This window comes from Patella vulgata, chromosome 6, assembly GCF_932274485.2.
Source record: "Patella vulgata chromosome 6, xgPatVulg1.2, whole genome shotgun sequence".
In the NCBI taxonomy this organism is placed as follows: domain Eukaryota; kingdom Metazoa; phylum Mollusca; class Gastropoda; family Patellidae; genus Patella; species Patella vulgata.
In genome coordinates, this window is record NC_065884.2 from 10124455 (window position 1) to 10249306 (window position 124852).

The following is a 124852-nucleotide window of genomic DNA, read 5'->3' on the forward strand; positions in this document are numbered from 1 at the left end:
CTTAACCCAAGGGTTCTGGGTCACAGCCAGGTGAAAATACAGAAAGATTCAATCAGGGTTTCCATTGTCAGAACGGGGGGAAGGCAATGATTCATATAATCTCTTGTTCCCCTTTATTTATGCCACTTTTTATACTTGAACAACTTGATCTGTGTCTCTATAATGGTTCAGTAATAGGTTGTATTAATTTCTATAAATTTTATGTAATGATAAAGATACTGCTTATTTACTGCTAGTAAAATTATTTTGTACTTCTGTGTTAGCTAATGCAGGTTTTCACGATCTGTGATTCTGATTTTCAAATCCGCTATTTATATTATAACCCCATTCAGTAGCTCCCGCTTCTGGAATCCAAGTTTATTGGGAATGGTGACATGGGAAAATATGGGTAATCTTTCTAGGACAGGTGCCGAGTAGTCGAATAGCATGGCACTAGATCCTCGACTAGAACGACCCGGGTTTGAATCCTAGGGCTTTCCCACCGGGTCCTCGCTTATAGTGAATGTTGTCATTGGAAAATAAGACAGGTACCGAGTAGTCGAATGGCATGGCACTAGTTCCTCGACTAGAACGACCCGGATTAGAATCCCTGGGTTTTCACGCCCGGTCTTTGCTTATCAGGGGTGGCTCCTGCTTGCCAGACAAGACAATTATGCTTAGTAGTTCGAGTGGTCCGAAATCCCCAAATACACCCATTTGGAATTGGAAGACTGAAACATCGCTGTTCGGTCGAAATTCTCTCTCCACCTCGCATTGCACACGTTACCATGGAAATGAAAATTACCATGAGTTAGTCTCAAAATGAACGAAGTATTGTGTTGAAGATACTTGAAACCCTATTTCATCCTAGGGGTTTCACATAACTAATATATAACTCTTGTATACTGTTTGTTGTAGAATTTACAGAACCTCAAGATGAAGACGACGATGATCTTGTGTTTAATTGTAGTCATCACCATGGTTACAGCAGATGGTGAGTGACATCATAAAACTTTAATATCCTAATAGACCATTATGAAATATTTTTAACCTAATTATACGATAGTCTAAAAGACTTCATTGTCGTATTGTATTTATCTCAAATAAAAACCCAATGTTTTAAACATAATTGTACGAAAATCCAAACGATTTCGTTATCATCCTTTTTTATCTCAAATATATATTTATAAAAAATAACTCAACTCAAATATATATTTATAAAAAACGCAACTCAAATATATATTTATAAAAAAAACTCAACTCAGATATATATTTATAAAAAGTCAACTCAAATATATATTTATAAAGACTCAATTGAAATATATATTTATAAAAAACGCAACTCAAATATATATTTATAAAAAAAAACTCAACTCAGATATATATTTATAAAAAGTCAACTGAAATATATATTTATAAAGACTCAATTGAAATATATATTTATAAAAAGTCAACTCAAATCTATATTTATAAAAACTCAACTCAACTCAAATATATATTTATAAAAACTCAACTCAACTCAAATATATATTTATAAAAATTCAACTGAAATATATATTTATAAAAAGTCAACTCAATTGAAATATATATTTATAAAAATTCAACTTGTTATTTTTACAGATTACAGTGGTGAAGATAATCCTAATTATTACCAGTCTGACTCTCAAGTTGATATCAGTACCAAATATCATGTTACCACCTACCAACCAACTAGATCAAAGCACGTCAAAGTAATTACACCCTGTCCATTGTATAAATATGGATTTTATGAAGATCCCAACGATTGTGGTGCCTTCTTTCAATGTTCACCAGCAGGGTTGGTTCGTACCAGATGCGCTAAAGGAACCCTTTACGACAGAAATATCCGAAGATGCAACACCAAGGAATTTGTCACGTGTTACAGCGGTGTCAGCTGTCCACATCCATTCGGTCTTTTCCCTGATCCCAGATTCTGCAACAAGTTCCTGAATTGTTTCAAGAATATCCCCTACGTTCAAGCTTGTCCATCTGGTCTGGTGTTTAATGCTATTGCTCCTGGTAAAGGTTTCTGTGATTACCCTAAAAATGTCTATTGTGAAGGTAAAGAGATCGCTGTAATTAAAGTCCACAAACCTGTCGTTAAACAACCAGTCTATACCCCTGTTGTTAAGAAGCCAGTCCGCAAAATTGTTGTCGTTAAACGCCCAGTTGTTGAGCACCCAATCTACACCCCAGTTGTAAAACACCAAGTCGATAACAGGCCAGTTATTGAGAACCCAGTTGAACAGCCAAGCTACACCCCTGTTGAACAGCCAAGCTACACCCCAGTTGAACAGCCAATCTACACCCCAGTTGTTAAGGAGAGAGTCTACACCCGCCCAAGATACTACAGCGATGATACCAAATAATTTCATTTCTTAATATTTTAACTTATTAAGGAATTGTTTGTCGATGTCTAACATTTATTTCTATTTATTTAAATATTTTATAGAATTTTATTTCTTCTCTAGTTTCGGACATTAATTTATAATTATCCTGGTCTATGTATGTTAACATTATATAATTATACTTGATTTCAATCTACACCCCAGTTGTAAAACACCAAGTCGATAACAGGCCAGTTATTGAGCACCCAGTTGAACACCCAATCTACAACCCAGTTGAACAGCCAAGGTACACCCCAGTTCTCTAGTTTCGGACATTAATTTATAATTATCCTGGTCTATGTTTGTTAACATTATATAAATGTACAATTATACTTGATTTCAATCATTTTTGTAAAACTTTATTTCAAAATACATTTTTGTTAAAACAAATTTTTTGTTGAATTTCTTTAATCATTGCGTTTAGCTGTTTGTTAAATCTGATATAAGGACAAATGGTTCAAACGTTACGTAGGAGGAGCCACGGTGGCTCGGTGAGGACGACGTTGCTTTCTAACCTAGGAATCCCTTGTTGACCGAGAAAGTTCATTGGGATTTTTTTTTGTTTGCGTGGTTCTCCCAGGACAGTGGGCCTGACAAAGGACAACGTCTGGTTGTTCGGGTGGGACGAACAACCGAGGTCCCGTGTACACATTGGCGTGCACTTAAAAAAGACCCCTTGACAGTTGGAATTCGATATAAGGAAAGGAAAGGAAAGGAAATGGGGTTTAACGTCCTACTGTTCTGCTCCGAACTGGGCTAATGAAGACGGGATATAGGAGTAGGTCGTATTGAAACACAATAGATTTGGATAGAATTTTGATGACAGGTGATGAGCTGTATGAATTTCTTCAATACTTCTTCAATAACCAACAGATATTTGTTAATTTCTGAATTGCCAATTTCCATACATCTTTTTAATACAGTTTTCAATATTGACACACAATATTGGAGTAATAGAAATGAAATGAAATGGGGTTTAACGTCCTACTCTTCTGCACCTAACCTGGGCTAATTGAAGACGGGCATACGCCATACAGTGTGCTATGAGGGAAATTTTGCCCGGGCAGCGGCGCTAAGGCCTACTCTTATATCGAATTCCAACTGCCAAGGGATCTTTTACGTGCACGCCAATGTGTACACGGGATCTCGGTTTTTCGTCCCATCCGAACGACTAGGCAGCTGTCCTTGTCAATCCCTCCGTTCTGCATCACTGACAAGGGGAAACCACGCCGGAAAATCGAGATGAACTTTCTCGGCCAATGCAGGGATCGAACACCCGACCGCCAGGCTAGCGATCCAGCGCCTTAGCGACGTGATCCCCTCTGGATAAATAGAAGTAAGGGACATAAACGGGGTACTATATGAAGCTTTGCAAACAAATTTTAATGCATATAATTCTTGTTTGATTACTTTTAGAGGGAACACCTTTGCTGTAATAAAGAAGCCAGATGCTTTTTATATATTTGATTCTCATAGCAGAAGTAAAGAATGGCTTGTTGATCCCGAAGGTCTTTCAGTTCTGATAAAAGCCAAAACAATTAATCACCTTTTTAACCAATGCGTTGAGTTAGCCAACTCGATGAATTTGAGAGTACAACAGTTTGAATTAACAAAAATAAATGTTACTGGTGAAAATGCAAAACCTATTAATGTTAATAGTTTTATTTTGGAAATAGAAAGATCAACTGATAGTTTTCTAGGTTGATAATGTTGATGATGATATCTGTATTGCTAGGAAACAATTTCTTTTAGTTTTAAACCTCTTGGATTACAAGAAAAAACAATTGTTGCCAAAAGCTTAATATAAGATCATCTTGAATTACAAGAAAAAAACAATTGTTACAAAAAGCTTGATATAAGAAATACTGCAAACACAAAAACTCATGTTATTCTTTGTGTTATAGCTCAACCAGATGATATCAAGCAAATACTAGGAGATGGCAACTGTTTGTTCCGCAGTCTTTCCTATTACCATATCCGGAACAGAAAACAATCACTTGAAACTTAGGAAAGCCATTGTCAATCACTTGAAAGAAAATGAGTTAATATTTAAGCCATATTTAAGACAAACGTCTGTGCAAGATTATATATATAGGACTAGAATTGATAAATCTGGCACTTGGGTACAAAAATAAAACTTTTTGCTGCTTCAGATTTTTTACAAACCTACATTTATACTAAAATAGATGGTTGCAATTTACTACATTACAGTCAACAAATAAAGAATTGGAAGACAATGGTGCCATATATATATACATACCATTCAAACGAATCGCATTATGATGTTGTAATGAATGTCGTCCGCAATACTAAAGTACGAAATAAGGATATATCAAATGTAAGTTCATGTAAACCATTGTCAACTAGTCAGTTTGTTAATTCGTCTCCAAATATTAACAAAAGAAGCGACAAAGGGGAAACAAATGGTGCACTAAAACAATTATGATATATATGATGCTGCAAAAAAATGGTATAGGATCATGAAAGATACCCGTCACTTAAACCGTCTAATACTGAAAATAATGTTAATGAAAACTCAAGAACCTTTAACAGTTAAAGAAAAAACAGAGCAAAATGAGATACAGTGTAGATTTACTTTTCAGACATACTAAAATAGAAAAGTCAAAGAATAAATATAAAACAATAACTTAAGTTTAAATTATCTGTGAAATTATCTGTGAAATTACCTGTGAAATTATACAGCCAAATGAAATACAAGACAAATGTAGATCACAAGAATAAGTTAAAGGAGCTAAATCGCTAACATTTGGGACCTAGAAATTCACAAAAGTGGGTCGCAACGCATATAATACTGTAATATGAATGTATATAAACTGATTTACATTTAATGGTTTCCGTTTTTACTCCAATTTCAAATCAGTTATGTTCGGCGAAATAAGTCAGCAATCTCAATCGAGTGCAAATTTCTAGCGTCTAGTTATTCTAGTCTACATAACTCCATTTGATTTGGTGCAATGTGTCTAGCCTCGTCCCTCAATACAACTGGGGCTGAAGCGCATTATGGTACACGATTCGTGTACCAATGTTAAAAAAAATATTTTATCTTAAATATCGGATATCAGAAGCTCATCTTTTCCCAGTAAGTTTACATCATCAATGTTGATTTAAATTGACCAATAATTCGTGTTTTCGATGTCAAAGATTTTGGAGGATTTTGAGTTACGGACTTAGGTCCTTTAAAAGAGCTTAGCAAAGAAAAGTATCAGACAGATTTAGGTCACAAAAATAAAGTAAAACAATATAGCATAGATAAATACAGAAGCGATTCTGAGCACCAGAATAATGCCAAACTTATTAGTAAGGAAAAATACAAAACTGATATTGGTTATAGAAGTGATAACAAAGAAAAGGGTAAGCAGAAGCACCAACATAGGTCACAGAAATAAAGTTAAACTCCTCAGCAAAGCAAAATTAAATTAATTTGGATCACAAGAATTAAATTATAAGACAAAACAAGGGAAATGAAATGAAATGGGGTTTAACGTCCTACTGTTTTGCTCCGAACTGGGCTAATGAAGACGGGGACAAAATAAGGAACGGAAATTAAACAGAGAAAAATACAATTCAGATATTGAGGAATTCAATAATGAAAAAAGCCAATGGACCAGAGCACATCTGTGTATGTCACCGATTGCTTTTTAAAAATCAAGTTTTAAATTGTAATGAAAATGTATACGCATTGAAAGATAAAGTGAGCAAAAATGCAAGTGATAGTATATCCAAGAAATATCTTCACAAGTGTATTGATGGATGTGAAAGTACCTGTAATTATCCAGAAAGTTATAAGTCGCTGTGGATATGTTTTACCAGTGATAGAAAAATTAAAAATGGAAAAGTTCCCTGTGAATATTTGAATAATAATCTTGATCCTAACATTATTCCTCCACAGTTAGATTGTCAAAATTCTTTAGAAAAACATTTGATTTCGTTGCATATTCCATTCATGAAAATGGTAAATCTTGGACATAGACAGCAACATAAAGTTTCAGGCAAAACAGTTTGTATCCCAAGTACAGTAAATGCAGTAACTAATATTTTACCTCGATCTAATGGTAATGATTATCTTGATAGACTAAAATTGAAACGAAAAATAACATAAAAAGGTCACCATGAGTACGAATTTGTTACAAAGCGACATTTAAAAAATGCATTACAATATCTAAAGGAAAAAATTAAATGGTATTCAGATGTTAAATTCAATAACAATTGGAATTTTGATGAAATGACTTGTAATGGAAATGATGCACAAATAAACGGTTCTGGCGATAGTGAATCAGGTGAACAGGATGACTTACCAGATATTGACACGTCTCAAAATGAAGTTCAACTTAAATGACCTGTTTTCGATACCTGTCTGCAACCGCTAGACATTGCACAGGAATTTTTGGATAGCCAGTTCGATAACATTTTCTCTATTTCTCCAGCTGAAAACAACAATCCTGTTAGGATTTAGACTCACAAGGGAAATGAGGGTATGTGTTTTCATGCGTTATTCCCTAAAGGTACACATACATTTCAGGATGATCGTGAAGAGATAATTACTTTGAGCAGATATTTAAACTGCCGTTTAATGAATGCTGACATTAGGTTTGTTAGATGTACAGACTATATTTTTTATGCACAGTATTGGTATGAATTGAGTCAAATTGTTTCAAGTGTATCTATAGCCATGCGAAAAGGGAACACCGGAGGAAATGTGATCACTGCTGACATGCTTACAAATGAGCAGCCGCTAAAATATATATTGAAAAGTGACGAATGATATAAATTTTTGAAAGGAATTCGTGGAACGCCTTCATATTGGCAAGCTACACAAAAAGATTTGTTTGCGATGCTACGACAACTCGGTCTCCCCATCTGGTTTGCGTCCTTTAGCAGCGTAGATATGCGTTGACCGGAGCTTATAGAAACAATCTTAAAACAGCAAGGGGACAATAGAAAAGCAGATGAATTGGACTGGGCGCAAAAATGTGAGGTTCTTAGAAGCAATCCCATAACTGCTGTCAGAATCTTTGATCACAGATTCCATATTTTTCTGAAAACTGTCATATTGTCAAATGCTCATCCGATTGGTAAAATTAAAGATTATTTTTATAGAGTTGAATTTCAACAAAGGGGTTCACCACATACACATTGTTTATTTTGGGTAGAGAGTGCACCGTTGGTAGATAAGGATGATGATGAAAATGTAGTTGAATTCATAGATAATGTCATATCTTGTGAATTGCCAAATGAAGTTGATGAGCCAGAACTACACGAAATTGTTTCAGGTGTTCAGAAGCACAGCTATAAACATTCCAAATCTTGTAAAAAAAATAATAAGACTTGTCGTTTTAATTTTCCAAGAGCACCGTCAAAGGAAACTTTCATATTTGCGAGACTGTAGAAATTGGAGATGAAGAAATAGTATCTTCAGAATCATCTGAAATGTCTTCGACAAAGGCTCAATAAATTTTAGAATCGATATGGAAAGCATGGTCTGATCCACGTCAAAATTTTAATTCGGTCGATGAATTGTACAACAGTCTTGAAATAAAGCAAGATTTATTTCAAAAAGTTTGTGAAAAAATAACAAAGAAAAATTATTTAGTCCTGAAACGACAACCTATAGATGAGTGGATTTATCAATACAAGCCCCATTTACTTAAAGCATGGAATGGAAATTTGGATATACAGTATTAGTCCGGGAGCTAGGTGGATTTTGTTCAACATGGAAGGTGCGGAAGATTTTGGATGCTAGTGGTGTTTGGCTGGGTTAGGAGACCCCAGAACCCCAATTTTTAAAGGGACAATAACACTCTTGCTGACTTGAAAGCTCCAGAAAATAAAAAATATCTCTATCTAAGTACTAGATGTTTAAGTGTCCTACCTGTTGTGTAAATTATCCATTACATCCTATTTTACTTGTCCAGAGGGTTCGAAAATATTTTTAAATCGAAGTTTCATTTGAAAAGGTTTACGTTAGACGTTTCAAACCATTATTTTGAATTTTTCAAATTTTTTAAATAAGGTGTGTCAAGATGAAATTTGTATCATCAATTAATTGAAATATTCTAAAATAGTACAATTTGTTGACCAGAATAAAGATTGGGACATATTATTCAGTTACAACAAGAGTGGTATTGAGCCTTTAAGTTGCGCCAGTGGTGGGCGTGGCTGGGGGCGCCAACCATAGTACCCCCTAAAATTGGTTTATTAAACAGGGAAGGTGCGGCGGTGAAACTAGCATTACAATGGACTGATAGATAACACGAGTCAGAATCACTAACTTAAGAACAAAATTTGTGGTGGAAAGGCCACTTAAGAAGAGGTCAAAGGTCACCAATTAGCAATTTTTCGATTTTACTCTGAACTGTTTTTCCTTTATCTCGGGATCTATTCCAGGTATGTTACACAAAAGTACATTGATATGTAGAATACTACTAGGAGCAGACAACCGAGCGGAATCTCTCACCCGGATTCCAGCACACGGATTCGAGATCAAGTTAGCACACATATTCGCTCAACTAATTCATAAGCGTACGGGGAAATTTTTGACTGGGGGGGGGGGGGCGGTGGTGGAGGTTGGTGCCCAAAAAATGTAGTTTTTACCAAAAAAAAAAAGGTTCAATTTTCTTTTGAAGGCTAATGACAGGTTCTACAATACCTCTTTTGCGATGAATTTCGAAATCATAATTTTATTTACTTGTAATGATATACACAACTAAAAATAGTTGTTTATGTAACTGTAACTCGTGGCTTACTGTCATAGGCGTACGAGCTCGATGACAGTTAGGGGGAACCCGAAATTCCCGAAAAATTCGGTTATACAGACAGCGGCGCCGGTCTTCCTCGAGCGGCGAAGAAGCGGAGCTTAGCTTGTATGGAATATTTGACGACTGCAAACACGTTTTCCTGCTATTTCAGCCGGTGAACATATCAACTTCAAAGTGGTCTAATATAGCTTAATTAAGGTGGCTGACTCGAATTCCAATCAACTGTTTACAGTCCTCGAAGACGGGACCGTTGGGAGAAAATTTAACTGCCGCAAACGCATTTTCCTGCTATTCCAGTGTGTGAATACAGCAACTTCAATTTGGTCCAATATAGCCTACCTGGCTGACCCGAATTCCAAACAACCAATCAATCGCCGCGCGGTATGGGGGCCTCACCCCCCCCCCCCACGTGAAGTCACAGTTTTTCATTTCCGTAAATTAGGCGTAAACGCTAAAACAGTAAACACACTACACAGCCTGATAAAATGAAGAAAGGGGTATGATTCTACACTTTGTACGTTTTGTTTCGTATGCAGGTTGTATTACTGTCTATTTATGAGTGCCTGAATTTATGTCCGTCCATATATTTGTATCCGTCCAATATTTAGCACGTGTATTTAATAGTTGTATGTTGTCCTCAAGGGAGGTTCCGGTTCAATACTGCGTGTTTTGTTGTTATAATTGTCATATTTATTGTTATAATTTTATGTACATGTACTTGTATGCTGTCCTCAATGGATGTTTCGATACAATAAAATCTTATCTTATCTTATTATACAGCTTATGATTAACAGAACTATGATCAGACCATAGAACTCCCTATTTTTTCAATAAAGAAAATGATTCTTGTGTCTTTGATGCTTACAGTTGTATAGTATATATTGTGTCATACATTTCTAAATCGGAGAGAGAAATGGGATCGCTACTTAAACAACCTGAAATAGAAGCTAAACAAGGTAATTTAGATGTCCAGTCTAGTTTGAAAAAGATTTCCAATGCTCAACTTCATAGTCGAGAAGTGTCCGCGTAAGAGGCAGCTTATCGAGTGTGTAATTTAAGATTGAAAGGAGCTTCTCGAAAGGTTCAATTCATACCTACTGGCTCCGTTAATATCAGGTTAACACTACCCCTTAAAGAACTGAAGAGCAAAGCTCAACAAGGTACCCTAACGGATGAAAATATGTTTATGACTAGTATCAATGACCGATACAAAGCACGACCAGATGGATGCCCCTTTGATGATATGTGTTTAGGTACTTTTTGTTTGGAATATAGAATTATGTCAGTAAGTGAGAAAAAAAAATGTAACATCTGAAAAAAATCCTGCATTTCGGCTAAAGTTTGATTTGGGCTACATTATGAAGCGTTTAAGAATCAAGCCTGCACGTTATGCTAGATTTTCAATAACTAAGCATCCAGAAGAATTTTTTATCTGAGTAGTTTACAGTTATTTCTTCCACACCGCATGAAAGAGAAGTTAAAACCGAGACCATATGAAATACACGAAGAGTTTTACAAATCAGGCTTTGTAAGTGTTTGCGCTGAACTTGTATCTGTGAAAGATACTGTTGATAGCAACCGGCTACTTCATGAAAAAGATGCTGTAAATATTGACGAGGCTCAAGAAGATGCCTGGTTCGCCATTTGTCCAGAAACTGAATTGAAACGCCTTGAATGTTTGCAGTTGAAGGTTAAAAATAATAATGCAGATGAAGAGGAACCAGCAAACATACCTGATTTGGGAAATGAGGCATTGCCAAAAAATTCAAGTAAAAATATAGAACCGTGCTCGGGTATTATTTCTCGTGTTGAAGCCTTGCCACTTTTAAGGTCTTTAAATAAAATTCAGTCTGACATATTTTATAAAGTACGACAATTTTGTCTTGATAGAGTCCATAAGAAAGACCCCGAACAATTTACAGTTTTTGTAACAGGTGGTGCAGGCACAGGTAAAAAATCACCTGATTAAATCAATATATTATGAATCTACCCGAATACTAGCTTGATTAGTTGCACATCCAGATGATAAGACTGTGTTATTATGTGCCCCGACTGGTGTAAGTGCTTATAATATATCTGCTACAATTCATAGTACGTTTTCGATTACAACAAAATTGCCATATCCGTTGGGACAAGAAAAAATGAATACATTGAGAACAAAACTTGGGAGTGTTCAGATTCTAATCATTGATGAAATCTCGATGGTTGATCACAAACTGTTATGTTACATTCATGGTAGATTAAGGCAAATAAAACAAACATCTGATTATACACCTTTTGGCAATGTTGGTGACTTCTACCAGCTTCCACCTATTAAAGGAAAATCATTATATTCCTCTTACGAATTGTTTAATTTGTGGCAAGATAATTTTAAAATTGCTCATTTACAAGAAATACTGAGACAAAAAGATGATCTTGCATTTGATAAAGCGCTGAATAGAATACGAACGAAAAGGAAAGATGAATCTTTGACAAAAGATGATCTACATTTATTTTCTAAACGAGAAATTGGAGAAGAAAATGATGCCATTCATATGTTTGCCACTAACGGACAAGTTAATGAGCACAATCTTGGGTTATTACATAGTAAATGTGAAGAACCGATTGTGATTGAAGCAAAAGATTATTCTTAAGATAAACGCACGGGTAAAATGAAGAAACTAGACCAACCCCTTACCAGTAATGTTGATTCAACTCTGTCAAATATTATATATATTGGTATCGGTGCGAGAGTCATGTTAATCAAGAACATAAATGACAGTGATGGTTTAACGAATGGAACAATGACAATGTTCCATTAATAATACATGTTCAATTCGATAATGATAAAGTAGGAAAAAATGTGCGAACACTTTCTTTAAAATCACAAAACATACCAGAAGACAGCAAGCCAATTGAAATTCAAGAAGAAACAATAAATTATCGTGGTGACGTCCGAAGACAATTTCCGATTAAACTTGCTTATGCCTGCACAATACACAAAGTTCAAGGTCTAACTGTACAAAATCCTGTGGTTTCGTTAAAGAAAGTTTTTGCACCTGGTCAGGCATATGTTGCATTAAGTCGTGTAACGGCTTTGAATGGTTTAATAATAAGAGATTTCAATGAAAAGGGCATATATTCACACCCTGGCGTAGATGAAGCTCTTAACTTCAATGCCTTCGTTTATAGAACCATTAACTCAACAAAGAAACACTACAGAAATCATACTTATAAATATCCAGGGATTGATGCAGTATTATCAAGATCTGAACAGAGATTATAGATTTAAAGAATGTGATTTTATTTGTTGAACAGAAACTTGGATAACTGAGTTGGCAGAATGCACAAACATTCAAATGCGAGGCTTTAATTTTCACAACACATCAAGGCAATTATCGTATGATAGCACTAGCCGATTTACGGAGTTACAACATGGAGGAGTAGGCCTCTATTACAATTCTGGTACACGATGTAATCTTCTCCGAATAGGTGTAATTTTAATATAGAACACTTAGCATTCAATATTATAGATTTAAACCTTACCATTGTAACCCAATCTGATTAAAATACAGATCTATATTTCGTTTCGTTTTTTATACTTTCGATGGCCTACACTACATGAAGATCTGACAAGTTATAGCGATAGGTCACGTCAGAGGTCAAAAGACCGACTTATGACCCTATGATGTCAGACATTTGATTAACCAATCAGCATTGATGTTACTAGTGGATTACCCAAAGTTCCGTGCAAAACACGTCTAAAGCTCGCCGTAACAGACCGTTTCATTAGCTTATCCCTGACAACATTCAGAACACGAGTTAAATAACAACTCTTCCTGATCCCAGTGTAGTAAAGACAAATAAAACGAAATTTTGAACTATAAAAACGAAACGAAATAGGATCTGTGTTTTAACTAGATTGCATTGTAACCATTTATAGACCACCATGTTATAAGACTGATTTATTCATTAATTATTTGCAAGTGCTGTTAACTGAACTTAATGAAATTGGTGGTAATTGTATTGTGATGGGCGATTTCAATCAGAATTTACTTAATACCAGTTCAACAATAAGAACGTGTATGGAAGATTATGGCTTTCGACAGCTCGTAAACTTTGTTACAACAGAGGGTGGAACAATAATAGACCATGTTTATGTTAAAGACATCAGCAGTACTAGAGAAAATGTCAAAGTTATGCCAACCTACTTTAGTTATTATGAAGCAGTACATATCGGCATACAGTGATGATTCAAATTACAGATACAATCCTACAATCACAATCGGACTGTTTCTTTATTCCCCCTCCCCTGGGTTAATTTTTTATAGCTTTTATTTATTTTTAAAATTGTAGGTGGGAGCAGATCACACTTATGAACAGAAATCTAGTTTGTTAAAAATAAATTGTCCCGCAAATGTTTATCGGGTGGTTATTTCCAATAAGATTTAATATATGGAAAGTATAGAAACCCATGGGGCAAGCATTGTAACCTGGCTGTGTTGTCAGCTTATTGTGTGCTACCTTGACTGATGGAGCGGTCATTATTTTTTGACCAAATGGTGTCAACGTACAAAAGACTGCAATCAAATTGCGAGGAAAAGGTTGTCAGTAAATAATTAAGAATTTAATTTGGCCTCAATATATGATACATGGACAGCGAGTAATGAAATGAAGGCAAATTTTTGATAGTTTGAATATATTTTTTTGTCCAAATATATCGCCAAATCTCACAGTTTGTACGCGGGAAAGTATTTTGAATGCATATCTTAATAGTAAAAAAAATACCTACTATTTTCATTCAAACACTGACCCATAACATCAGGCCAAAGAGTTACCGGTAATTATTTATTGTTGCAATAGCCAGTTGGCGTGGTGTCTCGGTCACTAAAACGTTGACTATCAAGGTGATTAGGGTTCGATCACAGTGTTACCCTGGAAATTTTTCATGATTTTCTATTGTTTCCGCTCGTCAATGGTGCAGGAAATGGGAGGGGCTACAATAGCGTCCACTGCAGCCCAGAATACACGTTCCGGTATGTCGCAGAACCCTTCACAGATGGAATTGTAACAAGACTAGTATGTGGCTCCCCTGTCCTGATCATTCCCCCCCCCCCATACCATGTCATTCGTAATACACTGTCAACTGAACATATAGACTAAGGAAAGTAAAAATCAACATAGGTCACTGAAAATTTCAACAAATTTGTAATATTTTTTTTTGTTTTGTAAAACCATTTACTCCGTGTCTAATAATCTTTTATGTTCATAGCTTATAACTTTTGGAAGGTATCTAATAGCTATATAGCAAACTGTTGTTTTTTTAATTACCTTTTTCCTTTTCTAATGTGCTTGATACTGCAAATGCAACACAAAGGAGGCACGTGTCAGATACACGAATAGAAATGTCTAATGGAGCTGAATAGTTAAATTGTAATACCAATGTTTGTTGGGGTTTTTTAAATGTAATATTTCCATTTATTTATAATATATAGTAGGTTATTGTTTTGGAATAAACTTTTATATCCAATTTCAGTTACGTTTCTTATTTTTAAATGAAGACAGTTGATGAATGAATTACTGGAATTTTACATTTAATTTTGAAGCCATTTCCTTCCACAAAAAAAAACGTACAACGCATGATATGGTTTTTTTAAGAGTAAATGAATGACCTGTAAAGAAGAGACGTATCGATCCAAAACCTTGCTTTGGCAGTGACGCTCTTTCGCGCTTATCAACAATGCCGGGTTGAAATGAAAAAGGCTCCAAACACATATTTTTAAAGCAACGACCGGGAGTTATACAACATCTTGCCGAAGATTGGTCTGACCCCACCGAAAGCTTGGCATTTGCAACTCGATTATCACAAGTATACATTTTAGCTGGAAAGCGCGAGAGTATCTACATCTTGTCCAAGATTGGTCTGGCATTCCCTAACTTGTAGGAACTTTATATCCTCCTTAAACATTGGCAACCTCCACCGAAAGCTTGACATTTGCAACTCGATTGGCCGGAAAGCGCGAGAGCATCCACAATATTTTATATTTAAGATGTCCTAAGCAAGACTATTTTACTTACCAGACTCCTCCAAATTCCCAAGGCGAAGACGAATGTATATTTTAATTACAAGGGATGCTTGGGGTGTGTAACAATGCTATTTCACCGGTGCCATGCTATTTACCGTTCCAATTAAACCATATTACAGATTCAAACGAGCATGGCCAACGTGTTATAAAATGAAATAACCATTTAAGGTAGTCTCGGTCACCCAGAACTACCTAGTCTTCAACGTACGGAGGGTCTGGGACCGTTGTCAGCTTTGACGTAAAGCCCATTGCCCATGCCCTTCAATAGAAAATGAAATCATGATACATTGAAATGTGGTCGTCGCCCCTGTCCGGCGTCCACATGAGCATCAAACCGTGTTATCAAATAAAGTATAAAGGATATGAAATGAAAATGTTCAATACACTTTTATTTTTAGATAGAAATCATGACACAAGATACGAATAGATTTGTAATCATTATGTAACAAGCATTAAATATAGACAGCACTTTAATTTCAAAATTAAAATAAGTTACAAAAACACACTTTAAAACCACCAGTAAAGAAAAATACCAGAATGATAATTTTGATAATAAAAACCAAAAAGTTATATTTTGAGATATAAATCATGACAATGAATATGAATAGATTATAAATTATTTTGTAGCACTAACATAAAATTTCGACAGCATAAATACATTATATGTCAATGCATTATATATGTGGCATAAAAATTATAATGTAAACGGATACGAATAGATAAACAATCATTGACAGCATTAACAAAGAAATCTTATATAAAAATAACTTGCAGAAATACACATAACACATTTTAGCAACAAGGGCAATGAATATATACAAAAATTAGAATTCGGTGGTTTTGAAGACAATATTTAGCAATGTTTAAGGCTTAGTTTCATAAGTTTTTTTAAATGTATAAAATAAAAGAAGATAAAATATTACACAGTTGTCTGCGATATCACTTCGGTGGAAGCGGCTGTTAAATAAAACTATTTCACACATATGTTATGTGTCCTACACGAAAAATCAAAAGAATTGTGTAAACAAAAAATATAAGATACCAACTATAAAATATTTACATAATATGTACTGAAGTTAATATGGAAGAACAGCCAAATGTAGCATGAGATATCAATATTGTGTCATTCTACCATTTGACTATGGCCTTCCATAGATTTGTCCTACGCGAAAAGGTAGAAATAACAATAAAATAAAATACCTATAAAATATTTACATATTGACGGTTTGTGCCTTTAATTGGAGTTCTGAAAAATAAAATAGAAATAGTTACAATAAATGCATTAACTGTAAAAATGCATTGAGTAAGAGAGAGTGCTATAATAGTTAATGTACCGGGAATATGCACTTCATTCTGAGCTGAGTTTTCGTCAACTACAGAACGGTATACTGTAGTCACGATTGTCATTGCTACCGTGTACGATAATACATACACTCGATTATATATTTATAAATTAGATCATTAACGCCAAATCTAGAGCATCCGAGTATTGAGCGGTGATCAAGCGCTTGGCAATTAATAATTCATATAGCAGTAAAATTCATAACATTAAAATCTGATTATTGTCTGCCAAGTCAAAAAATTTGGATTTATTTAACATTTGGCTAAAATAACAACTTACCAGTCAATATATTTCCATTCATTTTCATATCAACGGGTCTTTCCTTCAGAATGAATTGCTCTATTTGGCTCACGAGGTCTTTGTCATCGTCAAAATATGTCTTTAAGGTTAAAAGGGAGCATTTAATGTCAAACAAATCATCTTCGTTCTCTTTAGTGATGATTGAAATGTATTCTGTTTCTCCTTTTTTATATCCGTGAATGATAAAATTCCCGGTTAGGAAATTAAATGAAATGAAATGTGGTTTTATGGCACGTCAGCTCCAACCGGGCTATATTGCGCCAAACATATGGTGAATATTACGAGACAGGCTAAATGATATCACAGAAAAACGTTATATGCATAAATAAAAACAATATCACAGTTAATAAAATTAAAAATAAAATATACCTTTTATGCATATAAATATTAAATACAAAAATGATATGATATATATATATATACAATTAAAAGTTATGATAAAATCCTGTCTCTTTTAAAAAGTCTAACGCTTTACCATATAAACCCGGATGGGTAAACAGCTGATGTAATGACTGACAACGGTAAAAATTCGATCTAATATCCTTGAAATGCTTGCACTCAATCAAAATGTGCTTAACTGTCAAAGGAACATGACAGTGTTCACATTCTGGTTGAGGCTCTCGCTTTAAAATGAAAATATGAGTTAAAAAAAAGTATGACCAATGCGAGAGCGACACAAAACCACTTCATCCCGGTTAGGATTGGGGCCGTCGTTCCCTGAAATACATAAATATACTGTTGCCTAAATTGAAATACATATCTGCCTGGTCCCATTCAATTAACTACACGGACAAATTGACACTTTTTTTTATTTATTTAAAGAATTGCATTCAAAAAAGGAGGGCGAAAATGTTTCAGTTTAACCATTTTCGAGGAGAGATGACAGTGTTCAAGCTTCTGACTATGCTTGTGCTTTCATCAATTGAGAGTTTCTAGTAACTAAACATTGCAGTGAAATCATCTGATATCCATTTTACACACAAATCAATTCACAATATATATATAGATTTTTATGCACTTACTTTTAATATAGTTTCGGACGTTGTACTAAAAGTTGTATTCTTTTGATATATTCTTGGACTCGGATTTGTCTGTTTAACGTACGTTCCAGGTGTCAGCGCGTTTGGGTTTTTTTTCCATATGGTAACTATGGATGTTCCCATCTCGTCCTTCAGCAGTATTTCCGTCAGTGGCGTGTCTCTGCCATTAAATGAAACGATGTGTTCTGCGTTCACCTAATAAAAAGGAAAGTTGTTTATGTGTTGAATTGAACAAGTATGATTATATGAAGCTTGACAAAAACGCGTTAGAATATGAAATCACAATGCCAAGACATGTAGTAATATGGAGGGAAAGAATTTGTGCTTTGAAACATCTATGTAAAATAATATTAGGGTTTTGATTAATTATTCTCCATTGTCAAAATATTATCTATGGTATAAGTTAATTCTGAAACACAAATTAAAATTGGTTATGAATATTGTGACAATAACAAGACATGGGGTCTAAAGACAAGAATGGAGAAATAAGATGGCTAGAACAATAGCGTTATCCTTCATATTATTGATTCTAACTTCATAACCACAAATATAGAAAGTATATGCTGGTTATGATGATACGTTAACTGAGTTGTAGATTAATGAGCATGTTGGTCATACACATTTTTCTTTGTTATAAAAAATATATCATATTTGTTGACCAAATCAGGTAACAATCCCTGTCGATATTCAGTTTGGGGTGCATATTTAGAACTTAGTTGTTATCGGTCTTTAGACAAAGGAATAGGCACCTATAAAATAGGGTGGGCAAACAGCATTAGACAGAACTCACTCCGCCGGTCATACCAGCCATTTAGTTATTTGAAACTTGGAAGAATTGCAACACTTCCAGTTTGTAGAAATAAAGTATTTAAGAAAAGAACCTGAACTCTGTAGTTGTAACTTCGTCACGAAAGAAAACACAGCGTGAAGATTGAATATTGAAGGTTGACCATCTGATAGTACTACAGACAATACACCAGTACAGATATTGGGAAAATAGCGAGGTTATGTACTGGAACGAAAATGAAAAAGATAGTGAACTGAAATGACTTACACTTTCGATTCTGCCACACAATGTGCACAAAGTTTCGAATTCTTTTGCCTGTGGGATTGAACGAACGGGAGCTGGTACAGGGTATACAATACACTTGGCCGTTTTTATTGTGTCTTCGGAAGGCATAGATTTCAGTACCGTGGTCCTCGTTTTTGGCCCTAGAATGAGAAAATTCATAATCATTATTGCATGGTTATGAGTCATAATAAATAATATCATTTTGGTCTTGGTTTACAACCCCTTAACAACCCTATCCCACCTACTCCTAATATAACATTTAATCATTTTACAACTACCAGGAACTGGACGCACAAAGATAAACACAATCAAGGATATCATTTGAAAGATGTCTAGATATCAGATACCCGTTTGTTAGCGAAATAAAATGAAATGAAATGGGGTTTAACGTCCTACTGTTCTGCTCCGATACTGGGCTAATGAAGACGGGCATACGCCATACAGTGTGCTATGAGGGGAATTTTGCCCGGGCAGCGGCACTATCGCCTACTCTGATATCGAATTTCAATTGCCAAGGGATCTTTTACGTGCATTCCAATGTTTACACGGGACCTCGGGTTTTCGTCTCATCCGAAGGACTAGACAGCTGTCCTTGTCAGGCCCTCCGACCTGCATCACTGACAAGGGGAAATCACGTCGGAAAATCGGGATGAATTCCGTTTGTTAGCGTGAGCTAATAAGTATCAATTAACACAATAATACTCTTCTAAAATTCAATATGAAACAAACTCGTATCTTCATATTGTTATTAACTGTATGTTCACATGTGAAAGTTGACGAAAGCTCAGCTCAGAATGAAGTGCATATTCCCGGTACATTAACTATTATAGCACCCTCTCTTACTTAATGCATTTTTTACAGTTAATGCATTTATTGTAACTATTTCTATTTTTTTTTTAGAACTCCAATTAAAGGCACAAACCGTCAATATGTAAATATTTTATAGGTATTTTATTTTATTGTTCAATTGTTATTCCTACCTTTTCGTGTAGGACAAATCTACGGAAGGCCATAGTCAAATGGTAGAATGACACAATAGTGATATCTCTTGCTACATTTGACTGTTCTTCCATATATTAACTTGTGTAAATATTATATAAATATTTTATAGTTGGTATCTTATATTTTTTGTTTACACAATTCTTTTGATTTTTCGTGTAGGACACATAACATATATGTGAAATAGTTTTATTTAACGTCCGCTTCCACCGAAGTGATATCGCAGACAACTGTGTAATATTTTATCTTCTTTTATTTTATACATTTAAAAAACATATGAAACTAACCCTTAAACATTGCTATATTTTGTCTTCAAAAACACCGAATTCTAATTTGTGTATATATTCATTGCCCTTGTTGCTAAAAAGTGTTATGTTAAGTACTACATTGGTGTATTCCTGCAAGTTCTTTTTACATAAGATTTCTTTGTTAATGCTGTCAAAACTTAATGTTAGTGCTACATGATTGTTTATCTATTCGTATCCGTTTACATTATAATTTTTATGCCACATTAAAAATCTGTTTTTATTCAAATATAATGCATTGACATATAATGTATTTATGCTGTCGAAATTTTATGTTAGTGCTACATAATAATTTATAATATATTCATAAGCATTAACATGATTTATATCCCAAAATATAGCACTAAGTTCAAGAGGGTAACGTGGCACCGGAAGTACAAAGTTCAAGGGTAACGTGGCACCGGTGAAACCCGTCATTACTGCATCGCAGTTCTAGTTCTCTTTACGTTGGCCCATCGAGTTGTGGTTAAATTAAACCATGACGTTAGTTTGTTTTCTAAAAATATAACCCCACAAGACAATTCATTATAGGTATTGAAATATCCTGTTCGCGTGTCTTTTGTAAGCCCTTGTATGGATCTGGCTTCGGTTTTTTTTTTCAGATATGGCAGTTACCGTCTAGTCAGAATCATTATATGTACTTGTCCCGGTTTCCTCTGTCATCAACAGAATGAAACTAAAAAAATGTTCGTACGTAAGTGCATCACCCCAGTACCCGGCTTACAGCTCCAACTTGTGGGAGATGCAGACCAGTAGCACTCGTTCATCCGATGAACGGGTATTATGAATGATTTAAATGGGGATTAATGTCCTACTTTTCTGCACATTCCTAATGAAGACGGATATACGCCATGCAGTGTGCTATAAAGTGCATATTGCCCGGGCAAAATGCAGTGTGCATTTTTGCTACGGCTTACTTTTCAACTACCCACACAGGACCACTGTTTTTGTCTCATCCCGACTAGACAGCTAACAACGGAAGCGAAACCGGGACCTCCTCTTTAGTGAGTCAGCGCCTTCACATTTAAAAACCTAACCACTATTTGTTGATTTATTCTCCGGCGCTGTGCATAAAACAAACAAAAAATCAATTCTAAAAGTGCTTATGGTGATATTTGTCAAATTGGAATCAGGAAATAAAATGTCGCAATGTTAAATTAAGTGTAAAAGTCATGATTTATATTTTTTTTTTCTTACTGAATAAGCTTCAGCTACAAGATAAACGAGAATCTACAGTAATTTACCATGTTATATTCAAATTAAGACAGAAACGATATACTCGGTACGGTTTAACTTCCTTCTTTTCTGCACTAACCGGGCGTACGTCATACAGTGTGCTATTAGTAATCAGAAACAGCACAGGGGAATCTTTTACGTGCACACCAACGTGTATACGAACCTTCGGTTTGTCGACTTATCCGAACGACTAAACGCTGTTTAGAGAGAGAGAGAGAAATAGGTTTAACATCCACTCGACACAAACTAGGTCATTTCTGGACTAAAATATTAAGGTTTTAATTTTATTTCAGTAATTCGCTTGCGCATAGGGGTCTTTAGCAGTGGGAGGAAACCGGAGGACCCGGAGAAAACCCACGAGATTGGACAGGCGACCCTACTCCTTGTCACGTACAACCGGGGATTCGAAACCACGTCAGTTGACTTAATGACAGACCTTATGATACAGCACGCACGTGCTAACCATTCGGCCATCCAACCCCTTTTGGCGGAAATGATGATCGACAGCGTGAGCGCTGGTCCTGCGCATCACTGGCAAGGGGAAACTACACTGAAAATAAATCCCGGAGAGAGAAAGAGAGACTAGGTCATTTCGGGACTAACATTTATTTCAATAATTTGCTTGTGCGTAGGGGTCTTTAGCAGTGGGAGGAAACCGGGGGACCCGGAGAAAATCCACGAGGCTGGACAGGCGACCCTACTCCTTGTCACGTACAACCACGCCAGTTGACTCAATGACACACCTTTTGGTACAGCGCGCACGTGCTAACCATTCGGCCATCCGACAGGGTCTGTCACTGAGTGAAGTGGTGTGTTTCAATTACTGGCTTGTGACAACCTAAGCACGAGGGATTTCGCCAGGTCATTCGGTTAACTTCTGGATTAATAAATTATTGCAGTCTCAGATATAAAATCTGACGACACATTTCCGCTAAATGGTTCCTCTATTGGCAATAAGTGCCTTAAAAAATTATTTGTTAATGACCAACGCTGAATGATGAAAGACCAGGAAATGAACATTAATTTGAAAATTATACTTCATAATCCTCAGTGTATATATAGTTCCAGCACTTTACATTTATTTGTATTGTCTTAGACCAGGGACTGAAATACACAATCTGTTTTACCGTTCTCTCAACTAACATCTAGACAGTCGATTGATTCCAAGGTGAGTTGAAACTTGAAACTTGTTTATATGATGAATATATACAGATAGTTTTCTACCTGTTTCGATATTGAGAGTATTATAGTCAGGGATTAGCAAAATTGGTCATACAGTGCCCCATGTTCCTGCAGCAACGACCTCGAGTTAAGTTAAGGCGAGATCAAGCCTTCTATTGAAGAGAGAGAGAGAGAGAGAGAGAGAGAGAGAGATGGGATTTAAAGTCCACTCGACACAAACTAGGTCATTTCGGGACTAACATATGTTTTTCAATTTTATTTCAATAATTCGCTTGCGCGTAGGGGGTCTTTAGCGGTGGGAGGAAACCGGGGGACCCGGAGAAAACCCACGAGGTTGGACAGGCGACTCTACTCCTTGTCACTTACAACCGGGGATTCGAAACCACGCCAGTTGACTCAATGACAGGCCTTATGATACGGCGCGCACGTGCTAACCATTCGGCCATCCAACCCCCCTCTTCTATTGAAGAAGATAGTGCCCTGGCTGTGGTGTTTCCATACACTCTTCTTTAAAGTCCATTAGACTTTTTTTCTTGTCCGGCTCACTGGCCCACACCACTGACAAGACGATGCCAAGCTGGAAAATGTCGAGGAACTGTCTTGGCCATCATCGGGTTCGAATCCAGGATAGGAGCCACGGTTGCTCAAGTAGGCGCTGGCTCGCTAGCCTGGAATTCCTGGTTTAGACTGCCGGTGTATGCCGAGAATGTTCTTCGGGATTGTCAGTTTGGATTTGACATGTCTGTGGGATGGAGGGCCTGGCAAGGAATTAATGTGTCTAGTCGTCAGCATGGGACGAAAAACACCTAAAAGAACCGATCGAGCCAGTTGGAATCCGACAAAGAGTAGACAGAAACGCCACTGCCCTTTATAGCATACTACTTGGCGTATGCCTACCTTCATTAGAAAGGGGTCTCCTGGATGTTGAAATGCGCCCCGATCGTCATTCCGTCCGGTATTGTTTCCGTAAATAGCTCATAAACCGTCCTCAGTTAAATATGTTGTTTGTTTCTATGGTAACATGTTTGATTAGCTTTGGCATGTAATTATTATTCCGGATATTGATAACCGAGTTGTCTTGTCTCTACTTGGAAAACCCTTAACACTTTTAATTCCCATGTTTCACTCGCCCAAATCCAGGGCTATACCTCTTACATTCTGTTTTATATTTAAGATAACATCCAGAATCGAAAGATGAAGACGACGATGATGCCCGTGCGTCTGATTGTAATCATCGCCATGGTTACAGCAGCTGGTAAGTTATTAAATTTTAGGACCAGGAACTAAGTCACAGGCGCTGCTCATTCTGTTCCTCTTGTTCTTCTTGCGGCGGGTCTTCGGTTTCCATACCGGTGTTGGCCGAGAAAGTTCATCGGGTTTTGCGGCGTGGTTTACCCTTGTCATTGGTGCAGGACGAATGGCCTAACAAGCACAGGTTTTTAGTTGTTCAGATGGGATGACAAACCGAGTCGGAGAGTTAGACAGTAGGACGTTCAACCCCATTTCATTTCATTATCTTAGGACGACGCTTTTCGGAAAAGGCCTAATGCTCCGCCAATTTAAGTACAATCTACATGAAACTTGCGCATCGATTGAGGGAGTTACAAAATGGCTGTGATGACGTCACACTCGGTTCCTGGTCCACACTACACCCGTACTTGTTACTATGCGATCTAAAACGACCTGTAACCTATGTCGATTAATCTAACCGTTCGCTTCACTTACTTTCTTCATTTATTTTCAAATACCGCATTTATTCATAACTACATCTTCTTGTTTTCTTTTCAGCATACGGGGGTTTGGATGGCCGAATGGTCAGCACGTGCACGCTGTATCATACGGTCTGTTATTGAGTCAACTGGCAGGGGTTCGAATCCCCGGTTGTACGTGACAAGGAGTAGGTTCGCCTGTCCAACTTCCTGGGTTTTCTCCGGGTCCTCCGGTTTCCTTCCACTGCTAAAGACCCCTACGCGCAAGCGAATTATTGAAATAAAAAATTGAACCATGTATTAGTTCCGAAATGACCTAGTTTGTGTCGAGTGGACGTTAAACCTCATTTCTCTCTTTCTCTCTCCCTTTTCAGCATACAATCGTCATCAGTATGGCTCTCGAGTTTCCACCTACCAACACCAAGTCAGACGATATCAACCACCGAGTAACTTATATAGACACAGTTACGGAACATTAGTTGGGCTGGACCACCCAAGATACCACCGGCAATATAACCCCTTTTTACAGTCGCGATATAACTCCCAGTATGATTACACTACCGATCAACCAGTCCAGCCAGATGAAACACCAAGAAATTTATATAGATACATACCGACAGTCAAGATGATTCACCCACAACCAAATAAAGCCAGACAACCTGATGATCATCCAATAAAACAGGATTGTGCAGTTCACTCACAAATTAGTGTAGACCAACAACCTGATACTGGCCCATTAAAACCCGATTATCATCCAGTCGATCCAGCAACTAGTGGAGGACAACAACCTGATAATAGTCCGGTGAAACCCGAGTATGACCCAGTTGATCAAGCAACTAGTGGAGGCCAACAACCGGACAGTGGCCCAGTAAAACCCGATTATGACCCAGTCCATCCAGTAATTAGTGGAGGCCAACAACCTGATAATCGACCGGTGAACCCCGATTATTATTCAGTCTATCCACCAGTCCAACCAGAGACAGTAGACCAAACCAGAAACGAGAAAGTAGACCAAACTGGAACAGGGACATTAGACCAAACTGGAACAGGAACAGTAGACCGAACTGGAACAGAGAAAGTAGACCAAACTGGAACAGAGAAAGTAGACCAAACTGGAACAGGGACAATAGACCAAACTGGAACAGGGACAGTAGACCGAACTGGAACAGGGACAATAGACCAAACTGGAACAGAGAAAGTAGACCAAACTGGAACAGAGAAAGTAGACCAAACTGGAACAGGGACAGTAGACCGAACAGGAACAGGGACAGTAGACCAAACTGGAACAGGGACAATAGACCAAACTGGAACAGGGACAATAGACCAAACTGGAACAGGAACAGTAGACCGAACTGGAATAGAGAAAGTAGACCAAACTGGAACAGAGAAAGTAGACCAAACTGGAACAGGGACAGTAGATCAAACTGGAACAGGGCCAGTAGACCAAACTGGAACAGAGAAAGTAGACCAAACTGGAACAGGGACAATAGACCAAACTGGAACAGGGACAATAGACCAAACTGGAACAGGGACAATAGACCCAGTCCATCCAGCAATTAGTGGAGGCCAACAACCTGATAATCGACCGGTGAACCCCGATTATTATTCAGTCTATCCACCAGTCCAACCAGAGACAGTAGACCAAACCAGAAACGAGAAAGTAGACCAAACTGGAACAGGGACAGTAGATCAAACTGGAACAGGGCCAGTAGACCAAACTGGAACAGAGAAAGTAGACCAAACTGGAACAGGGACAATAGACCAAACTGGAACAGGGACAGTAGACCAAACTGGAACAGGGACAGTAAACCGAACTGGAACAGGGACAGTAGACCAAACTGGAACAGGGACAGTAGACCGAACTGGAACAGGGACAATAGACCAAACTGGAACAGGGAAAGTAGACCAAACTGGAACATGGATAGTAGACCAAACTGGAACAGGGACAACAGACCAAACTGGAACAGAGAAAGTAGACCAAACTGGAACAGGGAAAGTAGACCAAACTGGAACATGGACAGTAGACCAAACTGGAACATGGACAGTAGACCAAACTGGAACAGGGACAGTAGACCAAACTGGAACAGGGACAGTAGACCGAACTGGAACAGAGAAAGTAGACCAAACTGGAACAGGGACAATAAACCAAACTGGAACAGGGACAATAGACCAAACTGGAACAGGGACAGTAGACCAAACTGGAAATAAATATGTATATTTTTATGTGTAATTTTATAATATATATAATTTGATGAATAATTTATTATATAATTTGATGTATAATTATATATATGAGTATATATATATGATTATATATATAATTTAATGCATGATTTTATATACTCAGCCAAATTAAAAACTTGACACTCGGGATTTTTGGGACTAGATTTTTAATATTTGGTTTAAGGCAACTATTTTAGTGTTATCTTGTGCATAAACGACCTTGACATCAACTGAAAGCAAGAATACGTTTCGCCGAAAGTCCTTGACATTGATAACGTTCGTGATGTCACAGTACCCCCCAAAATGAAATTCAAAGACTTGGAGAACAATCGGAATAAAGTGTTTAGTAACGGTTGTGGCCTCCTCTAGCGTCTCGTACTGCCACACAACGTCTTCTCATGGATCTCAGAACATTAGTAAACACTACCCAAGGAAGACGTCGCCACTGGATTCACTTGCTGACGAACACGTCGACCCAGTTCGTCCCAGATGTGTTCAATAGGATTACGGTCGGGATTAAGCGACGGCCAATCAAGGACTTGGACACCGGCATTTCTTAAAAAATTCTGGGTAGCAATTGCTGTATGGGGTCGAGCATTGTCTTGTTGAAACGTTAGTCAAGGCCCATGTCTCTGCATAAACGGAAGAAGAACAGGTTGCAAAATCTGATCCCTGTATTGGACAGCATTTAAGTTCCCTTGGACAACAACAAGAGGAGAACGTCCATGTGCACAAAAAGAACCCCAAACCATGACGCTGCCGCCACCAAATCGATCAGCTTCTCTGACGCATACTTGAGCGTAACGTTCACCTCGTCTGCGGTACACTCGGACCCTGCCATCGGCAAATCTCAAAGTGAATCGAGATTCGTCACTAAAGACAACCGAATTCCACTGTCTTTGAGTAAATCTTAAGTGTCTTGTGGCCCACACAAGTCGGTTACGGCGATGAAGAGGTGTCAATATTGGTCCATTATAGGGCCTCCGAGCTCGAAGACCAGCAGCCTACAAGCGATTTCGAACAGTTTGTGCAGTTACCCTTCCACCAAAAATCTCTCTACTTGTGGAGGTTGCAGTGACAAATCTGTTTCTAAGATGACGTAATCGTATTGCTTGATCTTTCTGGAGTGACGTCACAAGTGGCGCTCTCGCCCTTGGGCGGTCGGCAATAGCTCGAGTTTGAAGCACTGTCATTCTAAGATTAATTATTGTCTGGCGTGAACAATTATAGGCTCTTGCAACAGTGACCACAGACTGACCAGCATAGAGCCTACCTATAGCACGTAGACGTTCTACATTTGAAAGGCGCGGCATTTTCTAACAAAGATGAAAATAACAATTTTAATTTGTTTTTCCAGTTCAAGTTACGTGTGGGTGTTCAGTTTAAGCAAACTTGCATCGATTGACCTTACGAGTTTGTGTTTGCACTGTTTTTAAGGTTTTTCATCTTTATATGCTCAAAAGTCACGTGATCCACGTGACTTTACAATTTTATGACATTAAAGGCTTCTTACTACTTACTATCGTTAGAAACACTTTAAAATTTATTTGACTTACCAGAAAAAAAAATTGTTGAAATTCATCAGTGTTTTTAATTTGGCTGAGTATATATATTTTTATATATAACTGTATGTATAATCATCCTCATCTATCTGTTATATTCGTGTGTTAATTATTATTTTATAATTTATTTTTCTTGGTTCATCCGAGCTAATGAACAGAAGCTTGTATATTTATGTGTCAGTTATTATTGATAATAATTTTTTCTTGTATAATGCAATACACGGTAACTGTTGTTTTTGTAGAATATAATAAATTTGTGCCAAACAAATTAAGAGAGAGCGAGAGAGAGAGAGAGAGAGAGAGAGAGAGAGAGATGGGGTTTAACGTCCTCTCGACACAAACTAGGTCATTTCGGGACTAACATATGGTTAAATTTAATTTCCATAATTCGCTTGCGTGTAGGGGTCTTTAGCAGTGGGAGGAAACCGGAGGACCCTAAGAAAACCCACGAAGATGGAAGGCGACCCTACTCCTTGTCACGTACACCCCCCCCCCCCCTTGTGATCGTAAAATAAAACTAAAGGTTAGTTGTTCTTATAGCTTTATTATTAACTGGGGGTTGGATGGGCGAATGGTTAGCGCGTGTGCGCTGTATCACAAGGTCTATCATTGATTTAACTGGCGTGGTTTCGATTCCCCTGATGTACGTGACAAGGAGTAGGGTGGCCTGTCCAATCTCGTGGTTTCCTCCCACTGCTAAAGACCCCTACGCGCAAGCGAATAATTGAAACAAAATTGAGAACCATATGTTAGTCCCTAAATGACCTAGTCTGTGCCGAGTAGACGTTAAACACTCTCTCTCTCTCTCTCTCTCTCTCTCTCTCTCTTCCACGCTCTCAATAAAGCATAGAAGCTCGGAATATCTGGGTGAGCTCTCAGCAATTCCGCTCAACACCCTCTTTTTTAACTCCCTTATTTCTGCGCGTTATAGACTGACCTTGGCGTTAATTTCCTTCCCAAATATGGAATAAACACCCCCATTCTCCCAAGACCATAGGAAAGAACATTACCTTATTTGGTCTATCAACCACATGGATATTTGTTACAATGGTATATGGATTTTACCAAAATATCACTGTTTTTTTATATATACACGTCATTTACTTTTATTAGTACGTGGGATGTGACTATATAGTAAGAGTGAACCAACAATTAGTCAGTGACACAATATGGTCTTTAAGGGTCAAAAATTTTCTCATGGCACATATAACATAAGCCTGTCGTCAGGGCACAGAAAACTATGACGTTAAACAACATGATCGGGGTTAGAGTATATAGTTAAGAAGATGCAAAGTCTGTCATATATTAATAAATGACTGTTTTAATCATGTTCTACATTTGCAGAGAGTACATGCTGCATGGAGCTTGGGATTTTTATCTCAGGTGTTCTGCTCCTATACTGGGCTAATGAAGACAGTGTGCTATAAGGGAAATTTTGCCCGGGCAGCGGCACTATCGCCTACTCTTATATCGAATTCCAACTGCCAAGGGATCTTTAACGTGCATGTATACAAGGGACCTCGGTTTTTCGTCTCATCCGAAGGACTAGACAGCTATCCTTGTCAGGCCCTCCGTTCTGCACCACGGACAAGGGGAAACCACGTCGGAAAATCCAGATGAACTTTCGCGGCCAATGCCGGATCGAACACCCGACTTCCAGCCTAGCGAGTCAGCGTCTTAACCACCCAGCCACCGTGGCTCCCATGCACACATAACATGACCGACGAATGGAGTGAATAGAGTAGTGTGCCAAACATCTGATTCTAAGTTTCACTGAACTATTGTATTTGAACAAGTATGCTGATGTCTATTGACAGTCGTTCCAACGGGACATTATATCATTTCCCTCTCTCCGTATCCCGTTGGTTAGAAATGGTATTCCTCACACTCACGTGCTTTGAAAATATAAAACCCGAGTTTTGACAAGGTCTGTCTAACAAGTAGTAAAATCATGCTTCCGGCTGTCACATTTTGGAAATTTTCTCGGAACCCAGGGGTTGAAAACCCTACCGGAATTCCCTCCCCCCCCCCCCCCCCGCGAATTTCGCCCTGCTGTACAAACCCACAACTTTGCTTTGTCAACGTAATCTTATAATATGCCTTAAAGATGGGTTCCCGCGTACAAACTTGGTGATTTAATGGTATATATGGACCAAAAACATATTCAAATTTATTAATTTGTCATAATTATGCTTCAAATCCTTCTCAAACACTGTAATTGCGAAGGAATGCCCTGCTATTAAAATTCGATCAAACTAGGTTATGTTTACGTCAGGAGAATTGATTGCATACATAAGACGATGTTGTCTTTAATCGCTTACTATTTATTACAAATATCGAATCCTAATTATATTCTCGGATTATCCACTACCCGCGTCTTTTTCCGTCATTTTTATCTCAGAAAGTATTGTACGTCTAACTCTTCATAAAATTTATCAACTTGTACATAAAGCGCTCAATGTTCGCGTGTGACCTTTGACATCACGCGTGCAGAAGTTCCTAATTTCCGGGCTGTTGATTAGGGGAACCCTTACATTTTTGTCCTGTATAGGCTCCATGAATGTTTTTCTGGGAATCCAGTATTTTTCTAGTAAGATTGGATATCTCTACTTTCCATATATACCAAAATTGCCATACTTTTATTGGAAATAACCACCCGATAAATACTTTACTGGGAACCCATCTTTAAACGCACTGTATAGCGTATGTCGGTCTTCATTAGCCCAATCGATGCAGAACAGTGCGACTTTAAACCCCCTTTCATTTCATTTCATTGTCCACTAAAAACTATTTTAGAATATAAGTTATTAGCTGCATATTTATAATGGATTTATTCGTATTAAAAGTAAACGACAGACCTTTTAAGAAAACTTTAATAAAATATATTTTAGAATAGCATTTTATACAAATGACATGTATTAGAAAATATAACATGCATCCTTTAAGAAATATTTAATTAAATTATAAATATATATTTGAAATGGGGGTACAAGTTAAATTGTTAATACTTTTGACAGCAATGGGGTTATTTATCATCGCTGTCTCGTGGAAGCTCAACAACTGGGGTGTAGACTGGCTATTTAACAAATGGGATGTAGCCTGGGTGCTCAACAGCGCCTCATAACTCTCATGCCAGATCTCACCCCTTTTTTTTTTTTGCAAAACGCTTGTAGATGCGATTGAAGCTACAATTTTTAACGGACATTTTTCAAGCTTAGCTAATGCACACCATAGATTAGTTTTCTTTAATTTATAAAGGATCCTTATGAAATTTTTCAGCATGAAATGACCGATCGGATTAAATTTGATGTTTTGTGGAGGGTGGGTGGTCAAGTGGTCTAACGCGTAGACTTTAGATCATAAGGTCTGATGTTTAGTCAAATGACGTGGCTGCTATCATATCACGGGTGTCTGTCTAGAATGGTATGCTATGTGAAAAAAAAGATTCTTGGCCCATATTGTGTGTGTTCACCTGCCTTTCCAGTGACGTACATGCTGATGTCTGGGGACAACTCCTTGATTTTATGCCACTAAGACTCGGGCTAAATCTATTTCTTAAGGCCAGCTCAATTTTCGTCAATGTCGCTGAGATGTAAATAATGTTAAGGCACGTGATTGTTGGCGAGATTGTAGGTTAGGGTTAGGGCAAGCATTAGGGCTAGGTCCTAGATTATGGTTAGAGTTGGGATTAGCGCTAGCCCTGTTTACATCGCGTGACCTTTGGCCAAACTTGAAGTTGGCCTTATCAAATAAATCTAACTCTAAGACTAAAGTATAGGGCCTCGTTATCAGAAATGCGAGAAAGGAAGATATTTTAAATACCAGTACGTCGAATCAGATGAAAGCAATCAATTAACACGGCAGCTTATGCGATGATGCTAACAACTATAAAAAAATTTTAAAAAATTAATTTAATTTCACATTTGGATCGGATGTCATGCTCCTCGCTGAAATGTATGCCTGGGGTCGTCGGCCCGCTGCCCCCATCCCCTTCTCTCTAAACCACTTCTTGCATTTACAACAATCAAGGACTCTTTATCAAATACAGCCAGTACGAAGTTAATGCTCCTTCGCTGGTTTTTGTTTCAGAAATATGGAGACGTATAGACTAGACGGTAACCGCCATATCTGAGAAAAAAAAACGAAGCCACTTCCATACAAGGGCTTACAAACGACACACGAACAGGATATTTCAATACCTATAATGAATTGTTTTGTGGGGTTGTATTTTTAGAAAACAAACCAATGGCATGGGTTTATTACGACAATTTAACCACAACTCGATGGGCCAGCGTAAAGGAAATGGAATAAAATGAAATGGGGTTTATGAGTGTGTTATGACGATATGAAAAACATTTTGCCCGAACAGCGGCGCTACGGCCTACTCTTATATCGAATTCCAACTGTCACGGGGTCTTTTACGTGCACGCCAATGTGTACACGGGACCTCGGTTGTTCGTCCCACCCGAACGACTAGACGTTGTCCTTTGTCAGGCCCACTGTCCTGGGGGAACCACGCCGAAAAGAAATCTCAGTGAACTTTCTCGGTAAACAAGGGATCTCCAGGTTAGTAAGCCAAAGTCTTCCGCACCGAGCCACCGTGGCTCCTCCTACGTAAGGTTTGAATCACGTGTCCTTATTATATCAGATGTAACAAACAGTTAAACACAATGATGAAAGAAATTCAACAAAAAATTCGTTTAACAAAAATGTATTTTGAAATAAAGTTTTACAAAAATGATTGAAATCAAGTATAATTATACATTTATATAATGTTAACAAACATAGACCAGGGTAATTATAAATTTATATAATGTTAGCAGACATAGACCAGGATAATTATACATTTATATAATGTTAGCAGACATAGACCAGGATAATTATACATTTATATAATGTTAACAAACATAGACCAGGATAATTATTAATTAATGTCCAAAACTAGAGAAGAACGAAAATCCTATAAAATATTTAAATAAATAGAAACAAATGTTAGACATTGACAAACAATTCAATTTCTTGATAAATTAAAATTATTAGTAAATGAAATTCTATCTAATCATCGCTGTTGTATCTTGGGCGAGTGTAAACTGGTCGTTCATCCGGGGTGTAGGTAACAATTTTACGTATTGGTTTCTTAACAACTGGGGTGTAGATTGGGTGTTCAACTGGGCGCTCAACTACTGGGTGTTCAATAACTGGCCGGTTATCTACTTGCTGTTTAACAACTGGGGTGTAGATTGGGTGTTCAACTGGGGTGTAGGTTGGGTGCTCAACGACTGGGTGTTCAATAACTGGCCTGTTATCGACTTGCTGTTCTACAACTGGGGTGTAGATTGGGTGCTCAACAACTGGGCGTTTAACGACAACAATTTTGCGGACTGGCTTCTTCTTAACAACTGGGGTGTAGATGGGGTGCTCAACAGGGGTGTAGACTGGGCGATCAACTGGGGTATAGACTGGTTGTTTAACGACAGGTTTGTGGACTTTAATTACAGCGATCTCTTTACCCTCACAATAGACATTTTTAGGGTAATCACAGAAACCTTTACCAGGAGCAATAGCATTAAACACCAGACCAGATGGACAAGCCTGAATGTAGGGGATATTCTTGAAACAATTCAGGAACTTGTTGCAGAATCTTGGATCAGGGAACAGACCGAATGGATCTGGACAGCCGACACCGCTGTAACACGTGACAAATTCCTTGGTGTTGCATCTCTGAATATTTCTGTCGTAAAGGGTTCCTTTAGCGCATCTGGTACGAACCAACCCTGCTGGTGAACATTGGAAGAAGGCACCACAATCGTTGGGATCTTCATAAAATCCATATTTATACAATGGACAGGGTGTAATTACTTTGACGTGCTTTGATCTAGTTGGTTGGTAGGTGGTAACATGATATTTGGTACTAATATCAACTTGAGAGTCAGACTGGTAATAATTAGGATTATCTTCACCACTGTAATCTGTAAAAATAACAAGTTGAATTTTTATAAATATATATTTGAGTTGAGTTGAGTTTTTATAAATATAGATTTGAGTTGACTTTTTATAAATGTATATTTGAGTTGATTTTTTTAGGAAAATATATTTTTAAATAAAAATTGAGTTTTTTTTATAAATAAATATTTGAGACAAATAAGGAGATAAGGAAATCCTTTGGATTTTCATACAATTATGTTTGCAATATTGAGTTTTTATTTGAGATAAATAAAATTGATATTGAAGTGGTTTAGACTTTCGTATAAAATATGATAATGAAGTCGTATAATTACGTTAAAATATTTCATAATGGTCTATTAGGATATTAAAGTTTTATGATGTCACTCACCATCTGCTGTAACCATGGAGATGGCTACAATTAAACACAAGATGATCGTCGTCTTCATCTTAAGGTTCTATAAATTCTAAAACAAACAGTATACAAGAGTTATATATTAGTTATGTGAAACCCCTAGAATGGAATGGAATAGGGTTTCAAGTATCTTCAACACAATACTTCGTTCATTTTGAGACTAACTCATGGTAATTTTCATGTCCATGGTTACGTGTGCAATGCAAGGTGGAGAGAGAATCTTGACCGAACAGTGGTGTTTCTGTCTACACTTCTTTCAATTCCATAACTTATTTTAAATGTACGCTAATGTGTACACGGGTGTATTTGGGGATTTCGGATCACTCGAACTACTAAGCATAATTGTCTTGTCTTGCAAGCAGGAGCCACACCTGATAAGCAAACACCGGGCGTGAAAACCCAGGGATTCTAATCCGGGTCGTTCTAGTCGAGGAACCAGTGCCATGTCATTCGACTATTCGGCACCTGTCTTATTTTCCAATGACAACATTCACTATCCGGTGTGAAAGCCCTAGGATTCAAACCCGGGTCGTTCTAGTCGAGTATCTAGTGCCATGCTATTCGACTACTCGGCACCTGTACTAGAAAGATTACCCATATTTTCCCATGTCAACATTCCCAATAAACTTCGATTCCAGAAGCGGGGGCTACTGAATGGAATTATATTATAAATAGCGGATTTGAAAATCAGAATCACAGATCGTGAAAACCTGCATTAGCTAACACAGGAGTACAAAATAATTTTACTAGCAGTAAATAAGCAGTATCTTTATCATTACATAAAATTAATAGAAATTAATAATGGGGAACAGGAGATTATATGATTCATTGCTTTCCTCCCGTTCTGACAATGGAAACCCTGATTGAATCTTCCTCTACTTTCACCTGGCTGTGACCCAGAACCCTTGGGTTAAGGAACCATTGACTCACTTACTCAATATTAAATGAATGAATTAATTAAATGGGATTTATCGTCTTACTTTTCGGCACCAACCGGCTAATGAAGACGGTGGAATAAAATACACCCCTCCCCTAATTTGGTCTGTTTAGACCTACCTAGGACCCCAACTACCACCCTATATAGACACGAATTGAAGAAAAAGGGGAAAAAAGGAGGAAACACCTGGCTCGGAAAATCTCGAAGAACTTGCTTGTATTTAAACGATTTGGGGAAATGTTCATAAGCCATAAAAGATTTACAAATTAAGTTTCAACTTACCCAAGAAGATGTAGAAATAAAACACAACTTGTAAGTTCTGGTCCTAGACAATCAAGACTATGTAGACAATCGAGACAATGAATTTAAATTTTAAATGGTGGGTTTATATACCAATGAGAAAGGTTTCAAAATGATAGATTAAGAAATAAAATTGTCAAATTATCTCATTTCTTTCCATTTCCTCGAGATGATGTACGAACCTGTCATTAATATGTGTTTTGTATTTGATTATCATGACACTAATAAAGGAACCATTTTCAGGAAATCAAGGGTCGATCCCGTTCTTTGAGTTCATATTTGACAGTACTGCTATTTATCTACCCAAACGTTCAGCCATATTATTTATTTTTTAAACCGTACATTATTCAGAAATTGAAGATTGAGGAACATGGACGTGACCTCTCTCCTAAATACAGTTAATATATGCATATCAAGCTCTCTCCTAAATACAACAAATATATGTATACCATAGAGTTTGTCACAATCAGTACATTAGTTCACTAGTAAATTATAAAATTAATCTCTGCCATTGTGCATGTCGACTTCACTCCGCCATCTTGATATTAATTTTTAAGTGTTATATAAAAGTGTTGCACGTAGTAAACCCTAAAAAGGTGAGTAAGAACAAACTCTACATTAAACATGTATAGAGAGAAATGGGGTTTAGCATCCACTCGACACATACTAGATCATTTCGGGACTAACATATGGTTCAATTTTATTTCATTAATTCGCTTGCGCGTAGTGGACTTTAGCAGTGGGATGAAACCGGGAGACCCGGAGAAAACCCACGAGGTTGGACAAGCGACCCTACTCATTGTCACATACAAGCGGGGAATCGAAACCACACCACTTGACTCGATGGCAGATCTTATAATGCAACGCGCATGCGTTCACCATTCGGCCGTCCAACCCCCCAAAATAGAATATGGAAATGAAATAAAATGTGGTTTATCGTCCTACTTTCTGCACTAGACAGACATGGGCATGTAGATAAATGAAATGTGGTCTATTGTCTTACTCTTCTCGACTAGTCGGTCTAATGAAACCAGACATAGAAATGAAATGGGGTTTAACGTCCTACTGTTCTGTTCCTATACTGGGCTAATGAAGACGGCATACGCCATATAGTGTGCTATGAGGGAAATTTTGCCTCGAATTCCAACTGCCAGGGGATCTTTTACGTGCATTCCAATATATACACGGGACCTCGGTTTTTCGTCTCATCCGAAGGACTAGACAGCTGTCCTTGTCAGGCCCTCCGTCCTACATCTATGACAAGGGGAAACCACGCCGGAAAATATGGATGAACTTTCTCGGCCCATGCAGGGATCGAACACCCGACCTCCAGGCTAGCGAGCCAGCGTCTTACCCACTTAGCCACGTGATCCCCGAAACCAGACCTAGCCATGCAGATAAATAAAATGAAACGAAATGGGATTTACTTTTCTGCATTAAAAGTTAGAGAGAGAGAGAAATGGGCTTTAACGTCCCAATAACGATAGTGTACCATTCCCCTGTTCCAACCAAATCCTGTGACATCGCGCTTAATGTACGTATATGCACCATCGACCACTGCTCTCTCCTGGTTTGCTTTCATCCTTAGTAGGTCTGGCAACCAGTGAACACTTCTGATAAATGACTGAATGTATCTGGTATTTCTCTGATTTTTTTCTCGATTAGAGTGTGCGACGATCAACATCTGCTGAATCAGTGTACGTATTTCATGCAACGACGGAGGGTTCGGTGTCGTCCCCTAGAAAATTTTGAAAATTCCATCGCCCTAGATGAGATTTAGAGCACTTTATTATGGGTTTAGATAGAAACTGGAACCGATTATTTCGTTGTCCAAATCTGTGGATAAGCAAATGAAATTGGGTTGCCAGTATATTAGTAAGATATCTGAATATCATACAAGCACACAGTGCTCAGCCATTCATAAAATAACCCACGTCCTTCATAAAATAATGTTTGTCATCCATAAAGCATCGACCACCTCCATAAAACAGGACGGCCCTTCATTACCACATAGTCCTATACTCTAGAATCCCTGTCAATGACAGCTGTCGAGTCGATCGGATGGAACGAAACCCGAGTTCCCGTGTACGCATTGCCGTGCACGTAAAAGATCCCTTGACAGTTGGAATTCGATATAAGAGTAGGCCGTAGCGCCGCTGTCCGGGAAAAATGTCCCTAATAGCACACTGTAAGGCGTATGCCTGTTCGAAGCAGAACAGTTGGACGTTAAACCCCGTTTCATTTCATTTCATTTCCGTGTCGTAAATGAACTTTCGCACCCCACCCACCCTCACAACAGCCATCACCCACCCTCACAACAGCCATCACCCACTTTAACATACCACGACGTTGATAAAACAACCCAGATCCTCCACATGGGGGTAGTCTGGCCTTTGAAAACTGTACATATCGAGGTATTTAACAAGGATTTTTGTAAACTGAATTCAGATTAATTTATTAACTGGACAGGATTTATTTTTACTGTTATACTTGTACTCATCGAATACAGATTAATCTATTAAACATTCAGATTAATCTATTAACTAAATTGAGTTGATTTTAAACTGTTATACTAGAACTCAATGAATAGAGATTAATCTATTAACCAAATTGAGCTAATTTTAACTTGTTAAACTAGTACTCACTGAACACAGATTAATCTATTAACTAAATTGAGTTGATTTTAAACTGTTAAACTAGTACTCACTGAACACAGATTAATCTATTAACCAAATTGAGTTGATTTTAACTTGTTAAACTAGAACTCACTGGGTAAAGATTAATCTATTAACTCAACTGAGTTGATTTTAAACTGTTAAACTAGTACTCGATCACTGAATATGAATACATATTAATCTACTTACTAAAATGAGTTCATTTTAATTTGTTATACTAGTACTCACTGAATATAGATTACAATCTGCCAACCTGTGAGATGATTTTAAAGTGTTAAACTAGTAGTCACTGAATACAGATTATTGCTAACAATGTTCATGTTCAGATCTTCAGGATGATATGTCAACCAATTGTCAGTGTATGGTACGCCATGGAACAGATACACGTCAAATCAATTCTAACATGGGCCATAGAACCAAAACTTTCCTGGCACTGGCCCTCAACCTCCTTATGTGCCATAATTTTGATCTGCCTACACTCCTCCGTAATTGAATCTCAACTGTCACGCCGATGTGTACATGAGACCTCGGTTTTTCGTCCCATCCGGATGATTAGAAGCTGTTCCTTGTCAGGCCTTCCGCCCTTCGGCCCTTCGCCACTGACATGTGGAATCACATCAGACAATACCGAGGAACTTTCTTGGCCAACACCGGGATCGAACCCAGGACCTCTTTGTTAGCGAGTCAGCGCCTTAATTCATTCATGGTTAAGGACGGAGAGCCTGACAAGGACAGCTTTCTAGTCGTTCGGATAGTACCAAAAATTAAATGAAATGTGGTTAAACGTCCTACTGTTTTGCTCCGACTGGTCTAATGAAGACGGGTATACGCCATACAGTGTGCTATGAGGGTAATTTTGTCCAGATAGTGACACTACGGCTTATCTTTTATTGAATTCCAACTGCCAAAAGATATTGACAGTGAAATGAAAATCTGTTCTAATTTCCCCCTGTATTAGGTTATTTGTCTGTGGAATATTTTGAGTTTACATTTTATTTGTGTGTCTGTAAGGGTTTTATAGCACGTCAGCACCAACCTGGAGGTAAATTACCAAGAGCAGTTTGTTCACCTACAATTCTTATAAACATCAAAAAAGACTTTGCTGGATTGAACAAGACTATTTGTGTCAAATTACTAGTAGTTAACACACTTCATAACAAGCAGTGTATGATTGAACAAGACTATTTGTGTCAAATTAACAAGCAGTGTATGATTGAACAAGACTATTTGTGTCAAATTAACAAGCTGTGTATGATTGAAACCATGTTAACTTAAATGGTTTAATATACTACTTGTCTGTACGACCCGGTTTAATGCAGACAGACATACGCCTGTGCTACGCGGGAATCCTAACAACCCCACCCTCCGTCCTGCACCACTGAAACACGCTGAAAAATCCCGAGGCACTTGGCCAACACAGGGATCATTTGGGCAGTACGACGAGGGGTCTCGGTAGTACAGTGAGTAAGAAGTTGGCTCGCTGACCTGGAGGTTCCGTGTTCCGTCTCGTTGGTGGTCGAAGAACTTCCTCGGGATTTCCCGAGATGGTTCCCTCTTGTCAGCGATGTAGTTCGGGAGGGCTTGGCAAGGAACAACTTCTAGTCGTTTGGATGGGGCAAAAAACGAGCCTTCTTACCGCTGGACTACCACGACCCGCTCCGACAGACGACTGGAAATTAATCTAAGGTTGGCATGTACATGTGCAATATCTATAACCCCGCGTCTACATTAAAACGGTATTTACGAGAGGTGGGTCTTCATTTTACTACCCTCCTTTGTTTCTGAAACCCTATATAACCACAGACAATTCGGGGAAACTCGATTGAACGTTCCGTAGTTGAATTCTTTCAATCCCCCAAATAGTGATAATCGAGTGAAAGGGGATTTCCGGCTACAACGCATGCACCGACTGCATAAGAAAATATCTCAACCAACCATGGCAACTGAAACATTACGGGGGATCTCGATTGAACGTATCGGAATTGAATTCTCTCAATCCCAAAAATAGAGACAATCGACTGAAAAAGGGGTATTTTAGGCTACAGCGCATGCGTCGATTAAATAAGAAAATATCTCAACCAACCATGCAGCCGAAACATATTCGTTGTGTTTAATTACTTAACGATTCTACTGTCGGGACTGACAGAACAGTGACAGATCTCAATTCCACTCCACTCGATTGCAATTCTGTCATTTCGTCACATTCTGGACTGACAATGGAGCATCCCCAATGTTTGTATTCACACCACTTCCGTTGTCGGGACTGACATAACTGTGACGAGATTCAATTAGAAATCACTTGATTGCATTTCTGTCAATTCGGCACGCTTTGGACTGAAACTCTAGAATCCCCTTCAGCCAGCCATTTGTCAAATTTTAAGCATCATGGTATCGTCACCGATATTGCCACTGATATCCCCATCAGATGAAAGAAATAAATGAAATTCCGAAATTAATTTAATCTCAGACCCACCCCTCACCCCTGCACGCCACTATACTAATCTTGCATTTACAACTGGCAAGGACTTTTTACAAATAATGTCGGAAAAAAATGGAGTTTAACGTCCTATATTTCTACACCGACTGGGTTAATGAAGACGGACTTATAACATGCAGTGTACTATCAAGGAAATTTTGTGTCCTGGAAGAACAAGTCACTCATAGCATCCCTAATTTTAAACTGGGTTTATAGCTGTCATAAAGGGACATATGTGAGTTGGAATTAAAGAAAATAACGCTTGTCTAGCAAAATCTTTAGAATAATCTCCAGCTAAATTAATGCTCCTTAACTGGCTTTTGTCTCAACATGATATTTCACTGTAGGTATTTAAATATCTTGTAGGAGTGGAACAGGTGTCTCTGATTCTGACTAGACGGTAACCGCCATATCTGAAATAAACACGCTACTTCCATAAATCAGCATGCAAAAGAACCCACGGGAACAGGATATTTCAATACCTACTGTGAATTGTCTTGGTGGGGTTATATTTTTAGAAAACAAATCCATGTCATGGTTTTATTCCTTCACGACAATTTTAACACAAAAATGAAATGAAATGAAATGGAGTTTAACGTCCTACTGTTCTGCTCCTAACCTGGGCTAATGAAGACGGGCATACGCCATACAGTGTGCTATGAGGGAAATTTTGCCCGGACAGCGGCACTACGGCCTACTCTTATATCGAATTCCAACTGCCAAGGGATCTTTTACGTGCACGCCAATGTGTACACGGGAATTTTAACACAACTAGTTGTCTTAACCATATTGGGGGTTGGATGGCCGAATGGTTAGCATGCGCGCGCTGTATCATACGGTCTGTCCTGGCGGGGTTTCGATTCCCCGGTTGTACGTGACAAGGCGCAGGGTCGCCTGTCCAACCTCATGGGTTTTCCCCAGGATCTCCGGTTTCCTCCCACTGCTAACGACCCCTACGCGCAAGTGAATTATTGAAATAAAATTGAACCATGTGTTAGTCCCGAAATGACCTAGTATGTGTCGAGTGGACGTTAATCTCTCTCTCTCTCTCTCTCTCTCTCTCTTTCTTAACCATATCAGATTTAACGAACAGTTAAACACAATGACGAAAGAAATTCAACAAAAAATTCGTTTAACACAAATGTATTTTGAAATAAAGTTTTACAAAAATGATTGAAATCAAGTATAATTACCGGTATACATTTATATAATAATTATAAATTAATGTCCAAAACTAGAGAAGAATATTTAAATAAATAGAAATAAATGTTAGACATTGACAAACAATTCCTTAATAAATTAAAAATATTTGTAAATGAAATTCTACCTAATCATCGCTGTTGTATCTTGGGCGAGTGTAAACTGGTCGTTCATCCGGGGTGTAGGTAATAATTTTACGTCTTGGCTTCTTAACAACTGGGGTGTAGATTGGGTGTTCAACTGGGCGCTCAACTACCGGGTGTTCAATAACTGGCCGGTTATCTACTTGCTGTTTAACAACTGGGGTGTAGGTTGGGTGCTCAACGACTGGGTGTTCAATAACTGGCCTGTTATCTACTTGCTGTTTTACAACTGGGGTGTAGCTTGGGTGCTCAACAACTGGGCGTTTAACGACAACAATTTTCCAGACTGGCTTCTTAACAACTGGGGTGTAGATGGGGTGCTCAACAGGGGTGTAGACTGGGCGCTCAACTGGGGTATAGACTGGGTGTTTAACGACAGGTTTGTGGACTTTGGTTACAGCGATCTCTTTACCCTCACAATAGACATTTTTAGGGTAATCACAGAAACCTTTACCTGGAGCAATAGCATTAAACACCAGACCAGCTGAACAAGCTTGAATGTAGGGGATATTTTTGAAACAATTCAGGAACTTGTTGCAGAATCTCGGATCAGGGAAAAGACCGAATGGATGTGGACAGCTGACACCGCTGTAACACGTGACAAATTCTTTGGTGTTGCATCTTCGGATATTTCTGTCGTAAAGGGTTCCTTTAGCGCATCTAGTACGAACCAACCCTGCTGGAGAACATTGGAAGAAGGCACTACAGTCGTTGGGGTCTTCATAAAATCCATATTTATACAATGGACAGGGTGTAATTACTTTGACGTGCTTTGATCTAGTTGGTTGGTAGGTGGTAACATGATATTTGGTACTAATATCAACTTGAGAGTCAGACTGGTAATAATTAGGATTATCTTCACTAGTGTAATCTGTAAAAATAACAAGTTGAATTATATATACTATTCAAAAAAAGTAGGGGATATTTGATTTTTAAGTGTTATTAAAGTCACCTAATGAAACTGACGAAGAAACAAATGACAAAATGAAATGAAGTTCACATTCATCGATTTATTCCAAATGATCGTTAGACTAAGTAAGGCACAGACTGACCATTATAAGGGTAAAATGATACCCGGGGTCAAACAGCAAAGTTACCACAGCATCACAACCAAGTCAGTAACGGGTAAATCCTCCTCTGTTTGCCAAACAAGCATTGATCCGACGTGGCATACTCCTAATGAGACGTCTAAGGTCATTTTGGTCCAGATTGTCCCATTCCTGTTGCAACGCAGCAGCAAGTTCTTGGACATTGGCAGGACGTTGTTGACGTTGACGTAACCTCTGTCCAAGCATGTCCCAGACATGCTCGATGGGGGAGAGGTCGGGACTCAGTGCTGGCCAAGGTAATGTGGTGATGTTCTGTTGTTGGAGGTAACCTGTAACGATCCTGGCCCTGTGACATCTTGCGTTGTCATCCTGGAAGATGAAACGGCGGCCATGACGTCGTGCGAACGGCACAACATGGACTGCCAAGATGTTGACCCGGTAGTACTGGCCTGTAACACGCCCTGCAACAACATGTAAAGCCGTTCTTCCAGCAACAGTGATGCCTCCCCACACCATAACAGAACCACCCCCAAATCGATCATGTCTGATGACGTTAACGTCTTGGAAGCGCTCGTTTCGACGACGCCACACCCTCCTACGTCTGTCCAAAAAATCAACAGTGAACCTTGACTCATCTGAAAACATCACATTGCTCCAGCGTCGATTATCCCAGTGTTGATGATCCCTACACCAACGACGTCTTGCCTGAATGTGATGATCTCTCAAACAAGGGATCACGCGAGGACGTCGGGCGCGAAGGTGACCCCTATACAGTCGATTCCGAATCGTCTGGCCACTCACTCTCACACCAGTGTCTGTTTGAAGACGAGCGCTGATCTGATTTGCTGTGATGACACGATTTCTCAAGGCCAAGGTACGGATAAATCGATCTTGGGCTTGAGTTGTCGCCCTTGGTCGACCTGAGCGTGGTCTGTCCTGTACAGATTGTGTATCACGGTATCTGGACCATAGCCTGCTTATGACAGACTGAGAAACATTCATCGTCCGCGCCACAACCGCCTGTGTTGTGCCGATCTGTAGCATGCCAAGGGCACGTAACCTTTCATTTTGGGTAAGCTGACGCATATCAAAATTTGTTTTCTGGTCACTAAAACAATTAAACTGATGTTTCCACCCTGGAATTCAATGCCACAATGACTGTAACATTCAAAGTCAGAGTCGTGCAAATCTTGGGTTGGACCCCCATGATGATCCCAAGCATCACCTGCATTCCATGCGGTAGCTATTGGTGCGTTTGGGCGTCACATGTAACTGGAAATGTTTCTTCTGTTAGGTTCTATAGTGACTTTTTTCGTAGTCATTTGCATATTTTAGTATTATGCCCCCAAAATCAAATATCCCCTACTTTTTTTGAATAGTATATATATATATTTCAGTTGAGGTTTTTTAAATATAGATTTGAGTGGAGTTTTTATAAATATAAAACCTAATTACTCACCATCTGCTGTAACCATAGAGATGGCCACAATTAAACACAAGATCATCGTCGTCTTCATCTTTATATTCTATCGACACCAACCAGATTTAAACTGAATATAAAAGTACATCAATAGTGTGTTAGCTATCTGAACTCATCAAAATTTAATGAGGAATATTGGTATCGTACTGCAACAAATAACGTTATTACTATAACAAATAACGTTATGTACTATAACAAATAACGCTATGTACTATAACAAATAACACATACTATTACATACTATAACAAATTAAAAGTGTGCTTTTATACCTCAAGATCGTAAAGTTGAAAGTCAATTTTTTTTTTAAATGTCACATCGTACAAAAGACCAATAAAACAAACTAAAGAAGTATCGAGAGAGAATACATTTCTGAAGTCGAACCTTAAAAAGTGTAGGATGAGCATGTAGGACCATTGTCTGCATAACACAGGCCATACTGTGGGTAAATACAGAAACACAGCTAATCATTCGGCTACGATTTGTCGATTTTTTGATAATATATAGATACGTAAACTTTATGCATCTAGCCCATTATCTAATATCCTGAGAGTTGACACAAACTAGGTCACTTCAGAACCGAAATGACACAGACCATAAACGTGATAAAATGGGGTTTAACGTCCTACTTTTCTGTACCGACCGGGATAATGAAGACCGGCATCCGCCATACAGTGTGCTATGATGGAAATTTTGCCCGGAGAGCAGTCAACTATTATATCGAATTTCAACTGTCAAGGGATCCTTTACGTGTACGCCAATGTGTACACGGGACCTTGGTTTTTCGTCCCATCTGTCCTGCACAACTAAAAAAAGAGGAACCAACGTCGGAAAATCCCACGGAACTTCCTCAGCCTGCACGTGAGCGAACCCACAGTCTAGCGAGCCAGCGTCTTATTTACTAAGCCACCGCGACTCCCAGACATATATGTAGACTTTGTAATGCCTACCCCAATGACCTAAAACGCATAAGGACGATGTTCACTTTCTCGTTTACATGTATTGAAAGTTTTAAATATGAAGTTTTAACTTACCCACTGTATCCTGGAAGTTGTTTGAGCAGAATGTATACGTCTTCAAGAACGGATCAAATACACTGAATATAAATTTTAAAAGATGGCCTTATATACACATTTGAAACGTCAGTGGATAGATTAAAATGATGGATTAAAAATAGGAATGTCAAATTTCGAAATTGTTTTAATTTCCTTATGTTACAAATTTTAACAAACAATATGTCATCTTCCATTAGGCCGTATAGGTGAATTCGTTCAGGAAATAAAATGAATTGTTGTTTAACGTCCAACTTTGCTGCATCATCATAGGCGAACGAGTCAGGTCGGGCGGGAGGGGAGGGGGGTACCTAAGCTTTAAACAATCTGAATTTTCGGGCAGGCGGGTAAAGTGGGGGTGGGATTGGGGGTGGGGGAGGATTTATGATATAATTTAGTTGGCAAAATAAAGTGCCTGAAATCTAATCAAACACAAAGTTTACTTTTCTTTTAATTGAATTCCGCGAATTTGTACTGAATTGACTATGGATTAAAACATTTTGTCTGGGGCCACACTGCTTTGTGCGACATTTTTCGGGCATTGATTATTATTTGTGAATGCAGCTCCAACAGTCTGATTGGATGATTGAAATTCAGGTTGGCATTGAGTGGGATTTTGGTTGCGAAACCATTTGACAACTTTGAAGTTGCTTGACTCACGAGCTAGAATAGCAGAAAAGGGCATCTGTCTGGGGGAGGGCGAAATCCACAAAACTGCAACGCGGCTCCGTGGATTAAACGATTGATTGGTTGTTTAAATTCAGATCAGGCACCTAAGTTAGGAAGTATTGGACCACACTGAAGTCGGAAAACGCGTTTGCGGCCGTTAAGTTTTCCAAACTTTCTTGAGGAGGCCCCTACACGGTAAGCTGAAAACCGGCGCAACCGGGTATAAACAGAATTTTGTTCGGGGGCATTTCAGCTCTGACCCCGCCCCCCCCCCCCCCCAACACACACACACATAACATCCATTGGGACAATGGCGAAAGTCAGGGCATTTTGTCCAGACGAAGCCACCAGGGCTCACACAAGCCTATATGTAGCGCTCCAGGGCAGTATTCAGTGCCTTGTTCAATGCCTGCGCTTAGTTGATTTTTTTATGATTACAATAATTTTAAAATACAGTTTTTTTATTAGGAATATTCTTACAAAATTAATATTTCTGGTATGCACTTAGATAAGTGTCGTCTCCGGGCATATGCCCCCCCACCCACCCGCAATGTGGGGGCCCTGTATGCCGCTACAGCATTCTGGTATTTCAAATTCCAACTATCAAGAGTTCTATAACATGCACGTCAACGTCTACACGCGTCCGTCACTAGAGGGGGTCGTAAGAAATGCGGATTCAATAGTTTGTTTCAGAGAGAGAGAGAGAGAGAGAGAGAGAGAGAGAGAGAGGACCTGTAAGTAATTCAGGATTCAAAAGCGTAGTTTCGATACGTGACAAGGAGTAGGGCCATGTACAACCTCATGTGTTTGTGTTTTCTCCGGGTCCTCCGGTTTCCGCCCACTGTTGCAAGTGTCGTATATAATTTTGTTGAACTCACTTGCATGAGGAAGGGTATTTTAAGTTATTAGATATCGTGTATGTAACCTGGGTATATATGAATCATATCCTGGTGTATGTCGAAATATATCAATTATTCTTTCTTCATTTAAAAAAATAAACAACTTAACGCCATATTTGTCTTCACATAAATATCTTCGTGATAAGCGCCAAACATTAAAATTAATTCTTTCTTTCTGTCTTTTTTGTGTGTGTGTGTGAGGAAATGAAATGGGGCTTAACGTCCTACTGTTCTGCTTCGACAGCGGCACTACGGTCTACTCTTATATCGAATTCCTACTGTGTACACGGGACCTCGATTTTTCGTCCACCCGAACGACTAGACAGCTGTCCTTGTCAGGCCCTCCGTCCTGTATCACTGACAAGGGGGAACCACGCCGGAAAATCTGGGTGAACTTTCTCCGCCAATGCAGGGATCGAACACCCAACCTCCAGGCTAGCGAGCCAGCGTCTTACCCACTTATCCCCTGTGTGTATATTGTATATTATAAGTCTCTATATAGAATAGTTAATGCGGTGTCTAGATACCGGTGTCTATTTCTATCTTATTTAATTGTTCTTGTGAAATACTGATATACCATGAACTTTGACCTATGAGTCTTGGCTTCCTGATAATACCTATTTTAGAACAAGGTGTGGGATAATATAAACACGCGTTTATATCACTTGTCAGATTTTATTAATCAGGATATCTTTAAAAATCATTTTTATAATATTGTAAACGGACATGCATTTACATATTTGACAGTTTTATTTACTAAAGTTCTACCATCAACAAATTGTTAAATCTTTCTTATGTGTATATAAGCCAGTCATTTTCATTTTGTATTCATTGTTACAGTGCTTTGACTTTGCCTGAACCTTAGTACAACTTTGTTTATTTCGAAGACCATTGGGTAAGTTTTATGTCATTATGTTTAAATCAAAACGAATGAACTATTTTGTTGATAAAATGTTTCAATTCCATCCATTTTGAGTTTGGAGAAATATGTCACTAACCTACACAGTATGGAATTTTATTTTGTTTATATTCGGAAGGGTCTGTCCTGATGACAAGCTTGTCTGAAATGAAATGAAATGGGGTTTAACGTCCCACTAAGCTTGTGTGAAACTATTGAATTAATTTACTATATTTTGTACCGTTTGGGGTAGATATCGTTTGGCTTCTTTATGCATTTTCGAAAGTTGTTTTTATGCGTGGCTTATGCATTGTACACCTACATTTGAATTAAAACGATTCTGTTTTATTTTCTCAGTTAAAACACGGTTGGCATCCTTAGAACTTATAAAAGATGAAGACGATGATGATATTGTGTTTGTTCGTAGCCATCTCCATGGTTATGGCAGATGGTGAGTAAATAAAATTAATCATGATATAATATGATATTTTTTTTAAGGAAAATCACACCAAGCGCCGATTTATTATCTCTGCCAATATCAATCTGATTATAATACAGAACTATATTTCGTTTAGTTTTTTATACTTTCGATGGCCTCCACTACATGAAGATCAGATCAGTTGTAGTTGGAGGTCACGTCAGGGGTCATGCGATGGACTCTTGACCCCATGACGTCAGACATTTTATTAACCAATAAGCGTTTGGGACACCCAAAGTTCCCCGCACTGAACGCCAGACAGTTTCATTGGCTAAGCCCTCACATCAACCAGAACGTGGGCGATATACGAATATATGAGAGTAATATGGATAAAGCATAATGTATTCACCTCGACACTTACCAAATGATTCCCCACCCGTACAAAATATCATACTTTAATTCCCATGTTTACAGTTTAATGTTATGTTTAAGGCTCTATACAAAGAACTAGACACTCCTTCTTTGTCAGACACACAGCACAGTGAGAACATGGATCTGGGACATTCTAAAATATGGTCGTGAATAGAAGTCATATATCGCACAAACTAACACCGATCTCTTATTCTAACGGGAGCCTCGAATATTGTCGCTAAGAGTCTGGCGACGAATATCGTCACTCGGATGGGACGGAAAAAACGAGATCCAGTGTACACGTTAGTGTGAACGAGAGAGAGAGAGAATGAGAGAGAGAGAGAGAGAGAGAGAGAGAGAGAGAGATGGGGTTTAACGTCCACTCGACACAAACTAGGTCATTTTGGGACTAACATATGGTTTAATTTTATTTCAATAATTCGCTTGCGCGTAGGGGTCTTAAGCAGTGGGAGGAAACCGGAGGACCCGGAGAAAACCCACGAGGTTGGACAGGCGACCCTACTCCTTGTCACGTTAGTGTGAACGTAAAATAACTCTTGCCAGTTAGAATTTAAAATAAGAGTAGGTCGTATAGCTGTCCGGACAAAGTACCCGTTCATAGCCACTGCATGGCGTATTTCCCTCTTTATTATCCAGGCCCCGACTTCACGAATTTTCTCAAAACTGTTCGGCTTATTTTAACTAAAATAATATAGCCCTTTATAGAACTTTTGTTGTTTTAATGTATCAAATGCATCAATAAGAAACTATGTGCAAAGTAATGTGTTTCTGGATCAAAGATATTTCTCATAAACAGAGTGTGAAAGTTGAGTAAATTCTTACCTGGTTTGTTCAGAACAGCAGAACGATAAACCTTCATTCCAGTTTATTTCTTGTTTTACAGATTACTATGGTCAAGATAATCCCAATTTTTATCAACATGAACCAATACAGAAATCCAAACACGTGGTAATCAAGCCCTGTCTGGATTATGGATTATTCGAAGATCCCAACGACTGTGGTGCTTTCTTCCAATGTTCGCCAGCAGGTTTGGTTCGTATCAAGTGCGCTAAAGGAACCCTTTTTGACAGAAATATTAAAAGATGTAACACCAAGGAATTTGTCTCATGTTACAGCGGCGTCAGTTGTCCACATCAATATGGCCTCTTCCCTGATCCCAGATTCTGTAACAAGTTCCTGAATTGTTTCAAGAATATCCCCTACGTTCAAGCTTGTCCAGCTGGTCTGGTGTTTAATGCTATTGCTCCTGGTAAAGGTTTCTGTGATTACCCTAAATATGTCTATTGTGGAGGTAAAGAGATCGCTGTAATCAAAGTCCACAAACCAGTCATTAAACACCCAGGTTACATCCCAGTTGAGCACCCAGTCTACACCCCAGTTGAACGACCAGTCCATACCAAAGTTCACAAGGAACCTAAGAATTATAACCCTATAGATAATTCACGTGACTATGCTGAATACAGACGAAGCAAGCAAGTTGAGCACCCCGTCTACACCCCGGTTGTTAAGGAGACAGTCTACACCCCAGTTGTTAAGGAGACAGTCTACACTCGCTCTAATTACGACAGCGATGAATCCAAATAATTTCATTTACTAATATTTTTAATTTATTAAGGAATTGAATTGTTTGTCAATGTCTAACATTTATGTCTATTTATTTGAATATTTTATAGGATTTTCTTTCTTCTCTAGTTCTGGACATTAATTTATAATTATCCTGATCTATATTTGTTAACATTATATAAATGTATAATTATCCTGGTCTATGTTTGTTAACATTATATAAATGTATAATAATTATCCTGGTCTATGTTTGCTTACATTAAATATATATGTATAATTCGATGCCCTAGTTCTGAAAGGTTGTAAGTGCCACTTATGACCCAAATAGCTTGAGGATCACTAATCACATTGGGGGGCTTCTCTATGCAAATTTCAGAAGTGTAAGATCGTAACTTCCACATAAAACAGCTTTTAAAAATGTTGATATCCTAACTGGGTTATTAAGATTGGATTAGGTTTTTCTCTCATATCGTAAAACCTAAATCCGACATACTGTTAGACTTTACACCTTTCAGAACTATGACATCGAATTATCCTTGATTTCAATCATTTTTGTAAAACTTTATTTAAAAATAAATTTGTGTTAAATAAATTTTGGTTGAATTTCTTTAATCATTTTGTTTTGTTGTTTGTTAAATCTGATCTGGTTAGGACACCTGGTTCAAACGTTTACGTTGGAGAAAGCACGGTATCTCTTGTCCGATCCTAGCGTTAGCCGACGAGTTCATGGGGATTTTCCTGCGTGGTTTCTTCTTATCAGTGGTGCAGGACAGAGGGCCTGGCAAAGAACAAGGTTTCAAACCATATCCGTTACATACGTCCGATCGCTTTAACTAGCTGCATTTGCAAAGTGATGGAGAGGTCGCTTGCCTGTCTTCATTTCAATATTTTCCGACCCATTTCCTGCAATTTTCACAGCGTGCCTTGGACCCGGTAATGGCGCTCTTTATGTTGATGACATTCATATGTGTTATGATTCGACATGTATACGGATAATCGAACGTAAGTTGCAGCTTTATTTGAATTCACTTCAACAATGGGCAACCGAACATAGATTTCGTTTTTACCAAATCAAAGACTGTCCGCAAGCATTTCTGTCAGAAGCAAGGTTTACATCCAGATCCAGAACTTTTCCTCGTTGACAATTATGGCCTTCCAGTTGTGATTGAAGCCAAATTTCTGGGGTAGATATTTGATAAATAAAAAGTTATCATTTACCCCCCGCATTAAAACACTAAAAAAGATGAAAGTCTTATGTTACTGGATCAACGACTGTTAGTTTTACAACATTATTAGTCGTTTCTAAATTAGTCTAAACTTCCCAAACTATTAGATTCGTTATCTCCCTTTGACTGCCTAACCTGCTTTAAATGTCCCCACATCTCAATTTTATTTATCATACACAGATTCTAAATGTTCTATAAATTCATTTATTTATGGCCTCTGGCAACGATCTTGTGACATTGCAGGCACAAATAAACTCAATCACATTAATAAGCCTCTTATGGGAGACTGGATAACCTCATATAGGCCCGACAGGACTGATGAGATTGTTTTGTGTCACATCGGGGGGTTGGATGGCCGAATGGTTAGCGTGTGCGCACTGTATCATTAGATCTGTCATTGAGTCAACTGGCCTGGTTATCGATTTCCCGGTTGTGAGTGGCAAGGAGTATGGTCGCCTGTCCAACCTCGTGGGTTTTCTCCGGATCCTCCGGTTTCCTCCCATTGCTAAAGACCGCTGCGCGCAAGCGAATTATTGTAATAAAATTGAACTATATGTTATTCCCGAAATGACCTAGTTTGTGTCGAGTGGACGTTAATCTCTCTCTCTCTCTCTCCCTCCCTGTTTTGTGTCGCTCTTGGATAGGTCACACATTGAAGAGAGAGCCTCAACCAGAATGTGAACACTGTTATGTTTCTTTGACAGTTAAGCACATTTTGCCTGAATGCAATCAAATCAAGCGCATTAGATCGAAGTATTACCGTCGCCAGTCACTACGCCAGTTATTTTCCCAACCAGGTCTATATTGTAACATACTTGACTTTTTAAAGAGACAGGTTTGCACTCAATCCAAACCAGAAGCGCTCGTTGACTAGATGAAATTGAGCTTAACGTTCTACACATACCTGTCTAATAAAGCGGACATAAATCATACAGTGTGCTATGACGGGAATTCTGCCCGGACAGCAATTGGTTTCTAACTGTCATTGGTTCTTTTACGTGCACGTCAATGTGTACACGAGATAGGGGCCCCCGGTATCACTGACAAATAGGAACTACGCCGACCAACATCCGGATCAAACATGTGACCTCCAGGTTAACAAGTCAGTGCGAGCCACCCATGAACAGGTTAAAACTCTAGTAGAGAAGGGTGTCATGTACGATGCAGGATATGTAAATTTCTTTTAAAACACCTGATATAACTTCTCATTTCGTATAAACAATAAACGACATATTTTGAAAAGAAATATTTAATAAATATATATATTTTAGATTAGCATTTTATCATCATCATCATCATCATCATCAACATCGTCATTATCGATGTCCCCTGGGACTGGGGTGTTGACTGGCTGTTTAACAACTGGGGTGTTGACTGTTGTGACGACTGGTTGCTCAACGACTGGCTGTTTAACAACTAGAGTGTTGACTGGCTGTTTAACTACTGGGGTGTTGACTGTTGTGACGACTGGTTGCTCAACGACTGGCTGTTTAACAACTAGAGTGTTGACTGGCTGTTTAACTACTGGGGTGTTGACTGTTGTGACGACTGGGTGCTCAACGACTGGCTGTTTAACAACTAGAGTGTTGACTGGCTGTTTTACTACTGGGGTGTTGACTGTTGTGACGACTGGTTGCTCAACGACTGGCTGTTTAACAACTAGAGTGTTGACTGGCTGTTTTACTACTGGGGTGTTGACTGTTGTGACGACTGTTTGCTCAACGACTGGCTGTTTAACAACTAGAGTATTGACTGGCTGTTTAACCACTGGGGTGTTGACTGTTGTGACGACTGGATGCTCAACGACTGGCTGTTTAACAACTAGGGTGTTGACTGGCTGTTTAACAACTAGAGTGTTGACTGGCTGTTTAACAACCGGGATGTAGCCTGTTGTGGCGACTGGGTGCGCAACGACTGGCCGGCTGTCGACTTCCTGTTTAACTACTGGGATGTAGACTGGGTGTGTAACAACTGGGGTGTAGACTGGGTGTGTAGCAACTGGGGTGTTGCCTGTTGTGACGACTGGGTTCTCAACGACTGAGTCTTCGACAACTGGTCGGTTATCGACTTGCTGTTTAACAACTGGGATGTAGCCTGGGTGTTCGACAACTGGTCGGTTATCGACTTGCTGTTTAACAACGACTTGGTGTTCCAAAACTGGCCGGTTATCGATTTTCTGTTTAACAACTGGGGTGTAGACTGGGTGTTTAACGATGACTGGTTTGTGGATTTCGATTACAGCGATCTTGTTATCTTCACAATTGACATTTTTAGGGTAATCACAGAAACCTTTTCCAGGAGCAATAGCATTAAACACCAGACCAGCTGGACAAGCTTGAACGTAGGGGATATTCTTGAAACAATTCAGGAACTTGTTACAGAATCTGGGATCACGGAAAAGACCAAACGGGTGAGGACAACTGACACCGCTGTAACAAGTGACAAATCCCTTGTGGTTACATCTCTGGATATTTCTGTCGTAAAGTGTTCCTTTCGCACATCTGGTACGAACCAACCCTGCTGGTGAACATTGAAAGAAGGCACCACAGTCGTTTGGATCTTCATAAAATCCATATTTATACAATGGACAGGGTCTAATTACTTTGGCGTGCTTTGATTTTGTTGGTTGGTAGGTGGTAACATGATATTTAGTACCGTAATCAGGTACCTCAGGCAGGTAACAGTCAGGATTATCTTGACCACGGTAATCTGTAAAAATAACAAGTTGAATTTTTATAAATATATATTTGAGTTGATTTGAGTTTTTATAAATATATATTTGAGTTGAGTTTTTATCAATAAATATTTGAATTGAGTTGAGTTTTTATAAATATATTTGAGTTGAGTTGAGTTTTTATAAATATATATATTTGAGTTGAGTTGAGTTTTTATAAATTATATATATTTCAGTTGAGTTTTTATCAATAAATATTTGAGTTGAGTTTTTGTAAATATTTATTTGAGTTGAGTTGATATAAATAAATATTTGACATAAATAAAAATGATAACGAAGTAGTTTGAATTTCCGTACAATTATGTTTCAAATATCGAGTTTTCATTTGGGAATAAACAGCTAAATTTATTAAAATATTTCGGTTATTTTGTGAGGAATTTGTACGCCTGGTCAATTCTATGTGTAACGGGTATAATTTGCTACTTTTCAGTTTGTCCATTTAATTATTTGGTCGTGATATTTAATTAAAGATACAATATGGGAGATAAGATAAAGAGATGGCAGTTCTCGCTAAAAACTAGATAATGTAAAGGTAATTTGCTGAAAATTTCAGTCAAATTGATCCACTATGAGCCGAGAACGAAGCGGGTGAAATTTTCGCATAGTCTCGGTCATCATTACTAAAATCATTAATATAAACATCATAGTCTCGATTATCCACTGTTTTGATTTAATTATTAATGGCCGTTAAGCGGCATGTAGGAATCTAATCCAGCCAACATCGAAGGCTAGCCTTGACATCGAGAGTTTATTATGGTCTGGATAAGTTAATTAATGTCTAATTGATAATTTAGATAACATTTCAGGCCTAAAGAAAGACTTGTAATAAGCAGATTTTGCTCTTGCATAATGCCTGTTTAATGGGATTTCGCGTTTTGATTTCTTATAATTACAAAAGTGGGTTGTGATGCATATATGTTTCTATTCTAGTTATACTGTTCAAGTTTCGGTCTTTGTTTTGTAGGAATTAGGATTTGATTCTTATATTTAGTGGAATTTATTCTTAGGTTCCTTAGTTGAAAATATTGAGGAGTTACTTTTGTTCTGGAAGGTTTTGTTGTACATTTCACTTTGCGGTTGTTTATCAGGTGATATTATTTGGTTGTATTCTGATTGGCTTATTTGGCCAGCGCATTTTATTAAAAGATATGAATCAGTATTTTCTCCCAATTTTCGTTTTTTCTGGTTGGACATACTTCCCACAGTGTTTCTTTTGATTAGAGCTAATCCCACTAAACACTGCTTTAATGGAAGCCAATTTCTTTTCCAAATTATGACTGGTCAATAGTCCGATTAACAACCAATAACTAACTGCGTAACAATATGATTACGCTTTAAACATAGCTCTACATTGGATCAAAAATGTTTACATAAAGTTACGTCATGACTCACGTTTTTATTATGCTCAATTAATCAGTGCATAGCAGAATATTGCAGAAAAACCAATTGCGTGACAAACGAGGCTATCAACTCTGATACAATGTAAACAATAATGTATGGAAACGAACAAGATTTTCACAGTTTTTAAAGGAGCTAAGTCGCTAATATTTGGGACCCAGAAATTGACACAAATGGGTCGCAACGAATACAATAATGTAATATGAATGTATATAAATTGATTTACATTCAATCGTTTCTGTTTTTACTCCAATTTCTAATCAGTTAGGTTCGGCGAAATACGCCAGTATTCTCAATCGAATTTCAATCTCTAGCGTCTGGTTTTTCCAGTCTACGCCGTTAGTATTTTTTGGGCATGCTGTCCAGATAAGAATATAGCGTCACCGGTTGACATGACCTGTGGAATATGCCTAGCCTCGTATTTCGAGTCCCTTATTACAAATAGCGCTGAAACGCATTATGGTACACGATTCGTGTACCAATTGTAAAATGTTTATTTTGTCTTAAATTTTGGACATCAGAAGGTTATCTTTTCCCGGTAAGATCACAACAGCAATGCTGATTTAAAGCGACAAATAAATCGTGTTTTCAATGTCGAAGATTTTTGATGATATTGAGTTAGAGACTTAGCTACTTTAATACCTTAAATCACTGTCCAAAGTTTTAGACAAGACCACAGATTAAACGAAGGGCTCTCAGTGTTGCTGTACTTGGGATAGATTTGATTGAACGGGAAGAATAGACACACTCCCTCAAAAGCTCAAGTATCAGAAGCCAATCCAGCAATGAGCGGAGAGGGATTTCTCGGGCCATTGCTTCAGGTATATGCTGGTAAGATAACTTGCTCGTTCCTTTACTTCATACAGCTCATTTCCATAAACTGATAAGATACATTTACATTATTACATTTATCTTTAAAGTTACAATTTCATATTTTCATAGAAAGTCAAAACATAATTATTTCTATGTCTTTTGCTCAATAGGTTGTCAACTCACTATTATACGATCATAGGTTATCTTTCTCACACTTAAAAATCTTCACACCGGAAATAATAACACAATTACCTCCCAATTACTTCCCTTGTTTTCCTATTCCCCACCATGGAATAGCTATCTTCAAACGTTTGAATTTGAAGTTGAAAATTATATTTTTGCCAATTTCTCAACTGGCAATAGTGAATTATAGGATTAATAGGATTATTCTATAAAAAGTAGGACTGTTTATAGATACCATCTATATTAGGGCTTTATTTTAATACATTTAAAAATATAAATTAAAAATATGAAATTATAACTTTAAAATACATGAATGTTTGGTATGTTATTTGTTCTAGGTATGAACTCAGGTGTGGGTAGAATGAATGATTCTATATTATGATTTCATGAAATAATTAATAAACTGTATGCAAAGATGGAAGTCAATCATTGGGTTTACTGCGATATGCTCCAAATTGTGTTACATTGAATTGTATCGTTACAGTTTAGTATGGAATGTGTTTTTGTTATAGGGGGGTGGATGGCCGAATGGTTAGCACGCGCGCGCTGTATCATACGGTTTGTCATTGAGTCAACTGGCGAGGTTTCGATTCCCCGGTTGTACGTGACAAGGAGTAGGGTCGCCTGTCCAACCTCGTGGGTTTTCTCCGGGTCCCCCGGTTTCCTCCAACTGCTAAAAACCCCTACGCGCAAGCGAATTATGTAAATAAAATTAAACCATATGTTAGTCCCGAAATGACCTAGTTTGTGTCGAGTGGACGTTAAACCCTCTCTCTCTCTCTCTCTCTATGTGATGTTATTATTGATACTTTGATGCTGCATCTTTAAACTGTAACCGTGTTCGCAAGATTATAATTATATTTTTTTCTATATGTATGTGATATTTTTATAAACTTTTAAAACTATCTTGCGTTATCATTTCTCCTCACCCTATCCCAAACACTTAAAGCAACCAGTCCAAATATTTTTTTAGGTGCCGCATATAACTGCGACATATGAATTTATCAAAGAATTATAATAAAGTCTAATTACTCACCATCTGCTGCTGTAACCATAGAGATAGCCACAATCAAACACAAGATCATCGTCGTCTTCATCTTTATATTCTATAGACACCAACCAGATTTAAACTGAATATAAAAGTACATCAATAGTGTGTTAGCTGTCTGAACTCATCAAATGAGAAATAATGGCATCGGGTGACGGTGTCCAATTATTCTGTGCTGTGAGTAATCTACTCTGGTGTAAATGGTAGGTGGGGGGAGTGCCCAATTGGATCCCATAGTGCCTACGGTCAGTCCTGAAGGTGTCCCAGAGCATATTTAGTCTCTTTCACGCTACTTCTATTAGTTCACTCATTAACAATGGTGGGATAGTTCGTGCGATAGCTTTTTATATTACGTACTATAACAACAAACGTTATGGACACAGATCACCAAATATTCCTACGCCGTCACACATGAAACAAGGGCCAAAGCTATTTTTAGTCTTCCTCTCCCTTTTCCTTTTTCCCCCTTTTGCATGGCGATTTTTGTTGACTTTTTGGTGTAGAATCGAGGAAAAGGGTTTGAAAATACATTTTCTGCCAGGTTTTGGTGAACATTCATAATTTTGATGCGGAAGGATACAAGAGTTGAGAGGTTGGTTAGGTTGAAATGTATATAATAGGGCCTGAAATTGCATGTTTACTTGTCTCTACTTCCAGCTTGTGTATCTCAAGTTTTTCATGAAGAACCTCATACGTGCTTTTGGGCAAGTGGTTGCCACATGTTGCTCCATCTGTGGTAGAAAGCGTTCTACCCAACGAAAATTTGGGAAAAAGTTAGAGCCGGTCTAAGATACGAGAATTAACATTGGAGTCAATGGGGAAATCTTTAGTGATCTGTGTCCTTATGTACTTTAACAAATAACGTTACGTACTATAACAAATAACGCTATGTACTATAACAAATAACGCTATGTACTATAACAGAGAACGTTATGTACTATAACAAATAACATGTACTATAACAAATAACGTTATGTATTATAACAAATAACTTTATGTATTATAACAAATAAATTTATGTATTATAACAAATAACCATGTGTGGGCCTACTACAATAAATAACGCTATACCATAAAATAACGTCGGAAACCATGTCGGAAAATCCCGAGCAACTTTCTCGGCCCACACATGGAGCGAATCCAAGACCCCCGGGCGAGCGAGCCAGTGTCTTATTCATTGAACCATGGACCGTATATGTCCATGCTTGAACTAACGCGGCTCACAGACCATAATATACGTAGATTTATTCTACCCCAATTACCTAAAATGCATAAGGACAATGTTCACTTTTTCTGAATTGTACCGTTTGGTTGGACATAACTTCGTTTACATGTATTGAAAGTTTTACAAATTGAATTTCAGCTTACCCACTGTATCCTGGAAGCTGTTGGAGCAGAACTTCACTGAATACAAGTTTTAAAAGATGGCCTTATATACACATTTGAAACATTATACAGTGAATATAATAAAATGTCAAATTTCGAGATTGTTTTAATTTTCTTGTTACACATTTTAACAATAAATATGTCACCTTTTATTAGGCCGCAGGTGAATCATTCAGGAAACAGATAGGCGTACGAGTCCGGTTGCAACGGGGAGGGGTATAGCAGGAAAACGCGTTTGTGGCCGTCCAAACTTTCTTGGGGAGGCCTCTGGCTACACGGTAAGCTGATCACCGGCACCGCCGGGCATTTCGGGCATTTCAGGTCTGCCTCCCTAACATTCATCGGGTTCGTACGCCTACGTGCAACATCCGAGTTAGTGAAGATGGGTTTACCTTTTCACGCCAGTCAGTTGACTTTGAGGGACATTTTATTATTAATGACGATCTCTGACATATCGTGTATTTAAAATGAGTATATTGAAATCATATCCTTGTGTATTTGAAATATATAAATTATTCTTTGCTTCACTCCCTAATTGTCTTACAAACTCGTGGGTTTTCTCCGGGTCCTCCGGTTTCCTCCCACTGCTAAAGACCCCTACGCGCAAGCGAATTATTGAAATAAAATTGAACCATGTGTTAGTCCCGAAATGACCTAGTTTGTGTCGAGTGGACGTTAAACCCCATTTCTCTCTCTCTCTCTCTCCTCTAATTGTCATACAAACTAATGAGATCATAATCTACCGTAGAATTTTGGATTATTTTACTCCATAAATGTTAAAGATACATTATGGAAATTAAATAAAGAGCTGACAGTTCTCACTATAATAGTTAAAATCTAGATAATGTAAAAGGTAATTGGCTGTAAAATTTCAGTCAAATTGGTCCACTCTGAACCCAAATTTTAGCGATTGAATTTTCCGCCTAGCCTCGATCATCATTACTAAAGTCGGTACGATAAAAAACATAGTCTCGGTTATCCATTTCATGATTAAATCATGAATGAAAGTTGAGCAGCAAATCGGATCCTAATCCAATAAATATCGCAGGCTAGGATGACATCGAGAGTTGATTATGGTCTGGATAAGTTAAGTAATGTCTAATTAACAATTTAGATAACATTTCAGGCCTAAATGTATGTTTAAATAATCAATTTGAGTTAATTATAGCGTGGATTAGAATCTCCTTCAGTGTTAAAACAACTCAATTTGAGTTAATTATAAAGTGGATTACGATCTCTTTCAATGTTAAAAATCAATTTGAGTTAATTATAGCGTGGACTAAGGCGTAGAAAATTTGAGTTAATTATAGCGTGGATTAGAATCTCCTTCAGTGTTAAAACTCAATTTGAGTTAATTATAAAGTGGATTACGATCTCTTTCAATGTTAAAAATCAATTTGAGTTAATTATAGCGTGGACTAAGGCGTAGAAAATTTGATATAGACCGAAAAATGCTAATGACAACCAGTGGCTTTATGTTTTAGAATATTGTCCCCTGGTTAGATATAAATTTGAATACTTCTTTTGTTTCTGTCTTATTAAAATTTACTTGTGAAATATTATTGATATATCATGAACTTTGACCTATGAGTCTTTGCTTCTTGAATATTACGTATTAATATATAATACCTATTTAAGAACAAGGTGTGGGATAATATAAACAAGTTTTGCTAATCAGCATATCTTTAAAAAAACATGTTTATAATGTTGTAAACTGACATGCATTTGAATATTTGACAGTTTTATTTGCTAGACTTCTAACATCAACAAATTGTTAAAGGCTCAATACCACTCTTGTTGTAACTGAATAATATGTCCCAATCTTTATTCTGGTCAACAAATTGTACTATTTTAGAATATTTCAATTAATTGATGATACAAATTTCATCTTAACACACCTTATTTAAAAATTTTGAAAAATTCAACATAATGGTTTGAAACGTCTAACGTAAACCTTTTCAAATGAAACTTCGATTTAAAAATATTTTCGAACCCTCTGGATGTAATGGATAATTTACACAACAGGTAGGACACTTAAACATCTAGTACTTAGATAGAGATATTATTTATTTCCTGGAGCTTTCAAGCCAGCAAGAGTGTTATTGTCCCTTTAAATCTTTCTTATGTGTATATAAGCCAGTCATTTTCAATTTGTATTCATTGTTACAGTGTCGTGGATCAAGGCTTGTTTTAAGAAGTAAACAGTCTACTTTCACGTTTGGCGGAACCTCCTGACCTTCGTATATTTCAAAGACCTTTTGAGTAAGTTTTATTTTTCTATAATTTCCGTTGACTTCTTTCTGTGTTTTTGTAAATATCAATTTAACGACTATTGGGGGGGGGGTTACGTCCGCTTTCAACTAGAGTGATATTGAGACTAGAAAATATAAACGCTGTATAGAGAGAGAGAGAGAAGTGGGGTTTAACGTCCAATCGACACAAAACTAGGTCATTTCGGGACTAACATATGGTTTTAATTTTATTTCAATAATTCGCTTGCGCGTAGGGGTCATTACAAGTGGGAGGAAACCGGAGGACCCGGAGAAAACCCACGAGGTTGGACAGGCGACCCTACTCCTTGTCACGTACAACCGGGGATTCGAAACTAAAACGTTGTAGAAGTTCTCTATATTTCATTCTACAACCCGATACCACTAATATATATATTATTGTATAAATAAGAGTATAATTCCTACATGCGCCCCTTGGAACAGTTTTAAATAAACAAAATAAGAAATAATGCTGATTGATGACTGTTTTAATCAATTGATATTGTGTTTAATGATATTATAAATACTAGGTATACATGTATATAAACAAGGGTATATTGTATACATAATAATAAATGATATCAAAATAGAAATAAAGGTCTAAGATAAAATCCAAATTTAAGTAATTTGATTGGATAATATTAGATTGATTTTAGGGCTTAGCCAATACAAATTGAAGTATCTACTAAAATTGGATTTTATCTTTAGTAGATTTTGAGAAACAGGGCTCAGGAGAATATTTTGTAAAAGATAAAATATCACATGTAGAATATATCTTCCGTTAGTTCTGATAAGTACAATATAATAATTATTTAAATACATTAACCAAATTTACACCATTTCTATGTTATATTTCTTATCCAATGCTTTATCTTGTTTTTAAAAAATAATTATAACAGAATATGTTATATTATATAAATTACTTTTCAAGCATATAAAATATAAATACGATGTTTATAATTTTCTAGTTCTCGAGGATTTTTTGTAGCTAGACAATAATTTCAATTTTATTGACAATAATATTTTGACCATTAAAACTGCTGCAATAATCCAACATTTCGTTTCATCCTAGATTATCACAATTTCTTTAATAATTGTCTCAGAAAGAACTTAGTATTTTATTGAAAACAGTGTAAATTAGATTGGTCATATATAATAATTTATAACCCAACATTACTTTATTAATGAATAACTTTAGTTTAACTAGGGTTGGACAATAATTTCATCAATATATATATATATATTACCAACGGTGTTTTTTTACGTACACACCGGATCTCAGTCTTTCGCCCCAACCGAACAACAATACGTTGTCCCTTGCCAGGCCATCCGTCCTACACCACTGACGCGCCTGAACCACGCTGGAAAATCTCGATAAACTTTCTTGGCTAACGCAGGGATCGAACATGGAACACTCCAGGTTAGCGAGTCAACGTCGTATCAACTGAACCAAACTTTCTTGGCTAACGCAGGGATTGAACATGGAACACTCCAGGTTAGCGAGTCAACGTCGTATCAACTGAGCCAAACTTTCTCGGCTAACGCAGGGATTGAACATGGAACACTCCGGGTAAGCGAGTCAACGTCGTATCAACTGAGCCAAACTTTCTCGGCTAACGCAGGGATGGAACATGGACCACTCCAGGTTAGCGAGTCAACATCGTACTCATTGAGTCACTGTGGATACCCATGCATTGAAGGATGGACAGGACAAAAATGAAGAAACTATTTTTGTTATCGTGGCTGACTTGGTATATTGGTATATAACTATCGGCTAACCCAACTTAAATTGTATAAAAGATGCACAGCTATCGGCTAACCTTACTTAAATTGTACAAAAGATACACAACTAAATCTATCGGCTAACATGACTTAAAAACAAATCTATCGACTTACATGACTTAAATTGTAAAAGGATACAAAACTATCAGCCAATCTTACTTAAAAATTGCACATAATAGATGCCAATCTATCGGCTAATCTCACTTAAATGTTGACATAAAAGATACAAAACTATACAGTTTAACACCACTTTCAGATAATCTAGAATAACTTACTAATGTCGGAAAAGGTGTTGAACTACGTTAATACGGTATATCCCGACAAATTAATTGGTCGAGTTCCCGTATTTTCTTTCATATATCGCAATATATTCTATAACTGATCCTGACATAGCTATAAATCAAGGTATACAACACATCGCAATATATTCCATAACTGATCCTGACATAGCTATAAATCAAGGTATACAACACATTTATTTTGTTTTGTAATTAGTAATTACCATCAACCAAGTATATCTAGCCAGTAATTAGTAATTACCATCAGCCAAGTAGATCTAGCCAGTAATGAGCATCAACCAAGTAGATCTAGCCAGTATTCAGACGAAAACATTGAGTATTGACCATTTGAATAAGTCACTGCAGATACGACAATATACAAATTTAAAAATACAAAGCTTAAAGATACATTATGGGAGATGAGATAAAGAGCTGACAGTTCTCGCTATAATAGGTAAAAACTAGATAATGTAAAGGTAATTTGTTGAAAATTTCAATCAATCTGGTCCACTATGAACCGAGATATCAGCTTTCTAAATTTCCGCCTGGCCTCGTTCATCATTACTAAAGTTTTGATTTAATTATCAATGAGCGTTTGCAGCAGATAGGATTCTAATCCAGTCGATATCGACGGCTAGCCTTGACATCGAGAGTTGATTATGGTCTGGATAAGTTAATTAATGTCTAATTAATAATTTAGATAAGATTTCAGGCCTAAAGAAATACCTGCAATAGGCAGATTTAGCTCTTGCATAATGTATGTTTAAGTCTATAACATAAAAAGATAAGACAGCCAGAGGCCACTTTTCATTATGTATAGCAATTGGTCATAAGAGTTTACTTGTATACTACCCAGAACAATAAATTTGATATATTTTTTACCATTAACTAAGAGTTTCGAAACATAATAATAAAAATGCCTTAATAAACTCAGAAATTTGGATTCCATTTCTGCATTTCACGGTTTAGCGACAATGTTCAATTACATACATTTACAAATATTTTAACTAGAATATAAATTTAGGCTGCAAATTGGATTGTAATTCTTCTAAGGTAGCTATAATGTGTGGTAATCTTGGTCTGGACAGAGCCCGGACGCTGGTGCAGGTTCTCCAGAGGGGCCTTAATTGGACGACTTTAGCCTGGACCATAATTTGTCCAAATAAAAAACCCAAGCTGAAGACGTCCGATTGTGGAGTCGTGTGGCAGTTCTCACGGACTTCGGGAGCCATGAATTGAAACTTAGACATGTATTCGGGACTGGCAGTAAACTCCAGCCCTTTTCTGAATGTGGACATCCCGAAGTCAATGAAACAAACATCGAAACCATATAGATCCACCAGGATGTTGTCAGCTTTAACATCATTATGGATAACGTGGCAGCTGTGGATGTTATATAGCGCCTTGCTGATATTTAAGCAAATTGTTATCCACGAATGAGCTGACAGATCACCATGGCTTTTCAAGATGGTCTCGATGCTTCCCGATCCGAAAAACTCCTGCACCAGCGAAAAGTCATTCTCGTCGATGGTTGATGTCATGATCCCATGAAAGGTTGGTGTTACTCCCTTTCCTTGTAACAGGGTTACGATCCGAGCTTCATGTTCAACAAATTCCCAGCAGACGCTTTCGTTGAAGAAATCTTTTACAACAATCTGCTTTGATGTTTTTAGCAAGCGTCCTAGATAAACCACACCATAACTACCTCTCCCAATCTCTTTAAACGACTCATCTTCGTTCTTGGAAAACACGATGTCCTTTGATCGGATGGAGGGCACAAAAACAGAACCCAAGTCTTCAGGTAGATCATTTGAAGCTTCATATCCAGATGGTAAGAAGGGTGAATGTCTTGGGTCGTATCCGAACATGTCCATCATGACATCTTGTTTCATGCTGAAGTTCCCAAAGCTGTCAATATATACCAGACTGGCGATGTCAAAGTTTTCTATCAAACTACCGTTCAAAAGATTGTCCTCTACGATAGCATCTTCGTCTTGCTGACGACTTTCTGCCTCTGTCTTCTTGACAAAATATGCTGGATCTAGTAAAGTAGCTGAACTAATTAGTTGAGCTGTAGGTTCAACACCAAGTACAAAATCTAACCTTGCTTTACGTATTTTGTGTGCAAAAGCGATACTCATCATCGGTACTGGGCAGCTGTTTTGCATCCTATTTGGTATGTCGGAAGCTCTTCCAGAAAATGTAGCCGAATGATTTTCAAACTGTAAGTAAGACCTAAACACATTCTTAAAATAAATCCCGCTGGAAAATGATGTCACTTCTCCAGCTGCGGAATTGATGGCCCGTTTTGTTCGACCTCTTATATTTGTGTCTAAGGAGCAAGCCCCACTCTCTGGTGATGTTGACCTCTTTGTCATGTTTAAATTGTTGGTGGTAAACGGACCTGGAACCTGTGAAGAAACATCTTGGACATCTTGTGTTGTTTGGACATGACATGATTTAACCACAGATTCACATTGAGTCGCGTTGGCAATAAGAGTTGGTGCAACTTGAGCAAAGGCTTCCGTGTATTCTGGTACAGCTTGGACAGATGTACTAGTTAATTGTGGTGCAGTTTGGACAAAGGCTTCCATGCATCCTGGTACAGCTTGAACGGAAGTACTAGTTAATTGTGATTCAGCTTGAACAAAAGCTTCCACGCATTCTGGTACAGCTTGAACTGATGTACTGATTAATTGTGGTGCAGCTTGTGTGATAGCATCTGTGCTCTCTGGTGTAACTGTCTGGCACCCAAAAGTGGTTTGATAACTTTCAGTCTGACAGATCATATCACGGTACATAACTGGATCAACAGTTTGAGTTGCCATGGATGGTGGGAACAAATCATCGATAATTTCTTTATGTTGTCCAATATTTTCCAGCAATGTCCTGGTATTAATCTTTGATTTCTCTCCATTTTTCTTGGTAACAAGAACTTCTATTTTTATATTATGGTTATTGTTAAGGAGTTTTGATAGTAGTATTTCCAGATCGCTGATGGTAGCATGGTCATCGGTTTGTACGGAAGCTGTAGTAGTCTTAGGTTTATGAGTTTTCAATGGAATAAGGCAAAATTTTTGTTCGGGTTCACATCCTTTTAACCAAACAGATTTTAAGGGATCGGTCAAGCCATTTCCTTGTTTCCATGATTCTTCTCCTGTAAAACTATACCCACCAACGATATTCCTGGAAGATAAAAAACAAAAAGAGATTGAGTTACTAGGTTTTTTTATAAACTTCTGATTTGAATATTCAAGTTTCCCATTATATTATTAGCATTTTGTCTTATTTGATCTAGCTATAGCGATGGGGCCTACATCTATCTAGACTTATTTTATAAAAAAAATGTTAAATTTTCCCGGCACCATCCTTAAGTAATGACATCTGATTTGTGTGTCATACAACTTCCCCTTAATAGTTAATTACATTAGCATTATTATCGTTGTGAGTTGATCAAATTTTAGAAACTACAATTTTACCTTTGAAAATCACGACCCGCTATTTTCAGTGAAACTCTTCGAGTATTTATTAATTGTCGTAATTCTTGCTTACAAAGCTGCAATGAATAAAATAAAACAATTCATTATATGAGAGGACTTCACTTTTCGCTGGTGCACTAGTCCGCCGCTATAAGAAATACTATCAATATGGGTATCAATAAACCTAACCCTAACCCAAATCTAACCCTAATAATAGATATCGATGGACTAATGAACCCCAACCCAACCCTAGTGAACGGACTAGTGAGCATTCCCCAATATTATGATTATCATTATTCAATATCATCCAAAATCTTCAACATTGAAAGCACGATTTATTTGTCAAATTAAATCAACATTGATGGTGTTATCTTACCGGAAAAAGATGGGCTTTTGATATCCAATATTTAAGACTAAATAAACATTTTACCATTGGTACACGAATCGTGTACCATAATGCGCTTCAGCCCCAGTTGTATCAAGAGACTCGAGGGACGAGGCTAGACACATTGCACCAAATCAAACGGCGTATGTAGACTGGAATAACCAGACGCTAGAAATTTGCACTCGCTTGAGACTGCTGGCTTATTTCGCCGAACATAACTGATTTGGAATTGGAGTAAAAACGGAAACCATTGAATGTAAATCAGTTTATATACATTCATATTACAGTATTATATGCGCTGCGACCCACTTTTGTCAATTTATAGGTCCCAAATGTTAGCGATTTAGCTCCTTTAACGACTACACAGTTTTACACATTATTTACATTATAATATCATTATTATAAGTTAATATTAATAATATCGAAGTGGATATTTAACCGTATACGGCAAAGTATCTACTTCCGCTATTTTAATGTACACCGTTTCGGCGCAGAAGCACGGTTTTACGGGAAAAACACAAACCACTGACAGTCTTAGTACTTAAATTAAAACCAAAATCCACAGAAATGCGCCCTCGACCAAAATAGAATAATATTCTAAATGCTTTTCTACAATTTACATTTATTATCTTATTTTCTTTTAAAAATAATTATCCAGTTAATACCATAGAAATTCAAGTATGGCTATTTCGTTCCTTTATAAGAAACGGAAAAAGAAGCATTGTTATACAAAGAACGAATAGAACTGTTGGGTTAGGGTTTGGGTTAGGGTTTGGGTTATGGGTTAATGTCAGACGCCAAAGCGAAAACTGCTAAGTCCAGGTATCAGAGAACTGCGCATGTTAAACGGAAGCGTACGGCAAGATAGTAAATAAAGTAAAGTGCCGTATACGGTTAAATATCCACTGCCTAATAATATAGGCCTAGGCTAATTAATTCTTAGCCTAGGACTACTAAGACTAGGAGTAGGATGTAGCGACTGTCAATCAGCCCATCAGGTATCAGTTTAGCAGTTTTACATTCGATTTGGGCCTGATTTTATATTTAAAAGAACGTGTTGTCACAGGTCAAATTTAAGCTACGTCTCTAGGCCTAATCATGCTGTCAATCAAAACTCCAAAGACAAACATTATTATTTTCATATTTTTACCTAGAGTGTAACTAAACTTGTTGTAAGTAAGGTAGCAAAGTCCTGACTAGGCCTAGACTGACGGCTTCATTCTTCATATTTTGTTGTGCATGAAATGACGAACTTACCTCAAGAGCAGATGAAACGAATTTGTGAAATAATGATCGTCTTCCTTCACTGGCTTCAGTTGCCAAATCATTCTGCTGAGAATCAGATGGATTATTCGGATGAATAATGTTGGCGATGCTGTTGTTATCTTCCGGTTTACTTACGCTGTGATCAAACGTTTCCGCGGATAACATAATCATCTTTAAAGTATTGAAATTCTCCAAGATAACTTTGGAAAAGGCAATGATATCAAAGAGCTAAAGAGATGCACACTAATGGCGAATATCTCCTTGACTTCTAAAATCTCCAAGGATTTTGTAGCTAGGCCGTGACGTTGTCAAGGCCTGGCGTCACATGTTCAATTATGACGTCATTTTATTATTTCTCGCATTCTCCCAAGCAGAGTTGTCTTCCCTTGCAGTTCACACACTTGCATGGGTTTTTTTTTTCTCCGCCTATCCCTTCATTAAAAAAACATCTATTGTCGGCTATGTCAATTCTTATTGTTTCTAGATTTCAATGTAAGGCGAGAATAAGAAGAAGAAGGAAGAATCTGTGTATCTTTATTCGTGATTTTCAAAATAACTGCTTCGGGCAATTTTCGTCCCGTTTTTTTTTTTGTTTGGGGTCCTATCCCCCCGGATCTCAACCCTTTTCCCTACAAGAATTAAAATAAATAAATAAAAATATCGGAACCATCAATTTCAGAAGGCATATCTAAGAGTATAGGGGCCTACATGTTGTCTATAGTTTGGTTGTTGGACTTTCTTATACACGCAGTCGGGGCAGAATGTCCAGAAATCAGACTGCGTAGGTTATACTTATTTCTTCAGGTTACTATCTTACAACATTCTACCAGACAAGGCAATCTCCTGCACAGAACGCACAAAATAAATAAATAAAAATATCGGAACCATCAATTTCAGAAGGAATTTAACTAAGAGTACAGGGGCCTACCTGTTGTCTATAATTTGGTTGTTGGACTTTCTTATACACGAAGTCGGGGCAGAATGTCCAGAAATCCGAAGTAGGCCTATGGCATTTTAGTTTGTTTATATTCAGAAGAGCCTGTCTGCCCATTGACAAGGATTTACCAGCTATTAAATTAATAAACCGTATTTTGTAGTTATAAAAAACTATACGTTTGTGGCGTTCAGTTATTGATTTTCGGCGATTTTGGTTTTAAAATCAAAGGCTTTGGGGTTAAACACCTTCAATTGAATAATAACGCTTTTTTGTTTGTTTCTTTTATAGTTAAAACACGATTGACATCCTTAATACCTAAAGATGAAGACGACGATGGTATTTTGTTTGTTTGTAACCGTCTCCATGGTTATAGCAGATAATGGTGAGTGAACAAACTTGGTGTGTCAGTTTGAAATATAAATGATCAAAATATACTCAAAGTAATCACAAGGTCTACTTACTTCTTCATTAAAGATACATTATGTCAGAGATAAATCTGTTTATTGCAGGTCTTCATTTTGGCTTCAAATGTTATATACACTATTATTTAGACATTTATTTAATGGCAAGCCGATAATCAACTCTCTAGGCATCAGATGGCGGTTATTTTAAACGGATTGAAATACAGTTGCCATTTAATGATTTAATTTAAAAATGGATAAAAGTACCGTTGTAACGACAATAAACAATCTGTCATATCTTGTCAAAACTTCAAACAGAAGTCTCTCAGAAAAAAATAATTTGAATGTAATTTTCAATATAATCATTTTGCATTATCTATTTTTGAACTATTATAACAAGAGCGGACATCTCGTTATCTAAATCTTACATAATAGTGATAATTTGAAGTATTATTATTACACATTTCTATAGCGCTCAGTGTGCGCTATGTGCGCTTTACAAAGACATATTATAGTGCTGCCCCGGCAAAATCTCCCCTCATAGCACATTGAGTGACGTATGCCCCTTTTCATTATCCTCGTTGGTTCAGAACAGTAGAACGTTAAACCTCATTTAATTTTATTTCTTGTTTTACAGGTTACTATGTTCAAGATAATCCCAATTTTTATCAACATGAATCATATAAAGTTGCACCAATACAGAAATCCAAACACGTGGTAATCAAGCCCTGTCTGGATTATGGATTATTCGAAGATCCTAACGACTGTGGTGCTTTCTTCCAATGTTCGCCAGCAGGTTTGGTTCGTATCAAGTGTGCGAAAGGAACCCTTTACGACAGAAATATTAAAAGATGCAACTCCAAGGAATTTGTGCCGTGTTACAGCGGCGTCAGTTGTCCACGTCCATTTGGTGTTTACCCTAATCCAAGATTCTGTAACAAGTTCCTGAATTGTTTCGCGAATATCCCCTACATTCAAGCTTGTCCATCTGGTCTGGTGTTTAATGCTATTGCTCCTGGTAAAGGTTTCTGTGATTACCCTAAAAATGTCAATTGTGAAGATAACAAGATCGCTGTAATCAAAGTCCACAAACCAGTCATCGTTAAACACCCAGTCCACACCCCGGTTGAGCAACCACTCCACATCCTGGTTGTTAAACAGCAAAACGATAACAAACCTGTCATCGTTAAACACCCAGTCTCCAACCCAGTTGTACAGCCAATATACACCCCAGTTGTTAAGGAGACAGTCTACACTCCCTCTAGATACGATAGCGATGATTCCAAATAATTTCATTTGTTAATATTTTTAATTTATTAAGGAATTGTTTCTCACTCGCCGTAGCTATTACTCTACAAAATACAGCGACCATACCAAATAAATTTCATTAGCTAAAAAAATTAACTTCTAAAGAAATTGAATTGTATGTTAGTTTCTAGTATTTACAGTTGGGACAGAACAGTAGGACGTTGACCCCCATTTCATTTCATTTCATTTCTGAAATTTTTATCACAATGTATTTTTTCTAGTTTTATATTTGTACTCTTTAGATTACCCAGAGTTTATCGTAGACTTTATTTCCATTTTACTAACATAAAAAACAGCATAATGATAATTAATTGTCAACTCCATGATTAAATACTGGATCAAGTACAATTAAATAACAGCATTAAAGATGTAGTATGTAAGAACTAAATCTGCCTATTGCAGGTCTTTAGTTTGGCTTCAAATGTTATGTAAACTATTATTTAAACATTTATTCCCGTGACAAGCCTATAATCAAAGTCTGGTATTTATGAAGTTATTTTAAGTTCAAGAACAAACTTTCTCTTTGACAGACAAATATTCACAGCTTTTAATGTCATCATAAATGAAACCTAAACTTTATACATGGATGTTTTCTCTGTATTTTCTGTAAAATTCTATTTTAATGTCATAATAAACTTAATTTATTATTACATATATTACGTATGCGTACTCTGTATTCACTGTAAAATTCTATTTTGATGTCATAATATTTAAAACTTAATTTATTATATGCATGTATGTTCACTTTGTATTTCGTCCAACGAAGTCCTGGGCTTGTGGTAGGCCCGTGATTGTGAACATGATATCAGTGGCGGCGTCAGTCGGCGAGTGGAAGGAGGGGAAAAGCTGGGGCTAAGTCCAAGGTTAAGGGGGCAAAGGCGCGAGCTTCAACTATGGGTATGGGGGCCTTCCCCAGAAATTTTTGAAAAATTGAATGTCGGAAATGCAGTCTGCTTGTATTTCTGGCCCTGATCCTCCAGATAAATAGATCTGAGCAGATACCGCCTGCCACCTAACCACTAGTTTATCCGACCAGAGAGGAAAGTGTCAAACGAATGGACTTATGAACCTCAACTGTTCGTCGAGATAAATACAGTTTACCAGATACTGCCTGACGTCAAATCACTAGTTTATCCGACCAGAGAGGAAAGTGTCAAACGAACGGAGTGAGTGAATCAAAGTGAATGCATATTTTCGCGACGATATTTTGAGAAATAGGCTGCCGGAAATGCAGCCTGGCAGTATTTCAGACCGTGATAAACAGAGCTGACCAGATACTGTCTGTCGCCAAATCACTAGCTTATCCGAACAGAGAGGGAGATGTCAAACGATTGAACGGAGAGAGTGAATCAAAGTGAATGAATAGTCTTGCCGCGTTGAACCTATGCCCCCAAACTTTGAGGATCGTAAAAAAAAAACACTTTTCAAGTGGTCCACGTGTTCTTGTTTATAGTAGGTTACAACAGGGTGAGTTTGGTATAAATCACCCGAAATCTACAATATGGAAGTTTATGACTGATTGGGAATATGGGATTTAAATTAGCTAAGTCTCTAATATTTGGGACCTAGAAATTGACACAAATGGGTCGCAAGGCATGTAATATATATAGGATATTAACCTACCCGAGGTTACCATATCAATATCTACCATATCAATCCGAGGGAGAGTAGGTTTATATCCGACATATACAACGCCATTTCACCCTTAAATTTAATGGGCTCTTCCATTAAACGGCAACAACGATTGGATAATTGCTCGATAATTTCCGCCAAATAGCGAAAATTACCGAAGTAATCACGTGCAATTACGTGCATGTGTTTGTTTATACGTCGCCATTTTGGACTATTGAATTGAAAGCAAAAACAAAATGGATATTAATACAAAGTTAGACGAATAATCAATCCTTTTTAGCCAACATATTGACGATGGAATAGATGTGAATGCAAATATCCACGAAGATCTATCCAAAGCCTGCAGAAAATTTGGACCAAAAGGCATTCTTTTCCAAGAATTCTGACAGTTAACCATGATTGAAGGTTTTCGGTATGTTCAGAGAAGGATTTGACCGACAGTTTTAAGTGGACTGTACCCAAAAATACTTTACAAAGGAACTCTTGGGCGATAAATACTTTCAAGTCGTGTAGTGTGTGGAGAAATAATCGCAATGTGGACGAAAAGAAAATTCTGAAAGATGTCTTAGACATGGATAACCGATCTAAATACATGTATGTCGATAAATACGCCGTCTATTTCGGTCCTGAATGTTAGAAACTGTACCATAACAAATTTTAATTGTCAAAAGAATAAAAATTAATTTCTGTGTTTTTTTGTATTATTTCGATCATCTACGTCATCAGCGGTTGATATGAGCCGAATATATTGACCTGAGATGACGTCATTAGCGGTTGATATGAAATATCAACCTGTCATGACGTCATCAGCGGTTGATATGAACGAATATATCAACCTATGATGATGTCATGACACATATGATGATGTCATGACAGGTTGTTATGAGATATAACTGCTATGGACATCAAAGTAAAAACTACCGCCAGTTGTATATGAATATATCGCCTGTCCAACCTCGTGGGTTTTCTCCAGGTCCTCCGGTTTCCTCCCACTGCTAAAGACGCCTACGCGCATCGAATTATGGAAATAAAATTGAACCATATGTTAGTCCCGAAATGACCCCTCTCTCTCTCTCTCTCTCTCTCTCTCGCAATATCTAGCGTCTGGTTATTCCAGACTACACCGGTAGTATTATTGTGCATGCTCTCCAGATAAGAATATGGCGCCACCGTGTGATATGACTTGTGGAATTTGTCTAGCCTCGTTACAAATGCTGAAATGCATTATGGTACACGATTTGTGTACTAATGGTAAATGTTTATTTTGTCTGAAATATTGGATATCCGAAGGACATCTTTTCCCGGTAAGATCACAACATCAATGTTCATTTAAATTGACAAATAATTCGTGTTTGCAATGTCGAAGACTTTGAATCATATCGAGTTAGAGACATTACCAAAGCTGTTTTATTTCTGGGTAACGCGGATAAATTGTCCTCGATAGAAGAAGAATTCCCTGAACTTTTTAAAGGCTTGGGAAAACTTGAAGATTCTTATGATATTGAATTAGCAGAGGATGCTGTTCCCTATTCAGTCATTGCACCCAGAAGGATACCTTTACCATTAATGCCTATGGTAAAAAAAGAACTTAAGCGACTCGAAGATTTAAAGGTCATTACTCCAGTTGATGTACCAACGCCATGGTGTGCTCCGTTTTGCGTTGTACTGAAAAAGAATAAAAAGCAAGTCCGCGTTTGTGTTGATTTAACTAAACTGAATAAAGCAGTTAAAAGAGAGCGTCATATGCTTCCCTCGGTCGAACATGTCTGTTAACTACCTTTCTGAGCCCTTTTGGTAGGTATTGCTACAAGAGACTACCGTTTGGAATTTCAAGTGGCCCAGAATTATTTATGAAGAGAATGTCTAAAATCTTAGGTCTTCAAGGGGTTGCATGTTTAATGGATGATGTTGTTGTATATGGTTCATCTTACGCCGATCATGATGTAAACTTATGGAAAGTTCTGAATAGATTGCGTGAACATGGTTTAACTCTTAATAAATCTAAATGTGAAATTAGAAAAACTCAAGTTAAGTTTTTAGGCCAAATAGTAAGTGAATATGGTGTCCAGGCAGATAAGGAAAAGGTTACTGCTATTAAAAACTTTCCACGACCTAAAACTGTTTCAGACGTTCGACGTTTAATACTCGGTATGGTTAATCAATTGTCAAAATTCATTAGTAATTTAGCAGAGATTACAAAACCGCTGCGTGATTTGCTATATAAATCCAAAACGTGGATATGGGATACAGCTCAAGAGAAATCGTTTCAGGAAATCATTAAAGTATTAACTGATGCGCCTGTGTTGGCATTATACAATCCAGACTTGGATATCAAAGTAAGTGCGGATTCCTCATCGTATGGTCTGGGTGCAGTTATATTGCAACGGTATTCCAGTGGTTGGCGACCAGTAGCTTTTGCGTCGAGAAGCCTAACAGAAACGGAACAAAAATACGCGCAAAGAGACAAAGAAGCCTTAGCCGTTGTTTGGTCTCGCGAAAAGTTTCAGGGCTATTTAGTTGGACAAAGAACATTTCTCATTGAAACTGACCACAAACCATTAGTCCCTTTGTTAGGTACTAAAGACTTAGACAGTCTTCCTATTAGAATTCAACGTTACAGATTGAGGCTAATGCGTTATTCATACAGCATCGTTCTTGTAGCAGGTAAAAATGTGTGTATTGCAGATACATTTTCACGCGTCCCCTATTCTGAAGCAACCGAAGCAGATCTTATTTTCCAGAATGATACATGCTTATACGTTCATACATTAGTACCAAACCTTCCTCTGAAAGATCAACGCTTGAATGACATACGTGCTCAACAGGAAGCGGATCCAGTTTGTAAAGATCTAATTTCATTATGTTTAAATGGTTGGCCTAGTGCAGTTCATAGTGTTAAACCTCATCTTAAAGGGACAATAACACTCTTGCTGACTTGAAAGCTCCAGAAAATAAATAATATCTCTAACTAAGTACTAGATGTTTAAGTGTCCTACCTGTTGTGTAAATTATCCATTACATCCTATTTTACTTGTCCAGAGGGTTCGAAAATATTTTTAAATCGAAGTTTCATTTGAAAAGGTTTACGTTAGACGTTTCAAACCATTATGTTGAATTTTTCAAAATTTTTAAATAAGGTGTGTTAAGATGAAATTTGTATCATCAATTAATTGAAATATTCTAAAATAGTACAATTTGTTGACCAAAATAAAGATTGGGACATATTATTCAGTTACAACGAGAATGATATTGAGCCTTTAAAGCATATTTTGCTTATAGAGGAGACCTAACTGTAGTTGATAATTTGTTGATGTGTGGCACTAGAATTGTCATACCAAAATCTCCCCAGGCTGATATTCTTGGTAAACTTCATGAGGGACACCTCAGAATTACAAAGTGTAGAGATCGTGCGAAACGTTCTGTTTGGTGGATAGGACTAAGCTCTCAAATATCAGACTTAATTTCAAATTGTGATGTATGTTGTAAAAAAGCTGTGAATAAGTTTGAACCATTAGTTCCATCAGACTTTCCTGAAAGACCATGGCAGAAAGTTGCATCTGATTTATTTGAGTTTGAAAATAATAACTATTTACTTGTCGTAGATTTTTATTCCAGGTACAGGGAAGTAGCTAAGCTTTCGGGGCTGTCCTCAAAGTGTGTCATTAATCACCTAAAGTCAATATTTTCCCATCATGGCATTCCTGAGAGTTTCTTTAGTGACAACGGTACTCAATATGTGTCTGCAGAATTTTAAGATTTTGCGAAGAACTATGGTTTTACTCATGTGACAAGTAGCCCGACTCATTCATCTGGTAACGGTCAAGCTGAACGAGCTGTGCGTACCGCTAAAAAGTTAATGTTATCAGACGATCCTTACATAGCATTTTTGAATTATCGTAATGCACCTCTCCACAATGGGTATAGTCCATCGGAGTTACTCATGGGTCGACAGTTGCGTACTAAAATACCTGTTGTTTCTTGTCAGTTAGAGGGGAAAAAGATAGATTCTGATATTCTGTCAAATCGTGAAGCCGTTCTTACAAAACAGCAGAAAGATAATTTTGACAATAGACATTCTGCTAAATCTTTAACTCATCTAATGTGTGGCGATTCCGTGTACATTAAAGATCGTAAAGAGACAGGAACTGTTAATAACCAGTTTAGTGATAGGTCTTACATGGTGTCTACTGCTAGTGGTAAATTTCGTAGAAATAGATTTCACTTAAACAAAATGCCATACTCAAGTAATGACAGTAGTGTCGATAATTATAAAATTGTACATCATAAGCAGTGTAAGGTTCTTCACAATAATGTCCCTTTAAGGAAATCAAAAAGAGATATCAAACCTCCTAAACGGTTTGTTGACATATAAGTGTTAAACATGTTTATACAATGTTGCTGCAATTGTGTTTACTGGGGATAGGTTTAAAGTGACTGTAACATTATCTGAAATTTAAACACAAAATAGTGTCTGTCTTGTTTAGTTTATTTGTCAGATTCAAAGGTGTAATAATACATATTATTTGGTTATTCATATTGCATTATAATACTGTCCGTCAGTCATACAAGTAGATGTATGCTTTTTGTTGATTTGTAAATCTTAGAAAGGGAGATGTAGTGGTATGTTCCCTTTAATACCTTAAGGCCTATACCTGTCTAGATGTCATGAATATGTATAACTGGTGCACGCGAACATCCGGGTACTTGACGACGGAATGTCGTCGCATGGTACGAAGCAAAATAAATGTCTATCTACAAGTCTACATTGTCTATCATCTATCGGTAACCATCATGGGCAGCACTAACACAACAATACTTATTTCTTCAGATTAATAACATTCTACCAGACAAGGCGATCTACTGCACAGAATGCAGGCGATTAACAGAGAGTTTTGGACATCGAAAACCCAACATTTTCGCAATTTGTTTTCCTCGGGATCCGAACGAACTTCCTACATAGTATATGCGCCCCTAGGAACAGTTTTAAAAAAAACAAAATAAGAAATAAACTTCATTGATAACTGTTTTAATCAATCGATATTGTAAATATACTTGTATAATGTATATGAGTATATTGTATAAATAATAATAAATGGTATCAAAATAGAAATAAAGATCCACTATATTGATTTTATCTTTAGTTAAGATTTCGAGAAACAGGGTCCAGGAGAATATTTTGTAAAAGATAAAATATCACCTGTAGAATATATCTTCCGTTAGTTCTGATAAGTACAATATAATAATTATTTAAATACATTAACCAAATATACACCATTTCTATCTTATATTTCTTATCCAATGCTTTATCTTGTTTTTAAAAAAATAATTCTAACAGAAGATGTCATATTATATAAATTACTTTTCAAGCATATACAATATAAATACGATGTTTATAATTTTCTAGTTATCGAGGATTTTTTGTAGCTGGTCAATAATTTCAATTTTATTGACAATAATATTTTGACCATTAAAACTGCTGCAATGATCGAATATTTCTTCAATAATTGTTTCAGAAAGAACATTGTATTTTATTAAAAACAGTGTAAATCAGATTGTTCATATATAATAATTTATAACCCAACATTACTTTATTAATGCATAACTTTAGTTTAACTAGGGTTGGACAATATATAACGCAGGGATTGCAAATGGAACACTCCAGGTTAACGAGTCAACATCGTACTCACCGAGCCACTGTGGATACCCTTGCGTTGAAGGATCGACAGGACAAAAGTGAAGAAACTATTTTTGATATTGTGGCTGACTCGGTATATTGGTATATAACTATCGGCTAACCCGACTTAAATTGTATAAACGATACACAACTATCGACTAACCCGATTTAAATTGTATAAAAGATACAAATCTATCGGCTAACATGACTTAAAAATCTATCGGCTAACCTTACTTAAATTGTACAAAAGATACAAATCTATCGGCTAACATGATTTGAAGTTACAATTTCATATTTTCTAAGAAAGTCAAAACATAATAGGTTGTCAACTCACTATTATTTTATCATAGGTTATCTTTCCCACACTTAAGATCTTCACACCGGAAATATAAACACGATTACCTCCCTTGTTTTCACATTCCCCACCATGGAATAGCAATCTTCAAACGTTTGAATTTGAAGTTGAAAATGATATTTTTGCCAATTTCTCAACTGGCAATAGTGAATTATAGGATTAATAGGATTATTCTTTAACAAGGTAGGACTGTTTATAGATACCATCTATTTTAGGCCTATTAATACATTTTAAAAATATAACTTAAAAATATGAAATTGTAACTTTAAATTGTATAAAAATACAAATCTATCGGCTAACATGACTTAAATTGTAAAAAGAGACAAATCTATCAGCTAATCTTACTTAAAAAATTGCACATAATAGATGCCAATCTATCAGCTAATCTCACTTAAAAGTGTACATAAAAGATACAAGTCTGTACAGTTAACACCACTTTCAGGCAATCTAGAATAATTTACTAATGTCGGAAAAGGTGTTAACCTACATTAATACGGTATATCCCGAAAAATTAGTTGGTCGAGTACTGACCATTTGAATAAGTCACTGCAGATATGACAATATACAAATTTAAAAATACAAAGCTTAAGTCTATGATATAAACAGATAGGACAGCAAGAATCCACTTTTCATTCTAAGATAGTTTCGAAACATAATAATAAAAATGCCTTAATAAACTCAGTAATTTGGATTCCATTCTGATTTCACGGTTTAGCGACAATGTTCAATTACATACATTTACAAATATTTTTAACTAGAATATAAATTTAGGCTGCAAATTGGATTGTAATTCTTCTAAGGTAGCTATGATGTGTGGTAATCTTGGTCTGGACAGAGCCCGGGCGCTGGTGCAGGTTCTCCAGAGGGGCCTTAATTGGACGACTTTAGCCTGGGCCATAATTTGTCCAAATAAAAAACCCAAGCTGAAGACGTCCGACTGTGGAGTCGTGTGGCAGTTCTCACGGACTTCGGGAGCCATGAATTGAAACTTAGACATGTATTCGGGGCTGGCAGTGAACTCCAGCCCTTTTCTGAATGTGGACATCCCGAAGTCAATGAAACGAACATCGAAACCATCTAGATCCACCAGGATGTTGTCAGCTTTAACATCATTATGGATAACGTGGCAGCTGTGGATGTTATATAGCGCCTTGCTGATATTTAAGCAAATTGTTATCCATGAATGAGCTGACAAATCACCATGGCTTTTCAAGATGGTCTCGATGCTTCCCGATCCGAAAAACTCCTGCACCAGCGAAAAGTCATTCTCGTCGATGGTTGATGCCATGATCCCATGAAAGGTTGGTGTTACTTCCTTTCCTTGTAACAGGGTTACGATCCGAGCTTCATGTTCAACAAATTCCCAGCAGACGCTTTCAATGAAGAAATCTTTTACAACAATCTGCTTTGATGTTTTTAGCAAGCGTCCTAGATACACCACACCATAACTACCTCTCCCGATCTCTTTAAACGATTCATCTTCGTTCTTGGAAAACACGATGTCCTTTGATCGGATGGAGGGCACAAAAACCGAATCCAAGTCTTCAGGTAGATCAATTGAAGCTTCATATCCAGATGGTAAGAAGGGTGAATGTCGTGGGTCGTATCCGAACATGTCCATCATGACATCTTGGTTCATGCTGAAGTTCCCAAAGCTGTCAATATATACCAGACTGGCGATGTCAAAGTTTTCTTTCAAACTACCGTTCAAAAGATTGTCCTCTACGATGGCATCATCTTCTTGCTGACGACTTTCTGCCTCTGTCTTCTTGACAAAATATGCTGGATCTAGTAAAGTAGCTGAACTAGTTAGTTGAACTGTAGGTTCAACACCAAGTACAAAATCTAACCTTGCTTTACGTATTTTGTGTGAAAAAGCGATACTCATCATCGGTACTGGGCAGCTGTGTTGCATCCTATTTGGTATGTCGGAAGCTCTTCCAGAAAGTGTAGCCGAATGATTTTCAAACTGTAAGTAAGACCTAAACACATTCTTAAAATAAATCACGCTGGAAAATGATGTCACTTCTCCAGCTGCGGAATTGATGGCCCGTTTTGTTCGACCTCTTATATTTGTGTTTAAGGAGCAAGCCCCACTCTCTGGTGATGTTGACCTCTTTGTCATGTTTAAATTGATGGTGGTTAACGGACCTGGAACCTGTGAAGAAACATCTTGGACATCTTGTGTTGTTTGGACTTGACATGATTTAACCACAGTTTCATATTGAGTCGCGTTTGCAATAAGAGTTGGTGCAACTTGAACAAAGGCTTCCGTGTATTCTGGTACAGCTTGGACAGATGTACTAGTTAATTGTGGTGCAGTTTGGACAAAGGCTTCCATGCATCCTGGTACAGCTTGAACTGAAGTACTAGTTAATTGTGATTCAGCTTGAACAAAGGCTTCCACGCATTCTGGTACAGCTTGAACTGATGTACTGATTAATTGTGGTGCAGCTTGTGTGATAGCATCTGTGCTCTCTGGTGTAACTGTTTGGCACCCAAAAGTGGTTTGATAACTTTCAGTCTGACAGATCATATCACGGTACATAACTGGATCAGCAGTTTGAGTTGCCATGGAGGGTGGGAACAAATCATCGATAATTTCTTTATGTTGTCCAATATTTTCCAGCAATGTCCTGGTATTAATCTTTGATTTCTCTCCATTTTTCTTGGTAACAAGAACTTCTATTTTTATATTATGGTTATTGTTAAGGAGTTTTGATAGGAGTATTTCCAGATCGCTGATGGTAGCATGGTCATCGGTTTGTGTAGAAGCTGTAGTAGTCTTAGGTTTATGAGTTTTCAATGGAATAAGGCAAAATCTTTCTTGGCGTTCACATCCTTTTAACCAAACAGATTTTAAGGGATCGGTCTGACCATTTTCTTGTTTCCATGATTCTTCTCCCGTAAATCTATACCCACCAACGATATTCCTGGAAGATAAAAAAACAAAAAGAGATTGAGTTACTAGTTCTTTTATTTATAAACTTCTGATCTGAACATTCAAGCTTCACATTGCATTAATAGAATTTGGTCTTATTTAATCTAGCTATAGCGATGGGGCCTACATCAAATGTTGAATTTATCTAGACTTATTTTATAAAAAAAAATGTTTAATTTTCCCGGGACCATCATTAAGTAATGACATCTGATCTGTGTGACATACAACTTCCCCTTAATTAAAGTAGCATTATTAATGTGCCAGATATTTAATTATCGTTGTGAGTTGTTCAAATTTTAGAAACTATAATTTTACCTTTGAAAATCACGACCCGCTATTTTCAGTGAAACTCTTTGAGTATTCAATAGGCGTAATTCTTGCTTACAAAGCTGCAATGAATAAAATAAAATAATCCATTCCATTATTATCATTACATTTTTACACATTATTATACCGGTACTCATGACCTAGGCTAATTAATTATTTGGTTTTTCGTTATCTTGTCGTTACCGAATCAAAAATCTACGGCGACTGCCAATCGGGTATAGGCTACAGTTTAGTTACATTCGATTTTTGGGTACGATCTTATTTAAAAGAACATTTTGTCAGAGGTCCAATTCTAAAGCTACATGGACTCTATACCGATCTAGGCCCAATCAATGAATCATCTAGGCCTAGTGTTAATCAACCTCCAACTCCAAGGATGAATGACTCAATCATCAATGAGTCAATGAATGAGTGACGACAAACACTGTTTCATTTGTTTTCACATTTAACCTGTGTTAATGTTAGGCCTAGAGTGTGGTAATTAAACTTGTAAGGTAGAAAAGTCCTGACCAGGCCTAGACGGCTTCATATTTTGTTGTACATGAAATGACGAACTTACCTCAAGAGCAGAAGAAAAGAATTTGTAAAATAATGATCGTCTTCCTTCACTGGCTTCACTTGCCAAATCATTCTGCTGCGAATCAGATTGAATAATGTTGGCGATGATGTTCTTATCTTTCGGTTTACTTACGCTGTGATCAAATGTTTCCGCGGATAACATAATCATCTTTAAAGTATTGAAACTCTCCAAGATAACTTTGGAAAAGGACAATGATTTCAAAGAGGTTCACACCAATGGCGAAAATCTCCTTGACTTCTAAAATCTCCTAGGATTTTGTAGCTAGGCCGTGACGTTGCCAAGGCCTGACGTCATCATATTCAATTATGACGTTCTCTCATTCTCCCAAGCAGAGTTGTGTTCCCTTGTAGTTCACACGGATGCACGATTGTAAGACTTGCCTGAGAGAATATTGTTTTTTTCTCCCATCAATCCCTTCATTAAAAAACATCTATTATGGGCTATGTGTAGCTACCAGATTTAATCATCTTGATATTTTTATATTTGACTATGTTAACTATGTTAGATCCATGTCCATTTGATAGACCTAACCTTCTGTAAGAATCCAAGTTATGATTTTGTATTGTTTATTGTTAAGTTGAATGCAACTTCCTGTTTAAAACATGAGGTTGACATTTTTGATAAAGTTAGTCTTTAATTGCCTGCATTGTGGCAAGAGAGCGGTTTTTAAAGTGTATGAAAACCGCCTGTTAGCGATTGTTAAAGCTACATAATGTTTCTCTTGCATTAATTCGACGTGTGTGCTACATGGTTAGACGGCGTGTGTAATTAATCAGAGGGCAGCGTGTTTTCAACTTTATACCAATACCAATTACCATGCCGTTTTGTAACCTTTTTTAATGTGTGAACTTTACCTTTGTTATGGGAATTTGTTTGCATGATAATATTAATAAACTTTCTGATATTTTGAACTGATTATTCTTTTATATCTAATGTGACGGTATTCACACTATTTCAATTTTTATTGTTTCTAGATTTCCATGTAAGTTGAAAATATTAAGGAATCATCTGCGTATTGATAGGTGATTTTCAAAATAGTCTAACTGCATGCTTCGGGCAATTTTCGTCTCCTTTTTTCTTTTATTTGGTGTCCTATGTCCAGCCCCCGGATCGCAACCCATTTCCCCACAAGAATTAAAATAAATAAATATAAATATCGGATCATCAATTTCAGAAGGTATTTAACTAAGAGTACAGGGGCCTACATGTTGACTATAGTTTGGTTGTTGGACTTTCTTATACACGCAGTTCGGGACAGAATGTCCAGAAATCCGACTGCGTAGGCAGGCTATATACTTATTTCTTCAGGTTAATATCTTCCAACATTCTACCAGACAAGACGATTATCCATTTCATGATTAAATCATGAATGAAAGTTGAGCAGCAAATCATATCCTAATCCAATAAATATCGCAGGCTAGCGATGGCATCGAGGGTTGATTATGGTCTGGATCAGTTAATTAATGTCTAATTTATATTTTAGATAACATTTCAGGCCAAAAGAAAGACCTGCAATAGGCAGATTTAGCTCTTGTATAATGTATATTTAAATAATCAATTTGAGTTCATTATAGCGTGGATTAGAATCTCCTTAAATACTAAAATTTGAGTTCATTATAGCGTGGATTAGAATCTCCTTCGGTGTTAAAAATCAATTTCAGTTAATTATAAAGTGGTTTACAATGTTAAAAATAAATTTGAGTTAATTATAAAGTTGATTAAGGCGTTGAAAATTTGATATTGACCGAAAAATACTAATGACAATAAGCGGCTTTATGTTTTAGAATATTGTCCCCTAATTAGATACAAATTTAAATACTTCTTTTGTTTTTGTCTTATTTAAATTTAATTGTGAAATACTGATATGTCATGAACTTTGACCTATGAGTCTTGGCTTCCTGAATATTACGTATTAATATATAATACCTATATTAGATCAAGGTGTGGGATAATATAAACAAATTTTACGAATCAGGATGTCTTTAAAAAAAAAACAACATTTTTTTAACGTTGTAAACTAAACTGACATGCATTTGAATATTTGACAGTTTTATTTGCTAGACTTCTAACATCAACAAATTGTTAAATATATCTTATGTGTATATAAGCCAGTCATATTCAGTTTTTATTCATTGTTACAGTGTCTTGGACCAGGGCTTGTTGTAATAAGTAAACAGTCTACTTTCACGTTTGTCTGAACCTCCTGACTTTCGTATATTTCAAAGACCTTTAGAGTAAGTTTTATTTTTCTATAATTTCCGTTGACTTCTTTCTGTGTTTTTGTAAATATCAATTTAACGACTATTGGGGGGTTTACGTCCGCTTTCAACTAGAGTGATATTGAGACTAGAAAATATAAACGCTGTATATAGAGAGAGAAGTGGGGTTTAACGTCCAATCGACACAAACTAGGTCATTTCGGGACTAACATATGGTTTTAACTTTATTTCAATAATTCGCTTACCGTAAGGGTCTTTACCAGTGGGAGGAAACCGGAGGACCCGGAGAAAACCCACGAGGTTAGACAGGCGACCCTACTCCTTGTCACGTACAACCGGGATTTCGAAACCAAAACGTTGTATAAATTCTCTATATTTCATTCTACCACCCGATACCACTTATTATATTATTGTATGAATAATAATATATATATATCTAGTAAACAAGAGTATAATTCCTTCATGCGCCCCTTGGAACAATTTTAAATAAACAAAATAAGAAATAAAGTTCATTGATGACTGTTTTAATCAATCGATATAGTGTTTAATGATATTATAAATACTAGGTATACATCTATATAAACAAGGATATATTGTATAAATAATAATAAATGATAGTGTATCTATAACGATATTATATAATAATATGGTAAACTAGATATACATATAATTTATATAAACAAGGGTATATTGTATAAATAATAATAAATGATATTTTTAGTGATATCTATAACGATATCATAAATAACATATTGTAAACTATATAAGGTAAATGTATATAAACAAGAGTATATATATAATAATTAATGATATCAAAATAGAAATAAAGGTCTAGGGGCATGTTTCACGAAATTTTAACTAAGATAAAATCCAAATTTTAGTAATTTGATTGGATAATATTACTATGATTTTAGGGCATAGCCAATCAAAATTGAAGTATCTACTAAAATTTGGATTATATCTTTATAGATTTCGAGAAACAGGGTCCAGGAGAATATTTTGTAAAAGATAAAATATCACATGTAGAATATATCTTCCGTTAGTTCTGATAAGTACAATATAATAATTATTTAAATACATTAACCAAATATACACCATTTCTATGTTATATTTCTTATCCATGATTTATCTTGTTTTTAAAAAAATAATTCTAACAGAAGATGACGTCATGTTATATAAATTACTTTTCAAGCATATAAAATATAAATACGATGTTTATAATTTTCTAGTTCTCGAGGATTTTTTGTAGCTGGACAATATTTTCAATTTTATTGACAACAATATTTTGACCATTAAAACTTCTGCAATAATCCAACATTTCGTTTCATCCTAGATTATCACCATTTCTTTAATAATTGTCTCAGAAAGAACTTAGTATTTTATTGAAAACAGTGTAAATTAGATTGGTCATATATAATAATTTATAACCCAACATTACTTTATTAATGAATAACTTTAGTTTATCTAGGGTTGGACAATAATTTCATCAATATATATATATATATATATATATATATATTATCAACGGTGTTTTTTTACGTACACACCGGATCTCAGTTTTTCGCCCCAAACGAACAACAATACGTTGTTCCTTGCCAGGTCCTCCGTCCTACACCACTGACGCGCCTGAACCACGCTGGAAAATCTCGATAAACTTTCTCGGCTAACGCAGGAATTGAACATGGATCACTCCAGGTTAGCGAGTCAACGTAACCAAACTTTCTTGGCTAACGCAGAGATTGAACATGGAACACTTCAGGTTAGCGAGTCAACATCGTACTCACTGAGCCACTGTGGATACCCATGCATTGAAGGATCGACAGGACAAAAGTGAAGGAACTATTTTTGTTATAGTGGCTGACTCGGTATATTATAACTATCGGCTAACACGACTTAAATTGTATAAACGATGCACAACTATCGACTAACCCGACTTAAATTGTATAAAAGATACAAATCTATCGGCTAACATGACTTAAATTGTATAAAAGATACAAATCTATCGGCTAACATGACTTAAATTGTATAAAAGATACAAATCTATCGGCTAACATGACTTAAATTGTATAAAAGATACAAATCTATCGGCTAACATGACTTAAATTGTATAAAAGATACAAATCTATCGGCTAACATGACTTAAATTGTATAAAAGATACAAATCTATCGGCTAGCATGACTTAAATTGTATAAAAGATACACAACTATCGGCTAAAAGTACTTCAATTGTATAAAAGATACACAACTATCGTCTAACCTTAATTATAGAGTATAAAAGATACACAGCTATCGGCTAACATCACTTTTAAAAAAATCTATCGGCTAACCTTACTTAAATTGTAAAAAAGAAACAAATCTATTGGCTAATCTTACTTAAATTGTACTAAAGATATATATCTATCGGCTAACATGACTTAAAAGCAAAACTATCGGCTAACATTACTTAAATTGTAAATAGAGACAAATCTATCAGCTAATCTTACATAAAATATGCACATAATAGATGCCAATCTATCCGCTAATCTCACTTAAAAGTGTACATAAAAGATACAAAACTGTACAGTTAACACCACTTTCAGAGAATCCAGATTAACTTCCTATTGACGGAAAAGGTGTTAACCTACACTAATACGGTATATTCCAAAAAATTAGTTGGTCGAGTTCCCGTATTTTCTTTCATATATCGCAATATATTCCATAACTGATCCTGACATAGCTATAGATAAAAGTATACAACACATTTATTATTTATTTTGTAATTAGTAATTAGTAATCAGCCAACTATATCTAGCCAGTAATTAGTAAATACCACCAACCAAGTAGATCTAGCCAGTATTCAGAAGAAAACATAGAGTACTGACCATTTGAATAAGTCACTGCAGATATGACAATATACCAATTTAAAAATACAAAGCTTAAGTCTATAATATAAACAGATAGAACAACCAGAAGCCACTTTTCATTTACTAGTAGTATACCGATGACAATAAATTTTATATATCACCAATCGAAACATGATAATAATAAACTCAGAAATTTGGATTCCATTTCTGCATTTCACGGTTTAGGACAATTTTCAATTACATACATTTACAAATATTTTAACTAGAATATAAATTTAGGCTGCAAATTGGATTGTAATTTTTCTAAGGTAGCTATGATGTGTGGTAATCTTGGTCTGGACAGAGCCCGGACGCTGGTGCAGGTTCTCCAGAGGGGCCTTAATTGGACGACTTTAGCTTGGGCCATAATTTGTCCAAATAAAAAACCCAAGCTGAAGACGTCCGACTGTGGAGTCGTGTGGCAGTTCTCACGGACTTCGGGAGCCATGAATTGAAATTTAGACATGTATTCGGGGCTGGCAGTAAACTCCAGGCCTTTTCTGAATGTGGACATCCCGAAGTCAATGAAACGAACATCGAAACCATCTAGATCCACCAGGATGTTGTCAGCTTTAACATCATTATGGATAACGTGGCAGCTGTGGATGTTATATAGCGCCTTGCTGATATTTAAGCAAATTGTTATCCATGAATGAGCTGACAGATCACCATGGCTTTTCAAGATGGTCTCGATGCTTCCCGATCCGAAAAACTCCTGCACCAGCGAAAAGTCATTCTCATCGATGGTTGATGTCATGATTCCATGAAAGGTTGGCGTTACTCCCTTTCCGTGTAACAGGGTTACGATCCGAGCTTCATGTTCAACAAATTCCCAGCAGACGTTTACGTTGAAGAAATCTTTTACAACAATCTGCTTTGATGTTTTTAGCAAGCGTCCTAGATACACCACACCATAACTACCTCTCCCGATCTCTTTAAACGATTCGTCTTCGTTCTTGGTAAACACGATGTCCTTTGATCGGATGGAGGGCACAAAAACAGAATCCAAGTCTTCAGGTAAATCATTTGAAGCTTTATATCCAGATGGTAAGAAGGGCGAATGTCTTGGGTCGTATCCGAACATGTCCATCATGACATCTTGGTTCATGCTGAAATTCCCCAAACTGTCAATATATACCAGACTGGCGATATCAAAGTTTTCTTTCAAACTACCGTTCAATAGATTGTCCTCTACGATGGCATCTTCTTCTTGCTGACGACTTTCTTCCTCGGTCTTCTTGACAAAATATGCTGGATCTAGTAAAGTAGCTGAACTAGTTAGTTGAACTGTAGGTTCAACACCAAGTACAAAATATAACCTTGCTTTACGTATTTTGTGTGAAAAAGCGATACTCATCATCGGTACTGGGCAGCTGTGTTGCATCCTATTTGGTATGTCGGAAGCTCTTCCAGAAAGTGTAGCCGAATGATTTTCAAGCTGTAAGTAAGACCTAAACACATTCTTAAAATAAATCACGCTGGAAAATGATGTCACTTCTCCAGCTGCGGAATTGATGGCCCGTTTTGTTCGACCTCTTATATTTGTGTTTAAGGAGCAAGCTCCACTCTCTGGTGATGTTGACTTCTTTGTCATGTTTAAATTGTTGGTGGTTAACGGACCTGGAACCTGTGAAGAAACATCTTGGACATCTTGTGTTGTTTGGACTTGACATGATTTAACCACAGTTTCATATTGAGTCGCGTTTGCAATAAGAGTTGGTGCAACTTGAACAAAGGCTTCCGTGTATTCTGGTACAGCTTGGACAGATGTACTAGTTAATTGTGGTGCAGTTTGGACAAAGGCTTCCATGCATCCTGGTACAGCTTGAACTGAAGTACTAGTTAATTGTGATTCAGCTTGAACAAAGGCTTCCACGCATTCTGGTACAGCTTGAACTGATGTACTGATTAATTGTGGTGCAGCTTGTGTGATAGCATCTGTGCTCTCTGGTGTAACTGTCTGGCACCCAAAAGTGGTTTGATAACTTTCAGTCTGACAGATCATATCACGGTACATAACTGGATCAACAGTTTGAGTTGCCATGGATGGTGGGAACAAATCATCGATAATTTCTTTATGTTGTCTAATATTTTCCAGCAACGTCCTGGTATTAATCTTTGATTTCTCTCCATTTTTCTTGGTAACAAGAACTTCTATTTTTATATTATGGTTATTGTTAAGGAGTTTTGATAGTAGTATTTCCAGATCGCTGATGGTAGCATGGTCATCGGTTTGTGTACAAGCTGTAGTAGTCTTAGGTTTATGAGTTTTCAATGGAATAAGGCAAAATTTTTGTTGGGGTTCACATCCTTTTAACCAAACAGATTTTAAGGGATCGGTCAGACCATTTCCTTGTTTCCATGATTCTTCCTCCGTAAAATTATACCCACCAACGATATTCCTGGAAGATAAAAAACAAAAAGAGATTGAGTTACTAGTTCTTTTATTTATACACTTCTGATCTGAACATTCAAGTTTCACATTACATTAATAGCATTTTGTCTTATTTAATCTAGCTAAAGCGATGGGGCCTACATCAAATGTTGCATCTATCTAGACTTATTTTATAAAAAAAATGTTAAATTTTCCCGGGACCATCATTAAGTAATGACATCTGATTTGTGTGTCATACTTACTTCCCCTTAATAGTTAATTACATTAGCATTATTATCGTTGTGAGTTGTTCGAATTTTAGAAACTATAATTTTACCTTTGAAAATCACGACCCGCTATTTTCAGTGAGACTCTTCGAGTATTTAATAGTCGTAATTCTTGCTTACAAAGCTGCAATGAATAAAATAAAACAATCCATTATATGAGAGGACTTCACTTTTCGCGGGTGCACTAGTCCGCCGCTATAAGAAATATTACTATCAATATATGGGTATCAATAAACCTAACCCTAACCCAAATCTAACCCTAATAATAGATATCGATGGACTAATGAACCCTAACCCAACCCTAGTGAGCGGACTAGTGAGCATTTCCCATTATTATGATTACCATTATTTAACGACTACACAGTTTTACACATTATTTACATTATAACTTTTAAGTTAATATTAATAATGTAGGCCTAGGCTAATTAATTGTTTGGTTTTCGTTAGCCTATAATAAATCTTGTCGTTACCGTAGCCTAGGACTATTACGACTGGCAGTAGGAGAGGAGAGGTAGTAAAAATCTACGCCGTGCAACTACTGTCAATCGGGTATCAGTTTAGCAGTTTTACATTCGATTTGGGCCTGATCTTATATTTAAAAGAACGTGTTGTCACAGGTCAAATTAAGCTAGGTCTACGTCTCTAGGCCTAATCATCCTGTCAATCAAACTCCAAAGACAAACATTATTATTTTCATATTATTACCTAGAGTGTAACTAAACTTGTTGTATGTAAGGTAGCAAAGTCCTGACTAGGCCTAGACTGACGGCTTCATTCTTCATATTTTGTTGTGCATGAAATGACGAACTTACCTCAAGAGCAGATGAAAAGAACTTGTGAAATAATGATCGTCTTCCTTCACTGGCTTCAGTTGCCAAATCATTTTGCTGAGAATCAGATGGATTATTCGGATGAATAATGTTGGCGATGCTGTTGTTATCTTCCGGTTTACTTACGCTGTGATCAAACGTTTCCGCGGATAACATAACCATCTTTAAAGTATTGAAATTCTCCAAGATAACTTTGGAAAAGGCAATGATATCAAAGAGCTAAAGAGATGCACACTAATCTCCTTGACTTCTAAAATCTCCAAGGATTTTGTAGCTAGGCCGTGACGTTGTCAAGGCCTGGCGTCACATATTCAATTATGACGTCATTTTATTATTTCTCGCATTCTCCCAAGCAGAGTTGTCTTCCCTTGCAGTTCACACACTTGCATGGGGTTTATTTTCTCCGCCCATCCCTTCATTAAAAAAACATCTATTGTTGGCTATGTCAATTCTTATTGTTTCTAGATTTCAATGTAAGGCGAGAATAAGAAGAAGAAGGAAGAATCTGTGTATCTTTATTCGTGATTTTCAAAATAACTGCTTCGGGCAATTTTCGTCCCGTTTTTTTGTTTTTGTTTGGGGTCCTATCCCCCCGGATCTCAACCCTTTTCCCTACAAGAATTAAAATAAATAAATAAAAATATCGGAACCATCAATTTCAGAAGGCATATCTAAGAGTATAGGGGCCTACATGTTGTCTATAGTTTGGTTGTTGGACTTTCTTATACACGCAGTCGGGGCAGAATGTCCAGAAATCAGACTGCGTAGGTTATACTTATTTCTTCAGGTTACTATCTTACAACATTCTACCAGACAAGGCGATCTCCTGCACAGAACGCACAAAATAAATAAATAAAAATATCGGAACCATCAATTTCAGAAGGAATTTAACTAAGAGTACAGGGGCCTACCTGTTGTCTATAATTTGGTTGTTGGACTTTCTTATACACGAAGTCGGGGCAGAATGTCCAGAAATCCGAAGTAGGCCTATGGCATTTTAGTTTGTTTATATTCAGAAGAGCCTGTCTGCCCATTGACAAGGATTTACCAGCTATTAAATTAATAAACCGTATTTTGTAGTTATAAACTATACGTTTGTGGCGTTCAGTTATTGATTTTCGGCGATTTTGGTTTTAAAATCAATGGCTTTGGGGTTAAACACCTTCAATTGAATAATAACGCTTTTTTGTTTGTTTCTTTTATAGTTAAAACACGATTGACATCCTTAATACCTAAAGATGAAGACGACGATGGTATTTTGTTTGTTTGTAACCGTCTCCATGGTTATAGCAGATAATGGTGAGTGAACAAACTTGGTGTGTCAGTTTGAAATATAAATGATCAAAATATACTCAAAGTAATCACAAGGTCTACTTACTTCTTCATTAAAGATACATTATGTCAGAGATAAATCTGTTTATCGCAGGTCTTCATTTTGGCTTCAAATGTTATATACACTATTATTTAGACATTTATTTAATGGCAAGCCGATAATCAACTCTCTAGGCATCAGATGGCGGTTATTTTAAACGGATTGAAACACAGTTGCCATTTAATGATTTAATTTAAAAATGGATAAAGTACCGTGGTAACGACAATAAACAGTCTATGTCATGTCTTGTCAAAACTTCAAACAGTGACAAAGTCTCTCAGAAAAAAGTAATTTGAATGTAATTTTCAATATAATCATTTTGCATTATCTATTTTTGAACTATTATAACAAGAGCGGACATCTCGTTATCTAAATCTTACATAATAGTGATAATTTGAAGTATTATTATTACACATTTCTATAGCGCACAACTGCCGCATAACACATTTCTATAGCGCACAGCTGCCACATTACACATTTTTATAGCGCACAGCTGCCACATTACACATTTCTATAGCGCACAGATGCCACATTACACATTTCTATAGCGCACAGATGCCATATTACACATTTTTATAGCGCACAGCTGCCACATTACACATTTCTATTACGCACAGATGCCACATAAATGTGCTCATGTGCGCTTTACAAAGACATATTATAGAGCTGCCCCGGCAAAATCTCCCCTCATAGCACATTGAGTGACATATGCCCCTATTCATTATCCTGGTTGGTTCAGAACAGTAGAACGTTAAACCTCATTTAATTTTATTTCTTGTTTTACAGGTTACTATGTTCAAGATAATCCCAATTTGTATCAACATGAATCATATAAAGTTGCACCAATACAGAAATCCAAACACGTGGTAATCAAGCCCTGTCTGGATTATGGATTATTCGAAGATCCTAACGACTGTGGTGCTTTCTTCCAATGTTCGCCAGCAGGTTTGGTTCGTATCAAGTGTGCGAAAGGAAACCTTTACGACAGAAATATTAAAAGATGCAACTCCAAGGAATTTGTGCCGTGTTACAGCGGCGTCAGTTGTCCACGTCCATTTGGTGTTTACCCTAATCCAAGATTCTGTAACAAATTCCTGAATTGTTTCGCGAATATCCCCTACATTCAAGCTTGTCCAGCTGGTCTGGTGTTTAATGCTATTGCTCCTGGTAAAGGTTTCTGTGATTACCCTAAAAATGTCAATTGTGAAGATAACAAGATCGCTGTAATCAAAGTCCACAAACCAGTCATCGTTAAACACCCAGTCCACACCCCGGTTGAGCAACCACTCCACATCCTGGTTGTTAAACAGCAAAACGATAACAAACCTGTCATCGTTAAACACCCAGTCTCCAACCCAGTTGTACAGCCAATATACACCCCAGTTGTTAAGGAGACAGTCTACACTCCCTCTAGATACGATAGCGATGATTCCAAATAATTTCATTTGTTAATATTTTTAATTTATTAAGGAATTGTTTCTCACTCGCCGTAGCTATTACTCTACAAAATACAGCGACCATACCAAATTTTGTTATCTAAACAGTAGGACGTTGACCCCCATTTCATTTCATTTCATTTCTGAAATTTTTATCACAATGTATTTTTTCTAGTTTTATATTTGTACTCTTTAGATTACCCAGAGTTTATCGTGGAGTTTATCTCCATTTTACTAACATACAAAACAACATAATGATAATTAATTGTCAACCTACTGGATCAAGTACAAATAAATAATAGCATTAAAGATGTATATGTAAGAGCTAAATCTGCCTATTGCAGGTCTTTCTTTTTGCTTCAAATGTTATATAAACTATTATTTTTACATTATTGGCTTGTCACGAGAATAAATGTTTAAAAACATTTATTCTCGTGACAAGCCTATAATCAAAATTTGGTTATTTAAACATTTAGTCTCGTGATTCAAAATCTGGTATTTATGAAGTTATTTTAAGTTCAAGAACAAACTTTCTCTTTGACAGACAAATATTCACAGCTTTTAATGTCATCATAAATAAAACCTAAACTTTATACATGGATGTTTGCTCTGTATTTTCTGTAAAATTCTATTTTGATGTCATAATATTTAAAACTTAATTTATTATATGCATGTATGTTCACTTTGTATTTCGTCCAACGAAGTCCTGGGCTTGTGGTAGGCCCGTGGTTGTGAACATGATATCAGTGGCGGCGTCAGTCGCCGGTGGAAGGAGGGGTAAAGCTGGGGCTAAGTCCAAGGTTAAGGGGGCAAAGGCGCGAGCTTCAACAAGGGGTATGGGGGCCTTCCCCAGAAATTTGTGAAAAATTGAATGCTGGAAATGCAGTCTGGTAGTATTTCTGGCCCTGATCCTCCAGATAAATAGATCTGACCAGATACCGCCTGACGTCAAATCACTAGTTTATCCGACCAGAGAGGAAAGTGTCAAACGAATGGACTTATGAACCTCAACTTGTCGTCGAGATAAATACTGCCCTACAAAAGAGAAAGGTAGTATCTGCAAAATCGTCATTTTGAGAAAATCGACTTTAAAGTTTGTCACTTTCCTGCACTCATAGTTTTCAACAAATTAATGAGATTTTTTGAACTTAAGAAAATATTTTGGTTCTCTTTCGATATAACTTGTCGATTTTCATATATTTCTTTGTGCGACTGAGATAAAGCAGATACTGCGCATTTTATGACTCTGGACCATTTCCGGTGCCCATTGTAAAACCAAGGTGAAAAGCAGTATCTACATATACTCACTAATTGTTTCTGTGATGTACTGGCAGTTTACAAACTGCATATTTAAGCATAAATATTGTTCCAGACATTTCCATATTCAGTTGAGTCTAAACACTTGACATAATTGCTATTTTTCTCCTTAGTTATACCAGGGCAATTTACATTTACTTTCAACGCCTCGTCTTGGTGTTTCAAGGAGAACGGCAGTATCTACTCTTACTGCTTTTCTCCTTGGTTATAGCAGGGCAATTTCCATTTACTGCCATTTACTGGGTTGTCATAGGTTTAAGGAGAACGGCAGTATTACACTTACTGCGTTTCTCCTTCGTTATACCAGGGCAATTTACATTTACTGCCCAAATTGACACTATATTTCTTTGCCTAATGTAGATACAGGAATGAAAATTTTTACATGTGATAAAACAGTTACTGTTGATCACAACGATACCAAAACGTATTTTGACCAAAAGTGTAGATACTGCCTTCTTCCTTTGCATGGCAGAATAGAGCTTACCAGATATTGCCCACGTCAAATCACTAGTTTATTCGACCAGAGAGGAAAGTGTCAAACGAACGGAGTGAGTGAATCAAAGTGAATGCATATTTTCGCGACGATATTTTGAGAAATAGACTGCTGGAAATGCAGCCTGGCAGTATTTCAGACACTGGTCTCCGTGATAAACAGAGCTGACCAGATACTGTCTGTCGCCAAATCACTAGCTTATCCGAACAGAGAGGGAGATGTCAAACGAATGAACGGAGTGAGTGAATCAAAGTGAATAAATAGTCTTGCCGCGTTGAACCTATACCTCAAAACTTTGAGAATCGTAAAAAGGACTTCTCAAGTGGTTCACATGTTATTGTTTATAGTAGGTTTACAACAGGATGGGTTCGGTAAGAAATCACTCGGACCCTACAATATGCAAGATTATGACCGGTTGTAGTGAAAGGTCGCGTCAGGGGTCATACGAGCGGCTTTTGACACTATGACGTCAGACATTGATTAATCAATCAGTGTTGACGTCTCTAGTGGGTAACCCACAGATACGTGCATGACAGCCAAGATTTAGCTCCTTTAAATCAGATGTGTTGTAGGGGCGGGGATTATTTATTGGTCTACTCCATGGATCTCTTATATCTTTATAGGACATCAAAAGTTTACTGTTCACAATTCTAATTCCCACATTACCGATAACTCAATCATCTGAGGCTTGTAACCTCCACTCAAGTAATTGTGTGCTGGGGTGTGTTTATGAGTGGGGTGGGGACTGTAGAGAACCTAGAGAAAGAACATGGGTTTAGCAGTGGGAAGAAACTGGAAAACCCACAATCATCAAATCAGTAAACAAGCAGCATCAATAAAAATATACAATATTAACTGAAACTGATGGCATTTGCGTACTATAAAATGTATCAAGACCAACTGAATGATGGTATTTTCTTACCAGAGAAAGGTGGAAAATGAATGGGTGATATTGAGCATCTATTGGGGCAGGTGGAAAATGAAATTGATGGTATTTATCATCTACACGGGGAGGTGGAAAATGAAATTGATTGTATATATGATCTACACAGGCAGGTGGAAAATGAAAAGGGTGTATTGGGCCAGGTGGAAATGGGTGGAATCTATCATCTTTTGGGACAGGTAGAAAAGGGTGGAATTATTCATCTATAAGGGCAGGTGGAAAATGGGATTCATCATCTAAAGGTGTCATATTTCAAATATAAATAAATAGATGATAAAGATTTAACAATTTTATTTTCACTGCGATAAATATTTACAATACAATCATAGAATATAAACAAATAGAGTTGTCATGGTAACAATAGACAATAAACAGGGTAGAGAACTCTACATCTAATTTGTTCAAATACACTTATATATATATATATATATATATATTCTTTGAACTTCATAGTAAACTCTTCCTAATTGATTTTTACTAACTTCCCAATACCAGGTATTTTATTTTGATGTCTGTGTTTATCAATCAATCAATTTGTTCATCTACACCCTTCAGGTAATGGATTAAAGTCTACATGATATTCAAAATAACAATAAAAAAGATAGGTTGCCAGGCAACAAAACATACGCTCACAGCAGCTAAGTCCTCCGAGCAGTCAACAAGGGTTGTCCCATATTTTTTCTTTTGTCAGTAATTAAAACATTTACTACACTCTAAATTCTGATTACAAGTAACAACCCATTAAGTAATTATCAGAAGGAATTTTGTTGCCAGACGGACACAACGACAATATATGACCACATTTCAATGTGGGCGTATAAAAATCCAAATCACTTTTGTAGCAAGGGTTATTTTATAATTTTGTGTAAATTGTGATGATTAAAACATACAAGTAAAAATATATGTGTTAGAAAAATGTTACTAAAGCTTTAAGCAGTGACAAGCATCAGACACATTCAAACAGGTACAAATTTCACACAATCTGATTAAAATACAGATCTATATTTCGTTTCGTTTTTTTATACTTTCGATGGCCTACACTACATGAAGTTTTGACCGGTTGTAGTGGAAGGTCGTGTTAAGGGTCATACGAGTGGCTTTTGACCCTATGACGTCAGACTGTGATTAATCAATCATCGTTAACGTTTCTAGTGGCTTACCCACAGTTCCGTGCACCGCATGCCAAGAACTCGCCGTAACAGATCGTTTTATTGGCTAATCCCTCACATCAACCAGAAGGCAGATTATATAATAACTCTTCCAGATCCTAGTGTTGTGAAGTAAAACGAAATTTTGAACTATAATAACCGAAACAAAATAGAGAGAGAGAGAGAAATGGGGTTTAACGTCCACTCGACACAACTAGGTCATTTCGGGACTAACATATGGTTTATTTTTATTTCAATAATTCGCTTGCGCATAGGGGTCTTTAGCAGTGGGAGGAAACCGGAGGACCCGGAGAAAACCCACGAGGTTGGACAGGCGACCCTACTCCTTGTCACGTACAACCGGGGATTCGAAACCACGCCAGTCGACTCAATGACAGACTTTATGATACAGCGAGGTGCTAACCATTCGGAAATCCAACCCCCCTGAAACAAAATAGGATCTGTGTTTTAATCAGATTGAATTTCACATTGCATAACATTTCTAGGGGCTTTCTACATCTGTATTTCGTTATATTAAAGCAAGAAGGAAATATTCATTAATAATTACTTTTAATTTAAAGTCCATCTCAACATATATGTGGCATACAAATCCTCAAATAAATTGGAACACATTTTCTTAGACATAAAATCATGAACTCCTGAACTTACTGTTAGCAGTGCATTAAATATGATCCTGCATGTAAGCCTAGTTATCCTAACATCTGATATCACTTCCAGGTTATATGGGAAGTTCACATGTCTTGCTTACTTATCCTAACATCTGATATCACTTCTAGGTTATGTGGGAAGTTCACATAGCTTGCCTAGTTATCCGAACATCTGATATCACTTCTAGGTTATGTGGGAAGTTCACATAGCTTGCCTAGTTATCCTAACATCTGATATCACTTCCAGGTTATATGGGAAGTTCACATAGCTTGCTTACTTATCCTAACATCTGATATCACTTCTAGGTTATGTGGGAAGTGCACATACTTTTGTATATAAATATTATCATTATGGATTTCAACAACGTTTTAAAAATATATTAAAATTATTTATACAGAACTATACTAACACCTAGGAAAATTATATGTTCAACATCCCACTCTAAGATCTGGGCAAATGAAATTAAATGAGTTAAACGACCTACTCTAAGACCTAGTTATGATATCCATTCAATTAATTATATCATGAATAAAAGAATATTACTATTTACTAACTGAAACAATCATTGATTATTCTATACAAATTTTATAAATGCATTAGTTCTCTGGCAAACAGCCAATACATTATGTTTGGTTTAATGTTCGAAAGCAAGACTTTAAGTAATGCCCGAATGTTGTTTCATTATATTAGGCAGTCTTGCTTGAAACCATTAAACAACTTAATATACAGACACTATCCCAGACATGCATTTCAATGAAATTGTCCAATATTTCATCTAATGTAAGTAATGTGCGATTGGCATGTTGCCAGTACCTTTATTTTATATAATTTGACCTTTTGTATTTGGAAATGACCTCCTGACCCGACCCGACCTGACCTCAAGCGGCCTGAATATAGCCAACAGCTATAATATCACCTCATGATATCACTATGTGTAAGACATCAGTAGGGATAAAAAGTCAAATTTATAGGTATGGGCGTGTCAGGAGTTGCTTATAGCAATGGCAATGCATAGCAGCTGATCAGTTTGGGCTGCAGTTAGACTAGGTCACATTACTTAAATTGGTAAATTCAATGAAAAAACATACTGATTTATTGGTAAAATAAAATATTGCTGAAACACATGATGTGGATATAAAGTTGATTTCTGGGTCTAGTTCATGTTTTTTATAACAAAATTGGAATGATATTGACTCCCAGTGTTTTTTAAAAGAAAATAATAAATAAACCGGTATCCCTCTCCCAACAAAATTACTAATAAATAATTTCTATTCATAATAAATATAATGAAAAAATAGAAAAATAATCTCTCAAATCAATCTGTTACAGGTAAATCATTGCACGCAGTGTTAGTTATCTGCCCTTGGGACACCTGTTCTTCTTGTGTTGAGGAGTTAGTATCAAGGGGAGTAACTTGTTGGGGAAGAAGCGGAGAAGGGAGATTTAGGTTTTTTGTATCCTCTGTCTCATCCAGATCAACTTTTGTTTTTCTTGGCTTTATTTTAAGCGGATTATTTTCAACTACTCTGTGGATTTCACGGATAAAATCATCTTTGAATTCCACCATGTCTTGTTGAAGTTGGAGGGTTTCTGCCATCATTTTTTCTTGTCTTGTTCTCATATCGGACAGTGAACGTAAATTCTCATGCATTAAACGTAGTCCTTCACACATATACTGATTGTCATTAGACGGAGTTAACTCCCCTGACATGTATCGATCGTATTCTTGTTGAGATAAACTCAGTGATTCAGCTGTTAGATTTTGTATAAAGTTGACAACACAACACTGTAAGTAGAAATATGATAAAAACAATGATAATTCAGGAGCATGTTCAGGAATTAGAGTGGGGGAGAGACAATGTAAAGTTTGGCGTGAGATCTGGGAGATATACGATAATTTTATAAATTAAGAAGCTCAAAGACACTTTTTCTGCTTATTTAGGTGCAAGAGAGAGAGAGAAATGGGGTTTAAAGTCCACTCATCACAAACTAGGTCATTTTGGGACTAACATATGGTTCAATTTTATTTCAATATTAGGCCACACAACTCCCCCACCCGCCCAACATTCTGGCTCTCAAATGAAATGAAATGAAATGGGGTTTAACGTCCTACTGTTCTGCTCCTATACTGGGCTAATGAAGACGGGCATACGCCATACAGTGTGCTATGAGGGGAATTTTGCCCGGGTTCTCAAGCAATCACACAAGACACAGTGATGAAGAAGGACAGTTTCTTAAGCATGATCATTTTCTAGAATTTTTCAACAGAGAAAACTTGAGATCACTTTCGACCATGGACTACAGATCTACTTACAGTACTGTAATTGCAATTCCATAGACCTGACTGTGTCCACCCTGTCCACAAAGCGACCATTTAATAGAGAGAGAGAGAGAGAGATTACCACCACCACACAAGCTAGGTCACTTTGGGACTAACATATGGTTCAATTTTATTTCAGTAATTCAAAACCGGATGACCCAGAGAAAACCCACATGGTTGGACAGGCAACCCTACTCTTTATCACATCCAAGCGGGGAATTGAAACCACGCCACTTGACTCAATTACAGACCTTATTCGTTACACCATCCAACCTACAGCAGCCATTTAAGAACAGGTACCAAAAAAGCAAAAAATCTAAAGTATTACGTACCAGATTAGTGAAATAATATCCAGCCTCTCCACTCATTAATCTACTGGGATTAGCAAAGCGTGTTATATACTGTATATTGGACTGTAATAACGGAGGATTAGCCTTCAATACAATATAGATTAATGCTGGTAGGAACTCATCAGCACTAGCAGGACCTTGTTTCGTTTGACGTAACGCCTCAAATATATGTTTACTGCACTTGACTACACTATCCAGTTTATCTTGGGTGGCTCGTTTAGAATCAAGTTCTATAATATCTAAAATAAAAACAAAACTTAGGTTTTAGTACGAGGGAAAACGGCGCCACTGTTCAATTTTATAACATCACAAGTAAGCTATTTCAACTTTTGAAATATTTTTAAAAGCAGAAATGTTGTTAATTTGTTGGATATGATTTTCAAGTACTTATACAGTTTTATTAATTTCACATTCACTTCTTTTGAAATAGGAGTATCAAACTTTAAGTGTTCCGTGCGGGCCTCAAGAGAGGGGGGTGTAGCCGAAGCGCCGCCCTGGGGCCCATAAGAGTCTATGGGGCCCATGAATATCAAAGTTCAAAATTGAAATGGGCAATTATGCATGAATTTTTGTATTGTTCCTTTGAAGCTCATACAAGTATGTACAAAAGTTTTCGCTTCATCGCAATCTGCTAGTGAATCATCTAGATATGACTAGTATTGGAAAGAAGCGGGTGCAGGGAGGCAATAAAGGTCTCGCCCCGGCAAATTTTTCTCCTCTCAAGGGCCCTGGTCCTGCAGCACAACACAAAATATTTTCTTTATTATTCGATCTCATTAGAAAGATAATTGAATGAACACACTTCTCATCGGTAAGAAGTGCAATGTTTGGGTTTTAAAATGTGTCTTTATTATTACCAACTGCCAGGGGATCTTTTACCTTAAGTTCAATGTGTACACTGGTGATCCTCAAGTCTTTCATTCTACGTGAATGATGAGGAACTAATTCCTTGTCAGCCTCCCTAACATAAAACGGCTGCGCTTGAAAAAAATCTGCAGGTTCTTCTCATCCCTATCCAAGACTTAAACTTAAACCCAAGACATACTAGTTTGGAGTCTAGTGCTCTGATTGCTAAAATACCACGTCCCGGCCCCGTATGAAAGTCAACATCCCTGGGATTATAAAAAAATCCTGAAGATCCTTCTCAGCCCATGCCTAACTCAGGTCATTCTAGTGCGTCGACCACACGCCTACTATGTCCAACCCCGACAACAGCTCAGGTCATTCTAGTGCACCGAACACTATGCCTCAACCCCAATGACAGCTCAGGTCATTCTAGTGCCCTGACCACTTGCCTACTATGCCTCAACCCCGACGACAGCTCGGGTCATCCTAGTGCGGCTACCACTAGCCTACTACATGTATGCCTCAACCCCGAAGACAGCTCAGGTCATTCTAGTGCACCGAACACTATGCCTCAACCCCATTGACAGCTCAGGTCCTTCTAGTGCCCTGACCACTTGCCTACTATGCCTCAACCCAAACCCCTACGACAGTTCAGGTCTTTCTAGTGCTCCGACCATTCGCCTACTATGCCTCAACCTTGACGACAGCTCAGGTCATTCTAGTGCGGCGACCATTCACCTACTATGCCTCAACCCCGACGACAGCTAAGGTCATTCTAGTGCGCCGACCACTCGCCTACTATGCCTAAACCCCAACCCTGAGAATAACTCAACTCTATATAAAAAATATAAGTATTATTAATGAATTTATATACCTGTTATAGCTTTATCTACCTCAAGTCGTATATCAGGATCATTCTCATTAATTAATGCTTCGAGTTGTTGGGCCGTCACCCAATGTAAACTACGTATCTTAGCTTGCAGCTCCAGGTCTCGTTCTTCATCATTAATTGTAGGCGGACAGAAAATGTAGCGGTATAATCGGGTTAATATATATCTCTCTGTATAATCCATTACCTTCTCAATAGTTTCATGACTTAGACCTGTTGACAACATAAAAATAATATATCATGACATAAACATGTCGTCAACATAACATAATATACCTGTCGACAACATAACATAATATACCATGACTTAAACCTGTCGTCAACATAACATAATATATCATGACTTAAACATGTCGACAAGATAAAATGGACAAAATTTAATATCACGATTTAAAATGAAATGAACTGAGGTTTAAAGGAAATTTTTGCCCCGACAGCGACAATATGGCCTACTCTGATTTCGAATTCCAACTGTCTAGAGTTCTTTTACATGCTGGGGGGTTGGATGGCTGAATGATTAGCAATTGCGCATTTTATCATAAGGTCTGTCTCATTGAGTTGACTGGCGTGGTTTCGATTCCTCGGTTATACATGACAAGGAGTAAGGTCGCCTGTCCAACCTCGTGAGCTCAAGACCCCTACGTGCAAACGAATTGTTGAAATAAAATTGAACCATGTGTTACTCCCGAAATGACCTAGTTTGTGTCAAGTGGACTATAAACTCTCTCTCTCTCTCTCTCTCTCTCTCTCTCTCTCTCTCACACACACACACACCAGCACACCCATGTGTATGCGGGACCTGATTTTTTGGTATCATCCGCCAGCTAGACAATGTTCCTGGCTCCACTGACAAGACGAAATCATGCTGAAAATCCTGATGTGCATTGTCAGCCAACACTGGTATAGAACCCATGGGACCTCCTAGTTAGTGAGCCAGTACTTTAATCACTGAGGTACCTAGAGAACAAACAACATGTAGCATTCAGATAGGGGTATAATAATTATAAACTGAAGTATTAATTAACTGACCTTTAAAGAGAGATGCAGAGAGAAGTTTATCATTTAGAGATTGATAAAAATCCTGAACCAGATTTGAAACTTCAATAACGTCTTCATATGGGGGCACTTTCTCTATGAAAGTTCGAACATTTTTGGATATTTCCAGTGCAGCAGGTTTACGGAGGGTTTTCAGAAACTCCATAAATTCATGTCCAATTTTCTGACTTTCTATACTCGATCTACGAGTTTCTTTCTTTATAGTAGTTGATTGATCTGAATCTGAAAAATATCAAATATTGAAAACATATGAAGGGAATTAACTCTTCCATCTACTTCTATTATCTCCCCTTACACCATAAAAGACAAGCCTAAAATTTCATAATGACCTAAATTCTATATTAACAGTTTAAAATCAAAATGTTTTGAAAACTTAGGCAGTAAGATTATTTTGCGCTTGATTCATGTAAATAATGACTACCCCATTTCCCTGAAAAATATTACAAGAAGTGATCCTTTTGTAGCTCGGTGTCAAAACCTGCCGAAACTACTGCTCCCTAGTAACCATTCCACAGCAATTGACGGAATGACACAGCGATTTGAGTTTGTCTAGGGAGCAGTACTTTCAGACAGAACAACTAGTAAGGTTTAAGGCTGATTAATAATGTATGGTCGTTCAGATGGGACGGAAAACTGGGGTTCCATGTACACATTGGCATACACATGTACATGTAAAAGTTTCTTTGGCAGTTGGAATTCAATATATTATAGAGTATGCTTTAGTGCCGCTGTCCGGACACAATTTCCCTTATATCACACTGTATATGCCCATCTTCATTAGCCCATTTCTTTAAGACACCGGGACAATGCATCATATTCTCATTGGTGTTTTAAAATATAAGCCAAATGCAATGAAAGGCAGATTTTTTTTTATGTGTTAAACAGGAAGAATTTATTTTTTTACAGTTCTTCCATCTAGGAAGAAATTACGTAAAGTAGTGTATTCTATTTTTCGTAAAAGTTGCTCTTAAACCCTACATGTTGTAACTTTGAACACAATGTGTAAACTTCAACATATTTATAGCAGGTATGAGGTTTTAGTCAAACTAGGTGGGTTGTATCATAAGGTCTGTCATTGAGTCAACTGGCATACTTTCGATACCCTGGTTGTACGTGACAAGGTGTAGGGTCACCTGTCCAACCTTGTGGGTTTTCTCTGGGTCCTCGGCATACGTAACTAACATACGAAAATTAATTGGTGGCTAGCTTTTTTTTTCGCACTTATACAGTGAATGGCCATTTTGCTCAGTAATCCCAGCCAGAATTTGGCTATTTTCTAAATTTGCGTTAAAGTTTAAAATATTTGTTTTAGAACTGAAACACATTAACTATTAGTCAATCCCAACGCTAAAAACATCAACAGAATTGATTGTGTATATCTGAAATAGACCCGACCGACGCACAAAATAGTGCAATATGGCGGCCTCTATGAACAACCCTCGCAGAGGCTGTCATTGAAGACAACGTCAATTCTATGAGTTGTAGATGTTATTTTTGTGAAAAATCATTGGAAGAAAAGAGAACATGTTGGGACTGTACGAATTATATAGTCTTTATGGGTGCAACGGACACAATGCTGAAGATAAACCTATTGTTTACAATGTTGACCTCTTGACCCATTGACGCCAATGTCATGATCTGTGATGTGTAGATCACGTGATATGGATATCATGGCTACTGACTGTGTCTGAGATACTTCTCCGCAGGTAGCGTGTCTCAGATGTTCAGAATGGGTCCTCGGGTTTCCTCCCACTGCTAAAGACCCCTTCCTGCAAGCGAATTATTGAAATAAAATTGAAAAATGTTAGTCCCGAAATTGCCTAGTACATGTTGTATGTGTCCAGTGGATGTCAAACCCCATTTCTCTCTCTTTTTAGTCAAACTGAAATGAGGCTTTATGTCCTACTCTTCTGTACTAACAGAGCTAATTAATAAGGGCATGGGGGGGATTTTGCCTGGACAGCGGCCTACTTTTATTTCCATTTCAAACTGTCAGTAGGGACCTCGTTTTTTTTCGTTCCATTCATACAAGCAAACAGTTTCGTTTTTCAGTCCTGAACATCCCGAATTGACAGAATTGCAGTCGAGTGGTGTGAAATCAAGTCCTGTCACAGTTCTGTCAGTCCCGACAACGGAGGTGGTGTGAGTAGAATCGTGACGTAATTGACCAAACGCATTTGTTTTAGCTGTGATGGTTGGTTGAGATATTTTGTTATGCAGTCGACGTATGCGTTGTATTCTGAACTCCTCCTTTTCATTTGAATGTTAATATTTTGGGGATTGAGAGAATTATATTCAGGAACATCCCATCTTCTGACAGGTGACAGTGACAATATTTACCTTTTGCTGTTGTTTTACGGAAAATGGCTTTTACTGTATTTGCTCTTTTGTTACTTTGTTGAGTTTTCTTCTCAGCAAATTTACTAAACGATGTTGGTAAATCTACTTTCCTGAAAGACAAATATTAGAATATTACCTAAAAAATTAATTAAAATACAAGTAAAGATGAATCATGTAAAAGCTAAATCCACACAATGCAAGTCTTTCTTTGGCCACAAATGTTATATAAACTATTAATTAGACATTTATTTACATAAGCCCATAATCCCATTAGACCACACAACAACCCAACCCAACAAGAAACAGTTTCCCATAAAAATTGTGTTCTGTTATTAAGAAACAGAAAGAAGAAACCTCTAATAAAATTGTGTGTGATAAAACCATATGAAAATGTAACATTTAGTAAGTTAGAAAAAAAAATATTAATAATAAATGTAGCAAATCAAATTTTCATATAAAAAGAGTAAAACAATAAATCAATATTATTGTCCTAAACCTACAGATGTATACAATGTATATGTAGAGACGTTCAGTAATCATTACAGATGTTCTGTTCAAGTCTGTTGAGCATAACCAATTGACTGATAGTTGAATATATTAATAATACAGTCAATAGTTCGAAAATTATCTTAATTGAAATATATAAATCTGGATTCATTAATGGGAGTCGGTGCATCTCTTTTACACATGGTCACATGTCATTTCAAGCTAATTTGCCAGAGTGAGAGAGAGAGAAATGAGGTTTAACGTCCACGTGATTCCAACTAGGTCATGGCTCAATTTTATTTCAATAATTCACTTGTACGCAGGGGTCTTTAGCAGTGGAAGGAAACCGGAGGACCCGGAAAAAACCCAAGAGGTTGGACAACGAGGGAATCAAAACCACGCCAGGTGACCCAATAACAGATCTTATGATACAGCGCGCACGTGCTAACCATTCGACCATCCAACCCCCCTAATTTGCCAGAGCGGTTTGCATTGTTACTTAAAAGTATCAAAGTGTCACTGCTAGGAATTTTCTTGTAAATAATTCTAGGAGTAGGATTTTTTACACAATGCCTTTGCCTTTTTCGACTGTGATGCCCTGATACATACATATATGGTTTCATTACAGAACTGACCAGCATTTCTTTTTTAAAACGTTTTACCTTTATTTCTAAACTAGAAGAATGCCCGGCTTCGCTCGGGGGTCATAACCCCGGAAGTGGTAGACTAACGCCACCTGGCCTATGTTACTCCCTGGTCCGAGCTACCCCTATGCCCCAAATTTCAGACTCGGGGCAGACCTAGTGTAGCCGCCAACCCCGAACAGACAGACAAACAGACAGACAAACGACAGTCACAAATATTAGTATAGAAGATAGATATGAATTTTGTTACAATATGTTACATATCGCTACTTTATATTGTATTTATTGAATGAATTTTGAAAATTGATTATGACTACCAATGGCTTTTATTGTTGTATAACAATAACATACATGTAAGGGCATACAAAAAAATATTACGGTTCTCAGACAATCATTCCGAAAAATCTGATACAGGAGTGATTTTTTTGTTTTCGTGTTTTTATCTTATTAAAGATCAATACTGGGCTAAATGACGTCTCATACATTACGTTTCAAGGCACTGCATGTATCTTATGTTAAGGAAGTTATGAATATCCAGTTTCGAGGCACCAAAAGTGTCTTATCATTTTATTGAATGTTTGATTATCCAGTTTCAAGGCACCACATGTATCTTATCATGTTATTCAATGTTTGATTATCCAGTTTCAAGGCACCACATTGTATCTAATCATGTTATTGAAGTTATGATTATCCAGTTTCAAGGCACCACATGTATCTTATTATGTTATTGAAGTTATGATTATCCAGTTTCAAGGCACCACATGTATCTTATCATGTTATTGAATGTTTGATTATCCAGTTTCAAGGCACCACATGTATCTTATCATGTTATTGAATGTATGATTATCCAGTTTCAAGGCACCACATGTATCTTATCATGTTATTGAATGTATGATTATCCAGTTTCAAGGCACCACATGTATCTTATGTTATTGAATTTATGATTATCCAGTTTCATTTACGATTGTCAATAACATTGATTAGGGTTGCATATTTAATAATTGATCCTACATTATATTTCCAGACTCATGTGTTAATTACTATGTGTGGTAATTACTATTACCGTTTTTATTTTTCAAAATAAAAACATGTTATGCAGCTCTTCTTAAGTAAAGTATCTCAAAACCAGAAATTTGTTTATATAGTCTAAGTCTAAGCTTAATTTGTTCAAATCAAAATGAGATCTATTTCTTGTAACAAACATTTTAATAAATTTAAACTCATAGCATCGCTTCAAGAGAAAATATCTGAAAACTCACTTTTTTGCTTCTTGCCGATGTGCATCATGCTGCATTTGGGCTTGACGAGCACTCTGATAGACTTCCCTGTAACATTTAGAACAGAATCCTTGCCAAGCAGGATTACCAAAGAAACCACAACCATTTTTACAGAGCAGATCATTTTCATGTAATTGGATCTTTTTTCCCTTCTTGTCATCTTTGGTCTCCTTGCTGGGATTTTCTGCTGAGCTCATCATGATGTTAGCTTCAAATATAAATGCATGTTGTGAATGATTATTTGAAATCAAAATGTCAATACTGTGTGTTGAGATTAAACAAATCTAAAAGTTTACCAGTACTGAATGGGCTATACTATATACCGGAAAACACCGGAAAACAACCGGAAAACTACCAGAAAACACCATGTTATACTGAATACTGGAAAACACCGGAAAACCACTAAATACCAGAAAACACACTAAATACCGAAAACCACCCTAAAAAGGTAACCCGGAGAAGGGCTATACCATAAACCGGAAACTAACCCTAACCCTAACCCAGGCACACAGAGGACCAGGCTCCCAGTTACCTATTTAGGGTGCCAGTCTCCGGGTTACCTATTTAGGGTATTTTCCGGTATTTACTGCGTTTTCCTGTATTTAGTGTTTTTCCGGTGTTTTCCGGTATTCAGTATAAAATGGTGTTTTCCGGTATATAGTATTGCCGATGAAATTTTAATGTGCATAAAGGGGTTTGATCATAAGATCTGTCATTGAGTCAAGTGGTGTGCTTTCGATTCACTGCTTGTGCATGGCAATGAGTAGGGTCACTTGTCCAACCTCATGGGTTTTTTCCAGGTCCTCCAGTTTCCTCCCACTCCTAAAGACCCTTATGCGCTAAGGAATTATTGAAATAAAATTAAACCAAATGTTAGTCCCAAAATGACCTATAATATATATCGGTTGTGTCGAGTGGACGTTAAATCCCATTTCTCTCTCCCCCTCTCTCTGAGTCTTTAAACTGCATTAAACTTGATTTTCGTATCCATCCCTCTGCCAACAACAATGATGACAGACACACCATGCAGTGTGTTATAGTAGAAGAACATTTTGTCCAGGCAGCTGTGGCACAGTCTATTCTTATTTCTGTTTAAACTGTCTGAGTATCTTTAATGTGTTGCCAATGGTACATATATTCACGACCAGGGCTGAGAGCAGTAAACTTATTAACTGTATATCAACGTATAGAAATGAAGTAATGTGGTAACAGTAACACTCTGTGCATAATCGGCTACAATATCATTATACAGACCCATGAATGGCCCTAATTTAAGCAAAATATCATTCAGAGACCACAGTGCCACTGTCTTTTTAGTTACATCTGCCGGATCGCACTTTTCAAGTCGAAATAACTTGGTTTCCTGTCTCTTAATCACGGATCAAGATCGAAGGCACCAAATCTGAATTGTTTTTAAATGTTTTCCCATCAAAATGCCACAAAAATCCTGGATTTGGAGTCCAGAATAAAAATAATGACCAAGAATAAGTTTTTTTTTTACTCAATGAAATAGGTTGGGTACAAAAATGACCATGTTTTAAGAGCTTTGATAATTAACTTATGTAAAAATTTTACTAAAATCTTACATTATAGTATTAGTAGAGACATTTTGAATATACTATTTAGGCCTATAGTCAATATACTTACATTATATGAAAACACGTTTCTAAGAAAATGTGTCAGATATTATAGGAGTAATCAGTATACATATGTAACATTTACAAAAAAGGTAAATATGAGTCGACATATATTTTAATTAATAGATTGTTTTACTCAAGAACAATATAAATATAGCACAGGTAAGACTATTATTATAGTATTAAAAAACGGAAATTAAATATGTTCAACATTATGTTTAACTTCTTTCACTCAATTGCACCCGATCTGTTATCAGCTGTTGTCCCTTTAAGTGCAGTCGTGGAGTAAGTTTTATGGTGGTGACATTTGGCTTTCCTTGTTTACAAAATCGAAACTCATTCCATTTCAATATCAAATTTCCTCGTTAACAACATCGACATATATGTTCGCTTATATAACATTATTAACGAGTCGTCTCTCAATATATTTCAGCAAAAGACAAGAACTAATATTAACTTATGCTATTATACTAACCTTTGGTCTAATATTTGAAATATTCTCTATAAAAATTTAATCAATTCATTGTCTTGTGATCAACACATCGTCCATCTCGACTCATGACCTTGATGTAGAGTTAGCTTGACTATTTTCGTATTTGACCCATTTGTTAAATAACGGGCTAAAATGGAAAATTTTGAATATTAGCAGACGTATTATTGCTTGAAGATTGAAATTAATAAAATATTGTATCATATTACAGCGTATTCAAGCAGATAACTGTTAACAATACAAATACGAAAATAATAATTATTGACAAAAGAAAAAGCTGTCTGCTAGAAGGGGGGCGTGGTTGAGTTGATGAAAGTGTCAACCTGACTTTTTACTGTGCATAGTAGTAGCCTACACAAAAAGACACTGACAGCGAGCTACTGACAACTGTTAAAATTTATGTGCCAGACAACTGTATGTTATTAGGTATATAAATATATAAATATTTATTGTTATTTTCATTGTGAAGATAAATAGCCTATTTCGTTCAAGTTATACTTGGGCAAGTTGGAGAAGTCAGGGACTAAACAGAGCCACACACACAACACTGTGACTTTAATTATTAGTAGCCTACTGTTTATTTCTAGTTCAATTACTAAATACCAGTGAAACTACTTCCTATAACATAAAGTAAAAACACTGATTGAGACTATTAAATTTACAGTACCCATGAAGTATTCTTTTTATAAAATTCTGTTCTGCCTATCTGTTTTTAAGATATATATGTTTCAGTTTTAAGATTTATAAGATCCCTAGCTGTGGTTGTAGGTTTTTCAGTTTTATTGATAAAAGATTTGTTTTTTATTTATCGATATGTTTTAATGTGGGTATATTTTATTTCCAGCAGCAATTGGTAACCTTAGTGTACATATGTAGTTTGATCTATACCCCAATTTATATATATCCTGAATAATCTAGTTTTTAAATGAACTACCGGGAGGCCTCTATCTTTTATGAAGAGACTTTTCCTTATTCATTTCCTTTGTTACATTTTTTTCATTATCTGTATTTATTTTTATAAATTATAAAGTACATTACATGAACAACCATGGGTGCAATACTACCATATTATCAATTATATAAAGTTGTAAATAAAAAATGTAGTAAGTACATTTTATGAACAACTGCAGGGTGACACCATTATCATATTATCAATTATACAAAGTTGTAAAAAAAAAATTAAACTAGAAGATGTAACCATCAAGGAGGTAATAAAGTGTTACTGTTGAATAGTGTTATTGTCAAATTCTGGACTCAAATATAAACTCTAAAATTTAATCTTTGAATTTTTAATACAAGAGAAGTTTAACATCCTACTGTTCTGCTCTGAACTAGGCTAATAAAGACGGGCATACCATACAGTGTACTATGAGGGAAATTTTGCCTGGCAGCAGCGCTACGGCTTACTCTTATGTCGAATTCCAACTGCCAAGGGATTTTTTATGTGCACGCCAATGTGTACACAGGACCTTGGTTTTCATCCCATCAGAACGACTAGACAGCTGTCCTTGTCAGGCCAAAAAATCTGGATGAACATTCTCGGCCAACGCAGGGATCAAACAACCAACCTCCAGGCTAGCAAGCAAGCGTCTTACCCACTTAGACACTGTGGCCCCTTAATCCAAGAGAACATCCAATTACATGTAATTAATAAGTTAATTAAAACAAGAGAATTCTACCATTAACTACTATAATTATATTGATATATTCCAAATCCTATAGCTACAGTAGACTGCATATTAATCAAAAGTAGGATGTTATACCTGATTCAATTTAATTAATTAATTAAAACAGGAAAAGTACAATAATAACTACCATAATTATTTGGATATACTGATAATACTACAGCTTTGTTCAGGGTTGGTTTCCACTGTTGGTCGAGAAAGTACCCGATTATGATATTCCTGCGTGATTGGCCCTTAATTGCGGGTGGTCAGGATATAAGGCTTGGTATGGATACTAAGGAACAGTATGTGTCTAGTCCTTCGGATGATGAAAAATACAAAAATTGCCCTGTTCAACACTCACTTACGGTATGGCTCTGACTATATAGAGACCTGGATTAAAGTGCCAAGAAGCGGGCGCGGTCTGCAAAATTAGGTCATAATTATTTCATTCGTTTCAATTTTAGTTGACCTGCACTAAATAAATCTTCTTTTTCAGGTAATTGGCAACTAGATAAAACCTGTATTTATACTCATAACCCATATAGATTAATATGGGTCAGCCTAGCATCTCTATATCAAGTATGATTCAATCCCCTGTTGGGTTACTAAGGCCAGGAATGTGGTTACCTGGAGTTCGAAATTTTCACTGCCACAAAGAAAGGTATGTACTGTGCAATGTTATTGAATGGGGTTTAATTAAAGAGGCTTAATTAAAGGTAATGCAGCTTATTGACCCCATTAATTACCTACAGTTGGCAATGATTTTGATTGACCTAATTTAAAATGGATTAAGAACCTTGAAAAAAATTAATACCTCTTCAATATAATAATTTGGTTATTTGGAACCTAACATATGGTAATTTATACTTCTATGGTTACGAGCATGCAATGTGAGCTTACAGAATTGTGACCAATCAGTGGTGTTCACGCTTAATAACTGTTTGTTGATTTCCAAATGTCACAAATATTTTTATGTGTGTGCCAATGTGTACACAGCTAGACTTTTATGGACCTTTTTGTTCCATCCAAACAACTGCCCACATGGTGTCAGCCTTGAACTTTGAAGACACCACCTCATACAAGTCAAGGTCAGGTTCGAAAAGTCCTGTCTTCTTGACAAATCGGCCCCGTTTGTCGCGACGCAGGAGCGCCATCACGTAGTGATCTCTAAAACTATTATGGCCACTTCCACCTTCATTTCTATCGGGTTTGGAGCTCAAAGTACGTCAATAAACTCGTTCTAACTTGACTGAATGAAAAATCTAACATACCTTTCGACTTTGTGGAATAACAATCTATAATTCTACTGATTTTTTTTTGAAAGTCTTATCGGATTCCTGAGAACAGATGTAGGCCTATTTTCTTCATGATCACCATCAAAACATTGAAGAATCCATTATGTCGTAAATTTTATGTTAATTAGATTGCCATTACTTAGATTTTCCTTTTTCTCACTGTTTTATTGTCGATTTGGGATGATACGAATATTTAGTATATATTAAAGACGTCTCTATTCATTTGACCTCATTTGACGTTTAAACCTATATAATGTACATGAATTTTAGGTACTATTTTTTTTTGCGGATGAATACAGCTGTTCTGTATTGTATTCTGTTGTAGACTGTTAAGATTTTGGATCCATGTGTCAACGCTTTAAATCACATGGATCCATTAAACCTTCTAACTGTTTAATTCCATTTTTTTCATTGAAGATTCTTATATTACAAATCTTTCCTTACACTAGAAACGTAATCACTGGGTCTAGATTTGAACCTACGACATTTAAATCAAGCAAGCCTGAAAATAAAAAGGGAGAAGAGAAAAATGCTGTTTAATGTCCATATAACATAAACTAGGCCATTTCAGGACTACCACATGGTTCAACTTTATTTAAAAAATTCACCTGCGCGTAAAGGAGTCTTTTAGCGGGAATAAAACCAGAGAAAACCCACGAGGTTGGACAGGCGACCCTACTCTTTGTCACGTACAAGCGGGGAATTGAAACCACGCCACTTGACTCAATGACAGACCTTGATTCCGTGCGCACACACATTAACTATTTGCCCCCCCCCCCCACCTGAAAATGATTCCTATAGTACATGGCAAAATGGCAGTCAGTCAAAGACAACTTTGTGATGTGTTATTAAATGTCAATAAAACAAACAGAAAATGCAGAAAATTTGTCAGGGGAACTATTTAAAGACTTGACCACTGAAAATTACCTCCAATGAGATAGGGACTGGGCCCTGTTTCTTGAAATCTTAACTAAAGATAAAATCCAAATTTTAGCAGATATACTGAACAATTCTGATTGGCTAAGCACTAAAATCAATCTAATATTATCCAATCAAATTACTAAAATTTGGTTTTTATCTTAGTTAAAATTTCGTGAAACAGGCCCCCAGATCATACTTTGGCTCAAAGGGTGATAGTACTGTATGCATCATGAATGATTAATTGCTAGTTGTGTGCATTTCTGATACACTAGATCTGTTCCCCATTTTCAGTCCTGCTTTCCAAGTAGGACATTTTAACCCCATTTCATTGTGTAATTTTAGTTGGTTATGTGATGCCAGTGAGAAAGACAGAATAACAGCTGTGTTAGAAAGTTTAAAACGAGTAAAACAAGATGATGATACTGGTTCCTTCTATGATATTCACAAGGCAAGTCAAACACAAAAACAGTATTATAGCACTGTGAAATCTTGCTGTTAAAGATGCAATATGTAAGATTTAGATAGAGAGCCGACAGCTCTCGCTATATGGTAATAGACAATGGAAAGGAATACATGTATATTGAAAATTTGAGTCAAATTACTTTATTCTGAGCAAAGTTATCAGTGTTTGAAATTATGATAAGAATAATGAAGTCTCAATTTTCATTGTCCATTTTTAAATCAAATTATTAAATGGCAATCAGGTTTCAATCCATTTAAAATCATGACCATTCGATGGTCTAGAGCGTTGATTATGGGCTTGTCATGTGAACAAATGTATAATTAATAATTTGCATAATGAAAGACCTGCAAAGGGCAGATTTAGCTCTTCGTACTGGTAATGTGTCTCTAAGATCATTTGCGAGACTAATTTTAATTGGTTTTAGTTTAGATTCTTTAATAGTGGAGCTGTCTTAATACTGAGAGAGAAATGGGGTTTAATGTCCACTCAACACAAAGTAGATCATTTTGGGACTAACATATGTTTCAATATTATTTCAATAATTCACTTGCCCGAAGGGGGCCTTTAGCAGGGGGAGGATATCAGAGAACCAGCAGAAAACCCATATAGGTTGGACAGGCAACCCTACTCCTTGTCACGTACAAACAGGGAATCGAAATCACACCACTTGACTCAATGACAGACCTTATGGTTTCAAGCACAGGCATTAACCATTCGGCCACCAAAACCGCAGTCTCCACACAACTGACATCATTGTGTAACATATTTATTTCTTCCGAGTTTGGTTTAAATTTTACTTTTTTCTATTTACAGGTTACTGATAACTTTATAAGAATATTTGTATTTACGTTCGCGGAATGGTTGGATATTATTGAAATTGAAATGAAACCCAATATAACGCATGTAAGTTAAGAAATACCCATATAATGCATGTAAGTTAAGAAATGAAACTCCATAAAACACATGTAAGTTAAGAAATGAAACTCCATAAAACACATGTGAGTTAAGAAATGAAACACCATAAAACACATGTGAGTTAAGAAATACCCATATAACACGTGCAAGTTAAGAAATACCCATATAACACATGAAGTTAAGAAATACCCATATAACACATGGAAGTTAACAGGTGTAAGTTAAGAAATGAAACTCCATAAAACACATGTAAGTTAAGAAATGAAACACCATAAAACATATGTGAGTTAAGAAATACCCATATAACACATGCAAGTTAAGAAATACCCATATAACACATGAAGTTAAGAAATTCCCATATAACATGGAAGTTAACAGGTGTAAGTTAAGAAATGAAACTCCATAAAACACATGTAAGTTAAGAAATGAAAATCCATAACACATTTGAGTTAAGAAATGAAGCCCCTTATAACACATGGAAGTTAAGAAATCAAACCCCATATAACACATGGAAGTTAAGAAACAAAAAAACAAAAAAGGTACGGTATAACTGTTAAAACTAACATTTTACGTGTCTATTCCGACTGGGCTAATGAAGACATGGCATGCGCCAGAAAGTGTGCTATAAGTCAGATTTTGCCCAGACAGATTGGCTACGACCTACTCTTATTTCGATTTCCAACAGTCAGGGGATCCTTAACATGCTGCCACTGGTAATGGTATACACAGGCCAGGATTTCACCCCAGTCCTCCATCTTGCACCACTGACAGGGAAATGAAAGGAAATGGGCTTTAATTATATAATTAACGTCTTACTGTTATGCTCCAACTGACAAGGGGGAAACCTGAGCAACCCTATTTGTAGGTGAGCCAGCACCTTACTCAGACACCATGGCTCCCATGGTAGTTAAGAAATCTGTTCCACAGGTCTATGGTGTTCTAAATGGAAGTTAAAAGTCCTGATGCGCCATTTGCATCTTTGCTAAATTATCAAATTTCTCATGGCTTAATACACGCAAAGTATGTACTCAAATTGATTGTTTAAAGTCATGTAATTAGGAAAATAACATCAAATACCAATGCTTGGATTGGATTTAAACTAGGCCCAACAATAAAAGATGATATCTTGCTATGCTCAAGCAGCATAGATGAATGAAATTTGTAAAAATAAAATGGAATTTAACCTTTTGTGCATTGTTATTCCTATTAGAGATTCAACTTTCACAATATTGTAGTTTGTAATGGATTAATATACGGCTATCAACTGGCGTGATTTCGATTCCCCGGTTGTATGTGCAAGGGATTCATCATATAGCACTAAAAGGACTTTTAAGACCAAACTGAGCATCATAGGCCTGTCGGAGAAACCTTTTCTGCTCTTATAGGTCCCAAATAATATTTCTTACATTTTTTTTTATCATTTTGTTTGTAAATTCCTGTCTGAAATTCAGCTGTATACAGTGTTACAATTGGCTTTATGTATGTAAATATATACATTACAGGTTACAGCATTCTCCTCCGGTTTTCTACCATTGTGTATTCCATTTGCCTGTGTTATCAATCTGGTGAGTTCAAAGCTCGAAATTCAAGGATGGGTAAAATTATAAATTTTTTCCAAGAGTTCATGTTATTGTAAGATACTACTTCCCATTCTATTGATTTTCTCCTGTGTCAAGTCGACCGACTGTTACTATATTTTGAAAAATTTGCTCACAGGAAATAAAATTAAATGGGGTTTATAATCCTAAGTTCTTTGCTCGAACCAGGCCAATAAAGACTTTGAGGGAACTTTTGCCTAGTCTTCATCGAATTCCAACTGTCCTTTTATGTTTACACCAACCGTGAATACAGAACCCCATTTTTTTTCTTTTTATCATATCCAAACGACTTAAACACTGTTCCTCGACAGGCCCACATTCATGCACCACCCAGGAACTCCTAGTTAGCAAGACACAAGGGAAGTAAGAAATCTGTTACTTCTACGTCAGTGTCTTGTAATAAACGTGATAGGGAAAAGGGTCTTCTGTAACGGTGTTTATATACATGTACATCTAAGTTACTACCAAGCAACTTACTTTTTTCCCATTTTTTTTTTTAAGAGGCCACGGTGGCTAAGTGGGTAAGACTGGCTCGCTAACCTGGAGGTCGCGTGTTCGATGCCTGCATTGGCCGAGAAAGTTCATCAGGATTTTCCGGCGTGGTTTCCCCTTGTCAGTGGTGCTGGACGGAAGGCCGGACAAGGACAGCTGTTTAGTCATTCGGATGGTACAAAAAACTAAGGTCCCATGTATACATTGGAATGCACATAAAAGATCCCTTGGTAGTTGGAATTCGATATAAGAGTAGGCTGTAGTGCCACTAACCGGGCAAAATTTCACTCATAGCACACTGCATGGCGCACGCCCCTCTTCATTAACCCAATCGGAGCAGAACAGTAGGACATTAAACCCCATTTCATTTCCATTTTTTTTGTATTTCAGGCCCTTTTTTGGATACCATTTTCAGACATGGGACTAAATAAACGAAGAGTTGATGCATTAAAAGAAAGAATTAGTCTTCAAATTCAAGTAACCAATGTAAATTAACTGTTACGGACAGGAAAATCTAACAATTACCCTGGACCTACTGATTTAGGAAGCGTTGGACTCAATGCCTACACTGATCAATTTGAATTTCAGGCATTTAAGAAAAGAATGTGATCACTGATGGATTTTTCAGCTTTTAAAATTTGTTCATTTTTTATTCAAATATTATATATTTAAATCATTATTTTCAAAATGTGTAAATCACTATTTTCAAAATATGTATATCAGGGATCAAAGGCGTATTTTTTTTCATCGCATGAGCCATGAAGATTAACATTGTGTACAAATTTCAAGTTAAGTGTAGGCCTATGTAGCCTGGTCTAGTGCATACAAAAGATGATTACAGTCATCAAGGGCAGCAGTGCTGAAAATGATAATCAAAAAAAATAGAAAATCAATAGGCTGCCTCATGAATATAAACATTGTGCATTAATTTAAAGATACATTATGGGAGATTAGATAAAGAGCCGACAGTTCTCGCTATAATAGTTAAAAACTAGATAATGTAAAGGTAATTTGTTGAAAATTTCAGTCAAATTGATCCACTATGAACCGAGATATCAGCTTTGGAAATTTGCGCATAGCTCGTTCACCTTTCCTATAGTTAGTACGTTAAATAGCATAGTCTTGATTATCCATTGTTTTGATTTAATTATCAATGAGCGTTAGCAGCATATAGGATTCTAATCCAGTCGATATCGAAGGCTAGCCTTGACATCGAGAGTTGATTATGGTCTTGATAAGTTAATTAATGTCTAATTAATAATTTAGATAACATTTTAGGCCTAAATAAAGACCTGCGATAGGCAGATTTAGCTCTTGCATAATGCATGTTTAATGATAACTTGAATTTTTAGAACTTCAAAAGGACAATACGACAATATATCACATATGTGCATATAATCATTAAAACATGATTATAAAACACTTAATGATATGAAATGGGGTTTAACATCCTACTTTTCTGCACCAAATAATAAGATGGGTATGTGCCATGCCATATGAAATCTTGGACCTCCTGGCTAGTGAGCCAGCAAAAAAAACACTTTTTTCTACAAGTTGATCCTAAGCAATTCTAAGTTCGGCTATCCACAATGGACATCTAAAGTTCACTTGATTTCATACCTCCATCTTTATTGTCTTAGAAGCGTCTGATGATGAATGAAGGATACTAATTTCTGTCTATGAACATCAATATCAAGATGGTATCTAGAAACACAACATAGTCCATAAATCTAAATAATATAGATGCATTATTTTTTTTAAAAATACTCTTTATTTATATATTTCATTGCAGCAAGATAAACTTCAGATAATTTTTATTTCATGGTAATTTTTATTATTTTTAAAAATACTCTTTATATTTATATTTAAACCCACCAGTTGTGTTTGTATAATTCTAATATTATTGTAAATTTATAATTATTTTTTTTTACATAAATTGTGAATTATTTGCTCAATAAATTTTGTTATTAAATGTTAAAAGCATTGATTCACTATTCTCAATATAGATCAACCAGTAAGCAACGCACCCATTGGATTGAAATACATATAGGGGCTGCTGTCAGTGTAGCAATGCTAAAATAGGGTGCCAGGGGCTCTTCCCTGTGACAATTTTTTTAAGAGAGAGAGAGAGAGAAATGGGGTTTAAAGTCCACTCGACACAAACTAATTAACTAATTCATTTGCACTTAGAGGTCTTTAGCATTGGGAAGGTCCCGGAGAAAACCCACGAAGTTGGACAGGCGACCCTACTCCTTGTCACGTACAAACAGGGAATCGAAACCAGACCATTGACAGACCTTATGATACAGCGCGAACGTGGTAATCATTCGGCCATCTACCCCTGCACAATTTTTAAGCTAATGAACTCATTTGCACATTATTGGGGGAGGGGGGGCTGAAGAATCCCCAGCCCCAAGTTCTGAAGAACCCGGAGCACATAGAATCGTCAACTTTAACTTTTCTATGATAAAATATCATTCACCTATTCTATTGTTCTGAGAGATACAAAATTTTCATTCTGCAACCATTTTCTTCAGTGTGCCAACATTGAGATTTTGTGTAGGCTAACACATAGTCTATCATGAGTATTCATGACTCGCACCAGAAATAGAATGACACAATGTTTGGGAAATATCCCCCCCTTTTCTTCGCAGATTGTTTCCCTTATTGTGGTTTTGTTTTAGTCAGGTGTTTATGCATTGCAGTCTTTATGCTTTTACTGTAAGGGATCGAATCCAGAATCATTGTTATGGTTAAATATATTAATACAAATTGAGTGTCTTGTTACAATATTCAATATAATCGACATGATTATAAACACAAAACATAATATGGAACACAATTACTATTTTAATTAAAGCAACGATTCATTGAGGGTTTTATCAGTGTTATATTTTTGAGCTTATTACGGTCATTTTTATTTCAATAAATCGCTTGTGGTAGGCGACCCTCCTACTCCTTGCCACATACAACCGGGGAATCGAATCCATGCAAGTGGACTCAATGACAGACCTTACGATACAGCGCGCACATGCTAACCATCCAGCCCCCCTGTTAATTCAAATGCCTCTCCAAGAAGATATATTTGAAAGTAGATCAAAATTAATACCAAAGAAATATATATATATTAGTATAACAACCATTCTTTCTTTTCTGGAACTGTAGCATTACAACCTTTCTAAATAAAATGATTTTGAGAATATCGTTAAAGACGTAATAATTTAGGACAGCTTGAGTGGCCATATTGTAGTTCGTTTCTTTCCATTTCTAATTCTTGTTCCCATTTGTTTTGCTACTAATTTGTTCTTGCACATTGCTAAACCAGACCTGTGAACGTGAGAGAGAGAAATGATGTATCATTCATCAAACACAAAGTAGAACATGAAGGGAGAGAGAGAGAGAGAAATGGGGTTTAACGTCCACTCGACACAAACTAGGTCATTCTAGGACTAACACATGGTTCAATGTCATTTCAATAATTCCAATAGGGGTCTTTAGCAGTGGGAGGACCCGGAGAAAACCCACAAGGTTGGACAGGTGACTTTACTCCTTGTCACGTACAACCAGGGAATCGAAACCCCGCCAGTTTACTCAATGACATACCGTATGATACAACGTGCAAGTGCTAACCATTCGTAATTCAATATAGGGAGCCACGAATGCCCACGATGGCTCAGTGATTAAGACACTGGCTTGCTAGTCTGGAGGTTTACCCTCGGTGTTAGCAGGGAAAGTTCACCATGATTTTCCAGCATGGTTAATCCCCCCCCCCTCCTTGTCTGTGGTGCAGGACGGAGGGCCCGGCAAGGACAGCTGTCTAGTCATTTGGATGGGACCAAAAAAAAGAGGTCCTGAGTACACATTGGTGTGCACCTAACAGATCCCTTGCCTGTTGGAATGCAATATACAGACAGTGTAAGCCGTAGTGCCGCTGTTGCCTTTGGCCTTTGGGGCAAAATTTCCTTCATAGTCATACATTGGGATTAGGTCAGTTGAAGCACAACAGTAGGATGTTAAACCTAATTTCATTTAATTCAAATATCACTATATTTACTACCGTCTTTCGCCAAATAGCCCCGCGAGTAAACCCCACTCAACTATCAAATTAATCATTGCAATTTGAATTGCCAATTGAATTAATATTGCATCATATTCATAATATTATTCATTTAATCATTGCATTGCAATTTTTTCTGCGGGTACAAAACTTTTAAAAAACAATAAACGAGTTTGACGACGTCGTGTTGATTGAAAATATAATTGCTCAGAATAATATTAATCAAAATCTTCAGAAAATTATCAAGACGAAGTCTTCATGTCCTAAAAAAAAAAGTTCAGCTGAAAACAAAACTTTGATGTTCCCGCCCTGCATTCTGCGCACGACCTTCACCTTACCACTTCCGCCGACACAATTACTATGAATTGCGCATGCGTATTAACAAAGGTCCCGGATAAACGCATGCGCAGTTATGGTGTCCGACATTTTTGCGCCAAGTTTTCTAGATTTCTTGCTTGGAAATCGAGAAAAAAATTAATTTCTTTAAAACCAAGTTTTATTTACAGTTCTGTCCATACTGGTAGAATAGTCCAGGATACTGTTCGTCGATTTCATCAAAGAAAGAAGTTGAAATTATATTTTTTGACCATTATAATCGTCCTGGAAGTTGCCCTAGCGAAGACATTTTCGTTCTGTGTCGATGAAAGAATGAATTTTCTCGAGTGACAGATCGAAAATTATAAATTTGGAAGTTTTTATGGGCTAAATAATATTCCAAATCAATAATGGCAACGGTGGAGTATGATTTGGATCATAGTGGAGGCCTTATGGAGGTAAACGTTTGATAGAAATACATTATTTTCAGCTGTTTATTTTTATGCAGAGTCGTTTTTTTTCTTTTGCCGTGGCTTTCACTCGAATTTCAGCCATGACAGTTCTCTTTCTTTGCCCCGTTTACTTTCCAATATATTTATTTTATTATGGTTGTATTTTGTAGCAAATTCAAAGCCTCGTAGCTCCCCCGATCAGCGATGATGGTGGAAGACGACGGCGTAGACGAGATAGAGCAAGAGAACACAGACGGCATGGACGAGCAGTGAATCATGATTGTTGTGACAGTTGCAAAGAAGGAGGCGATTTATTGTGCTGTGATCGCTGTCCAGCAGCATTTCACCTTCAGTGCCAGTGAGTTTTACATTTCCATCTATTTCATTTTACCATAACTTTTTTTTTTACACTGGCACAGCCTTTATTGTGCTTGTGTAACTTTATTTCTTTAGCTTCTTTGTGATTTCTTATGCAGCCATAACCAAGAAATTCAAAATGGCTGACAATGGTTTGCAGAATTTTCTTCACTTTTTGTGTCAGTTGCCATATTAACATAATCATCATGATGAAAATTTGCAGCAAGCGTCTCTAAGCCCTAGCGCTGTGTTGTGATCAGTTGTCATATTAATTTAAAAGTCTTTTGTAATATGTTTTTTTATGTTGCAGATCTGTCGTGGATGGCAAGTTAAATCAATAATTTTCAATTTTTTATTCGGACAGATTGGAGTGTAGAAGACAAATACAACTATAGCTAAAATGTTGGTTGGAATTTGTCAAAGATACTTTGTTTTTTTTTGTTATCAAATCACCATTGATCTGGTTTCTTGTTTATTTTTCTTCCTTATTATCTCCCCTGATATGTTACAGTATTACAATTAACAGTAGTATATGTTACATGCATCATATAATTAATATATTTTATATCTTTCATTTGAAATTCGATGTGAATTTTTTTAAAAACTTTTATTTTACAGTTATCAAACTCCTTCGACCTGTCCTGAGTTGTTTTTCATTTTGAAAATGAATCATTTTTGTGATCCAGCTTTTTTCAGGTTTCAACCTTAGACTGACTGTACAACGCTACCAGGCAAACACACTTGAATTGAATGGAAGCTAATTGAATGAAATTTATAGAATACAATTAATTATTCGGCTCAGAGGTTCTTTGGATTAACTTGTACGTTGTATACAAGTAGATCAATTTTGTTAAATCAGTTTTAATTACG

At 36.9% G+C, this 124852-nt stretch overlaps 4 protein-coding genes and 2 long non-coding RNA genes across 6 annotated transcripts in view; 4 read left to right on the forward strand and 2 right to left on the reverse strand.

The window, feature by feature from the left end:
- The first annotated feature begins 48271 nt into the window (after nt 1-48271).
- On the forward strand, nt 48272-51235 carry LOC126825185 (uncharacterized). The gene is made up of 3 exons (XR_007681838.2): nt 48272-48326; nt 48687-48780; nt 50063-51235. It is a non-coding gene; the product is annotated as an uncharacterized LOC126825185 (long non-coding RNA).
- A 1966-nt stretch (nt 51236-53201) lies between these two features.
- LOC126824245 (uncharacterized) lies at nt 53202-58151 on the reverse strand. The gene is made up of 2 exons (XM_050553441.1): nt 58133-58151; nt 53202-54677 (listed from the first exon to the last, which is right to left on the reverse strand). The coding sequence occupies exons 1-2, from the start codon at nt 58149-58151 to the stop codon at nt 53236-53238; spliced, it is 1461 nt and encodes a 486-aa protein (XP_050409398.1). The 3' UTR covers nt 53202-53235.
- A 3549-nt stretch (nt 58152-61700) lies between these two features.
- LOC126825180 (uncharacterized) lies at nt 61701-94655 on the forward strand. Its single transcript, XR_007681831.2, has 4 exons — nt 61701-61792; nt 85287-85379; nt 92943-93036; nt 93896-94655. It is a non-coding gene; the product is annotated as an uncharacterized LOC126825180 (long non-coding RNA).
- Nucleotides 94656-97572: 2917 nt separating this feature from the next.
- Nucleotides 97573-111529, reverse strand: LOC126825143 (rab5 GDP/GTP exchange factor). Its single transcript, XM_050554647.2, has 7 exons — nt 111436-111529; nt 109306-109531; nt 106917-107026; nt 104550-104798; nt 103506-103733; nt 101768-102024; nt 97573-100901 (listed from the first exon to the last, which is right to left on the reverse strand). The coding sequence occupies exons 2-7, from the start codon at nt 109521-109523 to the stop codon at nt 100431-100433; spliced, it is 1533 nt and encodes a 510-aa protein (XP_050410604.1). The 5' UTR covers nt 109524-109531; nt 111436-111529; the 3' UTR covers nt 97573-100430.
- A 211-nt stretch (nt 111530-111740) lies between these two features.
- Nucleotides 111741-120694, forward strand: LOC126825168 (uncharacterized). The gene is made up of 6 exons (XM_050554675.2): nt 111741-111876; nt 113614-113778; nt 115676-115781; nt 116610-116699; nt 118214-118276; nt 119192-120694. Exons 2-6 carry the CDS (start codon nt 113669-113671, stop codon nt 119294-119296), a joined length of 474 nt encoding a protein of 157 aa, XP_050410632.1. The 5' UTR covers nt 111741-111876; nt 113614-113668; the 3' UTR covers nt 119297-120694.
- A 2587-nt stretch (nt 120695-123281) lies between these two features.
- Nucleotides 123282-124852, forward strand: part of LOC126824247 (PHD finger protein 12) — a 15261-nt gene continuing 13690 nt past the window's right edge. The window contains exons 1-2 of the mRNA XM_050553444.2: nt 123282-123631; nt 123796-123983. Of these exons, the coding sequence (XP_050409401.1) occupies nt 123584-123631; nt 123796-123983 (236 nt within the window). The 5' untranslated portion in view covers nt 123282-123583. The remainder of the gene's footprint in view (nt 123632-123795; nt 123984-124852) is intronic.

Bases quoted from the DNA above. Each gene is read 5' to 3' on its own strand.
- LOC126825143 (XM_050554647.2), bottom strand. From the start codon at position 109,523: ATGATGAGCTCAGCAGAAAATCCCAGCAAGGAGACCAAAGATGACAAG. The intron at 107,027-109,305 runs GTGAGTTTTCAG...TTTGTCTTTCAG, and splicing joins CATCGGCAAGAAGCAAAAAA to GAAAGTAGATTTACCAACAT. The intron at 100,902-101,767 runs GTACGTAATACT...TTCTACTTACAG, and splicing joins GATATTATTTCACTAATCTG to TGTTGTGTTGTCAACTTTAT.
- LOC126825168 (XM_050554675.2), top strand. From the start codon at position 113,669: ATGGGTCAGCCTAGCATCTCTATATCAAGTATGATTCAATCCCCTGTT. The intron at 113,779-115,675 runs GTATGTACTGTG...GTGTAATTTTAG, and splicing joins TTTCACTGCCACAAAGAAAG to TTGGTTATGTGATGCCAGTG. The intron at 116,700-118,213 runs GTAAGTTAAGAA...TATACATTACAG, and splicing joins TGAAACCCAATATAACGCAT to GTTACAGCATTCTCCTCCGG.